Below are 144,179 nucleotides of genomic sequence, written 5' to 3' on the forward strand. Positions count from 1 at the left end.
ATGCCACCATGTGAACAAACTCAGGCTGTCTTCCTGCTGGGGTAAGTGACCATGTGGAGAGAAGTCCCAACCATTCCAGCTGTCCAGCAGAATGAGACCCTTCAGTTCCAGATGAATTAACCTGCTCCAGAATATGAAAGCAAACCTAGAGGATCTTCAAAAAATAATAAATGTGTTGTTTGAGCCACTAAATATTGGGGTGGTTTGTCACCCAGCAAAAGTTAACCGATAAACTACTCATCTCAATGTATCAGAATAAAAGCCAATATCTTACCGTAACCTACAAGGCCCAACAAAGACTCCTTCAACCTGAGTCAGTTCCCTCACAGGCCCCTTGTTATTCCTCATGTCCAGCATTAACTTGCTTCTTAGCTTCTGTACTTTGCCTGGAATATTCTTTTTCAGATACCTGCATGGCTTGCTCTCTGACTTCTTTCTTTTGGTGGTGCTGGGGATCAAGGGCCTCACAGATGCTAGGCAAGCACTCTACCACTGAGCTATACCTCCATTCCTTTTTTTTATTTTGAGACAGGGACTTACTAAGTTGCCCATCCTGACTTTGAACTTGAGATCCTCCTGCCTCAGTCTCTCAAGTAGCTATAATTAGAGGTATGTGCCACCATGCCCAGCTCCCTGACTTCTTATTTCTGCTCAAATGCCAACTTATCAGAAAGAGCTTTGCTTACCACCCTAACAAATACACCTGGCACTTCTTATCCATGCCCTTTATCCTGTTTTATTATTCATTTTGTCCTTATTATCACCTGACATATAAACATTTATTTCTTGTTTATTAGAAGATGCACACACCAGGATTTATGGTCCATAAGAGCAGGAATTCTGTCTTGTTCATCACTGTATCCCTAGGACTTATAATAGTGCCTGGAACTTTTTATCACCAGGAAAACGATGGAAGTAGTAATACTTTTGCCAATTTGATATCTAGGTCTATCACCTGGAATGTTTTTCGGGGCTGAGATAGAAAAAGTGGGGACTGTTCTTCATAATGGGGCGTGCATGTTACACTTAAGGCAGGCTGAATTTCTACAGCTTCTTGATATAGAAAAAAAAAACATTCAAACCAATGACAACCAAGGATTCAGGCAGAGCAGCAGGAGGCTGGCCTGCTGCTGTCCAAGATGTTCCCTTCACCCTCCCTTCCTTCCTCATTCTTACCTTCCTTTCCCCATTAGTCTGTAAAGCCAGCCTTTTTTTTTTTTTAAAGAAGAAACAAAAACTCCAAGAAGATATTATCAGCATATAAATTTATTTAAATTCAAAATAATATGGTTATTTTTAGAATAATGTAATGATTTCTAAAGCAAATATCATCATTGGCTCTGAAACAGTCTAAAGATATCATTCTTTGAAGTCAAAAAATATGTAATAAGAATGTATACAGAAGCAAAAAAATATAGAAATAAATCTGCTGAGTACTAGGAGTTGTGACAAGAGGGGAACACTGAGACATTGTAACAGAGTCCGAATTATAAAACAAGCAGCAACAAGTCCTCTGGCTTTATCAACTCCCTGGAAAATAAATCTGTAACCTCAGGAATGCAAGATACCAGCTCGTGGTTAACAGGACAAACTTCCTGAGGAACACAGGTAGTAATTCACTATACTTCCTTTCTCTAACTCCTTTCCTCACAGCGATTTCTTTTCTTTCCTTTAAGATGGGTTTCATCCTATTAACAAAACATTTGGCAATATTTTATTTTATTTGCTAAGTAAATTTCCTGTTCAAAGTATTCAACGATTTAGTAGAAGATACTCAAAGATCAAACTTTTTTAAAAAGGTTAATTCAGCTAGTTAGCGGAAACCATCCACTGATGGATGGTTTCCATCAGTGAAATCAGCAGAAAAAAAAAAAATGTTTTCCCCCCAATAATATGTTTGCTAAATAGACAAAAAGAATAAGCAGTTAAAAATGGGTGGAAAATCCTAGGGAGTACTTAACACAGATAATCAAAAGAGACTGATGACCTTTGATTAAACCCATTTACTTGTGGAGTGAGCTAGGAGGTGGCTCCAAGATAGTCTGGTTCCCAACAATGTCCATGGCCAAAGGGCATGTTCAGAAGTTCTCCTCCTCCCGTAGAAACTGGAACACAGATGAGAAGTCTTTTTTGGAATAGCCCTTTGCACACATCATTCTGTAGATCTGATGGGCTAGACTGCCCAGAAGGATTGGGCTCTTTGTGCTGGTAGCAGAGTCTTGTGCCAATCCCAGATCCTAAATCAAACAAGGGCAGGAGGGAATACAGAATACATTAGGACTGGTGGTAAAGGCGCACTTTGAACTGTGGTTCCTAATGCTTTGGTTTCAGAGAAGGAAAAACAGATTCTGAAAAAATGTTTCTTACAAACATTGTTTCCTCTCTATATATCCATATATATGTATGTATGTATGTATATCTATATATATCTACACATATACATATAATATGTAATACATAATATAAATACATACATATAATATATATGTATATATATTTTTTCTTTTCTTCCACCCTCCCCCCCCCACAATTTGGTAAGCTGGGAATTGAGCCCAGGGCTTTGCATATACCAGGCAAGCACTCTACCACAATACCCCTAGTCCTTATATATTTTTATAAGTACTGGCATATAGCTGCAAAGCTGTTCCAAACAGAAACCTTGATTTCTGAGTGTCTCCTTCATTACCCCATCCTCTATAAGACCTGTTTATTTCTGGATAAGAGTTACTATGCAAATAGGATTACACAAAGAAATGATTTTCAAATCTGTAGAAGTCTGTAAGATTGCCATACAAAAATTCTAACACAAACGGAAATAAACTGCAAAATAGGAAACAGAGTTTCAAATATTACTTCCTCAAATAAATATTGAAAGTGTACTGACAATGTACAAGAAGCTGGGATTCAATGATGAACAAGATAGCCACAGCCCACCCAAACTCAGTCTACTGAGGAATAACAATAATTAAATAAGCATTTATATGATTTGGAGAAGTACCCACCATGGGAGCCTGGGAGGCATAGTGTGTGGGTGCTGGATCAAGTCTTCCAGAGGAAGAAATGGCTAAGCAAAGATCTGAAGGAGGATTGGTGTAAGCCAGGTAAAAGGGGGAAGGGGCAAGGAAGAATGATCTTGGCAGCGGGAACAGCAAACAGGAAGGTTTCAGAGTGAAAACCCAGGTGGAAATGAGTTCAGCGTGGCTGAAGCAAAGAGAGGGAATGAGAAAGCAAAAATGAGTCTGGTGAGGCATGCAGTCCAAATCACCAAGGGGCTTATACGAAAATTGTGGAGATGGACTTTAATCTGTAAGTTACAGAAACTCTTAAAGGAAATTTATGGGAGAAGTGACACAATCAGGTCTATACATTTGAGAAAGTCCATTTTTGCTATAGTATAAAAAATGAATTGGAGAAGATGAGGTCAAAAAGCAAGGAGACCAGCTAAGGACACCTGTGGTATAGCTAAATGAACTGCAGCCAAGATACTGGTGGAAAAAGAAAAGGGAAGTGGATGAATTCAAGGTATATTCAAGAAGTTCAATGGACAAATGCCACGAGGCATGAGGGAGAGTAAGCCAAGTGTGGCATCCAGGCGTGCCTGTTATTATTTTTGTAATCAGAAAAAAAAAATCAATTGGCGAAGAATAAGCTTTATACAGAAATCTGAAAGTCTGCTGGTCTGCTGGTCTAAAGAGTATTTTCTACAGTTAAGATCACAAATGAAAGGAAGCCCAAAACTTGCTTTGCAAATGACTTAACTAATTTACACATAAATCTATATATATTCTTAAACAGGAAGATGTATTTAGAAACCATGGGAAAGATTCCCTGGCACTGTGTATGTACAGGGTTAACTATCAGGAAAGTCACTGCTCCCACTCTAAGGAGTTGGTAAATTAGCATAAATGTATGATGAAGAACAAAACTGTACCAGCTCATGTTACAAACAAACCCAAGGACAAAAGAAAAATCCTTGCTTATTCTTCTGAAAGCCCAGGAATAAAATGAACAAGATAAGGATTTTTTAATATAAATTTTTACTAATTTCTGGTGGGAAAGTGAACCACTATTCTACTAATTTTACATTCTAGCATAGACATATTTTGTTAGAAGGAGGAAGAGAAATCAGACCACTAAGCATCCCCCCGCACTCCCTGCCACCCCATGGGTTAGCCTCAGCATTTACCATACCTTAGCCATGAGTGTTGTTCCAAATCCACCCTGATAGTTATTAGCAGAGGGAACTCCATCCATCACTCCAGGAACAGGATTATAAGTGTCGCTTGACCAACACCGTCCTGAACTCATATTTAGGATTTTAGCCAATAGTTTTGGGTCAAGCCCTAACCTGTCAAAGGTCAAAGAAAAAAGTGTTAAATGTCAAAATGTACAAGTCATTCATGACTTATTTACACATGAGGATGCTCCATCTTCTCTCTCCATTTATTACATGTCTTTTAAAATCAAAGCAGATTGATCTGAGAGTGAAGAATTTAATCTTGAATTATAGGATATTAAAAGCTACTGATTGATTAAACATGATCATTTCTGAGCCAAGACATTTCATATTTAGAGAAAACCTGCACTACTGTACAATTGACAAGAAATAATAATACATAATTGCATGAAAATGTGGTTGGTTTGTCACACTAGGGGTTTTCTAGTTTTTTGAACATTACTGCTTTTATGTGTTACTTATGAACTTTAAACCAATATGAAAATCTAAATGCTACATTCTTTACACACAAATGATATATTTCAGAAATACTAACAGATAAATGATACATCATGGGAGTCCTTGTGGATGCATTCATACATGTGTTTATTACTTTTGTGAGAATAAATGCAAGAGGTCAGCTTTGAGTAGTACAATGAGCTTAAGAGAAGTTATCTTTATAAGGAAGACATTTCTTGCTGCAAACTTTTCTTTATTTATTAAATCTTCATTAGATAATGTTGCTTACGAAGCAAGTCTGCCCAGAGCTGTGACATATGCTATCTATTCAGAGACATGCATTATAGTTCTGGGTCAACTGCTGATAAGGTTACTGATCCTGATAAAACAAAGCTTGCCCAAGCGGAAACATCATTTGTTCTACCACTGGGCTGATGGCATAGTGGCTGTTCAATATAGACCCTAGAAAAATATCAAAATGTTGTATTACTTTGATTTTAGAGATCTTAACAGTTTGAGAAGCATAGTTTTGTCAAGTATCACTGAATAAAGTTTCAAATAAAACTTTATACCCAGCAATTTATTGGTTTCTTTCATGCAAAGGGCCATTATAAAACAATTTTCATAAAAGCTTTCTGTGTTTTGTTAAAATCAATCTCTTTTAGAAAATAAAGAATTGAAAAAAGACACTTAAGGTTAAACAAACTGTGCATTCTGGCATGCTTAAGTTCTTGCTTATTCTGTGTTTGAAATATGTTTTGCTCATTTCAAAATCTGAATATCATGAACAGTAAAACATTTTTCTGATGCTAGAGCAAGGGCTACCGCCAACAGGATATGTATGGAATATATAATCTGGCTTTTAAGGGGTAGCAGTGGTTCATGGAAGGCTATGTGGCATGCTACATATCTGAATTCATATGGTGGCCCCTGTTAAAATGATGGGTTTTTACTAAAGAGTATAGACACAGAAGATTCCATCTAAATCAGCTATCATACATTGTTCAATGGTAGACTACCAAAGAGAAACCCAACAGTTTCATTAATTCTTTTATAAAGAACAAAGTTTGTTTCATGTGTAATTTGCTGTGTAATTTTCTTTCCCCTTTTAAATAAAATTAGACTATCAGTATGATGTTGTGCACATGACTTAGGAAAAGATAAAGCCAATGTGCTTAGGAAATAACTGTGAAAAGAAAAATCACAATTATTAACAACCAGTTAATTTGCTGTAACTGAAAATCTAGTCTCTAAGCATAAATGTCCAAGAACATATACATCTGATGTGTTCCACAAACACAGAATGTTTTTAAAGACCCCAAAACACTGCTTTTCCTACCCCATTGAAATATATTTTAGGGGCTTCCTATCTTAGATTTTTCTTTAAGATGATTCATCATCTAAAGCAGTAGAGTTACATCCTTCTTTATAATCTACCAGATTATACTTGGCAGTATTTCCTAAGAATCTTTACTGCTAAGGAAACTTACACTCTATAACCCACCAAAATGGTGAGTAAAGCTTATTATCCTAACTTTGTGAAATCCTTCATTTTTTTTGAACATTCAAGGAAAAATACTGGCACTGATTTGTGGAAACCCATTTTGGTGAACACAGTACTATTTAGGAGCATCCTGAGGGGCACACACATTAAAAAAAAAAATCAGGTGGCAGTTGTTCCAAGCTCACTTTTCAAATCTGAAGCTTCCCCTGCTGTGCAGATTCCCTTCAGGAAATGGCTACTCCCTCCTGGCGTTTACTCCCCTGCCCCCCACTCTGCAGCAAAGTGTATCATTAAAAAGAGCAAGTGAGAAGTGTTTTGCATTTCATCTTTCTGAGGATTCTTTCCCTGGCACATACATAACTGACAGTTAGAATTAGACATGATATTAAAATCAGTTACTGAAGTCCTCTGTCTTCCACTGTGCCCAAGGCTTGTAATGGTCTGAAACCAGCTAGAATACACAGTAATTGTCATTCAGAGAGTCTATCCTAGAACGTCATGCTTCACTGGAGAAGACTGAGTTTCCATTTGAAATCAACAAATTAATCCAAGACAGGTATCTGAAAGGGCAAGTTTAATAGGAAGCAGCTACTGGGCTCTCAACCATGATAAAATGTTATTGCTGTTTCCCTGTAAATTGGCTGGGAACATATGATACTTTCTGCATAAGAGCCCCATTGCTGTTCAGGAGATATACAGCTCAAGCCATCAAAAGGATGACAGTCTGTCAGTCCCCATAATAACTTGCCACTGGATATGGTTCGAGAGTACGTGTGTGCATGCATGTGCCTTTACAGTTGCTGGAATGTTCTCTGATATAAACAGAGAATGAATTCATTGCTCTGATTGCATATATAATGCAATTCAAACATCACAGTGTCAAATCTACTCACCTCTAAAACACAAGAATGTTAAATGAACTTTTGAGAGAAATAAAAATGATTCATAAATTCTAAAAACAAAAATTAAAGAGAATCCAAACCTTTTGCCTTCACTGTAATCACAGTTTTAAGGATCAAAAAAGTTTTATTCTCTGAAGTGTTTTTACTACTCAGTTTAATATAAGAACAACAACAACAACAATTTGTCACCAAACTGGGAAGTCTGTATCACAGGAACTGATCTGGAAACAAAACATCTAAAACCATGTCAATCTTAATCAGTCGTTCATTTATTCACCAAGGGTTACTCAGATTGTCCATGTGGGAGACAAGCATAGAGCAGAGGAGACAATAAAGAAGTTAAGGAGAAGCAGTGCCTGCAAGTCAGGAGGGTGTGAGTTAAGACACATGCCCAGATAACTGAGACTGAGGCAGAAGTGCCATATCCTGTCCCCTCACTCACCCCTCCCTCCTGTCCTCATTCATTTAGTTCAGTCTTCACTGAGTGCCTGCTATCTGCCAGGAATGTTCTTAAGATACAGCCATGAGTAAATAGTCATTCTCTTTCATGGAGCTTACTTTCTAGATGGAAAGACAGGCAATAAACAAACAAACAAATGTATAGTGCCAGGTAGTGAGAAGTGTTAGGAAGAAAAAAAACAACATTCACTTCAAATACCCCCTCACAACAACCACAAATAGCAATGACTACCATGCACTGAGTACCAACTGTGCCAATAACTGTTTTAAAAGATTTATATGAATTAACTCACTTAATCTTCAGTACAACACAGTAAATACATACTATTCCCATATAAATGAGAAAATTGAAGTCTGTAGCACAACTGAAATGCAGAACTAGACAGATACCCTCTAACCAGCTTGAGGCTCACTGAGTATCATATGGTTCATGAACTGGCCAATACGATGGCATTTTATCAGATTATTTAGAAATCTGTTCGAATTTTTATTACAACTGTTTGTATAACAAATAGAAAAAATGGCAAAGAGGCTTTAGTCATCACATAAAAGAAAAGACAACCATTAAGGGTGCCTTTTTGCTGTTCAGGAGATATACAGCTCCTGAAAAATTATGCTTGTGGAAAAGTTCACATCTTGAACAGCTTTCAACTGTTCAAAATGTCTACTACTTCAAGCTTCCCTGGGTCGAAGAAGACAAGATGGTGATTGTTGGAGGGGCTTGGGACCTTACTGGAAATGCAAAGAACTTATTACACTACTAATATTTAAGAAGAAATCCATTCTCAATGGGGCAAAAATAAAAACAAAACAAAAAAACTCACATTAAAATGTTGTTTCTAGGTGATGCATAAGAACAAACCTTTGTAATGCAAGCAGGGGACTCTCAGGCCATAAAACTACTTCTAAGGCCTAACTAGGAACCCAATTAGAAAGTGGAAAGGTCTAATAAAAAAGAATTTCAAAATATATTATATACCAATATTTTTCACTCTTTACTTTTTTTTTTTTTTTTTTACAACATTTTAAAATTTCACTAACATCCATAAAGGCTCACTCTAAAAGAATGTAGGGTCAATAAGAATTTTAAATGGTAAGATTTTATTCTTCTATTAAAAAAACAAAGTCCCAGAAAAAAACACTGACTTACAAGAATGAAATTAATCAGAAATGATCACTTCTCAGGAATAGGTAACTCAATTTATAAATACTGACATTAAATACTCTAAAAGAATTCACTTCAAAGTGAACAGAATATAAATGTGGCTGAACCACTTTGATGCTCTACTACTTCGTGGGACTTTACTACTTGGGAATTTATGCTTGCTGATGCCAATTTTCTCTTTCACCTTGCAAAGCTCAATAAATCGTGGCCACTCTCTATACTCTATTAGAGAACAATCCTGTCATTTTAAACCATGTCTGTAAACCATGGAGAAAAGACAATAGCAGAAGCACTCACTTTTAGGGCAATCAAACCACCGACAATTTTGTAAGATAAAGTGATAAAATCCTAATGTTATAAAAATAAGTAATTTATTAGTTGTAACACTAGAAACATAAATTATTTTAACAGTTAAATAAAATGAGTAAGTTTTTGTCTTGTGTTCAGACTTTTAGTATATATTTTATGTGTCTGTATGTATTGGAACATATGTAGAATTTTGGAAAAATTACATATTTTAAAGTTTCATATTTCTAAATACTATTTGTGATAGTGTATCAAGGCCAAAAGTCAGGGAAACACTAAACTCTATTCATTACTTCTGCTCTTAAATGTCTGTATTTGGAATTATATTACTTTTCTTTTTTTTCCTTGAAAACACACACTATTAGTAACCAAAGTTTTTCATTTCATTATATACATTTTATTTAATTGATTTTCTACTCTTCTTTCTTAGCTGATACTTGGAGGAAAACATCCACAAGCACTTTCCTATACAAAACTTCATTTAAGAAGGGCATCTAATCAGAGTTCTAACAGGAAAATTATTCAAGGAATTCCAGAAGATGCCCCACTGTGCCTAAGGAACACCCTAACCCAGTGATGCTGCAGGTACTAAATAAAGACTAAATGGCAGAGACAAGGGCATATGTCATATTATGGTATAACATAGGTCCATCTAGGCTTTAACTTTTTATGATACATTCACTTATATCTAGAAAAATGGGAATAAAATTATAAAGATGCATATGCAGGGGCTGGGTTGTGGCTCAGCAGTAGAGCGCTTGCTTAGCATGTGCGAGGAGCTGGGTTAGATCCTCAGCACCACATAAAAATAAATAAATAAAATAAAGGTATTATGTTCAACAACAACTAAAAAAAAAAGTTAAAAATTAAGAAAACAAAGATGCATATGCATAGTAATCCTGCTGTCAACAACAATTTAATTTTGTATGCAATTTTTTGGTTCCAGAAATTTATATTTTCCTCTTCTAAGAAATTAGTCTAAAGAATGGACATGAAACCAAGTTACTAGAAACCAGTTTTTAAATATCATAAGTGACCCACAGCCTACAACTGGCCACAATACAGACACAACACTCTGAAGGGCTCCCTATATACTACTAGTTTTATTAAGGCTTTATAAAGATATGCCTTACCATCTTATAGACATTCAATTTTAAAATGTAAATGGTACAGGATATTGATAAACCAATTAGCACTGATGCAAAGCAAATTCCTCTTTTATCTCAATTACAACATGACAACTTAATAGGTCAAGATAGTTTAACATCTGAGACAAGGGCAATTCAATAAAACAACAGTATCTTGATATGGTAATTAAGAGGAAATGTGAATCCATTACCATGTTTTTAAAAATATCTCAAGCACTTTGGCTCATTTTATTGCTTGTATCAAAAGCTGTGATATGAACCACTACTTTGCTTTGTGATATATTTGGTTAGCAGCTTGGTGAATGTGAGGAAGAAAGCATCTGAATAAAACATCTTGCTTACTAAGCATTTTCTAAAGTAAGAAATGTATATTTATTATATTCACAAAATGTAAAATATTCAAAAATTAATTAGGTGATTAATCATTTGTAGCATTCCTAAACCAAAAGATTAAAGGCTAAAATTAAGACATTAACCTTAAGTATTCTAAAAGATGAGCATCTGTAGTAAAAACAGAATTCATGAATCACTTTAAACAAAGTATGAATGACATTTATTTTAAAGACAGATCCTAATGCCAACTAACCAAACTACAGGCAAGTTAAAATGAAAGTTATGCATATGAATTGTAGCTTTATGAATGCAACCAAACTACCAAGAACACTTTTAGTGCAGATTTTGGGGACTATATTTAGAATAGGTACATAAAACTAGTCACACAGTAGCGTAAACTTGAATTCACATACATTAAAGCTGTGTTTCATACAAATTTTTCCTGACACTGCCAAAGAATGTTTAATTTTTATAGTAAAAGTGTTCCTTGCATTTAACATAATAGAAGAAATGGGACTTCCATATAAAAAAGGATAATATAACTTAAAATGCACAGTGCAATACATTTTATGGCTATGGCAAAGAGTATTCATGCTCTCCAGGGTCCTATTGCTTGTCCAATAAGCAAAGTCTATTAAAGTTCAATAATGAAGTGCTTTCAAAATGTCCCTGGATCAACTCATTTATCTCTCACAAACATCAGTTTTTTTTTAATACCAAAAATCAAATAGGAAAGCCAATAAAAACTGTTAGTATATGAAAATGTACTACTAGACAAACCTGATTCCAAGATTCATAGCTTCAGCGGTTCCAATCATACTAATAGCTAACAGCATGTTGTTGCAGATCTTTGCAGCCTGAAAAAGAATACATGCGAAATATCTCTATTTTCATGTTAAAACACACAGGAAATTTTTCTTTGTCCAATTCCATAGATTTCTTTCTAAAGGAAGCAGCTTTCAACTGTTGATTCTCATGCAGAATGCTTCCAAAGCCCAATGGCTACCCCACAGCAGACATGGGGATCTCTTCCACTAGGTCATAAACTCACAGTGGTGACCCAGCACCTACTATGGGCTCAGCACTACAGGGAATATCCCTCCATGTGGTATGACTGCTCTTTAAGGGATGGAACTTAGAACTCACTGGGAATGGGAATAATATGCTACATGGAAGGCAAAAAATGAACAAATAGAACAATAAAATGACACAATATATGGCAGAGGTTATGAGGCAGAGAGAGCATAACTTCAGAGAAACAAGATCACCAAAGACAAGAGGTGGAAATCGTCTCTCAGGAAGCCAAAGGAGGATATAAATAGGCAAGGAAAAGAAAGGAGGAGATTAGAGTAAAAGATAAATATATAAATAAAGGGGATTAAATTTTTAGGAGCATTAGATGTTTCTGGAATTAGTAAGAAAATTACTCATATGTATAGGGTTTAGGAAATGGTGAGAAATTTAATTGTTGAAATTGTCAAGAGCTTGTTACGAGCTATGAAGGCTAAAACAGAGAGCTAAGATTTGATGTTAGGAAACAGGAATCTATTCAAAGTTTCAGAAAAAAAGAAGTACATATCATGACAAGCACCTTGTTAGTCTTGGTTTTGGTTATTGTGTTGCACAGAGTGATACATTTGGCATCTAGAGACCTATTAGGCCCTCTGAGCAGTAAACTAGGTATGAGATAATGAAAGAAAGATTGGACCAGGTCATATGTGGCATGGACAAGATGGTCAGCAATCAGTCACAGAAGCAAAACTCCACAGAGCTTAAAGAATGACATATAAGGTATGGAAACAATAAATGTACCTAGGAGAATACAGAAGTCTTGCGTGAGAGAAAGAGAGTACTGGTAACTAAGATTAAAGCACTGTTTGGGGGCTGGGGATGTGGCTCAAGCGGTAGCACGCTCGCCTGGTGTGCGTGCAGCCCGGGTTCAATCCTCAGCACCACATACAAACAAAGATGTTGTGTCCGCCGAAAACTAAAAAATAAATATTAAAATTCTCTCTCTCTCTCTCTCTAAAATTTTTTTTTTAAAAAAAGCACTGTTTGGAAGAGGGAAGGAAGGAAGAATTGAAGGAGTGTGTGTATGTTAGGAGTGGGAAGGGTACAACTTATTTGACTTCATAGTTCAGTATTGTCAATCACCTCATATTTCTAGATGAAAATTATTTGCTTTTCAAGAAAAATATTAAAAGACATAGGTTACTTCTACTTGACTGTAGTATAAATGGAGCTATAGCAAGTAATTACAAAATCAGATGGAGGGCAACAGTTACCCAGACAACACGAGCACCTAAACAGAAATAGTTTTAAGGATGATTTCAGGGGTGACATGCCAAGATCATAATGATGGAAATTTTGATATTTTTTAAAAGTTTTATTTTAATAAGTAAATTGGCTGGCATCTGCTTAAGCCTACCAAGAATGAGCAGAATAAAGAGAAAAAAGAATGTGGTCAGGAAATAGAAAACACCATCAGCCAATTTTGCATCATTATATCAAGGTCATTAATGTGGCAATTTTACCTGCCCGGTCCCAACAGCTCCACAATACACCACATTGGAGCCCATGCACCCCAGCAACTCTTGGGCAGCAGCAAATTCCTCTTCGACTCCTCCTACCATAAACGTTAGGTTCCCAGACCGAGCAGCTCCCACACCTGAATCATTTGGGTGTAAAGAGACAGAAGCAAAAGGATACATTTCTTTAAATGTTCAAATAGTAAAAGGAGAGAAAATCCCAAAACCAAATGAAAACATCTGGCCTCCAAATTGTATATATACCACATATGTCTAAGATGCTCTACATCTCCACAAGAATATTTCAGTAATCAAGTGCCATGAGGTTAACCACAAACAAAAAGAGACACATAGATTTAATCTTACTCTCATTCTCAATTCATCTTAAACATTTTGGCACGATACACAAAGGATTTTGAAATGCGAATTTTATTCTAATTCATCTATTATTCTCCTTAGAAACCTATTCCATGATAGGTTTGCCTGGGCTCTGACCAGCACAGCAGCAGCCAGAAGGATTTGCAAAGAGATCTAAAAAGAGAGAACTTGCTCTCTCGCCCATAAACAAGAAGGCATTTCAGGTGGTAAGATTCTTTTTGTTAAGAGAAAGAAAATTTGTTTACTAAGACTGATTATTCCTGTGTGTACTTTCCAGATCTTGCTGAGTTGCTTAGGGTCTTACTACGTTGCTGAGGCTGGCTTTGAACTCAAAAAAATCCTCCCATCTCAGCCTCCAGAGCCACTGGAATTACAGGTGTGTGGCACGGCGACCGCCGTTCCTGATATATCTTTTAGGTAATTCATTCCTAGTGATATGAGCAGAAAGTAGAAATAAAATTTAATTTTCTTTGGCTACTTCTTAATTGCTTTAAAAAAAGACTTCATTGATTAAAATGACTGGAAAAACAACTTCTAATTTGACATATAAAACTTGGCCTAGGCTTGTCTAAAAAGGGCACAGAGAGCCTCGCTCATTTTATTACCATTAAAATAAAAGCAAGAGTATTATTACTGCTTTATTATTGAAAGAAATCTTAATTCATAATTTTCAAGTGAGGTTTTGTTCAAAAATAGGAATGTATAAGAGGCACAGTGCCACACACCTATAATCCCAGCAACTGAGGAGGCTGAAGCAGGAGGACCGCAAGTTTAAAGCCAGCCTCAGGAACTTAACAAGATTCTATCTCAGAATAAAATTTTAAAAAGGGCTAAGGATGTAGCTCAGTGGTAGAATGCCCCTGGGTTCAATCTCTAGTACTGAAGTGGGGAAAAAAGGGAGGTAAATGGAAAAACTATCCTATTATAATTTTTGCTTTTATAACTTATTTTACATGCAGCTAGGAATAAAGGAACTGTAGCTGTATTAAGTATTGAACCTTGCCATTAAATAGATAGCTATAAGTAAAGGCCTCCTTTCTGATTTAATTTATTCAATAAAATAAAGCTTTGACATTAAAAAAAGCCAAGAGTTTCTTATTTCATTCAAATGTAATATTTTGCTATTGCCAACTTCAGTAGCTTTCTCTTTTGTAGTTCACACTATTTTTAACCAATTATTAAAGGCAAAAGAAGGTAGCATTGTTAGTCAACAACCTTGGAGGAAAGAGTGCCCACATTATAAAAGCCGGAAACACTTGCACATACGGTTGAAATTACATTATTTCACAATATCTTCCAACACACTTTGGAATCGATTATGTACAAAAATCCAATTATAAAAAAAATACTTTCAATTATCTGACCTATGTCATTTGAATATTTGATAATACTGATGTTTAAGTGGCTGTCATTTTGCTTGTTTCTAACTTACTTCACCAAGATGGTGAAACCATTAATGTTTTACAATTATTTTGCTCAATTTCTTTAGCTATTTTTATTCAAACCACATAACCACTCTTTCTCCTAATTCTGTTGATCTGACCTAGAGAAATTAAGTAGACAATTTAAGTCAAAGCTTACAAACAAATCCAGCACTATCCATCATAGGTCAACAGCTTTGTATCTAGATTACAGACTGCTAAATAGCTTCAGAGAGTCATTTATTAAAGGAAAATTAATGCTGACAATGGTTCTCAGCTGGTTAATCTTTTGACAGGTGCACTTTCTCACTTGTTCAAACACATATTTCAAAAAGAAGAAATAAGTTATTTAAGCAAGAGCAGACCACAAAAGAAAGAATAATTTATCTTTTAATTCTGAAGTCTCTGGTAGTTCCACTCTTTCTTCCTCTCAAAGAGGTGTTGTAATCATTTCTGACTTTATCATAACCTATATCCTAATGCAAGGGTCTAACTAAACTGGGTAATTTTAAAGTTTGGGCATTTCTTAGGACCAAATCTTATCTCTCCATATATATTATTTTACCCATATGATACTATCAAGTCTAGTCCTGTTGCAAAGGCATAACTAGGACCTGACTTATTCTAAAAGAAACCTAAGCATTTTGGACTAAGGAAAGAACACCTAAAGAAGCTGGAACTCAAAAACTGTGTAGACATTTTATGAATTTCAGAAGACATTGTATGGATTTTAATGTCTACCAACAGTAAACCAAAAAAAATGTATGTATTATATGGCCACACCATTTTAATTCAAGTCTGTTTTCCAAAAGGAGATGTGAAATGCATACTCAGTTGCAAGAATACTGAAAGAAGTATTTACAGTTCAAGGATCCCTAATCCAAAAAATGTGAAATCTGGAATGTTCCAAAATTTAAAACATTTTGAGCATCAACATGACACCTCAAGTAGAAAACTCTATACCTGACCTTATGTGACAGGACGCAGTCAAAAATGCAGACGCACTAATAATACTGTGTAAAATTACCTTCGGGCTATGTCTATAAGGCATATATGAAACAAATGAATTCCTTGTTTAGTAAGCCCCCCAACCCCAAGATATCTCATTACATATAAGCAATATATTCCAAAAATCTGAAAAAATCCAAAATCTAAAACACTTCTGGGCCCACCAGATGAGGGATACTCAACCTATGCTTTACTTATGTATTTTAATAGTGGTATATAAAAAAACAAAATATATTCTATGCTTAATTTTACTATGGCATTTATCATACTTTATTAAAATCTTTGATATTCTTTTCTGAGTTTTCCTATGGGGTCACCACCGGGGTCTTGCTTATGTCAGCTTCCCCATTATCTATCACAGTATATGATATATTCAATAGACAAGTGGAAAACAGAAGAATAAGCATAGTAGAAAAATAGTTAAGGATCTGAAGATATAATATCTGGGTTTGGGGATATATTATCTGCTGGATGTGTGATAATAAACAAGATTATTTAACTTTTGAGTCTCAGAGTATAAAATTGGAAAAGCATTAATAACTTCCTCATAGAGTATGTGAACATATGCACTAAAATAAAAATGCCACTTAAATATAAGGGCTTAATATTTTATAAACTTGGGCTTACAAAGTAGGTGTTTAATTCCTATTTGATTATTTAAGCCATGATTTCCTCTGGGATAATCTTGGTCTTGTTTGCTAAATATTAACTGATTTGTTCTACATCCATAAACAACAGAAGCAGGCCAGCCCAAGTTAAGTATTACAGAGCAGTCCATGTTAAGACCGCAACATTGTGAAGACCTCTTGCAAAATCTCTCAATGGGAGCATAGTATGGGAAAGGTATGAGAAATCTGCATTTGCTTCATCCATTCAACACTATTAATTGGATGCCTATTAGTATCAGGTCCTGTGATTAGCTATAGTGTCAAGGCTGAATCACCTTTCTCCCTGCTCCTAAGAAGATATAAACCTGTGATCTGGCCACTTCTCTGTCCATCACTACCACCCTAGTCTGAACCACTGCCATCTCCAGTGTGGACTTCTGCAATAGCTCCTATATGATCTCCTTTCTGCTCTTGCCTCCACAGTCTGTTCTCCATATAGCAGCCAGAATAATCCTCCTAAAATATAAACCTAGTTCATGTGTCCTCTCTTTTCAACCTTCCAAAGGCTTCCCATCACTTCCAATATAAATCCAAAGTTCTACAAAGCCCCAGAGGGCCCTTTAACATGGCCCTTGACTACTTCTCCTATGTTATTTCATATCATTCTTTTCATCACTTGCTGCTTTCTAGCTACCTTGGCTTCCTACCAGTTCCTGAAATAGGTCAAGCATATTCCCATACCACAGCTTTGCATGTGCTCTTCCTTTTGCCATGTTCTTTTCCCAGGTATTCATGACTTATATCCTTCACTTCATTCACATCTCTGCTCAAAATTCACCTCTTCCAAGAGGCTTTCCCTGTTCACTCATTGTAACAATCCAAAAGAGCACCTTATCACTCTTGATCTCCTTTACCTGCCTTAATTTCATTCACAGTACTTACTACCACCTGTTTAAGACCTCTGTTTCAGTTTGTCTTCTCCACATGAACATTTGCTTCTTTAGGGCAGTGACTGCTGGCTCCCTGACCCCATATCCAAAGTCTGATACATAGGGGATGCTCAGTTAACCGACTATTGGTTCAAAGAGAAAAATATGCTGTGGTTTGGTGTGTCCCCAAAAAAGGCACATGTTAGAAACTTATCCCCAAGGTGACAGTGCTGAATGGACAAGTTTGAACCTCTCCCACATACTCTCACACTCCTACACACTCTCTTTTCCTATCTTTGCCATTCTGCCACAGAATGATGCTGCAAGAAGGCCCCAGCCAGATGCTAGCCCCTTGATCTTGAACTTCCCCACTGTAAAAAGTAAATTTGCTTTTCATAAATTATCCAGTCTTAGGTGTTCTGTTATAGCAGCATGAAAAGGCCAAGAAAGTAGACAGCAGGGAAGGAAGACTGAGAAAATGAACAACTACAGCGAGTACTGAGAGCTAACTGCTTTCATGGAAATCTGCCAGATCTGCCCGGGATCACAAAGTGTTTTTGTCATTCTAGCAAGTCACTAAATACCGCTTGCCCTAAGTTTTTTTTAATTATGAAGTGAAGCAGACAAAATAATCACTGAGTTACTTTGAAGCTTTTGAAATTCTATAATAATTTGGGTTTCTCAAATTCATATACATCCACATTTGAACATTCATCAAATTAACACACAAACCAAGGTGATGTTTCACTTTGTACAAATAATATATAAATTGTTTCAAATTAGAAAAAAGAAGCTGGGTGCAGTGGTACATGCCTGTAATCCCAGTGACTCAGGAAACTGAGGCAGGAGAATCGTCAAGTTTGAGGCCACCTTTAGCACTTTACTGGGGCCCTAAGCAACTGAGTAAGACCCTGTCTCAAAATAAAAATTAAAAAGAGTTGGGGATGTGGGTCAGTAGCAAAGTGCCTCTGGGTTCAATTCTCAGTACAAAAAAAAATTTAATTTTCTAAGTACATTAATTAAATCTACCAAGTAGTGTGGTTGCCTATAGGGTTTATCTAACACTTTCTGGTGATGATGTTTCTAGTGATTCCATTCCATGGCCCCAGAATCAGAAAAAAAATTGAACTCATTTGTATAGACAAATAAAAAGATGAATGTACACATCATTTAAAATGGGTAGTTGACTACCCTGCTTTTAAGATGATAGACGTCTATCACTTCTCTTGGCAGTATGTTTTTATTTCAACCAGCCTTACAAGGAAAAGTGCTTTTAAATATAATCAAAGTCTCTTAGTTGCCAAATAAAATTTGATCACCCAAGATTTATATATCTCAGTGGTTTTCAACCCTGGGAATGAAGACATATACCTTGCCCTCAAGGAGTTTGAAATCTAGTACATGTGATGGTGGAAGGGGTGGTGGGAGCAGAGCAGGAAATGGGGAAGGGATAAGAAAATTTGAATAATAAAGAGAGATGCATGCCTCAGGAGAGGTATAAATATAGTCAAACACAGGTTCACAAATTAAAAATTCCAACAGCAAGCATCTATTCAGTGCCTTTAACAATTTGCTAAGTCTTTGTGCTAGGTGGAAAGATTCAACAAGTAAGCATATTTTTCTTAATCAAAAAGCAAGACTTATTTTGTGGTAAAGAGGATATTTGAAATATGACTATTCCAGAAAGCCCAAAATGTAAAGCTATGGTAGACATAGAACAATAAAATGTACTTGGGGAAAAGATATGTATACCCAGGTCTAAAATATAATTAGGGAAAAGAGATGTACACCCAGAAATAAGGCTAAAGCTAGTATCATATTCCAAGTGTCAGATGAATGAGGGCAATCACAATCAAATCCTGATTTCTTCTTTCCATCCATTTTTCAATCTCTGTCATTGAAAGAATAATGAATTCTCAGAAAGAGAAAAGGTGAAAAAGGAAACAAGAAACTATTCTCAAAGAGTAATGGTTTTACTGACAACAGGGCAGGCTTGTGGAAACTTTTATAGGAATATAAGAATTCTGACTCCACTTGAAAATGTGGTTCAGAGCAGTTTAGACTAACATGAATAGAGCAAGAAATTCAGCAGGTTTTACATATGGACACTGAGTTCTGTCTGTTATCTAATGCACACAATGCCCCACCTTCCTTCATAACAGATCTGAGTTTGCTTAGCAAAATAAAATAACTAGAGAAGAGAAAATCAGGAATAAAAAATAAGTTCAAGAGAATTACTGTACAATATAATTATAGGCTTAAAACCTCAGTTATGCATTAACGTAAATATAAGCAGCAGTTAAAAGCATTATTCACTATTCCTCAACATTTCTTCTATAGTCTTAGAACTCCACCTATTTTTTCCCATTAAGTAAGTTATTTTGAAGTACTTGCACTTTCATGTTTCAGCAAAAGAACTATACAACTCACTCTACCTTCCCTTTTGTCTTTAAGAAGCAATGAACTTCCTTTTTCTCTCTCCTTTATATTGGTTCTGATTTTTAATCTTTGTTTTTCTTTTCAATGAACCCTAATCACTTCTGGGGTTTTTGTTTGTTTGTTTGTTTTGTTTTGTTTTTAATCAACTACCTCAAGAAAAATTGCCTTGCTAAAAAGTATTTGCAGTGGCTTGAATGTACAATGATCCATGCCTTTCCCAGGCTCTTTCCTTATATGAAATTCCTTTTCCTTCCTTCTTTTCCTGGCTAACCACTGCTTATCTTTAAAGACCATATTCATATCAACTCTGAATAGCATTTCATGGCCATAACCCCCTTTTCTATTCCTTTTCCTATTCTTATAATGTTCTAAGTGATATTTCTAATAAGCATTTTTATTACCTCCTCTAATTCATGATTTTTCTGGTGTGTCTCGTTAAGATCCTTATACACAGGAATAGTTAGAATCTCACTACCTAATATAAAACTTGTGTATGATAAATGTTAAATTTCTTCTTAGAAAGTAGGCAAGGCAGAAATCAGTGATTAATAAAATGACCAAGAATACTAATTAAGATCAATTATGACTTCGTGTTTTCTAGTTTATCAAAATAGCTCAACTTTGTTTTTTTGTCCCAGGGATTGAACTCAGGGGTGTTTAATCACTGAGCCACATCCCCAGCACCCCCACCCTTTTTGTATTTTATTTAGAGACAGGGTCTCATTGCCACATCCCCAACCCCCACATTTCTTGTATTTTACTTAGAGACAGGGTCTCATTGTGTTGTTTAGGGCCTTGCTAAATTGTTGAGGCTGGCTTTCTTGATCCTCCTGCCTCAGCCTCTGGAGCTGCTGGGATTATAGGCATGCACCACCAGGCCCAGCTTCAAAATAGCTCAACTTTTTAATAAAAATGAATTATATTCTTGAAAACTGTTTAGAGTAGATATTGGTATTCTTATTACACAAAAAATAAGTGTGTGAGGTAATGCACATGTTAATTAGCTCCATATAGTCATCCATAATGTATTTTTATTCTAAAACAACAATGTTATGTAATAAATATATACCATTTTTGTTTGTCAATTAGTCATATTTTTTAAATGTTCAGCTTTGGAGTAGCGTGACTCTCCACATGTGGTACTGGCATTTTCGCTTACCGCTGCATAAACAAGCATGAACATAAGTGCACATGTATGGGAACATTACTATCTAGAGTTAAAAAATGAAAAAGATGTGATTTGAATTAAGAGACCTGGGGTGAAACCATGGTTCAAGATCACACCACTGGACAAGTCATAGCCCTCTCAGTCTTGATTTCACCATCTGAAAGTGGTAATAAAAACACTTGGCAAATACTTTAAGTTCAAATGAAAGAATACATTGGAAAGGTATTTTATATAGTTATTATACAAGTGTTATAAAAATTGAAATGTAACAACAAGCTGAATGGCATGTTAGGCTTAAAAATGTTCATTGAGTAGCATTTCTAAGTGATATGTCTAATAGCACTTTGGCCTAACAGTAGCAAATAACTGAAATTTGGAATTTAGCCTTGTTGAAAAGCTGAACCAAAAGATAAACCATGATGCAAGCAAGTGCTGATGACCCAGAATAACCACTTTTAAATCAGAAATGAGGAGATCATTTTTTATTCTATGACTACTGGAAAGAAGCCTTCAAATCCAGAGAGGGAAGAGATGGAAAGCTAAAGCATTACATTTTCCTTACTACTGTAAAAACCTTGCCGCCAAGCACTCCCACTCAAATATAGCAAAACGTAGTAAATCACTTAATTTACTCAAAAGAACTTAAATGTTTTAACCAGTCTGCCATCAAAAGAGATCAAGAAGAGGACCAATGGGACTTGGGCTGCAATGTGAGCCGTCTTTAAAATGCAATTGTTCTAATCATTTTCTACAGATGCAGCCTCACAAGGGGCTGCTGTCACAGGGACCATTTACGACTTGTTATGGTGTCTCTATTGTTTACCAGAGACATTCGCTGAAAAAGGCGACAGCTGGGACAGAAAGCTGCTACTCAACGAACAATATAATCCCGTGAAAGTAATCAACAAATTTAAGGGTGTTAATTAACTTTACACTTTATCATGTTCAATTAGTTGTCCTTTCTAGAAAAGATTGCCGTGCACAATCAGTTTAGAGCGTGCCATGTTTGATTTGTAAGTGATCACTGTTTCTGTTTCAGAGTCCATGTCAGATGTTCTCTTGGGTTTTGGTGACACAGATGAATGGCTCTGCACATGTTAGGGGTGATCTGGTTTAACATAAGCCAGCATAACATAACCCCTTGTTAACACTACTCTGGCATTATCCAAGCTGGAAACAGAAAAGCAAAAACATTCGGAGCACCATTCTTAGAGTCAGATAAACAAAGTTTGGTTAGCTTTTCCTGAAATAAACATAGATACAAATACATGGAGAAATAAACAATTTTTCATCATTATTTTTCAAAGTAAGACTTGTCTTTCAGGGGCATGTTTAGGATCATTTCCTCCCAGCAAGATCCTGAAACTCTGCTGCATTATGCACAAAGAAAGCATCACTGTATCCTCAGATTTTACATAATGCAGATAAGTCTTTTCATAGCAGCTGAATAAATGCTACAGATGTGTTAAGTACTGGCTTGTACCAAATTCTAGAATGTGACTTTTAAATCCAGAAACTGTATCTTGTGAGTGTGGGAAATCTGCAGGGAAGTATATTTAATCTATGAATGCAATTTGCCGTCTATCTTACCTTTAATGCACCTGTTCCTACTTACTAATAGGACAAGGGAAAGCTCGTGATGGAGTGACAATATATTCAGTATTGCATTTTAATGAAAGTCACTGCAGTTCCTCTGAATTGATGAATAGGGATTTGTATCAAAATATTTCATAAGCCATTGATGAGATGAAGAAAACCCAAAACCAAGGTTTGGCAAGAGGTGTCTATCTTTTAGAAAACAAAAGGAACATGTATCTATCTTTTTTTTTTTTTTAAAGCTGCTATCTACGTAGATTTTGAAATATTTTTACAAGCTACACTTTGTTGTTCTAGACATGCTATTTCCTGCATAATACACAAATTAAATGCATATAAATAATTACAAGTGATTAGCTAGTTATCACATATACAAGGACAAAGCTGAACTTTTTCAAAATAGAAAAGTTAACTCTGTAAGCTAATAATGTCCTAAGTTAAATATTAAAGAAGAAAATTATAGTCTATATCTGAAACAGCTGAAACCACAATACACAGCAGCAGAAAACATTTGTTTTCTGCAGAAGATCTGCAGGGAGAAGAGAAGCGGTCGATAGATCCTTAAATTGGAAGCAATAGCCGTTCTTCTATCCCAAGTTGGCAGCTGCTACATTTGCAGACCTGGTTCATTATTTACCCATAATGACCATCAAGCTGCAGTCAAAGTCAGATCACAACAACTGTCAGCAGCTCTTTTAATTAGCCTTGTTTGAATTCAGATAAATATCACAATAGCCCTGCTTATGCTGAAAGAGCAACAGAATGTTCTGTGTGGAGCTAGGGTAGCTCAAGAAGGACCAATACAATACAGAAGCTCAGAAAGAAACGCAAAGCAGAGCTTTAGGGTATAGTAAGTCAATGAATGGAATAGTACACTTTCATTTTGAAGCTCACTTTTAGAAGTAATTCCCTTGCACAATGCCCGAGGTTCAATCTCTGGCACTGCAAAAATACATACATACATAAATAAGCAACTGACATTTGCCCAGATCAAGATGGTGCCCAATGTCAGGCTGCAATGAAACACAAGGCTCCTGAAGGGCAAATAGCTGCAGCCCAAGTAGAAGTGACTTAATGACTTTGGAGAATATGAGTTTTAAAACTCAGTCTTGTGAACATGGGTGTAGTTCAGGGGTTGAACACTTGCCAACACCACAAAAACCAAAACAAAATTCCATCATGTAACCAATATATCTTTCAATTTTAAAAATAATTTTTTAAATGTCAAATAAAGAATCTTTCATTAAATAGCATGCAATCTTAATATCCTTCTCATTTTACTTTCTTAACATGTTCTGCATGTGGAGTTGGATATTGTCCTAAAAATTTCATATACCTTCCTTTCATTCAGCATTATCAATCACAAAATAAAATAAGACTAACAGACAAGTCCTGAGGAATGCAATTACTGTCATATTCCATGCCCCTCTGGATCCACCCTCTCCCAGTTTGGTGAGAAGAATAAACAAGCATAATAATCATCTGCCTTCCATTCTATAGAGAACTGATTGTTCACAGGAGGTATTGCAACTGGTAGGGAAAAGGAAGTGGTGGTTGGTAGGCAAGAAAGGGTGGAATTAAGGAGTAAGTAAGCTAGGCATAGTGGCCCTTGCCAGTAATCCCAGCAGCTTGGTAAGTTGAGGCAGGAGGATAGCAGTTCAAAGTCAGCTCAGCAATTTAGTGAGGCCCTAAGCAACTTAGTGAGACCCTGTCTCAAAAAAAAAAAAAAAAAAAAGGGCTGGGGATGTGGATCACTGGCTAAACACTTCTGGGTTGAATCCCCAGTAACAAAAAAAAAAAAAAAAGGAATAAGCAAAAGGCAAGATAATAAACTAATTGCAACAGCCCGTAAACTGTGAATAGCAAAAAATTAAAATTAAGTGGATGCAGAACTAGTAAGATGCACTAGACTAACTAGGACCTACCATCTCTGAAATCCACTTGGAAATCCCTTGAGAATCTAAACTGCAAATTTTGTGGGGAAAGCCTAGTTGGAGGTGTCCACTTCCACATAGTATTTGAAAGTGGTCCACTCTGCCACTCTTGTTAGGACCTCAGCCACTGTGTACCTTTGCAACCACTTACAATGATGCATGACATAAACTGAAGGAAAAGGAGTTAACCAGATTTGCATGAGGAGAACCCATCTCAAAAAGGATTGAAGGCAATTATCACAATTCTGCTAAAGAAATGAAATACTTTCTCAATGATAAGAATGATTCAATATCCAATTCCTTTCAGTAGAAGATCAGTGTACTTTCACTTTGCAAGGTAGAGAGCAGACTGTAATTCTGAACTAACACATTTTCCGTGATTAGAACTTATCTGAATAGAGATTACTTGCTATTTTCTGTATTATTCATATAAATCTAAAATGATATTCATTTTTTATTGGAAAGAAATTTTATGTCAAATAAATATTGAGAATTTTTGTGATAATCTAAGCAGAAATAGTTTTGGTAGTTTCTATAAAAACACCGTGGAAATATTTTCTTCTTCTGAGAGGGATTTAATTAATACCATGAAAATCCTGTACTTAAGAGTTCATCAATAATTGAGAAGTGTAACTTTTTGAAGATCAGAGGTCAAGGTACTGAAATTCATGAGAAACTGATTCCTGTTTTTTCCTTGTTTATTTATATTTTATTTTAAGTAAACAAATAATAATTGTGTATGTTTGTAGGGTGAAATGTAATGTTTGGAACTGTGTATGCTTTATCTAAAGAGTTAATTAAGAAAATTAACATATTCAGGCCTTCATCAATTTATTTTTTATTCATGATGAAAACAAAAAAAATCTATTTTAGCAATTTTGAAATATATGGTATATGTTATTAACTGTGGTCCCCATGTAGTAGATCACTAAAACTTCTTTCTCTAGTCTTAGAGTTTGTTTCTTTTGATCAACATCTTCCCTTTTTATACTCCTACTCTCCCCCTCTTTAGCCTCTGCCAAATATCTTTTTATTTTTGTTTTTATGGGTTGGATTTTTGTGGGTTCTGCAGATAAGTGAGATTATGCAATATTTGCCTTTTCATTCATGGCTTATTTCACTTAGCACCATTTCCTCCAGTTCTACCTATGTTGCTACAAAGAACAGAATTTTCTTTTTAAAGGTTAAATGGTGTTCCACTTTGATATATGCCACATTTTCTTTATCCTTTAATTGACAGATCCATTGTTAATAATGCTGCAATGAGCACAGGAGGCAGACCCTCTTCAACATATCAATTCTGGTTTTCATAGGGCGGTGGTAACCGGGAATTGAATCCAGGGGTGTGTAACCACAGAACCACTTCCCCAGCCTTTTCTCTATTTTTATTTAGAGATATGGTCTTGCTAAGTTGCTTAGGGCCTCGCTAAGTTGCTGAGGCTGGCTTTGAACTCACAATCCTTCTGTCTCAGCCTCCGGAGCTCCTGGGATTACTGGTGTGTGCCACCGCTCCTGGCTCCAATTCCTGTTTTTAACATCTGACTCTTCCCTATGAACATGGTTACATAACTCTATAATTTTCCCCCTAAATTTTTCCTTCCAATGACAATCAAAAATATGCAGAAATGACTTCTTTGAACTTGCACAGATTAACTAGACTCCAAGTAAAGAGTTGTGAGAAGTCTGCATTATTTATCAATGTCTCTCTGTATAGATGGACATTATAACAGATGAACTATAGCAGTGGAAATTAATTTCACTTATTAAATATTTACTTTTAGTGACACTTAAAAAACAGCCATTTTTGGTCAATTTTGTTACCCAGTAGTAAATTATATTCTTATATTGTGCACATGTACAAATATGTAACAATGAATTCTATTATTATGTATAGTTACAATGTATCAATGAAAAATGAAAAAAAGAAAAAGCAAAAATAAATAAATAAAATTTAAAAAGAAAAAGAAAGGACACATTACTGTTTACACTGTGCATTCCACTTTGTTGTTTCCCTACTGAGAAAAAAAAAAACAAAACACTCCTATGGGAAGTAATTTTAAAATTATATTTTTAGTCAACTTCAAGCACTAAAACCTTGGAATAAAACTTTTATAGCATGCTGTGAACCATATATGTGATAAAGGCAACTATTTACTAAATGTTGATAATGTAAGTGGGGAGAACTCTATCTGGTTTCATGAGAATTAATCATAGCAGAAAGGTATATTTCTTGCTTTACTTTTTTTTTAAGAAATGAATAAGCCATATGTATTAACCTATCTTGGATGATAGTCTTCTCCCTCTTCACCCCTTAATACAAATGATCTCCTGACTACATGCACAGCCAACAGCTACAACTTGTTCAGTATACTGAGAACAAAGACAATAGTCAATCTGTCAGTTCCAAATCTAGAGTCAAAATTTCAACTATCTATTGGCCATTCCTTATTGCTGGCCTTCAGAAGCACAACAAATTCAATATATTCTAACAACTTTTGTCTTCCCATTCTCTCCTTCAAACACTTCACTAATTGGCTTCTTTTTCTGCATGTGTATTCTCAGTTTAGACCCTACTACCTATGTGTACTAGAAGTTCTATGAAAGCCTTTCCCAAGGTTAGTTCCTTAGATTGCTAGTTCTACAGGATATTAATGGTGATACAAATTTACACCTATGTTTTGCTTCTGAACAGTAAGTTTTTCCATCCTGTTCTGACAACAAATCCTGCCCTCTGGCCAAAGAACTATACATGTGGACAATAAGAGTACCCCACGTTCATGGCAACAGTAACTAATCTATTGGGGGCCAAGATAACCAACAGAATTCTGCTCTAAACTGAGGTTGCTAAAGTAGAAATACAAAGGATTAAGTGACACTAAACTATCAGGCAGCTGAGCTCTGAATCCAAAACTAGGCTTAAAAAAAAAAAAAAAAGCTGATTTTTGAGAGTTTTTAGAAGAGTCAATAAAGTTTATGATTTTATTTTAAAAACCATTTTGTATCCATTGTTACTTCTTCTATTCTATTTTGCTCCTTAGAATCACTTTTCTTTTTACTGAAATACATGATTTAGGAATTTATAAAGTAAGATTATTCTATTGACTGCCTTTCTTCCTTTTCATGGAATTCTGATTTGTAGGATCATTTTGTTTAATCCTCATTCCTTGACCCACCTTGGCCATTTTCATTCATTTTTCCCTCTATGTGATTGGTTGATTAATTGATTTAGTACTAAGGAGTGAACCCAGGGGTACTTAATAACTGAGATACATCCCCAGTTCTTTTTATTTCTTACTTTGAAACACGGTTTCACAAAGTTGTCCAGGCTGGCCTTGAACTTGTGATTCTCCTGCCTCACCCTCCCAAGTTGCTGGGATTAAAGATGTGTGTCACTAGTATGGCAATATGTAAATCAATGGATGTGTAACTGATGTGATTCTGCAATCTGTATATGGGGTAAAAATGAGAGTTCATAACCCACTTGAATCAAAGTGTGAAATATGATATATCAAGAAATTTGTAATGTTTTGAACAACCAACAATAAAAAAATTAAAAAAAAATAAATAAATAAAATAAAGATGTGTGTCATAGCACCCAGCCCCTCAATGTGATTTTATAGTTGTCTCATTGGATCTCTCAAGCCTCCAGTTTAGGAGGTACTGGTAGGTTGGAGCTCCTGCTCTATTAGAAATAAATGCAGATCCAGTCATGGAGCCTGGTTCAATGCCTGGTCTTACCATTATAATAATGTCTTCCCATGTCCAAGATTCAAGGCTTGCTAACAAATCCTGCCCCTATTGCCCCTTGTAGCCCAAGTAAAGGATTGAAGCAGATATTAGCTTCTAGCTTCAGGTTTTGAGGATAAGATCAGTACCTGATTACTCATGTGGAGTACTTTTACTCCCATTTTAACTAGGAAGAGAATTCTCAACCCCTGCTGCCCAGTTTTGGATCCAGAGCTCAGCTGCTTGATAGTGTTAGTGTCACTTAATCTGCTGTATTTCTACTCTTTTTCTGATCCACGGAGACATGTATCTTGTCTTGCAGCATTCTGTTACTGCTTTCTCATATTCTATTACTACATTCTATTATTTTCCTATACTTAGATCAGAGCAGGTATATCCAAATATGAATTTACTCTACCATCTTGACCAAACTCTACATTTTATTTTTCTCCAATTTCCATAGTCATTGCCCTCTGTTCATCTCACCTAAAATACTGCCACACATTCCTTTGAATTCAATCCTTACCAATGCCATGAGGACCATTAATCTTATCTTTCTGTATGTCTAACTTACTATAGAGGTTCCTTCGTGGGGCATGCAAGTTCTTTCAAAGTCTGGTCCCAATTCAACTTCCTATACTCATTTCATGGTTCCTCATACCCAATGCCTGACACTCTAACCAAAGTAATGACTCTTTCTTTTCCCACCTAAGAATGAACTTCCATCTTTCTTGCCTTCCTACACCCACCTTGTCTCCTTGTACTGGTATAATTCATCTACATTCACTTCCTACTCTAGCACCCACTTCAGGCTCTGCTTAGTTGCCAAAACTCCACTTATTCTTTAAGGTTCTGCTCAAGTGCCATTTTCAATAAATCCATCACAAAGAACTCATGAAGCCCATCTGTGCAACACTCTCATGCACTTTATTCATACTCTTCTTATTGATCACAGCACTCTCTAATGTGAAAGTGAATGTGAAATGCTTGATAGTTGCTTACCTGTTTGCTTTCTCTCGACCATTATCTCTTTGCAAAGTAACCATTTAATAAATGGATGGTAAAAAAATTGCCCCAAAAAAGGGAGGTAGGAGAGAAATGATGTAGGAAATAATAATACAGAGAAATTATGAATATCATTTTATAAAGTTTTTTTTCTTGATTTGTTATAGAAAACAAGCTGAAGAGACTCATAGAAATCTGTATGATACCATTTACAAAATACTAATGAGTTCTGGTCACTGTAATGTCAGAAAGTTTTAAAGCCATTACAGTATTTTAAAAGATTAAAAAGAGGGTCAAAAGGCTAATCCTAGGATTAATAAGAATAAATCTTGATGGCATAAAAAAAAACCCTTTATCTGCAAAATTTAAAAACGCATTTGTATACAGACTCATTACATGGCCCCTGTCATTCAATGCCTAATACTCTAACCAAATTAGATGTCTCTTTCTTTTCCCCATCTGGCAAAAATAAGCTTCCATCTTTCTTGCCTTCCTACATCCATGCTGTCTCGTGTGTGTGTGTGTGTGTGTGTGTGTGTGTGTATTTAAAACAAGCAGTAATTCTACTGCTCAGGAAAATATCATCAAAGAAAAAATGACAAAGGAAACCATATTTCATGAAACAATGAATTGGACGCTGACAAATTACCTATTAGGCCTCAAAAAAAAAAAACCCCTGCATCAATTGAAAGTTAATTCAACACTATACCAGGAAGTTCAGACATATAGTGTATGGTAAGCCAAAATCTAGAGACATGGTGTATGCTGTATTTGCCAAAGTAAAATATAAACACATTCTTTCAAAAGTACTATCTTCTCAAGTAAGTGTGTGTGTGTGTGTGTGTGTGTGAGAGAGAGAGAGAGAGAGAGAGAGAAAAAAATTTGTCTTGAAAGCTTAACCTGTTCGGGTCACATGATCAGGGTAGTAAACTGCATTTCTTGTCCTCTCTTTTCAAGGCAATGTATCAAATTAACACCTTCAAATGGATTCTAGAAATAAAACTTATATATCCATCACAAGTTAAAGAATACAGAAAGGATTTTAATGGAAAAAAACATTCCACCACTTTCATGAACTGCAATATTTGAAAAAATGCCCATTGGTATGTTATAACACCTACTTGACAGGATTGTGAAAGACTAAATAAGCAATACTTGATACAGAATAGTCTTTCTTGGTCCTCCAGCAAAGCTGAGCACCTTTTCATAAAAGCCAATATACTACTTCTTCAGTAAATTGCTTATCATATATTTCTTTCTTTCCTCCTGATTTCTTGATCTTTACTTGTTCATTTACCATTCTTGTTATGCCTATTTTTTTTTATATCTTGAAAATATTTTCTGAAAGCCTATCATTTTTTTTAAATTTTCTTCTTCTGTCAATGTTTTTTAACTTTGTATCTTGTCACACAGATATGTATGTGTGTGTTTAATTCTTGGATTGGTTAATATTTTTCTTTTTTGTTTTTTTGATCATGTGTCATTTCAGAAAGTTTTCTTTATGCAAAGATGAGGGATATATTCTATATTTTTTTCTGGTCTTTTAAAGCTTTTTATTTTTAAACTTCTTCAATCCATCTGCTATTTATTTTAGTGTACAGTGTTAAGAATTTGCCTTGCAACAATGAACTCAGCTGTCCTAATGTAATTCATTAAATAATTCACCAATTCCTCCACTAGTCTGACTACCTTATTCAGATACTAAGTCCCCATATAGACATGGGTCTGTTTGGGGACTCATTTCTGTCTTCTAACCTACTGTATATTCTTGAGCAAACACCATGCTGTTTAAATTATTATAACTTAATATTACATTCAGATATCTAACAGAATCCTAATTGTCTTATTAAAAACTTTCTGGCAATTTGTATTGATGTATTCTTCCAGAAAAGTTTAAGTTTTTTAAAAAGAAACAATATGGTTTTGCTTTAAAATCTATATATTCTCTCGAGACTTCTTTTATATACTTTATCAAGCAGATAAATGATATCTCTTCATTTATTCAGATCCTCTGCTCTTCATTTTAATTAATATCCACATGGTATGCCGTTTTCCCTTTCCTTTTTAGTCTACCTAAAGTTATAAATATATAACTTATAAAACTTATACATAGCACATACTTGGGTCTCTTTTTAAAAATCCAATCTGATAATATTTCAACATCTGTATTACATTTACATAGCAAAAATTCTGCTATGTTATACTTTTTATCATAACCATCAGACATATTTTAAAGAACTTAAAAGGAAAAAATAGTTTATCATATTTATCCAATTTCTGTTGCTCTTTTTCATTTCTAAAGTTCCACAGTTCTCTGTGGTGTCATTTACCTCTTGACTGAAGAAATTCCTTTATGATTTTTTGTAGAGCAGGTCAGTCAACAATTTTTTTTTAGTATTCTTTTAGCTGTAAATCTCTATTTCACTTCATTTCTCTTAAGGGTACTTTTGCCACATAAAAATTCTAATTTTAGCACTTTAAAAATTTTGTTTTACTGCCTTTTGATCTCTGAGATTTTTCTGATCATTCCAATCATATCCCCTGTAATGCATTATTTTTCTCTGGTCAATTCATGATTAGTTTTGTCTCTGGTCCTAAATAGTTAAATTATGATAATTTGGGCATAGATTTCTATCTGGGGCTTACCAAACTTCTTGAACCTGTAAGTTTAAGCTCTCAACCTCTGTTTTCTTCAAATGTTTTCCTGAGCCACACTCATTTCCTTTTAGAATCCCAATGGCACAGACATTAGACTCTTTGATATTGTCTCACAGGATCGTGAGGCTCTGTTCAATTTTTTTTTTTTAAAGATTTATTTTTCTTTCCATTGTTCAGATTGGATACTTCAGATTCACTGACTCTTTGTAATACCTACTCTGCTTGTGAACATTCTTCAAATTTCTGATTATTGTACTTTTCAGTTATAAAATTCTCATTTTATTCTTTTTTCAAACTCCTATTTCTTTATTGAGACTTTCTGTCTTCTTACTTTTTTTTTTTTTTTTTTTGGTACCAGGGATTGAACTCAGGAGCACTCAACCACCTAGCCACATCCCCAGCCCTATTTTGTATTTTATCTAGAGATAGGGTCTCACTGAGATGCTTAGTACCTCACCATTGCTGAGGCTGGCTTTGAACCCTGGATCCTCCTGTCTCAGCCTCCAGAGCCACTGGTATTATAGGCATGCACCACCTCACTCAGCTCCTATCTTCTTACCTCTTTGAAGTGTGGTTCTAATAGCTATTTTAAAGTCACTGGCTGATAATGAAGCATCTTGGGTAATTTTGTGGTTGACAATTTAATTGTTGTTTCCCTTGAGAATTTACCACACTTTCTTGGTTCTTTCTGTGTTGAGTAATTTTTTATAGTATCGTGGACATTTGGAATATCATACATTATGAAACTATGGGTCTTGTTCAGATTCTATGAAGAACAGAATTTCTGTATATACATACAGAAATAGTACGTGTGTGTGTGTGTTACCAGGCAATCAACCAGGTTAGGGTCAGGTTCTAACCTACTTTCATAGGCTGTAGTTCAAATATCAGTTCAGTTTTCAAGTCCTTTGCAGTGCTATTTGAATCGTCCCACATATGCACCAGCCTGAATCTAGGCTGATATTTAGGAGACTGTCTACTCCATAGCTAAACTCATAAAGCCTTTGGTATGCTGTTTAGGGTCACATTCATGATGTATTCCTCAGGAGTGGCCTCAGAAGATCATACACATATCATTTTTTTGATGTTCCTTCTTATCTAAGAACTATTCCCAACCCTCTGACATTCTAGTATCCCACCTCCAATCCCCTTTCTATTGCACTTGACTAGAAAGTCCTATACTTTCTGCCACTGGGTCTGTCTTTAGGGCCAAGCAGCAGGGAAATAAAAGAAAAAAATATATGTATAGATTCCTTCACATTGTTTGGACCATAGTTCTTCTGCTACAAGAGAAGGATTCTGCTCTCGGATTTTTAGGTATCTGCTCAGCTACCACTGCCCCACAGAATAGCAACTTCAGGAGTGAGGCTCCTATGGCAGAGCTATGAAAAGAAAAAACAAACATAAAACTCCCTTCTTTCTTCTCTGTATTATGAAAACCTGCTTCCTGATCTTGGACCAGAATAACTGTAACTTGTGCACCTTTAAATACAGGCTGAAGATACAAAAGATGGTGGTGGCAAGAATGGGGAGGGCCAGAAAACTCACTGCCAGAGCTTTTGTTACTTCAAGTTCATTTAGTCCAAGATTTTTAGTCAGATTCAGTAGGAGAGGAAAAGAATGTATTTACTCCCTCTTAACACACTGGCACCTAGTCATCATTCTTGAAGAAAAGTTTTGCTGGATGAGAATTCTAAGTAGATAGTTATCTATCAATATTTTGACAATATTGTTCCACTGTCTTCTGGCTTCAATTGTTCTTATGAAGTATGCTACTGACACTTATGAAGTATGCTACTATTACAAAGACTCAAGGGTTAATATACTCTACATGCACATTTACATGATACTTGTAAAATATGACATTCTAGAAGAAGCAAAACTACATTGACAGAAAGTAAATCAGTGTTTACCCTGTGCTGGGGAAGGTACTGACTACAAAGAAACAAAAGGAAACTTTCTGGGTAACACAAATATTTTATATCCGAACCGTGATGATAGTTATATGAATATATATAAATAAAAATTTCATCAATAAATTCATCAATCTCCACATTTAAAATGGATGAATTTTATTATATACAAATTACACATCAATAATGCTGGGATGGGACAGACAGACTTCAGGGCCATTCTACTGTTCTTGCATAGGTGATATTTTTTTCCCCTTGTTGTTTTAAATATTTTTCTCTTGTCTTTGGTACTTTAAAATTTTTCTGGCTACTTAGTAAGATTTCTTTTTCTTGGTACCAGGGGTTGAACCCAGGTATCCTCAACCCTTTCTTTTATTATTTTTTTTATTTTGAGAGAGGATCTTGCTAAGTTGCTGAGGCTGGCTTTGAACTTGCGATCTTCCTGCCTCAGTTTCCCCAGTTGCTGGGGTTACAGGCATGTACCACCATGCCTAACTAAGATTTCTTTTCTAACTCCTATTTGGCATATCTTGCACTTCCTGTTTCTGTGAACTTATGTCAATTCTAGAAAATTGTCAAACACCATGTTGACCACTCCCCCTATTCCATCTGAAACCTCAATTAGATGCCTTGTTTAACTTTTTCTTTCTAGCCATGTATCCACGTCTTTTAATCTTTCTTTGATACTTTCTACCTCTGATTCATCTTTACATTTGAATAACTTCTACAGACTTTTCCTTCCTACTTAGTAATTATCTCTTCAGCTTCCATATGCTATTTAACTCATCTACTGACCTTCAGATTTCAATAATTTTTCCAAATATCATCAGTCATTTCTGATATGTGCCAGTTCCTTATTCATTGTTTTCAATTCCATCTTTTATTTCTTTAAATGTTTTATATATTGTGAGTTCATGTTCTTTTTTGGGAATTTCAAATTCTGTAATTCATAAGAATTTAATCTGTTCCTGTTGGCTAGTCTGGTGACTTGTCTTCTTTGTCTCTGGAAATTATTTTTAAATTGTGAGCTTATATTTAATGTACTTAATATTTGTAAACTCTAATTGTCCTGGATTTAGGATAATTTTCTCCGAGAGGATTTTTATTCTTTCTATGGGCAAAGGCTCTATTAACCCAACTTAGAAGCCCTTAAATTTATTGGTTGGGTATTTTCCCAATCTGGTAATTTAATTATGAACTTTACACCCATGGATTCAGGGCTAGTATTACAAAGACTCAAGGGTTAATATATTTTATTTCTCAACTTACATCCAGATAGACAGATAGATTTTCTAGCCTCAACCAGTAGGCAGAACATTCAAAGACTACTCTTTTTCCCTGAGGGTAAGGCCTCTTCTTGGGCGTTATGGCCTATTTTTAGGAAGGGAGATAAGGGTTGCCTTCTTCACTTTGTGTGAGCACAAGGTCTGGGTTCCCATTATCCCATGTTTCATATTTACCCATGAACATTAACCCTCAAAGCCCATGGTTCTCAAAATCAGCATCTGCCCCTAGGCAGTCAAAGCTGCTGGGTTTATGTATCGTTCTTATTTCAGGTTACTATTCAATTAGTTGGTCACTGAAGATTTCTCTTATATTTTAAGGAATCTAAAATGTATTTAAAGTATGTTTAGGACTGGGGATGTAGCTCAGTGGTAGAGCACTTGCCTATCATGGGTACATGTCTCACCTGGGTTTGATTCCTAGCACTACGGGGCGGGGGGGGGTGGGAAGAGATGTGTACTGCAATTCATCTTGTACATGGGTATTTTATGGCAATAGGCTATTTTAATATATCCAGTCCTCCTCCATACTGTCAGATGCAGTACACAGCTATATAAAGAAAAAAGGAGAGGATGAGTGGGTGGGTTTCTTAAGTGTCAAAGGAAAGATTTATTTCCTTCTTATTTTTATGCTAGGATACTTTTCACTCTTTTCTGATAATAAAACAGGTTTCATCTCTACTATTAGCACCAATACTACTCTAAAAATTTACAATAGCATGTTGCTTTCATAGCATCTACTTTTATATGTGAAACCAGGAAATTTTATCTAACTAGAAATAGCAATCAATCAAGTTAATGAAGACTTTTTGTGAAAGTAATCTAAAAAATACTAGGTATTTGGAATCTCTAGATCATTTCAATTTGTGCTTTACTTTTTTATTTTAAAATATCTTAAAAATATTTACTATCCACTAATTAAGTATTTACTGGATATCTTCTGTATACAAGGAACACACTCCTGGCTCTTCAGATTATACTGAATAATTAAGGTCCAATTCTTGCTCAAATTGTTTTGTGACCCAGACATGCGTTGCTGCATTATAAAATTACTTCAATAAAAAGGAAATTCATATAGCTCCGTTGGTAGAGTGCTCGCCTCGCATGCACAAGGCCCTGGGTTCAATCCCCAGCAACACACACACACACACACACACAAACACACAATATTCATCACCATTAATAAAAAAAAAGTTAAAATTCTCAAAATTCAAATGATGGAAACAAAATCACATTTGGGGCATGAAACTAGAAGAGGAGAAGCTTCACTGAGAAGATCAGATGAGCCAAGAAAGAGATTAAGATTGTGATGTGCTAATAGGGAATGACTTGGAACAGACAAATTCCAGCTGAGGTGAAACGTAAAAGCTAAAACCTGGCATATAAAAGTATGAAAATTATTAATAAAATAATAAATAAATGTATTTAAAACAAACAAAACTCCAGAAACACTGACTCATACTTCATCTTCGAATCTGCCATGCACTTTTCCAATTCAGAACCTTTAAACCTTCCTTTTCCTCTTGGAATGTCCTCACCCAACTCCCACAATGAACAGTAAACATCTACCAGTTCTTCAGGAAAGCAAATGGCCTAGAAGTCAGATCTGTTAAATGTGGATGACCTTAACTATATCATCAGCTTATCACGGGACTTGTTTATAGCTCTGTTATGACCATTATCAATCCACACAGTAATGCAGTGCACTTTCCACACCCATCTCATTGATTGCAATGTGAGTTCCTCAAGAGCAAGGACTATGACTTATGCTAACAAAGTGCCTCATATATACATTATTTCAAAAACAGGAATGGAGGAAGTACGGGAGAAAGGGGGGAAAACTGTGAATTTTCTTGCATGCACTGAAGGAACTTTGGCAGACAGTGAAGAGCCATTCTATGTCACTGGCTGAGGAGAGAGGAGCAGTGGCCGACTCTACGGCAGTGCACTGTCCAATACAATAGCTACCAGCCACATGTGGCTCTGAAAATATGTCTAGTTCAAATTCAGATGTGATTTATGTGTGACGCACACCATATTTCAAAGACAGTATGAAGGATCCAAAATACTCCAATAATTTTCAGATTCATTACATCTTGAAATTATAGTATTTAGATGCCTGAGTTTAATATAACATGCTATTAAAATTATATTCATACATGTTTCTTATTACTTTATTAATTTTTAATGTAGTTATACAAAATTTAAAATTACATATGTGCCTTACATTATATTTCCACTGGAAATCTGATCCTGAAAGATTAGAAAAATTGAAACTGTAAAACACTATAAATAGGAATCAAAAGAAAGAACTGCTTTTATAGAAAAGATGAGATTTAACTTTAAAACTAAATTAATTACTTAAGGAGCAAAAAGATAAAATAAAGACCCAGAAATCAGAAAAGTCTGTAATGAAAATACAGAATTAATAAAACTCTAGAGATGAGACAGTTGAAATATTTTAAGTAAATTCCCACAGGTCAACTTAAATTCCACAGTTTAGAAGAGGGGAGAAAGAGGCAGTAGGCAGATTTTTCTCGAAGAATGGGAAGGACTGGTTTTCTGGCTTGCATTCCACCCTGGGCTTCAGAAATTATTTTACACAGAAACATGACACTAATAGTATTATAATTTAGAGAGATTCTGTGTTGACTATAGTAGAGGCAAAAATAGGGACCTAAATTTATTAGAAAATATTGTTTCCAAGGAAAAGCATACCTCAAACTTTAAATAGGTAATTCTCTACCTGTTTGATTTATAAACAAAAAATTCTACAAGTTTACTTTCTATCATAACAAAGTACATATATAGGTTTAAGCATGAAAAATTTTCTTTTACTGTTCTTCTAGGAGAGGAAAAAATGGTTATGGACACCTTCTCTAATAATATGAAATTTATATACAGTACTTAACCACTGGAAATAATATTTTAAAAGAACTAAAAAATTGAGTTCAAATTCACATATCCTCCATATTTCTTCTTTTTTTTATCAAACATAAGAAATTTGGAGCTATTGTAAGCAAAAAATTATTTTAATTAAATTCTCAATTCCCCTAAAAATAAAGCTATGAAAGTATTAGGATAAAATTACATTTGCCTAATATTAATTTAACATATTAGTGTAAGTTACATCTTCCTCTTAGGAGATTTAATAGAGAATTCTTTATAATTCCAATGATTTTTACAAAGAAGGTAGCACAGGGCAAGTTAACTATTAATCTCATGTTCAAACAAAACCCCACTTACTGGACAAAAGTCCTCCAAAAGTTTATGGAAAAAAAGTTCCTGTGAAGTATATTCTACAATCTTCTCTAATATCGCAAACCTTAATATTATAAAATTATTTAAATTTCCCCAGGATAAAATTATAAAGCCAAATTCCCTTCCGAGTAGGCTTTTTATTGAAAATTTTAGCACTTCTAATTTATTTTCTAAGAATCTCAAGATTCAATCTATTTACAATGTAGTTAAGAAAAAAAAACCTAGGTAACAAAATGATTACAATTGAATTACAATGGATGGTAAGTGCCCTAAATGTCCGTGGTTCGCAAGAAAGGTCACCTCTACCTAAAGAGGATATCAGGAGGGGCTGGGCTTCTGACTCAATGGTGGAGAACTGGCCTAGCACATGGCCTCAGCACCACATAAAAATAAATAAATAAAATAAAGGTATTGTGTCCAACTACAACTAAAAAAAAAAAAATTTTTAAAAAGAGGATACCAGGAGGCAATATCTATGTTATACTTAGAAATTTGACAGACCAAAAAAAAAAAAAAAAGGAGGCAGAGATTAAAATCCCAGTAAAAGAAAGCATCAATAAGAACTATGGACCTGAGTAAATGAAATATGTGTTTAGGAAATAGTGATGGTTCCAGTCTGGCTAGATTTTAAGGCACATGAAGATAAAAAGCAGGAAACAAAAAGAAAAACTAAGTTGGATTCAGAAGGTGGAAGACCTTGAATGGCAGGCTGAGAAGACTAGACTGGAATGGAACATCAGGAACCAGAGGTTTCTAGACAATGTGCCAGATGCATACCTTGGGTGGACTGAAGCAAACCCAACAGTGAAGTATTGGAGATAACAGCAGAGCAGTGGCATCTACTAGGGGTGGTAGACGCAGTAAAAAGTAGAGGAAGTCTGAGCAGCAATGTACTGATGTACCTGCTTTCTAAGCAAGAATGTACAGGATTGTTTCAAGAAACAAAACACATGTGCATATGTTCAGCTTTTCCCCTATTATTAGAAGACCTCCTCTTGGGCAACCGGCCTAGTCTTTAAAGAAGAAAACCTTTTTTATCACATGAGTAGGGAAATCTGCCTTTTCCTGAATGGATTCCGGCTGGACAGGCTGAGGAGAGCCATCTGCTCTCAGCAGTAACAGCAGCAGCACATTAGCCTACATGCATACTATCTTCCCTTTGCTGGTTGGCTCAGCTCAAGCTGCCCACCCTGGGATTCCTTTAACATATGCAGTAAAAGTCACATTCTACTTCTCACTGAATCAAGGATGGAAAGCTGGAGAACATGCAGTCACTGACAAAATAAAATGGCTGATTCCCATTAAAGCTGAAGAGGAATCCAAAGAAGGAAAGAAAGAAATTAGGTGAGATAGAGCAGAGAAAAGGGATGGGTGCAAGAATAATGCATGAAGACTTAAAGGAAAGAAGAAGGAACTGATCAACCATTACACCTATGTTCACTTAAATTTAACTTGTATTACAGCAAAATGTTAATTTTTAAAAATAACTTTTGGCCCACAAAATGGGTGGAGGTAGTAACAAAGTTAATTATATCTCATAATTAGTAATTAAGATTATGTTAAGAAAGCCTTTGGCAATGTACTACTCTAATGATGGAGGACTGATATCTGAAATATAATAGTATATTAGCATAACCACATATGCAAAGTACATAGAACCATTTCCACAGTTAACTTGTCATTGAATGATTAAATATGAATTCATAATTAGAAAAATCCACACTGTAATTTATTGGCTTTCCTGACTGTTCTGGTTCATTAAAAGTTGATTACTAAATAGTGACCTCTAGTGGCTCATAATTTTCTAATGCTATATTATTTCTTAGAGAGTCAGCACAGATTCAAAGAATGTTTTTACCCAAAATAAGGTAATTACTTCTCCCTATAAAAAGAAACGTTCCCTTTTCCCTCCTTAAAATAAATTTGGTGTGACAACATAAAATGCTATAAAGCTCTCCTGCTTCTGCCCAAGTGTCACACATTCATTAACAAATCACAGCTTAACACCTATCTGTGAGATCCTGGGCTGAGAGTTAAAGGTATTTTATTACTAATTAGCTACTAATTCACTAATTCTTTTCTATCCAATAAAAAATTAAACCAGCATTGATACAATTGTCATACTACTATCTATTCATTGCTGATTCACAAGACATATGATGAAAACACACATTTTAAAATTCAAAAAGACAGTAATTTCTGATTCACTGTATACTAAACTTCAAGCTTTCATCTTAAAAAGCAATTGATTAGCAACTGTTTTAAAAGAAAGAGAACTTAATAAATTGGGGGTGTAGCTCAGTAGTAGTGTTTGCCTTCAAGCGCTTAGGCCTTGGGTTTGATCCCTAGCATTGCAAAACAAAAACAGGAAATCTAGCTTGTCTTAAAATTTTCTTAAAATGTTTACAACAATAACTTTTCTTAAGATATCTACCTCTTTTTTTGACATGTGAACTTTTCGAACATCATCTCTTCCTTAAAATGAATACGTTATCTTTTAAAAGGATCCATGTGCTCTCAGTAGTAGTTTTAGATCAAACTCAAGCTACAATTCCATAAAAATATTTGCTTGTATTACTTGCAACCCAGATACACTGATTATTAAAACAAGATTTCAGAAAGGCTAACAATATGAAGAGAAGATTTTGAGTATGTTATAAATAAATAAATAAATATATATATATATATATATATTTTTCCTTCATCCTACCAAATCATTCAAGCTATTGACCTTGTTCTCTAAAGTAGTGGCAATGCTGTAGCACCCTCTGAGAATGTGACTAAGCCACAAATAAATTGAAGATGTAAACAAAAGAAACATATATACTTCCCTCATATACCACTGCTGCAGAACACATGGGTGTGGAATGCCAGTTGCTTTTCCTGATGATTTAATATACTAGCTGGATAATGAGTTGTACCTTCTGTAACAACTGAATCACCATTTAATGCTATTATCAACAGTTCATGACCCACCAGCAAGAAATGTCAACCTGATTAATCTAAATACTGCTGACCTCAAAAAACAAAACAAAACAAGAAAACCTTACTCCTCACAATAGAATACTGTTATTAATATCTACTGTCCTTTACCACATCATTAAATGAAACAGTATTTTAGAGAGTTTAGTATGCTAACTTTGCAAAGTGAGAGTTAAAGAGCTGAAGACATTAATTAAACAGGACCATTTGTTACAACTATGAGAAACTTGCTTTGAAGATACATGATTTTATAAGTTCAATATGTCACTTAAAATATTAGCACTATAAATTAGTATTTCAGTAAGATATCATTTTGGTTATAAAAATCAGTGGTAAACTCTTACTTTTTACACACAAGTTTCAAATATAAACAAATTAGAACAGAAAGCTCTAAAAACACAGACTTGGGGATTTCCTCTTTCCTTCCATGAGCACAGATAGAAGAGAATGCTAGCATGAAATATTTCATTTTCATAGTACAACTGAAATACAGCATCCTGCAGGTCAGCCTGTTTCTGTTTTACACAATGGGCCATTTTGATGGGATGTAAACCTGAAATCCTGGCGTTTCAGAAGAGATCACTTGATACTGCCATTTCAAGATTCCTATAAGGTCACAGAAAGGCATGCATGGGTTTCAGAAAGGCACATTAGACCACAAATTAGATAATTGATTTTTACTAAAAAGAGAAATAAACTTTTGTCATTATAATAAGTTAGGCTTCTAGTACCTGCCCAAAGCAAATTCAATTTCAGCTTCCTTTTACCTGGGTTAGGAATTTGGGTCTCTAAGAAAAGCATCTGAGAATAGGCAGAGTAAGTAAAAGATTTTCTACAACTAAAAGTTGTGAAATAATTGTTCAGATGATGGAATGAGTGAATGGACTGAGGAAATTAAGGATAACTGCTTCTTCAACTAAAACTAATTTTTTTTCTTTTGTGAATCAGGCTCCATATGGTTACCAAAAAGATTTAACCTCAAACTAATAGTAAAGAACATAATCGAACAAATCTAGAATAAGGAACATTCCATTGGACAACTGGTCTAGACTAAAAAATATCAGTTATCATGAAGGATTTTTTTTAAGGGAGGGCATGGGAACTACTCTAGATTAAAGATGAAGAAACATGACAACCAAATGTAATGTATGAATTTTTATTAGATATTGGACCAAAGAAAATTGAAAAGCCCAGTTACTTGGGGGACAACTGAGAAAACTGGAACATGGGCTATATATTAGATGACAAATTACATGGGTGTGATAGTAGCCTTGGAATTATATAGGAAAATGTCCCTCTTCCCAGAAAAATATATGCTACAAGTCCCTAGGAGTGAATAGTTCAGTCAAAAAGAAAATAGAAATGTGTGCATGAGGAAAATGAAGGGAGAGAATATATAACCTGAAACTAAACACAGAACAAATAATTAGGTAACACAGCACTGATCCACACATAAATGTAACTCTATATACTCAATATTTAGAAATGTTTCATGAATTCTATTTTCACTGTCTTCTAAAAGGGGACGAAAGAGAAAAATTCTGACCTAAAGATCAATAGAAATTTAAACATCTGGACCTACAAGTTAGATACTTTTTGAAACATCTGAGTCAAATTTATAAAAACAGAATAATTATTAATTAAATTGACTACATCTCCTTTTTAAAATCCAGATTTCCACGTTTCTGTCTCCAATAGCTGAGTCTGCCCTGATAATAGCTTACTACTTAGTAATTCTTACTACTTAGTCATTCACTTGAATGACTAACCATAGCAATGGGATTTGTTTTAGGATATCTCCTGCAGCATTGTGTATAGAAATGACCTAACTTCCATTTTAGAGTGGTCTTAGAAATAAAAACCACTACCATGACCCCCCCCCCAAAAAAAAGCTAGGGATCTTTATCATAACACTATTTGACCCATATTAGTAAGAAAAGCAGGATTTGCAGACTGGTTCTATAACATACTGCCATGCTACTGAGTTATAGCCCATGAAAATCCATACTGCTTACTCTTATACCAAAACTGCACTGCATGTATATTGCACATGTACATTTTCAAAATACAAAAGAATCTGTTTAAATAGCAACACTTCTACAAATTAAAAACTGGGAAAAGTACAGGACCAAATTAAAACAGATGTGGCTGTTTTTCCTATGGTTTTTCATAAAACAGAAGTATCAAGAAAAAAACATGCTTCCCTGGCTTAATTAAAGAAGTGCAATCAATTATGGTAAGGCCATATAGGCATTTTTCAATAAAAGAACCATCATACCCAGCAGCAGTGATGAGTAAAAAAAAGAGAAGCTAGAATTTGTATAGATCCGCTCTTTCAATGAAACTCATTTGAAAAGAACTTAAACACTTGAAATTAGAAAAATCCTGGTCCACCAGTAATCAAAATTTGTCCAGATAACTAGAACTGTCTACATAAGAATTCTAGAAAAAAAAATTTAAAATAATGTTTATAATAATTAGGTAGAAAGCTCCTCATACCAGTATTGTCAGATGAACAGATTTTTAGTTCCCAACTGAACATAAAACACAGGGAAAAGTGATTTATTAGGTGTTTTGTGCTTTTCAGAGTTTACACTGTAATTTATATCTTTTTCTTCTAGAGAGATTCATTCATTTATCCATACCACATAAGTTGGGGTGACTACTATGTGTTAGGTATTGTTACAGGCAGTGAGAATACAGCAGTGAATAAAACAAAACAAATTCTGGCTCTAGTAGAGCTTACATTCTCATAGAGCAGTCTTCAATCCCAATTGAATATGAGGACATACTCCTAGAAATTCTGATTTAATTGGAGAGAAGGTAAGAGTGGGGGTGATCACAGCAGAAGTAAGAGGTAGGCTATAGAGAGACCACTGAGTTCATCCTCTGTGACAGAGGGAAGGCAGAGTACATGCAGAAACACATGGGGGCTTGCAGACTTAGTAGTAGGATCACATGGAAGTTCTTTCACCGCTGTGTGCATTCTCTTAGTGAGAGAAGGAAGATCATCAGTTGACACTGGGGAAAGGTACCAGAGGTTTAAAAACAGAAGGTGTGAAATAATTGTTCAGATGATGGAATGAGTGAATGGACTGAGGAAATTAAGGAGAACTGTCAAACAGTACTAAGGGCCCACTTGAGATTAGTGATCATTAACTTAAAAGTGAAGCCATGCCAACATGGTCATCCATTTTACTCCAGCCACATTCAGCTACTGGAGGGTAAATGTAGCACAAATGAACAGTTGTATTTGACCAAGGTTGGGGTCAAATTCAACAGAGGTAAAGAAGAACAAAGAAGCTAGGAATGTACAATCAGGCACAATAGAAGATATAAGTACAATATGGAAGGAAGGAAGGGCAGGAGGAATTTGGGGATGAAGAAGAAGCTATTTCATTATTCTGCTTTAGAACTGACTCCAACAGGCACTGCCCTGCACTGCCCTATGATTGCTTATCTTCCTAACATTTGAAGTCTCCTTCCTTTAAAATTACTTGATTCCTTTTCTTTTACAAAAAGATTTTTTTCCCTGCCAACTTTATTAAGATTTAATTGACAAATAAAAATTTTATATATTTATGGTATATGAAGTGATGTTCTGATGCATGTACACACAATAAAATGAGTAAATCAAAATAACACATTGCAAAATTACCATTGTTTCCTCCATAACTTTTATTTATATATATATATATATATATATCTTAGTCTTTTTCATAGTTTGGGAGAATTCAGTATTTGTAGATCTTTTAGTACTTAAAAAGACCACAACACAGAATATTATTTTTCAGATATTTTTACTTACACGGAAAGAGATTCTATTGTAAAAAGGAATCTGGAAAAAGAAGACAATTCAAATGGATTTGGCTTTTTATGCTTTCTGTGATAACAGTTAATCCTCTAGAAGAAATACAGTACTTTAGCCCTCAACTTTATTTTAAAATGAAGTACATTTATTTGAGAGAAGAAATACCCATTTTCTCTTTGGATTTAATTCTTAGTATTTGAGAATAGGGGTGAAAAAATGCATTGCTTTTAACTAGGACTTGTCTCTTTTGCAGAATGCTATTACTAGACCATCTCAGTTGGTGAGGTAACTGTTGTTTCTTTATTTTCCTTAAAACAGTTCTGTATGTTTTACAAGTCCATAATCCCTTCCTTATAACCCTAATATATAAGTGCTAAGAAATAACAGGGTTTTTGTTCACTCATTTGGCAGCACAAGTTTACCTGAACTGATATGAAGCTTTTTTAAAATTTTTTTGATTTAGATATTAGGTGTCCCCCATGTGAGAGATAATGCAAGAAATCTTACAGGTGAAACAGTTGGATTATGCGAACCTTAACCTAATCAGTACATTAATCCATTTGCATGGATTAACTGGGTAATAACTGTAGGCAGGTAGAATATGGCTGGAGAAGTTAGGTCACCAGGGATATGCCTTTGGGGTATATATTTTGTCCCTGGTGAGCCAAGTTTAGTCTCTTTGCTTCTTGGTGGCCAAGTCCTAAGCTGTGTTCTTACACCACACCTTTCTGCCTAGCTATTCTTTCTCACCTCAGTTACAGAGCAATAGAAAGTCGTGCTCGCCTGGTATGCGTGCGGCCCGGGTTCGATCCTCAGCACCACATACATACAAAGATGTTGTGTCTGCCGAAAATTAAACAATAAAAATAAATAAAAATTATAAAAAAAAAAAAAAAAGAAAGTCCATCTGTGGATGGAGAACTCTGAGACTAAGAGCCACAAATAAACTTTCCCTCCTCTACATTGTTCTTGTCAAGGTCTTTTGGTCACTACTGTTTTCCTTTATTTTGGTTAGTGTGAATACTCCTATTTTGCACTGCAGAAATAGTTCATGTGTTTGATTACAGGGGCTTCCTTGAACTCTGCTAGGGATGTTACACAATATAGTAAATATAAATACTATCTTTCTATAATCCTGAAATAAAACTCATGGGGCCTCAAGTAAGGAATTATGGACCTATGGGAAATATTTTTTTTTCTTCTCCTATTTTATGAACAGAAACTCAAACTTCCATCTTATTTTTGGAATTATTACAATTTGCTTCCAATTGTTAAATGCTTATGCTATACCAGACACTGGGTTTTATATGCATTATTTTAATTTAACTGAACACTAGGGAATGAGTTTTTAAAGCCAAGATAACCTTAAAGACATAAACTTTAATCTAGGCTATTCTCACCTCAAAATCCATTTGGTCGTCCACAGTGAGGAGCTGGGAGCTGTAATTTGAATTCATCAAATGGTTTTTTTATTTCTCTTTTGTTGAAGATAGCATCTTATATAGGTAAAATGCACAAAACTTATAGTAACCCAGATATAGTTTTAAATTAGTTCCACCTCCACAAATGACTAGGACAAGTTCCTCAGCCTCTTTATGAGAACATTTCTACCTCAGTAAAATGGAAATAACATTAGATTTTAATTCACAGAGTAGTTATGAGGATTAATGAAATAATGTCAGCAAAGCACCAAGTAATTTTATAAAAGTTTCTGGCCTAGGACTTATTATATAACTGCAGGTCATTAAATTTAGTTTCCCTTAACTATTTTTACCAAAATGCAAGCAAATAATGACATTTACTTTCCATATTATAGTTATTATTCCATAAAACTTTTTCTTCACATAAAAATATTTACATATGCTCCTTTTATTGTCAAAGAAGCTTTATTAGCCACTAAATGTCACAGATACATTGATGTCATACAGAATTTTAGAGCTGAGAGAGATGTTAGAGGGAAGTAAATATACTATATACAGCTATTACAAGCCAGGTGCATTATTTCACTTAATCCTTTCAATGAATTGATGAAAGAAGAGTTGTTGTCCTGGTTTTTAAAATAAGAAGAAGAAAAAAATACAGGCTAAACAACTTGGCCAGTGTCACAAAATGAGTACAGAAAAAGATGTCTTCATCAAAAGCCAAGAGGAAATAATATCTCATGATGCAGCCTAATATTCTTTCAATCCTTCTTAAAAAGGATTTTCTACTTTCCTTCTCCAGAGAAAATGGCTTAATACCCTAGTATTATAGAACAACATTACAATAACTATATAGTATCTTTATAATAATTTTTAACAAAATATAAAATTATTGTTTTATAACCTCTTTTTACAACTTAACAAAATACTATAAAATCTTTTCATGTCAAATATTTATCTACAGTATTTTGATTCATATGTAATTTAATCAATTCCCTCATTGGAACATGTAGGTTATTTCCAAGTCTCATCAATATTTTTAATTAGTGGTCCTTAAAGTTTTTGGTCTTAGTGGTGTCTGGACTTCACTCTTTGGTTGTAGTTACAACACTTGAGATGTAAAATGCAGAGGAATCTGGTATGGGGGATTTTGGTGGTACTGTTGGAAGATTATTGACAAAAAAGCATCATATTTTTCTTTTTACTGAGACTGCTAGGAGGTCCAGAGCTTTGGGGACCCAGTAATAATCATCATTTCCTCTGCCTAACTTTGTTCTTTTTCTACAAAATGTCTTGTAATTCTTTCAAATAAAAATAATATTCCACAAAACTGACAGTTTAGCTAGTAACTCATAAATATGTAAGTACTTTTCTTCAACAACCATGGAACCAATTATGAACTCTTCATTTCATCAAATAGAATACTAAAAAGAGAAGCACTCAAAAACCAAGATTTAATAAATGGATAATTTTTATTACTTCTTCAAGAACATTAAGTGAAACTGTATGTGTGTGGCTATTAAAAACACAACCTTGCCATCTTGATTTATGCTAAGAAATAGCAGTTCTACCCACTATTCCTTCTGCACCACCAATACTACTATATGATTAGAAAAATAATGTTGACCTCAAAGCCCCCCTTCAGGCCCATAAATGGTACATTAAGAACCAATGTTCTGAGGCTGGAGTTGTGGCTCAGTGGTAAAGCACTCGCCTGGCATATGTGAGGAACTGGGTTCAATCCTCAGCACCACATAAAAAATGAATAAAATAAAGGTACTATGTCCATCTACAACTAAAAAAATATTTTTTAAAAAAGAACCAATGTTATACAATGTTCTACAATGCCTACAAGGCTATACATTTCCCCTATCTTTGCTGAGAACAGATTTTTCTCTTTGCCAATTTGAGGATTAAAAATGGTAACTCTCTCAGACCACCCTTAACTGCCTCCAAGTCCAGGTTACCCCACAATTAGCCAAGCAGCAATGCACATTTTCCTTCTCTGTGGCCTGCACTTCACCTTATTAAAATGGAGATATCATCTACCCTGTTTAATATCAGTAGGATGATATAAGGACCAAATAATATATTAGAAAAAGAAAGTAAAAATAGATCAAGTGTCAATGACATGTAAAGGAAACTTTTTTTTTTTTTTTTGGCGGATGAACCCCCAGGGCTTTGTGCATGTGTAGCAAGAACTCTAGCAACTGAGCTGTATCCCCAGCCCTAAAGGAAACATTTTTCTTTTTCCCACTAGAATTTGATTGTACTAAAAGTGAACTTAGGGCTTATAACAGCAAAATTTTCAATTTAAAGAGAAATCTAAGCAGTTTTCCTCCCTTAGGAAAAAAAGTTGTATTAGCTAGATAGTTATGTGATTTTTTTAAGAGAAAAAATGTTACAAGAGTAAATCCTCAATTTAAGAACATAGATATAAAATTGATCAACAGCAGGCTCAAAGTTAGCCTTCTTCCATGCTTACTCAACTGAGAATATGGGTATTTTAAGGCATTACATAAATGTAATCCACCTGGACATGGGGAGGAGGAGGTAACCTGAACAAACTGACTTCACATACCATCAGTTCACTCATTTTCTCCATAGTTTATTTTTAAACATGTTGGTTTTTTTCTATGAATAATAAATCTGTGGTAAATTATTAAATTATCACTAGTTTAAAAAAAACAAAAAACAAATATGCCCTTATTGCAAATACCCCAAAACAGAGGGAAAATATGAAAAGGAATACTGATTTCCATCCCAAGTGATGATTCTCATGGACCCCTGGAAGGTTGGCAACCTCAATGTGTTAAGAAAACTACAAAAACCCAGAACAACTACTGTCTAGAGTAACTGTGGGGAGGGGGAGGATAGTCTGTCCTCTTTGTAAAAGAGGGGAACCACTCTGGGAGGTGTTAGCCTTGTGACTGAAATAGTGACCACCTCCACTTCCCTGGGACAGATTTCTTTAGCTGAACAACCCTCACTGGTGACTTGTGACATTCTCCTGCAGGTCCCTGCAGGTCCAGTACCCTGACAGGCCATTATGAAAAGGCTCTCTAACAGGGCCACTGGCTGTCAGAAGCTACCAGCTGGCCTGCCACAGCCCTGTAGTCGCCAGGGTCCAGCTGCCAGTCTGGGCGGTGCTGTCCATGCTGAGCAACGTGCCACCCAGCTGCTGCGTGGTCACGTCCATCTGGAGCTCTCTAGCTAGACAAATCTCTGTGCCTGTCAGATCTCTTCAGCAAGCCTTGTTATGCAAATTCAATCACTGGAGTGTGCCCTAGTACTGCTGGCTAACTGCTCCTAGAACCCATCTCACGCTGACAGTCAGTTCACAGTTTATGCTCACCAAAAAGTACCTCATTTATTCTTGCTTTGCCATTCCCTTGTATCATTAAAACTGAACAGCTAAAGTCCACGGTGTTCTAACCTCTCTGCAGTGGGCTCCTGCTCTCCACAAGAGCTCAGCGGAAAATTAATTACAAAAGAAACCCTTCTAATCAGACAGGAAGAGGTGTTAAAGCTGCAGATTCCCTACATTGACAGAAATGATTTTACTACCAGAAATAGAAAATTTAAATCTTAACAACTGAAAAGAAAATTGGTATAACAAGTTATATTAGACCAAAAAAATGAATTATTAGGAGACAAATGCTGTAATAGTATTTTACTAACACCAGTTTTATATGAAAAGGCAATAGGTGACAAGAAATTTCGTTAGGTAAGGTTCTTGTGGATGTCTCACTGCCCTGTCTCAATTCCCTACACCTCTTCCCAGCCACACCCAGTCATGCACTCCCCACACTGCCTGCACCTCCCCACTACTCCTACAATTAGGAAGCTTCTTTCTCTGTCAATGCTCATTTTAACCAACCAGTGATTTAAATATTATTTGGGAAATAAGTATCCAAAGGCATTTAACTATTTCCAATCTACTCAAAAGACAACTGAGAAAAGATTCTACCAAGGTAAAGCTATAATTTAAAGATTCTCATCAGAGAAATATCAGCTAAAAGCCAGACATTTTAATAACTGAGAAGGTAAAAGCAAAAGATGAGGGTTATCAGTAGTTGCTTTTCCAAGCTAGCAGTTTTCATGATCTGAGTACAACAGTTTAGGAGGGAAAGGGTCTAAATAAATATCTGGTTAATTATTCAGTGATATACACAGCACGAGAAATGTAGCCAAAATAGTTATTGCAGAGAAACTTAATAGTATCTGGACCCCAGTCCAGATAAGGAAAGTTTTTATACAGGAATGTACAGAATCTTTACTCTGAAAGTAACAATTCACTGTTGATTATAAAACTGAAAGAATAAAAAGTTTGCTGGCCAGGAACAAGCCAAATGTAAACATTATTTCAGATTTAAAGCCTGTGGACAAGGGAGAGTTGTTGGGGGGTTTTTATTTGTTTTGCTTCATTTTCTAAGGGAACCTGGAAGACAAGTAAGGAAAGAGGCCATGATAAACACAAGACAAGAAATTTGGATAAATCAGAACACAGTACTTTAAAGTATATCATGATGCCATTCATTTATTCTGCTAAAACAATTTTACTAATGCACAATTCAACAATTTTGCTTCTAGAAATTAGTAAAAAATTCCCCAATTTTACCCAAGGAATCAACATTAAAAGCATAAGAGGTTATATTCACTATTTTTATTGTTTTATCCTGCTCTTGATCAAATGGGAAAAGAGCAAAGTGCCTATATACTTGGACTTAAATTGCTAAAGCAAACTATTTAACAACCACTTTTCAATCAAGTATCTTTTAACTTTTGAGAGACCAAAACTTAAAAAAAAAAAATTACACAAGTTAAAATTGAAATTAAAAATAAATTATTTCATTCAAATATGTAAAAGTGTAAATATATTCAGGAATCATTTACATTATAGAAACAAATAACTATCCAGAGTACTGACATTTTTAAAAATGTGGGAATGACAATATTAAGTAATAGAGGTATACTGAAAATGTGTATTTTTATCTAATGAACTGGATTTATCAGTATATTATATGTATACTTACCAATTCAGGTTAACAAAAAAGCAAAGTATATTTCTGTAAGAGTTAAAAATCACTAACATGCTTACACTTTGATTAGGGGTTCCCTTCCACAAGGGAACTCAGATCTGTCTTCAGATTCTTAATAGAAGTACTCTTTTCAGTATACTAAATTCACTTCTGTACTATAATTAAATACTTTAATTCCATTCACTAATCAGAATTGAATTTCTGTGTAAATATGTCCACTTAACAAAGCAAAAACAGTAGTCTCCTAATTTTCAAAACTGTTTTAATTTCTATGATAAATAAAACCTTTCCCTACAGCTCTTTGTACATAAAGTGAAAAATCAGTAACTAACGACTCATCCTGAAACTACTCTGCTCAAATTCTTACTGACTACATAAGAACTTCACTTTTTTTCCTTTAATAATCCCCAAAGTGATTTTAATTAACACTACTAAGCATATATTATGGATCAGGCACGTTTTTTCATTTCTTTTCTTTTGGTATGGGGCGGGGGGGGGGGGGGGGAATAGAACCCAGCAGCACTTTGCCACTGAGCTACATCCCTTTTTATTTTTATTTTGAGGCAGGGTCTCATTAAGTTGCTTAGGCTGGCCTCAAACTTATAATCCTACTGCCTCAGTCTCCAGAGACACTGGAATTACAGGCATGCACCACCATGTCCAGCTTCAGGCATCTTTTTCTAAGAGCAACTCTTATAATGTCCGTTTTACAGATAAGGAAACTGACTTATAGAGATAATAAACAACTTCCTCAAGGTCATAGATCTAATCTATAGCAGAAAAATTGATTATAATTCCCTCTGTCACAAATATAGAAACTAAGAGAAAACCAGAAATCAACTATTTGGTGTAAAACGATCAGTAAACATGCAATCTAGAAAACTACTTCTGTGCATATAAAATGACAGTCATGTTCTCTGAGCAATTTTCTTTCTAGTAAGGATTCTATGACTCACTTCTGGAAATGTGTGAACATGCCCAAGTCATACAACTAGCAAGCAATCTAAACTTGAGTCCTGAACCCAAATCCTATGACACTCCAAGCTGCCTTTTCTCAAAGCTCTAGAAGTCCTGTTTTGTGGACCAGAATTGGAGTTCTCTCCTTGGAAGTAAATTAGGAATTTGGTGAGGACCTGAGACCCCTTGGCTTACTCAGAAAATCACCAAACCCATTGTAAGTTCTGACTACCTCAAGCTAATGACACAGGCAACTTTATTAATACATGCACAATGGAAAGCATTTATAAAGATGGTGTCTAAAAACATTTAACTAAATCTGTTCTCTTGAAATTTAGTGCAATTTACTTGTCAATCTAAGTGAAAAAAAAGACTTTAAAATTGGTGATGTGAGCTTCTAAAAACTTTAAATATTTGCCATGTTAATTACTCATGCTAGTCTTTTCTTCCACCCAATCAACATAACTGCTTTTCTGAACACAGCAATTCTGGAAGAACCTACATGGTGGATGTTTTGTCAATTTGGCCAATCTTATTTCTTGCCACTTAAAAATCAGAAATGCCAAATCCAGAAGTAGCAAACTTCCATATTCCAGCAAATCATGTGCTATTTCATGTTTCTGTGTCTTTGCACATGGTATATCCTCTTTGTCTAAAAACAACCTCTCTCTTCCCCACTTGACAAATTTCTGTTAATCTTTTAAATTGCAATTCAGACCTCTTCTATGATGGTCCCAAACAGATCAATAACTTCATTTTGCATGTTCTTATACATTTATTATAATGTGTTGTTTTATGAAAATGCATCTGCCCCATCTAATACATCTTAAGGCCCTCAAGAGTCTATTCATCTCTTTTCCAATAACTCAACAGAATACAAACTGAATAGGAGGTGCTTGGTTTGGATATGGTTTGACTGTGTCCCCCAAAGCTTCATGTGTTGAAACTTAATCCCCATTGTGAGATATTAAAAAGGTAGAAACTGAATCAAACTATAGTATTTAGAGGTAGAACATTTGGGAAGTGATTAGAACTAGATAAGGCCATCAGGGTAGAGCCCTCCAGATTAAACACGGGTAGTTTTATAAGAAAAGAGAGAGACCAGACAAGACATACATGCATGATTCCTGTTTCTTTACCATATTATGTTCTGCATACCTCCAAACTCTTCCAGCAAGAAGGCCACTACTACATGCAGACCTTCAACTTTGGACTGCCAGACCATGAGTCAAAATATAACTCTATTTTTTTTAATAAAGTCATCCATCCCCCTCAAGTATTTCTCTCATTTTTTAAATGCTTCTAGATTTTAGATTTTTATTTCATGATCCGAGATATTTAATCCCTAGCGTGCCCCCCCCCCCCCCACACACACACACACTTCTTTTTGGTCAGTCACAGATTTGATGATCCAATCCTCTTCATTACCATTGAGAAAGGGCTAAAAGTCTTATGGTAAGCAAAGCCAGGAACCCTGCTGCTTGACAGCAGACACAACCTTTTGGATAAGCATTGTTCTACTTCCTTTACACTAGTCTACATATGCTATTATTCACTGTCATTATCTGCATGCTAGCATCCAAAATAAAATTTAGTAAAGACCTACTAAGAACAAATGATGTGTCAGGCATTGTGTTAAGAGCTTTTACAAATATTAGTTTATTCTTCATTGCATTGCTCAGATAAAAATGTTGTATAGAACAGAGCCCAGACTGCTGGTGTAAAAATTCATAACACAATGCATGACTCATGGTTTATTAAATTCATATGGAAAGTGGAAAAAATTAAAGTTTTAATATTGATGGTAATGAACTAAATATTTAATACTCAATGCAAATTGAGACTAAAATGATACAGATGAGGAATGCCAAAAGTGGTGAACTGTATTTGGATTTTAAGCCTTCATACTTCAGGTTTAATTGGAAAGAAGAGCTAAACAAAGATTATGCAGATTGTTAGAAGTAACTCCTACAAGACTGTCTCAAGAAGGCAAGATGTACTGGGAATTTTACATTTTCATCATCTCTGATAAAAGAATCTTTTTATGACAAGTAAATTAATTTTCCAACTCATGGCCTCAATTATTTCTAAAATAACAGAAAGTAGAATAATATTCAGTAAACGTTTACTGAATGAAAGAATGTTTAAGAATAAAGAATAGAAATCTAATGAAGAGAGTCTGATTTGGGGGTCAAGAAATAAAAGGAAGAAAGATGATAATAAATGGAAGACAGGATAAAAACAATAAACAAAGTACTAGGACCAACTTGGATCTTTTTTTTTTAACCAAAAAAGTGGCACTTCACCAAGTTCCATTCAACCTGAGTTATATTCTTGGTGAGTTTTATAGGCTGATTTCTTGTAATACCTAAATCTAGTTTTTCTTATAAAAAAATAAAAAGTCATGCTTCCACCTTTTTGTATCTCTCCCAACCATGAATCTAGCTCAAACTACTACCCCTATTGCCTGCACTATTTCAGTAGCCTCCCAATTAGTCTCCTTTTATATACCTGATTCGCAAATTCTTTCCACACTATGGCTATTTCATATTTTAGAAATTCTGATATGATCATGCTTCCTTTCTGCTTGAAATTTTCAATGATATCTCACTGTTCTTAGCATAAAGAACAAAATGGGTAGCACTTCAAAAGGACCTTGATAGTGCTGCCTATCCTCTTTCCTACCAATAGACACAGTTTTGTAAATACACCAATTTCCCATATGTTAACATATAACTTCAATGTAATCCCAATGAAAATATTAATAGAATATTTTGGGAAGAACATGATAAAAATAACTCATGTTTCTATAGAACAATAACCAGGAAAAGTAGTCTGGAAATTTGGGGGAAATTCTGGGGTAGGGGGCCAATCTGAGAAGACTATCCTCCAAATAATAAAATAAAACCAACAGAAAGTAAAAGGTCCTACTCATGAAAGAATCAACCATGAGATATCAATAGAACACCATAGAGAGCTCAGGGATAAACCCCAATGCTTACAGGAATTGACAGCATTAAATTAATGGCATATTGGAACTTCATAGGGTAAAGATAATATTTTTTTCATTAAATAGATTTTAAAAAGAAAAAGTAATCTAGATGTCTACCATCACTCTGCCACCAAAATAAACTGCATATGGATCAAAGATTTACATTGTTAAAAATGAAGTCATAAAATAACTAAAAGAAATTATCTTTGAAATTTTACAAACTTGGGTAGGGTAAGTCCTTTCCAAATAGAACATAAAACTCAGAAGCCATAAAGGATAAGACTAATAGACTCTACTAATCAATCATTCAAAACTTCTGTAGTTCAAAAAGTACCATAAAAATCAGATAAAAAAAAGGTCAAACTGGCAGAAAATATTTTCAACATTTATATTTTCCCACACATTCTCACATTCATTAAAATATAACTTCCATAACAGCAAATTGTGTGTGTGTGTGTGTGTGTGTGTATGTGTGTGTTTTCTCATTGCTGTATTCCCAGGCTTAGAATAATACTTAGTACATGGTAAATACTCATTATCTGTTGAATGAAATAATGAATGAGCAAGCATATCAGTTAGAAAAGATCAATATCTACCATAAGTAATGGTAAGTAATAAACAAGCAGCTGCTGGATGAATGAATCTAATGAAAGTATGTCCAAAGGACAGGAAAAACAATCATTTTTAAAAAGCAATAAACATTAAAAAGTTTTAAAACATTCTTAAAATGTTCAAAGAAACATAAAAAAATCTTCAGGATACACAGAGGAACACATAATTTGAAGGAAAAAAAAAAAAAGAAGAGAACTGAAACCATACTACACCATTTTTACCTACCAGATTACAAAAGAAATATAAAGACAGTGTTGGCAAACATGTGAATAAATACTCCGAAGTTTGCACTGCTAAAACAAATTACCTGAGACTGAGCCATTTATAAAGAACAAAATTTTATTTCTCAAAGTTCTAAGGTCCAGGAAGTTCAAGATCAAGGCAGTAGCAGGTTTGTCATCTGGTAAGGGTCTAGTTTCTGCTTCCAAGATGGTGACTTGAACAATGAATCCTTCAAAGGGAAAGATTGTTGTGTTCTCAACAGAACAGGAGGTGGAAAGGCAAAAAAGAGATCAAGGGACCAACTTCCTTGGTCAAACCTTTTTATAATGGCATTAATCACTGTTGCACTGGGGATTATATTTCTAACATGTGAATTTTGAGGAACACATTCAGATATTATTCTCCTACACTGTTGGTTGAAATATAAACTTTGGTGAAAAAGTAGTAATACCTGTCAAATTTTAAAATATACATATTCTTTTTAAAAATTCTTCTGATTTTTGTGATACTGGGGATTGTACTCAGGGTCTTTTTACATGCTAGGCAAGCACTCTACCACTGAGCTACATCCCCAACTCTTATACATACTCTTTGACCTAGCAATTCCATTTCTCAGAATTTTTCATACTGATAAGTTTGTATATAGACAAAAACATCTATGGTTAAGAATACTCAGGGTAGCCTCTTGGTAACCAAAGAAGTCTGTCCACTTAATAGAATACTTTGTAGTAATTTAAAAAAGTATACAGCAAATCTACTATATACTCAAAGATATATAAAGTGGAGGGGCTGGGATTTGGCTCAGTGGTAAAGCACTCACCTAGCATGGGTGAGGCACTGGGTTTGATCCTCAGCACCACATGAAGTTAAGTAAATAAAGGTATTGTGTCCATCTACAACTAAAAAATATTTTTAAAAAAGATATTAAGTGGAAAGGAGTTGTAAAAGAGAATTTCATTTTTGTTTTTATATGTATATACACATATAAACAATAAAGTATTTTTTAAATGTTAACACAATCTTCATTTATAATATACAGAAGCTTTAAAAAGAAAAAGGAGGGAGGAAGTCTTCATTTCATTTTTAAAATAGAAGGAAAAACAAGCAAAGAAAATGATAATAAAGGCAAGAATAAAAGTACACTGAGGCCTGGCATGGTAGTACATGCCTATAATCTCAGTGGCTCACTTGGGAGGCTAAAGCAGAAGGAAGACAAGTTCAAAGCCAGCCTCAGCAACTTAGCGAAGCTCTGAGCAACTTAGTGAGACCCTGTCTCAAAATAAAAAATAAAGCGGGTTGAGATGTGGTTCAGTGGTTAAGCACCCAGGTTCAATCCTTACTACCAAAAAAAAGAAAAGAAGAAAGAAAGGAAGGAGGGAAGGAAGGAAGGAGGGAGGGAGGGAGGGAGGGAAGAAAAGAAAAAAATACTGAAGAAAAATTATAAGCAAACCTAATGGCTATGAGTACATATTTATGATTAAATCCTTACTTCCAAAATGGATTTTGAGTTAGTTTCTAAGATGACATAAACACATGGACTATAAGTACTAAGAGAAGGAAACATATTCCCAGTGTCTAGCAGATTTAATAGAAACTAAAAATTTTAAGCTAAAGACACAAGTGAAATGTAAATCATACAGAAAAAGGGAAGAACAGAGGAAATGATGATTATTACTGGGTCCCAAAAGCTCTGGACCTCCTAGCAGTCTCAGTAAAAAGAAAAATATGATGCTTTTTGTCAATAATCTTCCAACAGTACCACCAGAATCCCCCATACCAGATTCCTCTGCATTTTACATCTCAAGTGTTGTAACTACAATCAAAGAGTGAAGTCCAGACACCACTAAGACTATCTACTATTTTGTTTTTCTTTTTTGGTGCTTTGCACATGCTAAGCACAAATACTGTAAATGAGCTGTACCCCAAGCTGCCAACTATTCTTTTGAATGTAAGTCAACTTTTTTCTTAAATACAAGTAAAAATAGGAGCTTCTGACTATTTTTACTTATATACTGTCATGATACTGTCATGACCCTTTCTTATGTTTCTCCTAACTATTGAAGATGGGAATACATAAAAGCTAGAACATAAAACATAAAAGAGCTTGAAGAGGAAGTTTCAGAATCAAGAATCACCATCAACCTATATTAATGTAAGGAACTATAAATGCAAATAACTGACATGTAAGGATAATAATTTGCAAATTATATCACAGATTCAATGCAGGATATAAATTTGTTCTTAACTGTATCAGAGTACATCTGCAGTGCAAATCACACAAAAAAGAAAAAAATTCTGCCTTCGAATTTGATTAGACTTTCCTGTTTTTAGTAAAAAGTTTATTTGTTAGGAGAACTCAAGTCAATTAAATTTATTTCAATCCAGTAGCAAAGTGGTGACTAGCATATTTCAGCACCAGTGTAGATTAAACACAGATAGCATCAAAGCTATTAGAAGTATGTATTATCTAAAATACTATTACTCAAGATAGAATTAAACTAACAAAGACAAGGGAAAACAGGGAAATACCTCTTAGAATGTAAGAAATATGCATAATGTCTTTTTCTATAAAAACAAAGGACGGCTACTTTGTATAGAAGACTTGAAAATTTTGTTCCTGGAATAATCTTTCTATAACATAAGAGAATCACATAACTTCTTTGCTTTCATTATTCTTTTCTAAAATAGGGACGATTCTTCATTATCTAGACATTTCTCCCTGGAAGCTCTGAAGAAAGAGGTTTGACTATTTCTACTATTTATATTATTTCTGATAAAATTGTCACTATTTCTGGTTAAACCTTTGTTTAAAAGGAAGAAAAGAATTACAAGATTCAATGAGAAATACATATTATTATTGCTGATCTGCCGATGGGCCTATTTGTTTAATAACTTGAATACTGTGATTCCATTTTCTTCATGAAACTGAAAGACACAGTTAACTTTCCAGATCAAACTTCCAACAAGCACAGTTTTAGTATGACATTTATCATACCTAGCAAAACCACCAGAGTACAACTCCATCTGCAGCAACAAAACAAAGATAAAGGTCTCCAAACACTTAATAGCACTTTCCCAAAAAAAAGGGCCATAAACCTAACACCACTGAAAGAGAAATGCAATCTGCACTTTGCAGACCTAGACAGGAATTGCTTCAATACTATCTTTTCCCCTCTTCCTCACCATAAAAACTACCCACCCTTGGTTGTGATGTACAAATCTACATCCCAAGACTCTTAGGAGATTAGGAATCCACAAATACCAACAAAGACAGGAAACACGAACTTCTTTCCCACAGAAACTTTGTCACCATTTCACTTCAATAATTATATATTGAGTACATTGATAAAAAACACTGAAAAGAAAAAAATATAATCCCCAATATAATCAAGGCAAAGTGGGTACAACTGAAACTAGACATAATAACACAATTGTCTCTGTCAAAGGTTAAATGGAGAACCTCTTGAGAACAAGTGATTGATCCCTCCATCCCTTTTAAATCATTACTGAAAAAGAATAACTAAGGAGCCCTTCAGAAAGCAATCACCGTATCAAATATAGGTATTCATGAATAAGGCATATACCAATAAAAGTTGTGGCTTAGGGCTAAACATCTCCCCAAAAAGTCTTTTTTTGGAGGTCCAATGAAAAGAAGAGTCAAAAGTAAGCACATTTATTTAAGAACTTTCAGTAGGAATTGGAAAAAAAAAAATGAATCCAATAGATAAAATTTACATCCTAAACTTGACTTTGATTCTTTCATATTTAAAATGTTTTATTTATTTAAAAATTTATTAAAATCAAGCAGGCCAAAGCAAAATAACAGCAATAAAATTAAATAGCAATTACTCAAAACAAAGTTTTGTTTTTAAGGAAAGGTTTGTTTTTCTCTCAAAAGATATGCATGAAAAATTATAAGTCAATGTTTGTTGGTTCTTTATAATTATACATTCTGGAGTATTATCATATAAAAAATACAACATTTAAAACTCAGACGTAAGTAAAAGGAAGGCACATCACCTTCATTTTGTCGTCAATGAAAAAGAAATTCAGAGTTTAAGCTACTATGGGATGTGGAGCAAAAACAGAGATAACTTATTTCTTAGACAATAAAACTGTTTTGATGGGCTAGGGGAGAAGAACCAAGCATAGTCCCCAGCTACATGGTTGTTCATCTCTAGTTTGCAACAGGAAGTACATGGGAAATAGTAAATGACTAGGGCATGAAACCACAGGAGCCTCATTCCCACAGTACCTTTTCCCAAAACTCATTCCCAAGTTGTAACCCTCACAGCCACAAGACACATACTACAAATTAAAATATGTGTCAACAATTCCTTAGTTTATTTTGGCATTTAACTGTATTGCAAAGATACTTAATAAAAGGTGCTCAGTTCAGACATCAAAATTTTACCATTCTGTACACTTTTTTTCCCTATTGTTTTTTTAACTTCTCATCCCCAAATAATTGATAATGCATATAAATCCCATAGTTCTAGCCCTTAAACAACAAAAACAGAATTCTTTAAGCTTCCTTCCTTTTCTTCACCCTCATTACTATAGTTTCCCACATCATCTCCCCTTCATGAAAACATAGCTGTATGTTTATATTAGCATACTCCTGGAATATCATGACTCACCCTTTAAAGTCACAATTTCTACCTTCAAAAAAGCACCCTGACTTAAAAATGAAGCACAGAAAAAATCAAGAATTGTTCTTTTTTTTTTTTTTTTTTCCTGGTAAAGAATCTCATTACCATTCAGCACTTTGATTAGAAAAGATAACTCACCAAAGTCAAGCAAAGCTGAATTTGACCGTGGTTCTGCCATAATTAGATGGCCTACTAAATAAAGGTTCCTTACAATCTGATCAACAGAAAAAAGAATGAGCAAAACCACACAAAAATAAGACTGGGCTAAACTCCAGTTCTTATCACTAACTTCTGGACAATTTTCTAACTAGTAATAATAATTATTCCCTTGGAATTTTGGGATTAGGGTCAAAATATCTGTTTAAAAGGCTTTTTTCCACAGAAATTTCTTGCTAATCTTTTCTAAAAAAATACTAGTTAGGGCTGGGTTGTAGCTCAGTGGTAGAGTAGTTGCCTAGCATGTGTGAGGCACTGGGTTCAACTTTCAGCACCACAAAATAAATAAATAAAATGATGGTCCACAGACAATTAAAAAAATATTGATTAGGGCCTCCTCCTCACTCTTCTTTCCAAACTGCTGCCAATCATTTTTAGAGCTAGAAATCTGAGTCATAAACCAGACTTATCAGGCTATTTAAATACTTGAAATTCTCACTCTTAGAATACTTAAAATAGGAGTTGGGTGGGGTTCTGTTTGTTTCCAAAATATGCACTTAAGCATTTCCACTTTAGCATACTTGATCCTACAAAATTCAGAGAAATACAATATTCAGAGAAAGCAAAATGTCATAAACATCAGATTCTTACAGTTTTCAATGAAAATTATGTGGTTACACCATGGAAAGTATGGATTAGTTGTACTTTTTAAAAAAAAAAAAAAAACATAATCTGAACTAAGTACAGAAAGTATCTTTCACTGCATTGTCTTCAAGGTAGAACACTCACACACACCACTCTTAAAAATCCTGTTACAAGCTGCTGAAGGATTGTGTTTGAAAGTGCTTAAAAATACTAATAAGATGAAAAGCATCAAAATCCCTAATGTATTATATAGTTCTTTCAGTAAAATATGAAATATAGTTGTGATGTCAAATTAGAACTGAATGATGTGTTTTTATCGTTCTTACTGACTGATAAGCTTGGCACGCTGTTATTCACAAGTCTTAATGCTGAATTCTGTAAACATTTAAAAAAGTATGTCACTGATCAATCATGCACACTGAAATTCTCACTGATATTTTGTAAAGGCTAATTTTTGGTATTTGAAAACTTATAAAAACCTATAATCTTATACATTCAACTGAAAAAAGACAAATGTGAACTCATATGACTATATAACTTAATAAGACAGATTCTTTTTTAATACTCCAACTCCTAAACAACCTACAAAGAAAGTTATTTCAGAAGTTTTTTTAAAAATTTCTGGTTTTCACTTCTGGTTCTACATTTTCTTACCCCTTTTGTCCCTCTCCTTTAATAGATTCAAGCACATAAAAACAAAAAGAAAACTGTGCTAATTCATTTAATTTGATTTTTAAAATTTTGCTAATAGTTTTTCCCATAGTCGCGGGTAGCATGTGTGATCGGGGAGGATGTCACTGAATGGTGTTGTGCATTTTCGTTATTCTAGCAACCAAAAGAAACTCTTAACTTGAAGATAATAGTCCTACCATAGTATTTGGAAATCTTCTACCTAAAATGTCTTCTTTGAGCTATGTCAAGCTAATTCTTACAATAATTGCATGTGGTCCTTCATCCCTTCCAAAGTGAGCTCAACTTCCTCACTAAAATATGAGAAGAATCTGTATTTCATAGGGATGTTTTAAGAATTGGTGTTTTAAAAAACATAACTCACATAAACACTCAGCATGACAGCCTGACTCACAAAAAGTACTTTAATCAATATTAAAATTGACTTCTTCTAGGAAATTCTCTATTATGTAACTGTCTTAAGATGATGATTAAAATTGAAAATATGTTTAACATTCTTATTGATAAGATTGTATGCATTTTAATGTTTTTCACTCTGTTAAGATTGTCAGACTTTGTTCCAAGGAAGAATGGAGGAAAGAACGCAGCAATCAAAAACTAAAACAGAAAACAACACAATATTGCTCTTATTTTCATTCTCTCGGCAATTTTTTGAAATAAACATAATTTTTTAACCCTCTTGTTACCTATATTTCCAAGAAATTTAATTTTGCAGTCCTTTCTTTTTTAGAAGCAGAATAGTATGCCAAAAGTCCGCTTAAAACTGGGTATCTTCATTGCTGAATGTTTTATACTAGAAAGCCGCAGTCTCTTATTAAAAAAAAAAAAATGATTACTGACAACTAGGCATTTCTAAAATTTAGGAATTATTTCACACCACTCAAAGGTTTCACTTGGTCAATTTTCTACACAAACACACTTTCTCATTCTTTATTCTTGTTTTTATGTTTTTCACCCTGAAAAATCCACTGATAACTGAACTTTCTGCATGCCAGTTCACTTCTCAAGGATCCCTATGAAACCAACACTCAGCCACCCCCAAAGAGATAGCCAGAATTGTTTACCTGGGGTTGAAAACAATACATTTCCCAGGGCTGGCTCCTTACATCATATGCAAGCAGGCCCAGGAAGCAGTGTTTGTCTTTCATGCCCTCTTTTTCACCCCTTCAGCCCTTTTAAACTATTCTTTTTCATTTAAAAACTTCTCAACAGCTTTACTTTTTCTCCAACTTGACTAAAAAGATAAATTTAAACCATTTGTCAGGTTAGTGTCTTTTCTTTTTTTACATTCGTATCTGACATGTTAAATCTCGATGATGATGATGATGATGATGATGATGATGATGATGATGATGTTGCTGCTGCTGCTGCTGCTGCTTTTTACCATGCTCATTCATGTTGGGTACAATTTCATAGTTTTTTGTAACTTAAATATACAAAAAAAACTTATTTTGCATACAGTTAAGGTAGTTGATTTCAAATCACCTTTATCAGAGTTGCACATGTGTTCCTAAAGGATATAAAAGGATTTGATGCTTGGTTTTTTGCTTTTCCCCCCCCCAAAAAAAACCCCCACACATTATATATGCAGACACAGTAAGCCATTGTTTCCTGCCTAAATATGCACTAAAAATGTTTAAATTTTAAAAGCTAATATTAAAAACACAATACTACCTAAATTCCAACTTTCTCCTGAAAGCCACATTAGCTGTCTCCTAGTCAGTTTAATTTTTAAAACATTTCAGATATTTGAAAAAGAATTAAATGAAAAAGCCACCAGTAAAATTAAAGCCATCTCAAAGACCTAAAACCTTTTGAGCCAGGAAATTTCACTGAATTAAACATTTTTATCAAAAGTCAAATCAAGTTAAACATATTCCACAGATGTAGTTATAAAATAATGTATAAGAAGAAGACTCCCCAACATATGTAAATGACACAAATAAATAAGAATCACATTTTAAACACCTCCACCTGAGACTATGAAAGTATAAATAGATGGTTTTAACTCTTAACATTTACTTTCTGCACTACTTTCTCTCCCTTTCTCATGTTAGCTACACCCCTCCCCATCAACACATATGTAAAATAGATCATTTAGGCCCACCAGTATTTTAGAACATTGCCTCTCCTCTTCCACTTAAGACAGCCTTGCCTTTTATATCTATGTGGAGGTTCCCATGGCAGCACTCACTCACACCAATACTATTTTCAACTGAAAGGAGAGCAGCCCAGCCAAATCTAAATGTTTCATCACTAAACAGCATGCACCCTAACAAGTAGGACTTTTTTCTAATAACTTCTTTTTAATGAAAAAGTAGATTTCTGGAATTTTGGCAAAAGAGTTATTTAATATTAAAGAAATAACTAGAAAAATACAGTCATTGTATGCAATTACACATATGCATATCATTACATGAGATTTGCATTTGCTTACTCTTACTACATAAATGCCAGGCCATGAAGATTACTTCAATTATAATTATGAATAGTGAGTATAATTTGTGCTAATTCAGTTTACTGTGTCAAATTTGATTTTTTTTTTAAAAATGTTGATTATATTAAATCACAAAAACCCTAGTGAGAAATTCTAATACAACAAGCCATGAAGCAATTCATGGACAGCAGGAGGCAATTCCAGAACACAGGCATAATCTATAAAGAGAAACCACTACAGCTTTTTGATGTTAAATAAGTAGAAATATTAGCATACAACAAAGCTAGGAAGCAGACTGTTGTATCAAGTTTAAAAGTAAAATATTGAGGGTCAAATGTCATGAGTACCTGTGTCTAGACTACTTTCAAATGTGAAATCATAATTTTTAAAATAAAAAAGATCTCTCTTATAATACTAAAGGGTGCATATATTTAGTTTTAGTATAGCACACATTCCAATCAAGTTCAAAATAGAAGAGAAAAAAGTTTTTTGTTTTGTTTTGTTTTTAAATGGGACCATCAAGGTGGGAGGTCAAACATTTACTTTGAAAACATATACATTTCTTAAACAGGCTGTGCACATTAAGAAGCCTCAGAGAAGAGGCAAGAGTACACAATGAGTAACATTTCATAAAGCTTTTTGAGAAATGATCAAAGCCAAGCATTAAACATCTCTCTGTATGGTGAATGCACTTTTTAAAAGAATAAAAATTAATATAATATACACTCAATCTTATTTATTCTGACAACATATTGAGGCATCTGGATAGTTATATTAAATAATTTAATTGTTTCTTCTATAATTTATTAACTTATATTTATAGATTCATAAAAATAGAACATAAATATGATTTTAATGAAAGTATATTACTTTTATAAAATTTATAATTTTTTTTGCTTTTATATTATCACTTTTAAAATGAGCTGATTCTAAAACTATAAAAACTCCCTGAAAACCAGTACAGGAAACTCAAGAACTTACTTTCCCAAAAACAGCTTTTAAGACATGAACATGAACTGCCTAATGAATCTCATAGTTAGCCTTGTGAAAAGGACCAACTTGCACCTTTCAAAGGTCTCTCCCTCTTTTTAAAAATTCCCATACAGTGAAACCTGCTGACACTTTTTTACAAGGGCCTGGGAGAATGTGTGTAGGGGTGTGCGGGTGTGTAATCTGCAGCACTGGGGGGGGGGGGCGTTCAAAATATTTGTGAGGACTTTTATAAGCAGGATCCCCTCTCTACTGTTATGACAAATAAAACAAAAAAAATAACCCAATGTAAAACAAAATAATGATGGCAATATAACCAATTGTTTATTTTACTTAAAAAAAAAAAAGGCAATTCCTGAAAATGTTTCATTTTAATTTACTTTAATTTCAATATCAACAAACTAAAAACACATACTTGCAGAAAAAATAAACCTTTTCAATTCTTTGGATACATTTAATCAACCCTGATATGAGATGTGTTTTTAAGCCAACTTCAAAAGCAAAATGTAGAAGTATTATGTCCTCTCAAAAACAAAATAATGTTTTTTAAAATTCTCCTTTTATCACAAGCAGGTTTGGATGCAATGCCACCTGGTGGCATAGATAAACTCTTAAACCCAGCTCTGGTTTTTAGAAACTGAGCTGGTTGGTAAAATACCAAACCTTTTGACAATTCTACCTTCATCCCAAAGAAGCTATTCATTCCATAATTGAAAAATAATTTTTGTTTTAAAATTTATGCTTTTTAATGCTATTAACTGCATGTATACACATGACAATTTCCTTAGTGTTTAAATACCATAAAATAAGCAAAATATTTTTTCATAAACCAAAATTGTATCAAAACTTCAATTTTTAAATAATGAAATGTTTAAAGAGCAGTATGGATGGAATAATCAGGTTGCTTTGTAAAATTACACTGTATAATTAATTCCATGGTAAGAATGTTTTTATGGTGTGTTTTGGTGACCTTTTATTACCATCAAGTTCACAATGCTGGTGGGCTGCCTTTTAATCCCTCCGCAGACAAAGGCCCTAAATAAACACAGATCCCTTCCTGGGAAAAAGTCCACTCTGGTTAAATGGTAAGGAAATGAGTAAATCATTAGTAATCTTTAAAGCCGAAGCTATAAACTCAAGTTACCTTAAGTTGAAATGAAAGTGTCCTGCAAGAGTTTCAAAGTTCTGTCACAGATAGAAATCTCCAGCTCTTGACTCCAGACTAGGCGCCAGCTGATAAACAAACAATTTAAGTCAAGAGCTGGAGAATTCCCAGCTTTTTCATTTAATGGCTTTGGCCAAGAGTATTTATTGCCTGCAGTTTTATTCTCACTTAGCTCTAAGAGGAAATTTAAACTCATCATTATCTTAAAGCCCCATATGGGTAGCAGTCAGCTCACCTGATGCAACTCCTCTTACTCTGTACTAGTTTGAATCTCTACTAGAAGTGATGTAATAATATAAACTAATTAATTAGTTTTATGTTGACTTTTAACAAGCTAAATAAATTTTGTTCAATATAGTTTATATTCCCACTTGGGGTAGTAACAATTCCAAAAAGTTTAACTTTACAATTTGCAGTACAAACTAGCAGCTCAAATGGAAAAGGACAAAGTCATCTCTCACTCCAAGCTTGCTCATGCTCAAGTTCCTGCTCATTCACTCTATCTATCATTCTCTCTGGTCTGTTAGTCCTTGAACATCATGTAAGGTAACTTTTTTGTATCAAATGTAGACTCTCCCACTTAACTTCAAAGTATATGGTGTTGAGCGGTCTATTTCCTTATAGAGCAGAGTGCAAGATTTAAGATGTAAATGACTGATCATGAAAACCTGTTGATTTTATATGAGTACTAATAAGAGTATAAAAGTTTAGCCCAATTAAAAACCACAAGATATCATCAAATGTTTCTAAATGCTATTTTTAAAAGTTTGCTATTAAAGATTATAGATCTCAAAGTCAGAATTATGTGGTTGCTCTTTTTTTTTTCAAAATTATCACTTATATTTAGAAAAAAAAAACTACCCAGGATTTGAGATTAAAATAATTTTTCACTATTTGAATGTTTGCAGAAAGATATTTAACAATTATAGTAAATAAACTATTTTTCTTCCTCCAGTTGCTTATCTAGTAAAAGAACACTACAAAAAAATTTGTACAGTCTAAGGTAAAGGGTTAATAAAATATGTCATTAGTGCAAAGAAAAATTCTTTTCCTCCATTTCTTAATTTTCAGAAAGTTTTACAAACCTATCTTGGCTGGAAAAGCCAATTAACTATTTCAGTGTCTGCCAAGACTGTTTTTTCTACTCTTTTACTATATAGACAAAGTACATTAAAAATGTTGGCCACTTGAGAACAAGTATTACTCTCACACATAAGAAGAATTAGGAGCAATAAAATTAATTAATGATTAAATTACTTGTATTCCTGGCCTTATATTAAGTTTCATTTTTTAAAACTCCTTAAGAATAATGCCCTTTTAGAGGCTGCAATGAATAAACAATTATGATAACTACAATAGTGTATAACTCAATAAGACATAAGGTGCTAATCTTGAAATTCTTAGTACTCTTCTAAAAAGGGGGGAAAATGCCATATCCCCGGAGATAATTTGAGCTAGATACAAAGCAACAACCCTCCACCTTCAGGTGAGGTTAAGATCCCTTCAAGGCAGGAGGGAGAAGGCATGTCTGTTGCTCTACCCATCTTGGCACTAAAAAAAGGGTAACTGTTATGAAGTTTGCATGTAAACTGAAATATTCACAACTAAAATACCCATCACAATGCAAAACAAAATAGAATTATATGGCAAATATAGAAAGAAGGATTTAAAACTTCATATGCTTCTCATCACTAATATTATCAAACATAAACATACTTTAAGAAAAATCAGGCACCTACTAAACTTATAAAGTCTCTAACAGTTTGGGTTTGATCACAGTAACAAGAACTTTGTCAAATCTTAATTCCATCTCTTTGTCCCACCCCCCTCAATGCTATCCAGGCATCATAAGCAAAATAATATAAAGATATGTAGTAGATAAAGTATAAGAGAACTAATTTCACATTGCTTAGGAATCAATAGATGTTAAGAAAAATAAATTATACATAAATAATAGCTTCAGATTTATTTGCTAAGTCTATTTCACCTTTATATAAACATGACTAAGCAGTCCTAAACTACATGACCAGACCCAATTGTGTCTGGTCTGACTTACATCCTGACTGGCAATTAAAGGACATTAAAAATACCCTGGGATTACTCTAGGCAGGACCCCTACCTTATCCCGTGTACTTTTCAGCATAACCATGTAAAGAGAACACAGTGTCTCTCCATAAGGCAGAGCCTAGCAAAGAGCAACCCTTAAAATGGTTACTTGACTGGAAATTACAATGGAGTTAAAAAAAATTAGGCCTTCAGAATTGGACATGAAAGAATTACAAATTGAAAGAATAAATTTTTAGAAATAAACTAGGTTGTTAGAAATAATAACTGTTACTAACAATAAATAATGATAACAATAAAGAAAATTCTGAATAAAGTGATAAACATGCACCTTCTCTAATCCATTCTACAATTTTCTTAGGAAACAAAACTTTTAAAACTTCCTCAACTTTTCCCATCTCAGGCAATAAGTCAATCAGTCAACAGTCTTCCTTCACTGTTTAAGAACTTATTTACATTTATTCAGAGACTCTTGACTGTGACAACTGTATAAGGGAGTCTTAGTATGCCAAAGAATATAAAAGAGACTTTATGGGCACATCTTCTTCAGGGCTAATTTCAAAGAAAGCCTTGAAATTTATTTACCACATTTCTGAACTACCTGTGCAAATTAGAAAACCCTGAGCAAAAGATACCCTCTAGAGACAAAAAGAAAACCAAATGGCTATCAGGTGATAAATAAAATTATGGGAAATGTAAATGGCTAAGTAACATAATTGACTAACATAATTTTCTGTATTGATACCAATGAGTTGTAAATCATTTCTATGGAAATTGGTTTTTCCATCAAAGTTAAAGTATATTTAACTATTTGAGTTATTAAAACTTAAAATAATACCAAATTTAAATAAGACCAGAGTCTTTTTACTTAATTTTCAAGACAGAGTAAGTCAAGTCTCTCCTATAAAAATGAATGCTACAATGTACTTTTAAATTTTATAATATATAGGAAATGCTAATTGAAAAGTTAACTTTAAAAACATCATAACAATTAATATCAGCTCGTACTGGGGACTGAACTAAGGATCTTGCACATGCTAGACAAGTATTCTACCATTGAGTTATACCTCCAGATCCGCAATACACCTCTTGAAAGGGAGGGCCCATGAAAATAAATTATTTAGCCAACTTATTTCACAATTAAAAATTTATTTTAATAGCTTTATTAATTGATATACTAAAACCCATACATATTTGATGTCTACAATTTGATGCATACACCTATGAAACTACCAGCACAATCAAGGTAGTAAATATTCTATCACTTCCCAAAATTTCCTCATCTTCCTACCCTATTACTGCTGCTTCTGCTGCTGCTATTGTTTTGCAGTAAGAACACTGAATATGAGATCTACCCTCTTACCAAATGTTTAAGTACAGAATACAGTGTTAATTATAGGTACCATGTTGTAACAGCAACTCTATAGAACTCATTCATCTTCCATAACAAAAATAAATAAATTCTTACTGAGGGAACAAAGATTACTGTGCAATCAAAGAGCTTCTGAGACTATCAAAAAAAAAGACCTATTATGATATTCCCTCCCATCCTCAACACATTATAAACCACAGAAAATTCAGTTCTATGAAATTTGATAAAAGAATTTGCTTTTGGACAGAAATAGCAATGTTTCAGTCCAAAGCCAAGTAAAACTGCCAAGTTATAAACTTCTCTAAGAAAACATTTTAATAGAAATGCCAACAGACCCTTAACTATAATAGCAATAGGTGCCAAAACAGAAATAATTTTTGTTTTTGTGGTCCTTTTAACATGAATTAGATTCAGATTTGGTGGGAAAACAGTAGGTATATAGCTCAGTGAGCAGTAAAGGTGAAGACTGTGCACTTGATTTTAAAAACAATAATGAAATCTATGTGAAACTTTCACTGAGATTTAGCAAGCAAATCTAACACTCCAAGGGAAATTTAATAGGTTTTGTGCTTACTATTTCATATTCTAAGAATACCTCAAATTACTAAAACTTAACCCAGCCAAGTAGAGTATAAAATTTGGTTTCCTGGTAGGGAGTTGCTATATAAACACATACACACAAGTTCAATTATTTAATTTTGACATTAATTCCTAACTGGAACAATACAGTTTGGTGAATCAATGAGGCTTGCCAGCCTGGGGATAAGTACAAGTGCCACTTCAGAATCACTTCAACTTACATTCTCTGTGCAAACCTATAGATATATTAAGCAATCAGTGGATTTAGCTTAATTGTTCAAGCACAGTTAAGTGCTATAATGATGTCTTTGGAGCAAACTGAACAGTATTTGGTCACGAGTCACCAACAATAGTTTTAAATTTGCTTTCTGTCTAGCATTTGCTATAGAGGAGAGCTGATCAAATTGGAACCAATTCTGTGGCAACACATCCACTCCCTCCACCCAAAGAAGTACATGTATCCAAAATGGTACAACTTAACATTTGTATTAAATGAGGATTACAAATTTCATAATGACGTGATTTGTACAACACAAATAGATTAGGGCATAATACTTATGAGAGCAGTGTCAAAGCTAATTTACATGAAGCCCAGTTAGCTCTACTTTTAAAACTCCATGAAGTGTTAAACAAAGGCACAGTATGAGACATATGGAAAGTCAAGTATACGTTATTCAATTTAACAACCTTCAAGTAAAACTACCAGCTAAATCCTAGTGGTGAAACAATAAAAGTTCCAGAAACCTGCCAGTTTGTTCATGCCTCACAGTCTGAACAAAGCAGCTCCCTCCACTGAAACACATTATTTCCTGGACCTTTGCATTCACATCTCTGCTTAAATGTCATTTTCCCCAAAAAACTTAAGGGCATCCACCTACTTTATGTAAGAGCCCTCTTTTTACTCTCTACCTCAACTAATACTTGCCTTTTATTTTTCTTCACAGCACTTCTCACTGAAATTATTTTTATTTACATTCCCTATTCCTATTAAACAAAAATTCCAAGAGGCAAAGTGCTAACCCTAGTGGCTACAGCACACTTAGCACAGAAAAGGTACTCAGGAAATGTTTATTGAATGAAATGGGAGATTGAGGCATGTCCCTTGTGGTCAAGGTGCTGTCAGCATAAGAAGAAAGATCAGATATAGTAGGTAATCTTGTAACAATTATATAAATACAATAATTTTAAGTGCAAAGTAATTCACTGAAGAAAGAAATGTAGACCTTGATTTCGATAATTTGCCTTCTCTTTCTGAAAGTTCCTTCTTTTAATTTCTTCATTAACATAAGTACAACAGCACTAACAAAAATGAAACTAAAGGTAGTAAGAGAATGATATGAATTAACCAATTCCCTTTCTTCTTTAAGAATAGTTACTGAAGGGCTGGGGTTGTGGCTCAGTGGTAGAGTGCTTGCCTAGTGCAGGTGAGGCACTGGGTTCGATTCTCAGCACCACATAAAAATAAAAATAAATTAAAAAATAAAGGCATTATGTTCACCTACAGCTAAAAAAAAAAAAAAGAATATTTACTACAGAGCTATCAAGTCTAAATCCAAATACCACAGGTTCCCTTGAGTTATTACTTGGAATCATCTGTGACTTTTCAGTTGACTTTCCATATACTTTCCATTTCCAGATGTAAAATTTTTCTGTTGTCCCAGAGTTAGCTGTATAAGTTAAATCTGATGTTACTCTCTCTTTAAATATCCATAAAGTTGAATATGAGATAAAAAGTATTAACCATTTTATCATATGCTCCCAGATGTGCAACACATATAAAAACTCAAATATAGGGCTGAGGTTGTGGCTCAGCAGTAGAGCGCTCGCCTAGCACATGCAAGGCCCTGGGTTTGATCCTCAGTACCACATAAAAATAAATGAATAAAGGTAATGTGTCCAACTACAACTAAAAAAAATACATATATTTTTTAAAACTCTTTAAAAAAAACAACCCTCAAATATTGGGGTTGGGGTTGTGGCTCAGAGGTAGAGTATTCACCTAGCAAGCGTGAGGTCCTGGGTTCGATCCTCAGCACCACATAAAAAAATAAAATAAAGGTATTGTGTCCACCTACAATTAAAAAAAAATAAATCTTTAAAAGCTCAAATATAGTATGTAATTATGTAATAATAAGAATGTAATTATAATATACTAATAATATAATTACATATATAAATTCTAGGTTATATTTTCCAACCTCTTTTAATGCAACTGTGTCAATATTGTTGAAATATATGCAGAAGTGAAAACTTGGTTAACAGCTAACTCAGCATGAACAATGTTTCTCTACAATGCCTAGATTGCTGCTGGAGAACAAACTGTTAATAATAAGTTCTCTTTCTGGTTGTTAAGTACTGGGAATACTACTATATTTCATTATTTTTCAACCATTCACACATTATTAGTATGTTTTCCTAAATTTTAAACTTTTAATATAGGGACTTCCTCTTTAAGTTGTTCTAATATTATATAGTTTGAGAGGGAGGAATAATTGCAGGAAGTCCCCAAATATTTAACATTGGTCTTGAATTTCAAAAACAGAAAAGGGGCTGAAGATGTGGTTCAGTGGCATGCTTGCACAGCATGGGCAAGGCCCTGGATCTGAGCTCCAGCACCACACACATACACATACAAAAGATTCTTGATTCAATCAGCCATACTTTAAAAAATGCCCACTAGAAGTACCTAATGGGGATAAAGATTGAATAAAACTGTTCGCCCTCTTCAGAGTCTAGTAGAAAAAAACCAGGAACAAACATAAGCATAAGACAGGGGTCCTTAAAATAACAGAGATGATAATACAATAAGAACAGAGAAGAAGGGTATGGAAAAATTAACATTATTATCATGTTCTTTTCATTATTATATGTTACATAATTATATAATATTATATACTATATTTTAAGTTTTTATATATGTGTTCCACATCTGGGAAAACAGTCTCATTGTTGCTATATAAAACAATCTTCTCATTCCTCTGCTTTCAGGTATACTCATGTTCAACTCCCAAGTCTTTATAACTCAGAACAGATTCTGTCCCAGTTAAACTCAAACATGAGAGGGATATGTCAAAACAGCACTTTCTTTTTATTTCTCTGGAGGTTTATCTGATTAAACAGCACCAGCCAGGGAACACTTAAAAGACCCCCAAAACTGGTTCTATCTCAATCTATCTGAAGAACAAAGACTCCCTGGAACCAGTTAATAGGAATGATCTGACCTCTTATTCCTTCAAATTCTAGAATAACAGTTTCTCAACTACTTCTTCTCAAGTGACTCTGGAACAGAAATGTTAAGCTTTTTCAGGTTAGAAAATAAGGCAATTCCCCCTATTTTTTCACTACATGCCAGTGTCTATCACCCAGCAAAATAGAGAAGGGACTAGTCACTGAGGTAATGAAACAGTTGGAAAAGAGTCCTCAGAAAGGAATTGCTGTGAAAAAGGGAGGAAACCACCATAAAAAGAGACTGAAGGGAAGTCTGGCAGAGTGTATCAAGAGCCCTAGACTGAACTGGAAAACTAGGATTCTAGTCCTAGATTTGTTAAAAGATGGCAAACCCCAAGCAAATCACTTACCCTTTTTGAACTTCAATTTCTCCATATATTAAATAACAGTTAAAAACTAAATTGCTGAGAAGTCCCCTTCTAACAATAAAACTCAATTCTAAGAGCACAAGAGACACTTAAAAGATAGATACACTATTTAACCTCAGCAGTCCATAAGAAGATTTAAAATTTTTTATTGATTTTTATCAACTACTCTTCCAGATCTTACTAATATGGGTTATCTCATATCAGCTCTTCAGGGTAGATGCTTAGGTAACATTCAGTAAAAGATCATGGTACTCAGAAATATAGACATAGGAAACAAACAACTCTTTTCTGGACTCAGCTCATTTCTCCAGCTTATTACTGAATGTTGGACTAGAATTCTAGTTTTCCAACTCAATCAGTTATCAATTGCTACATAACACCTATTCCCAAAACTTTATGGGTAACTTTTCTTTCTCACAATCTGTTAGGTAAACAATTTTGACTTGGCCTAGTTGGTCAGGCTTGAGGTCACTAATGTGGCTGCAGACATCTGACGCACCTTGACTGCAGCCCAGTGGTCAAGATGGCCTCACTCAGATGCTTAGTGGTTTAGTACACATATCTCCAGCAAGCTAGCCCAGGCTTTTCTGTTGGTGGGTTTTCAGTAGCAAGAGAAGGCACACATCAATGTATTAAGTGCTTTCAAAGCCACTTCTTGCCTAATATTTACAAAAATACCACTAGCTAAAGCAAACCAGATGGCTAAGCCCAGAGTCAATGTAGGGAATACAGAGTAGAGATACAAGAGGTCATTAGAGGTGGTTACTATAACAGTGTATCACATCAGTTGTTAGTTATTTTAACCAATTAATGAGAAAAAATATATAATTTTTTAAAGATAGAGAGAAGAGAGAGAGAGACAGAGAGAGAATTTTTTAATATTTATTTTTCAGTTTTTGGTGGACACAACATCTTTATTTTATTTTTTTATGTGGTGCTGAGGATTGAACCCAGCGCCCTGTGCATGCCAGGCAAGCGTGTTACCGCTTGAGCCACATCCCCAGCCCAAAAATATGTAATTTAAAGGGCATTCCTCCATTTTACAATCTTTATTTCCTCCTGGAATAAATCAGAACTCTTTGGAAATAATATTCCCTAAAACAGCAGAATATGAAACATCATTACACTAGTCTTCAACTCTGCCACTAAATAACAGTATGATCTTGAGATAAATTACTTAAAACATCCCTGAGTGCTATTTCCAATGTTGGTAAAATATCTCCACTTATAAAAATATCAACACTGCCTATTTATCTCATGTGGTTGTTTTTCCACTTGAACTCAGAAGTCTTTGAACACTATTTAAGACCAACCATGTTCCAAGCATTATGCTGGAGAAACCAAAGACTGAAAAGTCAGATACACTTCTGTGATGTATAAGAATATGAATAACACAAAAAAGGGAAACAATACAAATGTATAACACAATAGAAAAGATGAAAGTATGATGTATTTATATAGAAGAATGCCATACAGCTGCTGAAAGTAATAAGCTATACTTAACGACCATATAAAGGCAAGATATCTATTCACTGCACATGGACATCCCACCAGGCATATCAGTAAGGGCTACATTCTTTTTTTAAAAAATCATTTCTTTTTAGTTACACATGACAACAGAATTTATTTTGACATAATTATAGAAGCATGGAATATAATTTGTTCTAATTCAGTCCTTGGTACTTCCCCTTCCCCTCCTGCCTCCCACCCTCTAGTCTATTGATAGTTCGGCTGTTTACTTATAGTTTTTGTTTGTTTAAACTAATGTCTTGTGGATGTACCTGATAGTGAGATTCACTGTGGTATATTCATATATGTACATAAGAATGTTAGATCAGAGTCATTCTACTGTTTTTTCTATCCTGTCCCTCCTCCCTTCCCTCCATTCCCCTTTGTCTACTCCAACAGTCTTTTTTTTTTTTTTTTTTTTTTGGTAAATACTAAATTCAATCCACAGTTTGCCAGACTATAAACCTTCCTGCAGGGATACATCTGTTCAGAAAAAAAATAATACAAAGGTGAATCCGGCTCACCTAGGAGCTGTTTCAGTGCAAAGGGGGTGCCTCTTTCCAATTCTCACAAAGGCACTGAGTAAGCTAGTGGCTCTCCCAACACCATGGATGAAATTCAGGAACAGATCATGAAAAAGCAAGTCACAGAACATATGCATAATTCCATTTCTAGAATGTTCCAAATCATGGAGAATAAAACTATTATAAAGAGATTTTTAAAATGAGGCTAAACTGTAAAGAAAATCATGAGAATGAGACACAAAATTCATGATACTGGTTACCTCTAATCAGGGAGAAAATAGGATTGGGAGAAACATGTAAGAATTCCATTTAATATGTTTGAAGTGACAGACATACCATTTTCCCTGTTCTGATCATTATATACTGTTTGGTCATTATCTGTCATATACCTGTACTTAAGAAATGTTCTACTATATCCATAAATATGTACAATTACTATGTGTTAATTAGAAATAAAAATATATTAAAAATAACTTCAAAGGTAAGAGAAGTCTATTTCTTAAACTGGGTGATACAGATTAGCTCAACATGTACTTATGATTTATACCTTACACTTATCTGATATTTTCATTCATATTCAGTATTTAATAAAAATAAGAAACAACAAAGGACTCCCTGTACTCAAAAAACTTAAACTTCAGAAGAGAAAGGGAATTTATAGCAAAATATGGGCTTTGATAGAGCCACATACAGTTTGGCATCTTCAAAAAGAAGCACCAAATAGGTTAAAGCATGCTAGAGTGCCTTATACAAAATATCTATACTATACAGTGAAAATTATGCAAGTATACATTGGTTCCTCACACTGTGAGTCATAGAGCACTTAAGTAAAGTTATATTATTTATATTAAGAATAATGTATAGGGCTGGGGACATAATTCAGTGGTAGAGCATTTACCCAGCATTTGTAAGGCCCTTGATTTAATCCCCAGGATTATCAAAAAATAAAAAAAGAATGATGTACAAAGGAGCCATTTGTGATGGGTCTAATAAATATTGAAATGAAATGTGAGGAAAACCTTCAATCTGTTACTCTATGGGCTAATAAATAATATAATAATGACTCTTTGTACTTCCTCTCCAGAAGCAAAGGAAAATGTTGGATTGAGGAAACCATGCACTTCTTAAAAATCTTTTAAATTCATCTGGGGTTAAAAAAAAAAAACTCTTTAAAATGAAAATGCTAACCACAAAGCAGTAAGTACACTAGGGTCCTATTATGATACTAATGTATTTGTGTGTGTATGTGAATATACTACACATATATATACACACACATACATATTTCCGTTTAAGTTTTTTTTTTTTTTTTTTTTTTTTGAGATAAGAAACAAAATTAAGCTTGGGAAAAAGATAACATACAGGAGAATTTTTTTTTAAGGTTTTGTTCAAATGATCCTAAATATTTAATACTTCAAGGTTGATGAATTTAGAATATCTATAAAACTGTGGGTCCACATTGGGTATCTAAGCTATGCTTTTCCCATATCCCTCTTATTCAATTTTACTTGGTTAAGATATAATGATTTTTTAAAACCAGACTATTTAACATACAGGAAGTTTTATCTATTTTAACTGAGAAAGTGGAATTTTTTTAACCCATCATAGCTATGAAATTAATAACTATGAGATCACCAATATAAACAAGGTGATAATATATACTAATTAATCTCATAATGATCCTGTGTCAACCAATAAATCCCTACACAAACTTTTAATCAACAATATAATGCAGATTCACATGTGTTCACAGTTATAGTAGGGTTTTAAATAGATTGATAAGAACAAAAGAGTATTTCAAAGTGTTCACACAAATAAGACTGCATTTTGAAAGTTAAAACAACACTTAAAAATCAAATTTGCCTGCCTTGCACACACCTATAATTCCAGCTACAAAGGAGATGGAGGCAGAAGTAGGAGGATCTTTGAGTTCAAGGCCAGCCTGGGCAATATAATTTCAAATTGTACTCTTGAAATAAAAGATCAAACATCAAGATCACACAGCAAAGAAAACAATCAACAGAGCAGAGACAACCTACAGAATGGGAGAAATGATGTGCAAACTATACATCTGACAAGGGGTCAAACAACTCAATAGCAAAAAAACAAGAAAGAAACACAACACAAGGTATTCTGATTTAAAATAGGCTGGGGAGAATAAGGAGGGAGGGAGGAAGGGCAAAAGGTTGACCACAAGGTAATAAACTAAGGAAAAATAAGTTCCCATGTTCCTTGTACAGTAGAATGACTATATACAATAATAATGTAATGCATATCTCAAAAAAGTTAGATGAAAGCATTTTTTAATGTTTTTCCCACACACAAAAAATAAATGTTTGAGAAGTTACATTTACCTTGATTTGAACATTACTACTACAATGTACCCAGGTATCAAAACATCAGATGTACCCCATAAATATGTGTCAATTTTTTAAACTTTTTAAAATTTTTAAAAGTCAACAGTAAGATCAAATGTACCATACCAATTTTCTTTTTATTTTCATATTTTTTGTTGTAGATGGAAACAATATCTTTATTTTATTTATTTATTTTTATGTGGTGCTGAGGATCGAACCCAGTGACTCACATGTAGTAGCCAAGCACTGCACCAGTGAGCTACAACCCCAGTTCCCACCATACCAATTTTCAAACTCAACTACAGATCCACTCAAAAGAAAGAATTGTTCAGTTTATTAATTTCATCCTATAAAAGCCACACCAACACAAAGCTTACTAGTATTTTGTGATCAAATTGCCTATGTCCACTCAATGTAACAATAAAAGCTAATAAATATTTATTCCTCCATCTATATTCAAAATACTTTGGGAGAAAAATCGTTGGAAATATAAGATCTTTTCAACAAACATCATTCAGTTTTTTATGTAAAAAATAGAAACTGATTTGAATTATTATATTTTACTTATTACCTCCAAAGCTTTCAGTCAAGTTTAACACAATTGGAATAAAACTCTTATTCTATTGTCTACACTAAAAATACACGTACACGTGGGGCTAGGGTGGTGGCTCAGTTGTAGAGCACTTGCCTGGCATGTGTGAGGCCCTAGATTGGATGCTCAGTACCTCGTATGAATGAATAAATAAATAAATAAATAAATGCCCATTAACAGCTAAAAATATGTGTGTGGGGGGGGCACTGAGTAATTTTGATCACACAGTAATTTTGAAAAATTTGGGAATTACACAAAGTCTTATCTGTAATCCTGCCATTCCAAAATACCCAGATCCTTCTATTATTTGGTACAATATGATTTTAGAATTCTATTAGTGGGTCTCCTTCTCTTACAGAGATGATCATATGACGTCTAAGTATGTTGTATGGTGAATTACATTTACAAATTTTCTGATGTTAAGCCATCTCTGCATACACAGGCTAAATCAATCTTGGTTGTAGTGTTTGATCTCCTTCATTCATGGCTGGATGTAGTTTACTAATACACTTTTTAAAAGTTTTTAACTTCTACATCATGACTAAAACAGACCTCAATGTAACTTTTCTCTCTACTACTGTTTCTGTCTTAAATATCAAGAGTTATATAGGTCTTATAGAGTAAGTTGAGATGTATTTCCCCATTTTCTTTCTTTTTTTTTTTTAATTTTGTAGTTGTACAGAATGCCTTTATTTTATTCATTTATTTTTATGTGGTGCTAAGGTTCGAACCCAGGGCCTCGCATGTGCAAGGCAAGCACTCTGCTACTGAGCTACAGCCCCAGCCCCTATTTCCCCATTTTCTATTGTCTGGAAAAGTCTGTGTAAATTTTAGGTGATCTGCTCCTTGAAAATTTGGTAGACAATCAAAATGTGGCATTTATACACAATGGAGTATTACTCTGCATTAAAAAATGACAAAATCATAGAATTTACAGGGAAATGGATGGCATTAGAGCAGATTATGCTAAGTGAAGCTAGCCAATCCCTAAAAAACAAATGCCAAATGTCTTCTTTGATATAAGGAGAGTAACTAAGATCAGAGTAGGGACGAAGAGCAGGAGAAGAAGATTAACATTTAACAGGGATGAGAGGTGGGAGGGAAAGGGAGAGAGAAGGGAAATTGCATGGTAAGGAAGGAGACCCTCAGGGTTATACAGTGGAGGGGGTAGAGAGAGAGGAGGGGAGGGGAGGGGAGAGGTGGGGAGGGGGGAGGGGGGAGGATGGGAAAGGCAGCGGAGCACAACAGTCACTAGTATGGCAATATGTAAATCAATGGATGTGTAACTGATGTGATTCTGCAATCTGTGTATGGTGTGAAGGTGGGAGTTCATAACCCACTTGAATCAAAGTGTGGAATATGATATGTCAAGAAATTTGTAATGTTTTGAACAACCCACAATAAAAAATTAAAAAAAAACAAAAACCATCTGGGCCTGTTTTCCTTGTGAGATGACTTTTTTCTTTTTACCACTTCTTTGCTTTCTTCAACAGTGAAAGAACCACTCAAGCTAATTCTTGAATTCGTTCTTAAAAGTTAAATTTTGTACAGTGGTGCATACCTGTAATCCCAGCAATTTAAGAGGCTGAGGCAAAAGGATCACAAGTTTGATGCTAGCTGGGTAACTTATTTCAAAACTCTGTCTCAAAAATAAAATTTCAAAAGTCTGAGGATATAGCTTAGAGGTAGAATACCCCTGGGTTCAATCCCTAGTATTAAAAAGAAAAAAAAAATAGTCAAATTTCTAGGAACTTATCTATCTCTAACCATAGTAATGAGACCAAAAATTTGCAACTATTCAAGCTATAATCTCCTTGTGTCTAAATTGAGAACAATATATCTCATAAATATGCCTGTTTTGTTTTGGTTTTGTTTTTAATGTGAGATTAAGAATCTTTAAACAGGTCTAAAAATAACTGGAAATTATTGAGTAGCACAAAATCATAATAACTACTTTCGATAAATAGAAATAGGTATGTATATATTTTAGCTATCACTTACCACCAGAAACAGGGGCATCCATGAAAACTGCTCCCATTTTCTCAACTTCTTTGGCCAATTCTTTTGAAACTGAAGGATCAATAGTACTGGAATCTATTAATAATGAGCCTTTCTTCACTTTTCTAAGTAAATAAATAAAAATATTCATAGTTTACAACTTTGAATAAACATCGCATACAACTACTTATATAGTTCAAATCAGCTAAAATATGCCAGATATCAAGGTGGGGGGGTCTTTGGCTTAGTATTAAAAACATTATTAGTTTGAACTGGTTCAAAAAATCTCATTCATTTCCAGATCAATTATAGTTCAAAGTAAACCCAAGCTCTTCCAAATAAGCCCAAAAGAATCTAATAAACTACATGGTACACATTCTGGTTTTAGGTAAAGTACACAGTAACCATATAATATAGGTAGAGCTAAAATGTAAGCAATTTAAAACAACTATTAACTTTAAAAGGGTATTTAATAGGATTTAAATTTTTGTTTGTAAAGTCACTGAATCTTAAAAAAAGTAATTTATTTGTCTTTAACAAGCCATACTACAAATTTCACATATCTATGTAATTTCTACTAAATTAACTAAACACAATTGAAATCTAGCCATTTGCTTTAGGATTATATATTTGTTTTATAAGTAAAACTTTTTGCGGGGAGGGGGGTACTGGGGATTGAATTCAGGGACACTTTACCACTGAGCCACATCCCCAGCCCTATTTTTTATTTTATTTAGAGACAGGGTCTTACTGAGTTGCTTAGTACCTCGCCATTGCTGAGGCTGACTTTGAGCTCGCAATCCTCCTGTCTCAGCCTCAAGTAATACATTTTTAAAGACAAAAATATCAAACAAGTAGGAAAACACAAGAATAAATCTGGAAATTTCACAAAGTTTTTTGTTCTCTGTAGGAAATTAAAATATACATACAAAGAGGAAGCAGTGTTTTTGTACATCTTACCTCAATATTCAAATGACATTCTTGTAGTAAAATGTTTCTACTTTTACTACAAGAATATATATCTCTACATTGTTCCCTTATTATCTAAAAAGCAGTGCATATTTTTACTGGCTAATATACTATGACCTCAATTATAATTTATTTAAGGGCAATGGCTAGCCCTTAATTCAAATTTCCCAAAGTTCTTACTACAAGGTAATATTAACTCAGCCAGGAATCATGACTGGAAAAGAGAACTCAGCAAGTATAAATATTAAAGAAGAAAATAGGGGGGGAAAAAATCACTGATAAGAACTACTAAAAAGAAAAGTAAAATCTTTCTATAGGAAAAAATAGCATACAACATGATTTAAACAACAATCTTAGACATACAAATTGTTCTAGTTCAAAAGCTTGGGTATATTCCATAGAAGGGCACAGCAAACTATTAGAGATCACCTCTGTGTAGGTTTTACTTTATGTAACCTAAAAAATAAGAATTAAGTTTATCAGTCTTTTGTAACCTTCCTATTTTTAAGATATTAAATCTTTTTTAAAAATATTTTTAGTTTTAGATGAACATGATACCTTTATTTTATTCATTTATTTTTATGTGATGCTGAGGATCAAACCCAGTGCCTCACAGGTGCTAGGCAAGCACTCTGCCAATGATCCATAACCCCAGCCCAGATATTAAATCTTTAAACAAACTGGAAATCATCTAAAAAATTACACATGCACTGGATATAGGAAACTGATCCTTATCCAGAAGAAAATAAAGAACCATCCATGAAAGGCAAATTATAGTTCAATGTAAAGCCAAACTCTTTCAAAGCACCCCCTGGACAAAATTAGTTTGGTGGCTGGCCACCACCCTCCAAAGTAAAGGATATTAATACAGATAGGGTCCTGTCTCCACACAAGTTTTTGCAACTTTTCCCTGAGAGGTAAGGCAGGGCCTTAACTGAAACAGGCGGGACAATGAGTCAGCAAGAGTGCCTCTGGACCACACACACCGAGGGCCTGCCTGCTGGCTTCATCCAGAAGGAGTGTCTTTCAACCATCCCTGAAATCTAAACATTTATCTTATCAGTTTTCTGCCTAATATCCAAGTGTCTTTTGCTTCCAACTTTATTAGTTTTCCAAAGTAATTCAATTTCCAAAAACCTCAAATTTCATGTATTACAATTTCCTGGAATTCAACCCTTTCTTGATGTGTCCATAGAGTCCACTAGTTTGTACAAGCTCTTTGCTGAAATTCAACAACAAAAGAAGTTAGGAATAGGAACCAGTTAAGACCAGAAAACTAAGTTGGAAATTCAAGCTCTATCATCCTAACATAACCACAAGGGTTTGGCAACAGGCGCCAATTAACCAAAAGGTGCACAGAGCCAGGGAAGATAGGTTCTGGCTAGGAAACTCTGACCTAAATTATGTTTTATTTAAAGAACTGCTGCAAACCTTTAATTCCAACTTCCTGAAGTTCTTACTACAGATACACTAACCCAGAGGACATACAGTAACTTTTTATTATATAATAAAATGTTAAATAACAGTGTTCTTTCCAGTGTTTGGTTTTATTTTTCATAGAACCCTTTTTCTGAATTCCTAAAAGCCATAAGAAAATTATACTTTTAATAGCTGTATAGTTTAAAATGCAAACTTTAAAAGCCTCTTAAATGTTACCAATGAAAGTGTAATTTTAATGCAAGAGTTAAAGAAAAGAAACAGAAGCAAAAAAACTTATTTCCAAACGTTACATACTTGACTCCAGTGGAAAAAATAAACCCTTCACAATGAGGGGGGAAAAAAACACACTATTCACTTTATGGAAGAAGAAAACAGTATAGAAAGTTTAAACAAATATAATTGTAAATTCTTAACAGTTCTAACAAATGTGAAATTCATGAACTAGCATAACAAGAAAATATCCATAGTTGAAAAATACATACTTTAGAATTCCGTTTGTTCCAGAATAAGCTTCTACAGCATTGATACTGGTAGGCAGCATTGTAATAATCCTGTCAGCCTTTTCAGCTACATCTGCTGGGGAAGACACTACCTTTAAAAAAAATTGCGAAGGCACATTATTAAATTAAAATGCAAGCAGTTTCTAAAACACAAGTATATTTTGTATATGTGCTTAAGTAACAGAACACAAAAATCAAATCTTGTTTACAAATGACAAAAATAAAAAGCTTATTGTCCAAAATAAGGAGTCCATTTTTTATCCATGAACCGATGCAGTTTCTGTGGAATCAAATCTACTGTTTGTTTTTAAAAATGTGAAGGGAATAAATGGGAAAAGGGCAAAATTTTAAAAATAAATATTTTTTTACAACAGAGCTGGTAGCACTACTACAGGATACTGAGTAATCAGGTGGGCAACAAAATCCATTAGCAAAATCTCAATACAAACCACCACCATCCTCTACTTTCTATTTTCAAATTAACAAAAAAGAAAAAAAAATCACTCCATTTCACAAAAGTCAGGACAGGACATGAACACTTCCTGCAATGACAGTGAGTACTACCAGGATGTAGGGAGTTATCAGATCTCATGGGGAAACTGTATGTACAAGAGACACAGGAATAGTTATCAGGGTACCCTCTCAATTCTCCTTTCTGCTTTAAAATGACCATAAACATACTACAGAGGAAAGATGCTCTGTATATATGTGTGTGCAAGCATGCATACACACTCTCACTCACACTCTCCCCCTGCTCTCGGCTCTCTCTCTTTTTCACATGTACAGTTTGATACACATGGCCAGACAGTTGGCAACCAAAGAGGTCAGGACAGATTGAGAATGTACTATTTGACTCAAATTCTCCTTTAATAGAAGTGGAGCCCATCACCCCAATTGTCACAAAACTTTCTCTAAAGTCTTTTGTTTTTCCATGTAAAAAAAGATGAAGGACTATCAATCAAATAATTGAAGACTTCTCTCCAGGATGACTTACACATGTAAAAACTGACACTATTCAACAAGCATCATGTATGGAGAAACTGACCTGTTTTCTATCAGAAAATGTGAAGTGACGAGAAAGCATCTTAGGAATGGGAATGTCTCTGCTTTTCATGTGGTAGAAGTTTATATAACATTTTCTTTTTATCTTTTATGTGCATTTGATGAAAGTCAAAGAATGGAAAACCAAACACAGTGTGTAATCTAAATATTATTATGAGCTAGAAATAATTACATTTCAATTTTTCTTAAAATATAAGCTTCTAAATCAAATTCTGGACAAAGCAATTTCAAAAACCATTCTTTAAGTTTTCAGACAATTAGTATCCTAGCAATTTGTGTATTAAGTCCAGAGAAGAAATGTAGACCACCTCATACACTAAAACAAAACAAAGATATTCTCTCTCAATGTTGCGCTCTAACAACAATGGAACATTTTAAAGTCTACAGTGAGGTACATTCAACATGTATATTTTGATGTGTAACAGGGATAGGCCACAAAGAATTTTGAAAACTTTTTAACTTTCCATGAAATTACAAAGAAATGTTAACATGAAAACTTTTCTTACACACAAATACTGAGATTCAAAAAAAGAGGTAACCATGGAAACCCATTCAAGTTTATTCAAGAAAAATACAGCTCAGTAGTAACATGAAGAGATAAGAAATGGAAGTCATAGGAGTTGTAATTCTCTACTCCTAGACTCTCAAGAACATGGTTACTTGGAGAGCCCCATTTGTTCATCTCCATTTTAGTATAGTAAATACAATGCAAATGATAGCATATCTTTCAGTGGCCTTTCCTTCTATTGTAGATCCATCTCTAGATCTTTCAGAGATATCAGTAAGTCCTGAGGTCTAAGAGTCAATTTTAGGCTTCCTCGCAGGAATTGAGTTCTCTTCCATTGAAAGAAATTCAATTTCATACAGATAACTCCTTGAGAGTCCCTAAAGGGCAGTAGCAATTAGCTTACAGATCTAAGGGTACTTCACACCTCCAAGCTTCTCATGCCCATGAACTGGCAGTGCCAATTCATCCAACTGCCAAGTGCATGGGGTGGCAAATCAGCCCCCTGCATCCCTAGCATCTGCTTCGTGGGATGCTTGGGTTTCCAGAGCACTGCTAAACCCCTCAATTATATACTAAAGTAGTGTCAAAGCTCACAGGCCTGGAAAAAACACACAATGATAGCGAAAGCTGAAATGTCACCACTATAGTGGCCACAACTGCTCCGTGTCTCATGATGACATACACTGGTATATTATAATAACAGCCTTTAATTTGCATTACAAAGGCATGTTTATCAGATAGACAAACACTCAAATAATCTTGCCATCAATGTGATGACTTCAAGACTGAAATAATTGACGAAATTTGGCCACAACTCAAAATCTAAGGGGAAAAAAAAACAACCTCTTGCCAATCTGACACTAACCACAAAAGCCTTTAGGAGCTGAACTAATTAGAGTCCCTTCAATTACATTTGCTAATTGAGTGGATAAGCAAAGACAGCATGGATCAGAGAAAAGAACACTAATTTGGGGAAGCCAGAGAACCAGGTTCAGTTGCAGCTCAGCCAAGAAGTCATGTGCTATTTTGCACAAATCACTTAACCTCTGGCTTCAGTTTCCCAATCAATCTATAAGATAAAAATAGTAATTTAGGTTATCTTTAAGGGTTTCTATCTACAAAATAAAAAAGGAAACTTGGGCAGTAACATTAAATTTAGTAACATTAAATTCAAGGATATGTGTGCCCCCCCCCCCGCCCCAAGAAAGGGCTGATGGGGCTGGAACACCTGCAGGGACTCAATACAAATGGACAGCATTAGCAGGACTCACGCTGTGCAGGTCTTCAATACCTCCACATCTGTGGACAATTCCTAGCCTGGCTGACTGAATCTTGGCTCTGCTATGACTGCCCAGGCTGTCCAGACAGATCTCCTGCTAATTACAACAGCCTCATTTTTATACCATTATGAATTAAGATGAGTCTACTTTTTTATTATCACAATTTTGACTATAGGAAATTGGTTTCCATGTATATCTCAATATCTACAGTAAGAATTCTTACAGCCAGTTTCTCTGGACTTTACCTTAATTAATCTGTCTGCCAGGATACCTCAATGGCAACTGTGTAATATAAAGAGTAAAAGACTGGATGGATTCAAGACAAAATATGCTCTGCTGAAAGGGGGAAAAGGAAAAGGACCAAGAGTAATCTGAAGGAAATGTACCTCTCTTTTACAAATCCACTGGAAGGAGACAACTGTTGCCTAGTTGCTTTCTAGGAAGAGAAAAATCTTGCTGTCTCTTCTAAGCAAAAGTCAGGAAAGTCAAGCTCAGCATTGTTTCCAAATAAATGGGTAACAGAAACTTGCAAAGAAACAATATGAACATGACCTTGTTACACCTCTACTCCAGTGGTTTTTAATCTTTGGAAGTAGAAAAACACACTGTTACTTCAAAATTGCACTACATTTGACTGACAAAAACGTTTTGTGCCTGTATCTTGAAACATCTGGTCAACAATGATGGAGCCCACTCAGCAAGAGGCTTTTAAAGTTCTTATTTAACAAGATGTGAGTGGATGCCAGATTAGAGCCCAAGAGATTTACTTAACCAAACATGTTCAGCCTTCCGATCCAGGAACAACAAAATGGTTTCCAACTTTTTAAAGGGAAAACAAAAGAGGATCTAATTAAGCCTCGTTCAACCAGAAAACTCATATGAAAATGATGCATACGTCGGGACTTTTGGCACATATCAGCATCTCCATGGAAAATCCTAGACAATGAAAATGAAGCACAAGTTGCACGCCCTTCATGCTAAGCCTTAAGTTACAAAAAGAGACGACGAGCATCTTCTTATCATAAAAGTAGGAGAGAAGGGACAGTGCAGAACAGATCCATAAAAAGGGATGCTGTCAAATGATCATATAGTTTAATTTTAATTTTTATCATTGTTCTTTCATTTAAAAGTATGTCTACAATTTTCTTCCAAAATACTTTGGACTTAGTGATTCAGCCAAGACAGTGGTATAAAAGTGTGTTGAGAAACATGGTATAGATACAACAACCAGCACCACAGGAAGAGTAGCAGTGGCAGTAATAGCACTCTTCATGTGCCAGCTCCTCTAGGACTAAGAGGGAGTTATTGTTATTATCTCTATTTTATAAGATAAAGAAATTTAAGTAAAAGAGAGGTGAATAGTCTACTTGAAGCCACACAGATAGCACATAGCAGAACTGGGAGTTGGGTCCAGGCAATCTCAGGTTTTTAAAACACTACATTGACTATATATTGATTTTTTTTATTTCTAATATATACAAGCCTAATGGTTATCATTAGTTACATTGTTATCAAAGGTGCTAAAAGTTGTGATGATGCGTTGTAGGTCAAATCTAAATTTCCAACAGAAACAAGGATACAATAACAGGATACTAAATCAGGAAAGTCCAAATTTTTAATGGAAATGTCATGTCCACAAATAACAAATTTGATAAATTATAAATGCCTCATTAGGTTAACATTTGGAGGCATAAATAAGGTAATTAGTCATGTAAAATACTGAACATGTCAAAATTTTTATTTCCTTAGTAACCCATGAAATAATTTTTTTTTTGGCAGGGGGAGGGATGCAACCCAAGGCCTCACACATACTAGGCAAGGTCTCTACCACTGAATTACACTCCCAGACCCATATGGTACTTTTTATGAGGATCTTGAAAACTAGCTGATTGCTCTTTGAGTTAGATTCCTTGAGTTAAATATTTTACAACTTTTTCATCCCTGCTAATCTCTCACTGAAAGCACAGTGAACATCAGAAATCAACTTGGCAAGGTTTTGCAATTTGGGAGATGGGGGAGATACTTTAGTTTACTTTGGCTTTCACCTCATCAGCTTCACTTAATATTGTAACATTGGTGGAAGGGTGGGGCAAGGTGAATATCTAGCATTAAAATGTCTGAATCAACTAAAATTCACCCAGAATTCTTTAACCTTTAATCCCTTCAGGGTACTGTTTTACAAAACAGCAAGAAGTTTCATGGTTTTCACATACATTTCTCATTCCAAGTCTTGTCTTTGCCTTATAGTGTAGAACGGAGTTCATTTTTTTCTTTTATCCAACACTTTAAAAAATTAAACAGCCACAAAATAATATTAGCATATTAATATATCTGAATTTATTCATTTGAATTATTGTTCATTTGAATTACTATTACCTATTAAAGGGGTGTTCCTAGAAAATCACACTCGTTCAAATGATACTGCCACCGTTCAAAATATTTTCTTAGTTGCCAACATAAATCATTTATCAATAAATAAATTTTATTTTCATTTTATTATGAAATAATAAAAAAAGAACAGGATACTTCCTCTCAGGCCCAAAGCTTCTTCACTCTCTATCTTTCTCACTTCACTCATACACATTTTATTCTCCTACCCTCCACTGCTGACACAATCAATACTCAAGTACAGACCCTTAAGACAACCAGAGATGGGAGGAAGATGAAATGTAGGTCAAGAGAATTCCATCTTTCAGGCTTCTGGGCTCAGTGTGAACCACACACAATACTTCCCACTGTGTACTGGGTGCAGAGGTCAGAGGGGCACACAAGAAGTAAAGACAAGTCTTCATTCACTAATTTCAAAGGAACAGTTAGTTATCCAGAATCCATCTTCTTTCCTTACACCCACTTACATATCACAAGGAAGAAGAAAAAGAAAAACCTGGTCATTAAATCTATAATCTATTATTTGTATAGTTCTCCATGAGAAATGACTCTTAATAGTTTCTTCCCCTCAAAAACTGCTTTATTAGCATATTATAGTCAAATTAATTACAATTTTAATAGAAATTTCCTTGTAATATTAATTTGGCTTGCCTCCTGAGACATATCCAACACCTTGTCACTTTCAACTCAACCTGTTTTATTCACTACTGCACTAGGTGATCTGTTAGACAAATGGCAGGTACTCAAGTGATATCTGTTGACCTAAAGTAAAATATCTCGCAAATAGAGACTAAAACTCCTCTTTTTGAAGAAATTGCTCCTTCAATCCCATTCTTACCTGGATAAATCCTATGTATTCTGCTGTCTGACTAAATGTCAGGTCTTTAAAGAGAACGCCCCTATCTGCTTTCTCACCTAAGATAATGCACATTAAAAAAAAAAATATGACATTTTACTTTTTTCTTTTTACCTATACAATTTGGAATCACATATTTGTGTGTTTCAATAATCTAAGACCAACTACTGATCCCCAAAGGCAAGGACTATGAATCATTCTGGGCTACAGTTCCAGTGCCTAGCACACAGAAAGTACTCAAGAAATATCTGTTAAGTTAATGACTTAATGAAGGTCATCACCTGGGATTTTGTTTGTTTGTTTTTCAGTTCTGGAAACTAAACCCAGGACCTTGTTCATATTAGACAAGAACTCTAAAGCTGAGCAATATTCCCAGCCCTGTCATCTGTTTTGCTACAGTAATCTATAGGAACTTTATAATCAGAGCAATAGAAAGTTAACTTTCTTCATTAAGAAGTGAGGAGAGGGGCTGGGGTTGTGGCTCAGTGGTAGAGCACTCGCCTAGCATGTGAGAGGCACTGGGTTCAAGCCTCAGCACCACATAAAAATAAATGAATAAAATAAAGGTACTGTGTACAACTACACTAAAAAAAAACAAATAAATAAATAAGTCAAGAGATTCTGACATGCCATCTGAATGGAGAGCATCAGAAGAGGAATAACAGATGTGTACAGTTGAAATGCATCTAAGGCCTTTTGTTTTTGTTTTGTTTTTTTGGTACCAAGGATTGAACCCAGAAGCACTTAACCACTGAGTCAGATCCTCAGCCTTTTTTAAATATTTTATTTAGAGAGAGGGTCTCTAAGTTGCTTGGGCCTCACTAAATTGCTAAGGCTGGCTTTGAACTCACAATCCTCCTGCCTCAGCCTCCCAAGTTGCCAGGATTACAGGTACACATCATCCCGTCCTATGCATCTAAGGATTACAGAAGCTAATTTCTGGCTAACACTGGTTGACTACGTAACAAACACAATTTTAAGTTCTTTGCGCATATTGACTCATTTAATCCTCATAATATCTCCATGAAAAAAGGTATGATTATTATCCTTATTTCACACATGGGAAAACAAAGTTAGAGGTAATTTTAAAAATCTTTCCCATGTTTACACAGATTCTAAGTGGTGAAGACAAATCCCAAACCCAGGCATTCTATAGATTCCCAACATTTGCTGTATCAGTTTCCCTTGGTTGCCACAACAAATTACTATAAGCATGGTGGCTTGAAACAGAAATTTACTCTCTCACAGCTCAGAAGACCAAAGTCTAAAATCAAGGTGTCAGCAGGTCCTCACTACCTCCAAAGTCTCTAGGGGAGGGATCTTCTTTGCCTCTTCCAGCTTCAGGTGGCTCATGGAATAGCTCAGCTTGCAGTAGCATAACTCTAAAGTCCACTTCCATCTTCACATGGCATTTGTCTCTGGGTCTTTATGTCTTCTTTCCTGTCTATTGGAAGGACACTTGTGACTGGTTTTAGAGCCCACCATAAATCCAGGATGATCTCATCTCAAGATCCTTAATTTTTATCTTCAAATACCCTGTTTCTAAAAAAGTCACATTCATAGGTACCAGGAGTTAGGACTTGGATTTTTTTTTTTTTTTTTTTTTTAAGGTCATGCTGGGGATTGATCCAGGTCCTTACACATGCTAAACACATACTCCACCAATGAGCTATACCTCAAGACCTCAGTTTTTAAGTGACTTTATTGAGATATAATTCACATACCATACAGTTTGTCCATTTAAAATGTATAATTTGAAGCCTTTTGGTATAGTCACAGGTATGTGCTACCATCACCACAGTCGATTTCAGAACATTTTCAAGAAGAAACTCTATACCCATTAGCTATCACTCCTCTGTGTCCACCTCCACCTCATCCCCAGCACTAAGCAACAGGGTACTTTCTATCTCTATAGATTTTCTTATTCTAGACTTCTATATGAATGGACTTGTACAGAATCTGGTCCTTGAAACTGGCTTCTTTGATTTAGCATGTTTTCAGAGTTCTATATTGTAGCAAAAATGAGTACATCATTCCTTTTAATTATTGAATAATATTCCATCATATAGACATAATACATTTTTTTTAACCATTCATCTATTGCTGTACATTTGGGTTGCTGCTATCTTTTGGCTGTTATGAATAATGCTGTTATACAGAAGTTTCTGTGTGGATACAAGTTTTCACTTCTCTTGTGCATATACCTATGAGTAGAATTGCTAGATCATATCATAATTCTATACTTAGTTTTCTTAGGAACTCCTACTAAGTAGCTATACCATTTTACATTTTATGAGGGTTCTAATTTCTTCACATCCTCACCAAAACTTGCTGTTCTCTAATGTTTTTATTCTAGCCATCCTAGTATGCATACCTCGTGGTTTTGACTGCACTTCTCTGATGACTAATGATGTTGAGGATCTTTTTGTGTGTTTACTGGCCATTTGTATAACTTCCTTGAAGAAACACTTCTTCAGATCTTTTGCCCATTTAATTACCTGCCTTTTATGTTTGGGTTATAAGACTTCTGTTATGGTTTATCTAAACCATATGAAGAGTCCCCCAAAAGCTCATGTGTGAGAAACAATGCAAAAATTTTCAGGGGTGAAATGATTGGATTATAAAAGCTTGCTGGCCACAACTGAGAGTGGATTAACTGGGCAGTAACTATAGGTATGTAGGGTGAAGCTAGAGGAAATAAGTTACTGGGGGTGTGCCTTTAGAGTTTATATATTATCCTTGGTAAGCAGAGCTCTCTCTCCTTCCAGGTTGCCATGTCCTGAGCTGCTTTCCTCCATCGTGCCCTTTCACCTTGATGTTCTGCCTCTCCTTGGCTCCAGAGCTATGCATTCAATCAACCATAAACTGAATCTCTAAAACCATAAGCCAAAATAAACCTTTCCTCCTCTAAGTTGTTCTTTTCAGGTCTTTTGTTCATAGCAATGAAAAGGCAACTAAAACAACTTCTTTATATATTCAAGATATAAGTCCCATATCAGATATAAATATTTATCAGATTCTGTGGATTGCCTTTTCACTTGCTTGATGGTGTTCTTTAGAGCACAAGTTTTTACTTTGATGCAGTACAATTTATCTGTTTTTAATTTTATTGCTCATATTCTTTTTTTTTTTTTAAAGAGAGTGAGAGGGGGAGGGGGAGGAAGAGAGAGAGAGAGAGAGAATTTTTTTTTTAATATTTATTTTTTAGTTATCGGCGGTCACAACATCTTTGTTTGTATGTGGTGCTGAGGATCAAACCCGGGCCGCACGCATGCCAGGCGAGCGCGCTACCGCTTAAGCCACATCCCTAGCCCCTATTACTCATATTCTTGCTGTCAGATCTAAAAATTCTTTGCCAAATCCAAGATCATGAATAATTACTCCTGTGTCTTCTATTAAGATATACTTAACCTCTGTATACCCACTTAACAACCCATTATAATGGATAATTATTAATTAATTCCAACAAACTCCAAGAGTACAGAACCACACATTAAAGAGAGAATGGGACAGGGGATATATGATCAGTGACCTGAGACTACGTATTCAAAAAGCATCTAGGCACTTTATTTTTCAGAAACCTAGTTTATAAATAGATAACAAGCTGCTTTATTTCAGAATCAAGGAAGATGTTCCAAAATATCTGATACATTAATTTCACTATTTAGTGACTATGCACCATGTAATTAAGAGCCAAAGCTCTGAAGTCAAAGACAAATCTTTGTTTAGATCCTGGCTCTTGCTATTCACCCACTGTATACCTTGGGATATTATTTAATTTCCCCACAAATGAGTTTCCTGATAATAAAATGATAAAATGAGATAAGATAAAATGTTACAAAGATAAAAAATAGTTGGAAAAAGACCTGACACACAAGAGGTGCTCACTAAATATTAGAGTTTTTCCTTTCCCTTTTATTGTAAATATTTCCTATAATCACGGATAAGCCTTATTCTTAAAGTAGGCTTGCCTCATACCTACCTAAAATTAACAAAGAACAAGAATTTTGTTGGGAAATGGAGATAAGGGGATAACTTCGGAATATGAGATAATTCAGGCAGAGCATCAGAAATATCTGGAATCTAGGAAGAAGCAGAAAAGATTCACAAAGTAGTGACAATCATTTTAGTTATTCCATAGGTAAGGTCTAAAGGCTATAGGCATAAAGGGAAAAGTAAGAGCAATAATAATAACTTAAAAGGCCATGAGCTTCTGCTTTGCCAGTCCAGGTATCTTTCTCTTTAGTTAAATTCTGAATTTAATTGAAGATATTTCCTCAGTTTAGAGACTGAGTAGCACTGCTACTCTTACAAATATATAAACCATTATAAAATGACAACACCACAGATGTGTTATTTCTAAAAGTAAAATCTATCTCTTCAAAATAACTGCTAATTGATTCATCTCAGACTGAATAACAGCTTAAAATGTTTACCATATCTGAAGATGGTAAAAGGCCACTTTTCCAGATTTTCTAGCAAAATTTTTGATCAACTCTTTCAAACAAGGTTACTAAGTTTCTAAGTTACTTCAGGTCATCTACAAGCCTATTGCACTAGGAGGACAGGGTCGGTTATCACAGACTACATGGGCGTAAGTAAGCTTCAATGTTACTAACAAGTTCCAAGATCACACTGACTTTCTCATACCAGACTGCTGCCATTTCCAGACAGCTTACAACCATGGGAGGAAGAATATACAGGATGTCCAGTTATGCAAATGGATTCTAAGTTACCTAAATCTGTCCTTTATCTGGGCATTGCATTTCACAGTATTTACTTTCAAGTCTATCATCCAGAAGTTGACTGTTAAATTTTGTTTTTATTTATTTATTTTTGGTAACAGGCATTGAACCAGGGACACTTGACCACTGAGCCACATCCCTAGCCCTTTTTTATATTTTATTTAGAGACAGAGTCTCACTAGGTTGATGAAAATGACTTTGAACTCATGATCCTCCTGCCTCAGCCTCCCAAGCCCTTGGGATTACAGGTGTGCACCACTGCACCCAGCTAAATTTTATTTTTCTCTCATCTTTTTCTATAGTTCTCAGGAGGTTTATAGATTTTTCCTAGTTCTGGGATCACATTCTACCTTCCATTACCACTCTACAACTTGCTCCGTATCTAAAAAAATCAAAACTCTAAATTCAGATACTAACACATGGTCTTTTGTCATCTGAGTTACTAATAAAGTTCAATAAATCCAAACAATATACAAGACTTAACCAACAGATGCTATCATTCAACATGATAAACTCCAATCTCCAAATTCTTGAAACACAAATGGTAGCCTCCTAAAACAACACTCTAGAGATCTTTTATAACTCAACTCTTCACTATAACACACAGTGTTTTTAGGTCATCTCCAGGTTTATAGCCAATAGCTAAAAGGTATTCACAAAGTGCTATCATAAAGTATTTACAAAATATATTCACATATATTCTCTCATTGGAGTTTCACAGTCTAATGACATAGGTTTTCATCATGCACATTTTACAAATGAGGAAACCATCAGACGTAAGTAACTTGCCACCATTAAGACAGCATGTAACTATCTGATCCAGGACTCAAGATAAGTTTTGTATCTCTAAGACCATTCTAAGACAATTTTGCCTGTCTTTCACTAACTTGGAAGGCTATTTCCACTAAATGAACTGCTTTAACAGCATAATCAATAAAGTTACTACTTCGGGAAACTAGTAGGGCAAAACAAAACCCTCTGACCAAATTTGGGAAATGTTCCAGGTCACCTATTAAAGGACAGATAGACCCTCTTCCCCCAAGTAGCTAATGGAAGTGCTCCTTTCTTGTATATCTGGATCCTGAAAAAATGTTAAATAGCTAATGAAATAAAGTTAACAATGAATTAGGTTTACAACTTCACTGGGTATACTTCCAAGAAGATGTCACTTATTTGAATGTACATTCTGGTTTTTGGTTTTATTTTAATACTGGGGATTAAACCCAGGGGTGCTTTACCACTGAGCTACATCCCCAGTTCTTTTTTTACTTTTTATTTTGAGATAGTTACTGAGGCTGGTCTTGAACATGCAATACTCCTGCCTCCACCTTGCAAGTTGCTGGATTACAGGTGTGAGCCACTGTACCTGGCATACATTCATTTTTAATTATCAAAATCTAAAACAATATGCAAAAAAGACCTTACCTGTTCACCTGCCTCTTGAAACTCTTTGCATGCATCAGGGAATACATCATAAATAATGAGCGGATAACCATGTTTCATGAGGTTTTTTGCCATTGGATTCCCCATGTTGCCCAGTCCAATGAATCCAACTGGAGTCTTAGAAGCCATTGACCTAGAACACACTGATTTCAATATATTACTTTCAATAGGGGCAGATAACATTTTTCATTGTAAACATTCTTTCAGTATTTATAAGTCAGTTGTCATTTATGTTTACTATAAAAGACACTTCTAAAAGAGTAGTTTAAAAATAATAACCTAACCCCATTTAAAGGCATCAACAATGTGCAAGCAAATTTTACTTCTAATTATTTAGTTCTCCATGAAACATTCACAAAATTTAAGCAATCTTTTCTATTTTCTACCTCTATAACATCTTTTTGCCATTTTGAAGAATAAATTTAAAAATGCTATCATTTGTAAATCTCCTCTTGTCAGTTACCTACAACGTAAAGCATTTTAGTTCCTTATATCTAATTATCTCCGGTAATGATATGGGTAAGGCCTACACCTAGGACAGATCTTAGGTTGGAGGTGTAGCTTAGTGGTAAAACATATGCTTAACAAGCCAAGACCATATGTTCAATAACCAAAATTTAAAAAGAAAAAAAAAATCTTAATATAATGTTAAATCTAGGAGAATATATTTCAACCAAAGTTACTACTTTACAAAAGTGGTCCTAGGGGAGGGGAGGAGAAAGGAGGCGAGGTAAATGCTTCCATGGGCTTTAAATAGCAAAGGTAACAATATCAGGACCTGGGCTCAACAACTTTGCACCTTCAGAAAAGAGGGATTTCCAGAGGTGGCAAGAAAATGAAGGGAGGGAAGGAGGGTGGCAAGGGAAGGAGGAGGGAGGGAAGGGGGGCTCTTTAACTATATACAAGACTGGTTTTTGTTTCTCATAAAATTACACTGGGGGCACATTATTCAAAGTAAAGTTTTAGAGTAAAAAAAAGTTTTATCCTACCACAAAAATAACATTAGATACAACGTCTTAGTCTTTAGAACTCCACTCAACCAACACCACTCAACAAATATTCATTGCATATGAAGTACTGAGGAGCTCTGGAGCAGACAAAGCAAGGTGGGGTCCTTGCCCTGGAAAAGCTCCATCAAAGGAAGGAAGAAAGAGAAATAATTCCACTTGCCCTTTCATTTGCCAGTTTTCTTTTCATTTTTTCTTTGAAAGACTCCAGTTTCAAAATTGTTTAGTACAACAACTAATCAGTCACCCTCTCATGTTACAGATCCTCTCAAATTATTGATTCCTGCTCTTCCTTGAACTTAATCTGAATATGACATTTTTCTAAAAGTAAATTATTTGAAGCTCTAATGCTTAAGAAATAGGGGCCTTATTGGGTTAGAAGCATATTTAAATCATTTTAATTTGATTATTGTCTCTACCACTTTTATTAAATGTGAGTGTCAAGTAAGATCAAGCAAGATCACCATTACTAGTGCTAAGTTTACATGCTGAGTAAAAACAGGATCCCTCTGCCTGATTTTCTGGCCACAGGGGTTCAATGACAAAGAAATGACACTTATCTAAAAATAAATTTTATTTTGAAATTAAACAGAATGAGAGGCATACATTATAAGAGGATTATTATTATTCTTTTGTACCAGGGAATGAACCCAGGGGTGCTTAACCACTGAGCCATCCTAAGCCCTTTTTTATATTTTTATTTAGAGACAGGGTCTCAGTAGGTTGCTCAGTGCCTCACTAAATTGCTGAGGCTGGCTTTGAACTCATGATCCTCCTACCTAAGCCTCCAGAATCGCTGGGATTACAGGTGTAGACCACTGCACTTGGCTTGTAAAAGGATTCTGATGCTCATAAGCACACTGACAAAAATGGCCTGAGAGAAAATTTAGTCCTATTATTCCAGACTATCGTGTTAAGGTTGGAAAGGTATAATTTAAAAAAATTCTATTCTATTTGATAATTTTTACATTTTTTAATATTTATTTTTTAATTTTAGGTTGACACAATATTTTCATTTTATTTTTATGTGGTGTTGAGGATCAAACCAGTGCCTCATGCATGCTAGATGAGCACACTACCAATGAGCCACAACCCCAGCCCCTGGAAAGGTATAATTTAAAAATCTAGGGCTGGGGATGTGGCTCAGTGGTACAGCGCTTGCCTTAGGAAGTGTGAGGCACTGGGTTCAATTCTCCGCACCACATATAAATAAAGTCCACTGACAACTAAAAAAAAAAAAATCTAAAAACATTAGAAACTAAGACGACTATATTTTAAAGGCCATTAATTTAGCAGGCAACTGTTTTAGGTCAAACATGTCAGTATGACAAGGACAAATCGTAAATCTTTCCCATACTCAACAAATATTAAGCAACTATGCACATGTCCCACGCCAGATGACATGGAAGACACTAATGAAACACAGTTCTTGCCTTTAACAGCCTTAAAATCCAAGATGATGTACACTATGCAATCTAATACTAATATAAGACAGTCGGGATAAAATATTGTTTAAAAATACTACTAAAAGAGAAGGAAAATTCATGATCTGGGAAACTTGAAGAAGGAAGCATTTGACCTGGGTATTCTAGAATAGGTAATATTTCAAATAGGGAGAACAGAAAGGAAGTAAATGTCAGAGAAAAAGAACATGAGCATATGCAAGGAACTAGGAAAGCCAGAAGTGAATGCTAACAGTAATCATTAATGTTTATTGCAAATTTACTACATGCCAGACACTGAAAACTTTATAGATAACATTGTCATTATACACTATCATCTTTCAGTAAATACCTAAGAATTTATTAAATTGTAACATCAATATTCAAATGAGGTCAGTATGACTAGATTCTTCAATTGTATGACACTGTCCTCCATTCTTCCTATGGCATTCCCAAAGAAATGAAACAGTAGATTTAAATTAGAAGAAATAATGTGACCATAATATGGAAGACTAAAGCATGCTAAACAATGTGACTGCATTTTGGAGGCAAGAGATAGTTATTGAAGGGTGGGATAAAGAAATGATATGATCACACTTATGCTTTAGAAAGAGAAATGAGGCAGCATTATACAATAGATGAACTGGAGGAAAGAGTCTGAATTCAAGAAGACCAATATAAAAGTAATAGAAATCCTCTAGATCTTAGTTCAGGCTGCTACAACAAATATTCAGGCTGTTGTGGCTTAAACAATAGTTCTGAAGGAAAGTCCAAAATGAAGGTAAGAAAGAAGCCAGAGGGCTGGGGATGTGGCTCAAGTGATAGCACGCTCGCCTGGCATGCGTGTGGCCCGGGTTCGATCCTCAGCACCACATACAAACAAAGATGTTGTGTCTGCCAAAAACTAAAAAATAAATATTAAAAATTCTCTCTCTCTCTCTCTTTAAAAAAAGAAAGAAAGATGCCAGAACAAGTGTCTTGGTTTGCAAATGGCCATTCTCTCTTTGTATTCTCACAAGGCAGAAAAAGAAAGGACACGAGCTCATGTCTCTGATTATATAAGCTCTAATTTTATGACCTAATTCCCTCCCAAAGGTCCCACCCTTCAAATCCATCACCTTAAAGGTATGAATTCCAATCTATGAATCTTGAAGATATACAAACATTCTGTCCATAAAAGACAGCTAACAGGTAGTAACTATGGGGAAAGACAAATAGGAAAAATTATTCAAAGACAGACCTAAAAAAAAGTAACAAATTGGATTATGGGCTGAAACAAGGCAAAGGCCAAAAATGACACTAAAAGAATAGTAGTATCAATACCCTAGGTAGAGAAATAAAAAAGGAGAGTTGGCTTAGTTTTAAATAGGGTAACTATGAGCTGTCGTGAGGTCAAAGATGTCCAGCAAACTTAGAAACATTATAACCAAGGCTGTGGGTTAGGACAAGAAAAGTTCCCATAGTAAGGATGAGAAAAGAGAGAGACAGACAGAGACAGAGAGAAAGAGAGGGGAAGATCTGTTGACCATCTATTTCAAAATTAGAGTTGAAATTGTGAGAGTCAGCAAACTAAACAAGAACAAAGAGGCTGAAGCCCAAAGGTTGAACTTCTTTGAAGTTCAGGGAATAAATACACTTAGAAGTCAAAAAGATAAAACCAACCATGAAAATGACACAGATGTTAGAATTAAAAATTATTATAACTGTGGTCCAAACATTTCAAAAGTAGAGATATGGAAGATAGTTTTAAAAATCCAAATGTAAATTAATTGAGATGAAATCTTCAATGTGTAAGATGAAAATTACACTGGAAGATTAGCAGCAGAATACATACTGTGGAAGAAAAGATCAATAACTTCACTGGCACAGCAAAAGAAACTACCCAAAGCAAAACAGAGAAAAAAATAATTCTAAAAATGAGAAGAGCATTAATGAGCTGAGACAGTTTAACCAGCCAAATGCATATGCAATGGGAGTCCTCAAAATAGAAAAGTGAAGAAAGAATACTATGGGAAGAACTAATGGCATTATGGGAAGACCCACTGGCCAAAACTCTTCCAAATTTGTTAAAAACTATAAACTCCATGCCTCCAAGAAGCTTAATGAATCCCAATACAACAAATAAGAAAACTATGCCAAGACACATCAGAATCAAAATGCTAAAAGCAGCCAGAGGGAAAGCATGGAAGCAGATTTCTTATCAGAAATATACAACTGGAGCAACATCTTTAAAATATTGAGGGGGAAAAAACTGTCAAGCTAGAAATCTGAAACCAGTAAAAATATACAAATATTCTTATTTATATATACAAAGATGCACAAGGAAATTTAAGGCAGTGGTACCAGATGCATTCACTATCTTGACTGTGATGATGGTTTCTCAGGTACTTAGACATCAAACTTACCAAATTGTAGAGTTTAAATAGATGTGGTTTATTGTACATCAACTACATTGCAAATAGCTGTTTTTAAAACATCAACATCATACACTTAGAACATTATAAAAACATTAGAGTTCTCAATTTTAAATAATATAAAGAAAGTAATATATCAATCAAATGTGATGTATGAAACCTGAGTAAATCCTGATTTGGAAAAAAAACTATAAAAGACATTCATAAGAAGGAGAGAGTCAAATAGTAAATTATTTTTAGCTTTGCAAGCCATAAGGCTTGTGTCACAACTGTACTACTCATCCATTCTAGTTTGAAAGCAGCTATAGGCAATACAAATATAACTGGGTGTGCCTGTGTTCTGATACAACTTTATTTATAAAACTTTAAAGTTTTATAAACTTTATTTATAAAAACAGGTTATTATACACTAAATTCTGAATAACAAATATATAGTTTATTGTAGAACTGTTTGTTACAACAGAAAACCCACAAATAATTAAATAACTGCAAATAGGCCACTTAATTCATAATATGCATTAAAAGGATACTTGATAATTTATATTAAATGCAATGTAAATTATACCAATATTTAAAAGAATATGATATATATATCTAAAAGCATAGGGAAAATCTCCAAGACAAGTTATTGAGTGGGGGGGTGGGAAGCAAGATGCAAAACTTTATAAATAATATATAGTATTCTTATTTTTCTGGTTTTCTATATAGATATATAATAAATTGCAGTTACACCTGGAGAGTTAGAGTAATGGATCAGATTTGAAGAAAAGATTCTGACTTTTTATATCCTTTTGAGTTTTTATCACATATACATAACTTTTATAACTACTTTCACAAGAAAATGAACTGGCATACAATGAGTGCTGAATAAGCAGTATGTGAATAAATAACTACTAACCAGAAAGGTTTCATCAAAGTGTTTATGGGGATAAAAGCCAGTCCTATCACAATTACAGAGAAACTAAGGTGACAAAGTGGATCCAGCAAAGGTAAACCATTGCAGCAACCATTACATATTGCAGGTTGACTCCCAAGTTCAGGGTCAGGTTCCAAACTGCCTAAACCAGTACATGGTAATGCCATTTCTGCCAAATGTCTGGTTCAGGGGCTGCCAGCCCTAAGTCAAAGCTGTGGGAAATCTGAAAATGTAACAATAAATGAACAAGACAAAGCATTGCATTCAATCAGCAAACTTCTGTGACTCTCCATATCACTACCGAGGTGGCAACCAGAGGGATGGCACAAACCAAAGGCAATGGATATTACCCAGAACTAAAGCAGAAGACTGAAAAAAATATTAGGATACTATCAAAGGCATCAGTGAAACTGCTAATTATAAATAAGTTTGAGGTTGGATATAAATCTAGAAAGGTACTTAATGAAATAAGACGAAAAAGTGTGTCCATGTATTAGAGGGTGACAAGGAGGAGTCAAAGACAAGGTGTAATAATGATGCTGGTTGGTTAACAGAATGAGAATCATAGAGTTAAATCAATCAGATGACTGGTTCTTGTGTAATCCTAGCAAGAAAAATTCTGCCAAATTCTGTGATAAGACCTAGAAGAACTGAAGTAGAATGCTGATGTTGCTGAGGTTGAGGCCATCAAGAACAATAAGGCCCATGTTGATGAGCCAACATGAATACCAATGAAGATGATGCTTTCAATGATAGACTCAGTTATCTTTAAAGGGTGGTAATATAACTAGCTGAGCTGATATCAAAAGAGAAGTTGTTTATTGATGGTGATAATATTTAAAATCAACAAGAGTGTCTACTGTCTATCAACAAGAGCACCTACATGAGAAAATGATTATAAAGGTTACTTGAGATAATGTATTTAAAGCATTAAGCAATGTTTAGCACACGATAGTCAATAAATATTAGTTCCTTTTATTAACAATAATCATGAAGTAGCACTATGGGACAAGTCCTATGCCAAATGCCCCTTTTTGCTTGCCCAGTGGGTTAGAAGAAAGAAACAGAGAGAATAAAGAACGTATAGATGCATTTAGATAATGAACCATATATGGGAAAAGACAACATTTAGCGAAAATTAAGCAAGAAAAGGAGTGTTTGGCAAATAAAGAAGAATTTGCTCCCAAAAGGGCAGAAATCCAAAGGAATATAATGGCATTATGATTACCCTAAAAATTTTCAAACCTAAAGAATACATCTTCCTTTAAGTAAGTCCTGACAGTAGTATGTGGAAATAGCAAAGTTAGACTGCAGATATATAAAGCTGGAGTAAAAAAAAAAAAAATCAGACAACATAATAAAAAGGTGATATTCATTGATCAACTGGTAAACTAGCTAGAAAATTTGGCAACATTAGTTTCTAAATTTAAAGATGCAAGTTTACAGATTTTGATCTCTCAAATGTAACATGATCCAAAGTTATCCATTTCTTCGTAGTCTAAAATGCCAACAAAAATCATCTAAATTTCAAAATTAAGGTGTGGTATTAACTGATAACTTTTATGTTTTTTTAATAATAAATTATATGGATCCTTAGAACATTGCCATCCTTATGTTATAAACATGTAACACACTATGAAGGTAAATAGCCTACAAAATTCAGAGCACTAAATAATGTTACTATTTTTTAAAGTATTTTTTTAGTTGTAGATGGGGCACAATATCTTTATTTATTGGTTTATATGTGGTGCTGAGGATGGAACCCAGTGCCTCACACATGCAAGGCAAGCGCTCTACCACTGAGCTATAGCCCCAGCCCTAAATAATGTTACTATTTAATCATGGTTCTTTTTAGTAATGTCCCTAAACTCCAAATCTACATGTGAAGTTTTTTTTCTATCCTTTAAGATTTGAACCTCAAAAGAGTTAACTGTTTTGTAGTAAACTAAAATCAACATGAGTGTTTAAAACAATTCCACAGAATAAAAAACAATTGTTGATCCGTTTTAAACATTTCATCACAAAAGAACTATTTAAAAGTTTTTCATAAATCTATATTCTTACAACAACTTTGTGCCAAAAAACCTAAAGATCATATGCCAAAGTAGTCTAACCAGCATTGTGAGGTAGGTCCTTCCAATTTATAAAAACAAGTATTATAGTCTTAGGCCTCAGATTCTTCTACCAGGAATTGTAAGAACCTTCACAACTCTTTAAGAGTTCTTTCAAATATCATTAGAACATCTGGTAAAATCACTAAACAGCAAATACATCTTACTCATCTAATGAAATATGAAAGACTTGTGAGTTTCCTCTCTTGGAGGGCAGGAGATGGGGGCTATTGAGGTCCAAACAAGGTCTAGTGCATGCTCTACTGCTGAGCTACAACCCCAACCCCATTAGTAAGGCTTTGTTAATCCTGAATATGATCATACTAAACACTGCATCGTTAAAACTCAATTTTACAGAAACACAAGGGCAGTATCCCCACAAATCAACATTTTTTCAATATAAGAGGAGCCCTGGTGTCCTAGAAAATGCAGGCACTAAGAAGAATCAAGGACTACTTTTTAGATCCTGCTGGGGAGATCCTAATTTATTTATCCAAAAAGGGTCTCAGGTTCCTCAGGGGAAAAATGAAGGACTGAAATAGTTTTCTGTGGATCTTCATGTAGCTCTCAAAACTGCCTCTTCCTAAGTCCCTGGTTAGTGTTCAAAAACTTCTAACTGTATGGGGGAAGGACTCTGGAAAGGTTCAATTTGGCTGGCAGCAGTTACAGAAGAGGGGTAAATCCACCCTGCTAGTCAAGGGTGACAAACTTTGCTGGAATGCTGGGATGTTATTCATCCATCTCTCCCAATTACGGTGGTTAAACACAAACCGTTGTGGGCCTGAGAGTGTTTTCACTGACTGTGCAACCTGGGACGTCAGGATGGGCAGGGGTCGCCGGGGTGAATGCGGGGTCGCCCCTACTGCTTGGTCCTCCAAATGTCCTCGGAGCCCAAACTCCAAAGAAGCATGTCCTGGGCCCAAATACTCCTCCCTTCACCCCAAGTCCTTGCCCACCCCTTCCTAAGTTCTGAACCCCGCACATCTGGAGCCAGGTGAGGGGACTGAGGCAGAAGAGACAGAACTACAGGCAGGAGGGGTGACCGCAGTGGAGGCCAGGCCTTTGGAACAAGTCAAAATTTTGTTTTTTAAACCCCAACCCAACCGCAGCAACCTTGGGTGAAAAGACCTCTTCAGCCCTCTGGTCGCCAGTAGCCGGCGGCCAGGCGAGAACCTGGGGAAGAGGCGCGAGGTCCTTACCCGCTGCAAGGCTGGCTGCTGCCGGCCGCTGCCTGTGGCTCCAGTACCGGAGGCCGGAGGTGGCTCCTCGGAGCCGCAAGGAAGCTGCCATGCTGCCCCCGCCCCGCCTCCCCGCGGTGACCTCCACCGCCTCCCAGCTAGCCCACAGACTGCGAGAATGCGCGAATGCGCAACCCCGCGGGCGAGCTGGCGCGATCTCGGCGTGGGGCCGCTCGCGCATGCGCTCTCACTGATCTGGAAGTGCGTCCGCCCGCAAGGGGCGGAGCGTGGTGCAGAGAGGCGCGGCCCGGGATCGGGGGCGGAGACTGTCAACTCCCTTATAGACAGGGAGTGGACCAATAGGAACTCCCAGATACCCCCACCCCCAGCCCCGCGCCCTGGCCCCTCCCTCAGACTCCATCTACGTTTTCAGCCTGCGAGCGTGAGTCTCCTTGTTTACTAAGACGTGGAGGCTGTGTGGGAGGAGGTGTCTGGCGCTCACTCCCGCCTCCTCAGAGCAACTGTACCCAGAAACCCTCCTTCCCAGAGCTGTAGCTATGCGTTTCTACGTTACAGGCAAGGACAAACTTTGACTCGCAACAGCTGCAAAAATTTCTAGGCAAGAGATGAAATTTCCAGCCTTTCTAAGTATGGATCTTATAATTTAGCGTTTGTATTTTTAGTGCCTATTGAAAAACAATAAGCAATCTACTGTGGAGCTGGGGCTGGGGCTTAGCGGCAGGGCGCTTGCCTGGAGTGCGTGAGGCACTGGGTTCGATCCTCAGTACGACATAAAAATAAACAAATAAAATAAAGGCATTCTGTCCATATACAACTGCAAAAAATTTTTTTTAAAGAAATCTACTGTGTATGTAATAATTCCAAAATTGATTTGATGTTGTATAACCCGATAATTTCTCAGTAAACTTGAAAAATAGGAAACCAATTTGATAATTGTTCTTTCTAGAAGCAGAATTTCCAGGAACTTGCTCTTTCTATTCCAAGTCATATTTCTTTAATATTTGAAAATTTCACGGCCTGCCTCAATTTGGTAAGCAAAACGTAAAGGTAAATTAAAATCGAGAAAATAGTCTATACGAATGCATGTTACGTGTTAGAGAAACAGACATCTATTCTTTATTCTTTGGGTGCTTGGTGTGCATAAGAAACTCGGGGATTCACATCTTCACCAAAGGTTTGGGAGCCACAAGACTTGTAGTTTTTGGAGAAAGGTAGTAAAAGAGAAGAGAGTGAGATGTAGCTTGGGCAATAGGAATCCCGAAGTTGTCCATCCCACCCCCACTCCCAAATTTATTTTTTATTCATTTGCCTAGGGTTGTATTCATTCTAACCTAAGTAGCAGAAATAAGGAATTTGACTTGGATTGTCTTTTTTTTTTTTTTTTTTTTTTTTAACTTTGCCCAGTCACCCATGGAGCTAGAAACTGCTAAAGGGAAAGCAAATAATTGAATAACTTCTAAGCACAGCTTCTCATGGTTCTGGGCATGTTTCCAGGGCAAGGACCCATCTGTAACTAGTAGAAAAACAATTCCCTTCATTGTGACACTCTGCCACAACCTTCTACCTATATCTACTGAAAAGAAGGAAGGAAAGGTGGGGAGAAAGGTAGGAAAAACGCATTTCAACTATCAGACAATCTCCAAGATTTGGGACCCCACCACAAATAGGACTGTTAATTAATTTCAAGAGCATTTCATTTCACTCTTATTGGTTTCTTTACAGTTTAGCTGGAATGGACCTGCAACCAATAAATGTAGCCTTGCAATTTTCTACATTTACTTGCTGAAGTGCAGTAACCTACCAATTTTGTCAACCCAAAGAGAGCTGTTTACAGCACAAAGCAACACATCACTCATCTCTCCAGCTCTTTATATCCCAGTCCTCTTGAAATTTTATACCCAATCAGATCACTTTTGTCATTTTTATTATGAGCTACTGATCTTGCTTCTCTAGATTGTTTATGGGGCTTTTTTCTTGACCGTGTGTGTGTGTGTGTGTGTGTGTGTGTGTTTGTAATTTTTTTTTATATACAAAAGGCTGCCTCCTGTGAACAGCATTTTCCCAAGGTTAGAAAGATGGAGCTCAGGAAGAGCAGGCAGAGCTAAGTTGGGCAGGACTTCATTTTTTTAATTTTCTTTTTTCATAGTGGTGATGGCTTTGAAACATGAATGGTATTGAAAGTTTGATTCCTTTTACTCCAATATGATCATTGGATAAATTATAATGTTTCCATATCTCTACATCATGTAGGCTGTTGCCTTCTCCCAGAAGTTCTATATTGATTCATAATTTAAGGAATGTTCACAGAAGGTTTCCAAAAGCATTATGATTTTTTTAGTAATTCTTAATATTTAAAAGTGCTCACAGATACTGCATTTGCAAAGGCAGTTACTGCCTATGTCTAGCTTGTTTTGACTGCCTTCCTGATACCTTGGTTTGAAAAGCACTGCAACTTTACCCTATGTCTTTGCCACACATTTTTGTCTGAAGTTATGTTTCAAAGCATCATAGTGGCTGTTCGGCTTCCAGAAAGATGTTGCAGATGTAATTTTTTTTTCCTTATTCCTTTCACTAAGTACAGCAGAAATTATATAGATGCTATTTAATTACAATGGGGCTATATGCCAACAAGCCCATCAAAGGTTGAAAATATTATTAAATTGAAAATGTATTTCATATACCTAACCTTTAGAACAGTAGCACAAAGGTGCTGCTAAGCATCTTTTTTTTTCCGTTTTAACATTTTCCCCTTATTGGTTCTTTTTAGTTATGTATAATATTAGGATTCGTTTTGACATAAGAAATGTAGTATGTATACACAAGCATGAAATATAAAAAAGCATGGAATACAATTTGCTCTAATTCAGTCCCCAATACTTCCCCCTTCCCTCCTCTCCTCTCTCTCCATTTTCCCTTCTTTCTACTCGACAAACCTCCCTGCTGTTGACTTTGAGGAGGGTTCAGTGTTCTTCTTTTTAGTTACACATGGCAGTAAAATCTATTTTCGTATATTTATACAAACATGAAATATATCTTATTCCAATTAGGATCTCAGTCTTCTGGATGTTGAGATTCACTGTGGTATATTCATATATGTACATAGGAAAGTTATAACAGATTCATTCCACTGTCTTTGCTATTTCTATCCTCCACCCTTCCCTTCATAACCTTATGCCTAATCCACTGAACTATTGTTCTTCCTCCCTCGCTACAATTTGTGTGTTAACATCCACATATCAGAGAAAACCTTTGACCTTTGGTTTTTTGGGATTTGCTTATTTCACTTACCATGATAGGCTCCAGATCCATCCATTTATTGTCGAAATGTCCTAAAGTAATTCTTCTTTATGGCCAAGTAATATTCCATCTCATATATATATATATATATATATATATATATATATCCCACATTTTCTTTATTCATTGATCTGTTGATGGGCATTTAGATTGGTTCTGTAGCTTAACTATTGTGAATTGTGCTGCTATAAATACCAATGTACCTGTGTTACCATGGTATGCTGATTTTTAACTCCTTTGAATATATACCAAGGAGTGAGATAACTGGGTCAAATGGTGATTCCATTCCTAGTTTTTTGAGGAATCTCCATACTGCTTTCCAGAGTGGTTTTGCCAATCAATGTCTGAATGTACCCTTTTTCCCACGTCCTCACCAACACTTATTTTGCGTGTATTCTTGATAATTGCCATTCTAATTGGTGTGAGGTAAAAATCTGTGTAGTTTTAATTTGCATTTCTCTAATTGCTAGAGATTATGAGCATTTTTTCATAGATTTGTTGACTGTTCATATTTGGGAGGTAGGGTTCTGAGGCTTGAATTCAGGGGCACTCAATTACTGAACCACATCATTAGCCCTATTTTGTATTTTATTTAAATACAGTGTCTCTTTTCTATTTCATGGGATAATTTGAGGAGGATTGGTGTTAGTTCTTCTTTGAAGGTCTGGCAGGACTCAGATGAGAATCCATCTGGTCCTGGGCTTTTCTTTGTTGGTAGGCTTTTGGTGGTGCATTCATTTTCACTACTTGAAATTGATCTGTTTAAATTTTCTATATCCTCCTGTTTCAACTTGGGTAGGTCATATATCTCTAGAAATTTGTGAATGTCTTCAAGATTTTCTAATTTATTAGAGTATAAATTTTCAAAATAGTTTTTGATTATGGTGCATATTTCAGTATGTCTGTGGTGATATTTCCTTTTTCATCATGTATTTTAATAACTTAAGTTTTTTCCCTCCTTCTTTTAATTAGCTTGGTTAAGAGTCTATTCATTCTGTTTATTTTTTCAAAGAACCGACTTTTTGTTTTGTTGATTTTTTAGAATTTTCTACTTCAATTCATTGATTTTTGGGTGTGACTTTAATTATTTCCTGTTTCCTGATGATTTTGGTGTTGATTTGTTCTTTTTTTAGGGCCTTGAGATGAAATGATAGATAATTTATTTGGTGTCTTTCTATTCTTTAATGAATGAACTTGATGCTGTGAACTTTCCTCTTAGAATTGCTTTCAAAGTGTCCCAGCGATTTTGATGTGTTGTATCACAATTCTCATTTATCTCTAAGGACTTTTTTACTTCACCCTTGATTTCTTCTGCTATCCATTCATCATTCAATACTATATTATTTAGTTTCCAAGTGTTAGAGTAGCTTCTACTTTTATCTTAATGATTTCTAATTTTATTCCATTATGATCTGATAGAATGCAATGTATTATCTCTATTTTCTTTATTAAGAGTTGCTTTGTAGCCTAAGATATGGTCTATTTTAGAAAATGATCCATGTGCTGCTGAAAAGAAAGTATATTCAGTCATTGGTAGATGAAATATTCTATATATGTCTATTAAGTCAAAACTATTCATTGTATTTTTTAGTTCTGTAGTGTCTTCATCTTGTTTTTGTTCGGAAAATCTATCCAGTGATAAGAGAGGTGTATTAAAGTCACCTTTTTGTGTTGTGGTCTATTTGAGTTTTGATATTGACCATTGTTTGGAGCATAAACATTTATGATTATTATTTCTTGTTACTGTATAGTTCCCTTGAGCAGCATGAAATGACCTTCTTAGTCTCTTCTGATTAACTTTGGCTTGAAGTCCACGTTATTCAATATGAGAATAGAAATCCCTGTTTATTTACAAGATTCACGATCCTTTCACCTTTAGTCTGTGGATGTCTTTGTCTATGAGGTGAGTCTCTAGGAAGCAGCATATTGTTGAGTCTTGTTTTTTAATCTGATCTGCCTACATCTTTTTTTTTCCTGGGGGGGGGGGGGTACTGAGAATTGAACTCAGGAGTACTCAACCACTGAATCAGATCCCCAGCCCTATTTTGTAGTTTATTTAGAGATAGGGTCTCACTGATTTGCTTAGCACCTCACTTTTGCTGAGGCTGGCTTTGAACTTGCAATCTTCCTGCCTCAGCTTCCCAAGTTGCTGGGATTATAGGCATGCACCATTGCACCAGGATGCTTATTGTCTTTTGATGGATAATTTACATTCATTGTTATTATTGAGAGATGATTTTTTCCCTGCCATTTTGATTTATTTCTAGATTTTAATTTAGATTTGTTTTTCCTTTGATTTACTATTCTTTTACTGTAGTTCCTCCCTCTGGTGGTTTACATTTTTATGTTTTTTTCTTTCTTCTTTATGAAATATTTTATTAAGCGTGTTTTGTAGTGTAGACTTCTAGTTGTGAATTTTTTTAACTTTAATTTATCATAGGTTTTTATTTCATCTTCAATTCTGAAGCTTAATTTTGCTTTGTATAGTATTCTTGGTTGGCATCCATTTTCTTTCAGAGATTGGTAAATATTAGTCTAGGACTTCCTAACTTTAAGGATCTGGGTTGAGATATCATCTGAAATATGGATTGGTTTAACCTCTAAATGTGAGTTGTCATTTTTCTCTATCAGCCTTTAAAATTCTATCCTTATTTTGTATGTTAGGTAATTTCATAATAATGTATCTTGATATGGTCTATTATAATTTTGTGTATTTGGAATCCTGTTTGCCTCCTGTATTTGATTTTCCATTTCACTAGTAAGGTTTGGGAAATTTTCTGAAATTATTTTATTGAAACAATTGTGCATTCCTTGAGTTTGTATTTAAGGGCCTTCATCTATCCTGATGAATCCTAAATTTGGCCTTCTCTTGTTATCCGATATTTCTTGAAAATTCTGTTCATGGTCCTTTAACTTCTTTTCTCCATGGTCAACTTTACTTTCAAGATTAAATATTTTGTCTTTGTTGCCTGGAACTCTGTCTTCCAAGTGATCTAGTCTGTTGGTGATGCTTTCCATTGAATTTTTAATTTGATACATTGATTACTTCATTTCAAGGATTTCCATTTGATTCTTTTTCAGAATCTCTATCTCTTTATTGAAGTGATCTTTTACTTCCTGTATTTTCCTTCTGATTCACTCTTCACATTGTCTTTTACCTCACAGATCAGTTTAATTATGAACATTCTAAATTCCTTCTCTGACATTTCCTCTACTGTTGTGTCAATGAATTCCATTACTGAAGTATGTGGGTTTGTTTGGGATATTTTTTCCCTTGCTTTTCCATATTTTCTGTGTGTCTACCCATTTTATCAGTATGAATATGAGGCAGCAGAGTTTTTACCCTGTGAACTTGCAGTGTCCCTGAAGGTTTCTAGAATCTCACAGTTAAGGAGGAGACAAATAATAACAACCACCAATGCAAACAATATACAACATTATACTAAATACTTAGTTCCTATTATGACATCTACAATGTTAATTGGCACAATAAGCAGAAATGTTATGATAAGCAATTGCCAACAGTAAAAACAGTAAGTTTGCAAAAGGGTTTGTTATATCAAAAGGTGAGCATGGAGAATGAAGAAGAGATATAGGAAGTGATGATTATGACAGAGGAGAGAAAGTAGAAGTGAAAAATTAAAGGAAGACTGAAAGAACAAATAACCAAAAAGAAAGAGCGAGAGAAAGAAGAGAGACAGAGTTTCTTGATGAAAAATTGAGAAATTATTTCCATTGTGGTGGTCAAAAATTGTCACTGATGTTTGTTGTCTGTTCCCAAATATCCTTCTTTTCCTTTTTTCTTGAGGTATATATGGCCCACAAGACTTGATAGCACAGGCTATCAAGTCTTTCCTTTTTGGATTGCTCATCAAGTTGCCAGTTGGAGTTCAAAAATTCTCTGCTTCCCTTCTTGGCCGTATGAGGTAGAGCAGGTTGGAGAGTATTGTCTGCTCCACTCTCAGCGTGGGGTCACTGTAGTGTTCTGTGAGAGCAGTTCCTGTAGGTGGAGATCCTAAAGGCAGAGTTTAGGTCTAGGTAAACCCTTCAGTGCTTTTTTTGATGGCAGTTGGTCTCAATATTTTAAATCAATGCACCTCCATGGTCTGGCATCTGCATGTCACACTGGGCAAAACACTCTCTGATTTTTCCATACAAAGATACCCACCGTGTTACCTGAAATAAGTTTTTTAGTCCCCCTCCCAACTTTGCCTGTGGTGAATCAGTTCCAGCAGCTGCCAGCAGTATATTTTCTTTTGTTTTGTTGTATCCAAACTTTTGAGTCCCAAAGTTGTTCTGAGTGTTCAGTATTAAATCACAGTAATAACCCTCTTTCGCCCACCTCATTGAGAAGCTATTTATCTACTTTCTTGGTCTCACATCATGGAGCAGCTTGGAAAGCAACCTCCTCTACTCCACCATCTCTAAGTATCTTGAAGAAGGATCATACCACATATTGGTAGCCCTAGAAAAGATGCAAATTCACAATTTGATGTACAGTTTCTACTAAATTTGTGTTGCTTTCTTTCCATCATTAAGTTGAAATATCATCAAGCCATCATAATTTAGAGTTCATTTGTATATAAAACAAATATAAGATTATTTGAAAGGGGCAGAAAGGAAACCATCCTAACTAGGGACTTCAGGACCCAAAGTGAAACACAGTAGTAGTAAATTCCTGGGGGTTTTTTAATCTTTATTTTATTATTTTTGTATGTGGTGCTGAGGATTGAACCCAGTGTCTCATGCATGCAGGGCAAGTGCTCAACCTCTGAACTACAGCCCAGCCCCTCCTGGATTTTTATTTAGCCTAATATATCCCGAAGTGTTTGTTGGAGAAGCCAAAAAAACAGAAACACCAAAATGCAAAAAGATATAGACCAAAAATGTCCTAATAAAAGGCTGCTCTGTATAGCCAAAGAATGTAAAATGAGCACCCTAGCAAGACAGAAACATGTCAGGATGGAAGAGAGGCACATACACATACCCAAACAGTGGGCCTAACCCACAAAGCTAAGGCCAAGTGGGAAGCCTAGACTTTTATAGTTTCCAGGAGGCAAGGAGACACCTCAACATTCCAACACCTCAACCTCCCTCCCCCTCAACCCCTCTGAGGTGCTGAGACTTCCATCACCAACACTGGGCAGTAATGAGTTCTCCACACACGCACCTCCCCTTGCACTTGAAGTTACTGGAGACCAACTCGGGGAACCCAGGCTCTCACACTTACCTTACAGGAATGAGGCACTCCAGCCTTTCTCTGCTGTGGTGTGTAAGAAGACACAGAGTGAAGAGTCAGGACTTCTACCACTGCCCAGCAAGAAGAGATTATCACTCCTTCTGCCATCATGGTTACTGGAGGCCACAAAGGGAACATTAAGGAGGCATTCCAACCCCTGTCCCAACTAGGGGAGTATCACTGCCAGATTTAGGTGAACCGAAACTCACACCCTTGCCTAGCAATAATGAGAAATCCCCCACATTGGCAGTAACAGAGGCAGAATAGGAAACCTCTATCACCATTTGTCATTTAAAAGTCCCTGTCCCCTTTCATTCCCTTGCAAGAGCCATGTTAGGAAAAACTGATTAAAATACAATGTTTAAATAAGACTCAACATGTCATCATGCCCAAACATTCAGATTTCAGTCAAAATCCACTCATCAAACCAAAACCCAGGAAGATCTCAAGCCAAATGAAAAAAAGACAATCAACAGATGCCAAACCCCAAGTTAAACTTCTCTGACAAAGACCAACAATCGTCAGAAAAAAAATATTTCAATGAGCAATTAAAAAGTTTTTGAAGAAAATGAAAAAGTAAACAATCTCAACAAAGAAACAGAAAGTCTCAGCAAAGAATTAGAAGATGGAAGAAATAAATGGAAGTTTTAGGACTGAACGTTGCAGTAACTGAAACAAAAACTCAGCTAATGAGCTCAACAGCAGAATGAAGGAGAAATTCAGTGAACAGGAAAATAGAACAATAGAAATTACCCAATTTAAACAGCCTAAAAACAGACTAGTGGAAAGGAAACATAGCTTAGAAGTTTACCATTGAGGATAACAAAAGAATGTGGGAGGGAAAGGAAAAACAGTTTCCCAATAAGGCCCACACTCTTTAATCATTTTTGCACCTTTCCTGAAGATGTGATTTTGTTTAGTCATTTCCATAATGATATGACACTGTCTCCCTTGTCCAGATCACTCTGACTTCCCCAGGTTCTGCCCTTTCCTTCTTCCCTATATTCTTCTCATCTTCCCTTCCTTTCCTCCTTCCTTCTCTTCTGTTTTTCCTTTTCTTTTTCACAACAATTTCTAATATACCTTCTCTATGCCCCAATGTTTAGGATTCAACTCAATATGACCTTCAAAAAAAAAAAGTATTTTCTTTGATAATATATAAGCAGTCATGAAAATAATTTAGATATAGAAGAAACTATCTCTGGGCTAAAAGTGCTTGTCTAACATGTGTAAGGTCCTATTTGGATCCCCAGCACTGGAAAAGAAAGAGAAAGAGAGAAGGGGTGGTCAAAAAGAAAGAGGAAACTATAAAGTCACTTTAAAAAATTATTGGTTTGCATCAGATTTAGCTGGATGGAACAGAAAATCCAAATTTTAGCAATTTGTTTTCTCCATGCTTAAAAGAAGTCTGCACGGGGGTATATCTCAGTGGTAGAGCACCTATTTAGCACAATAAAAGAGAGAGAGAGAAGAAAGAAAGATCTAGTGATAAGCAGACAAGGGCCAGTGTAACAGTTCTGTGTTATCAAAAATCCAGGCTTCTCTTTCTGTTTTACTACCTGGCACTTTTTTTCTAGCTTCACATTTTGTCTTGAATCCAAGGCAAAAGGAAGAAGAAAGGCAGTAAAGGATGTGCCATCTGCCTATCCTTATTTTCAGAAGTTTTCATGTAAATCCCACCCTCCAATTTCCTTCCCACTGGCTGGCCAGAACGCAGTCATGTAGCAATATGTACCTGAAAAGAAAGATTTTTAGAAATATAGCTGAGAGAAAAAATGGAGAATGTGTTTGGATTGGCATGACCAGTCTTTGCCACAATCAATTTCAAAATGTTTTGGAACATAAACCAATAAGATAATTGTATTGTGTCACAAGTAGACTGAATTGTGTCACAAGTAGAGAGCATATCAAAGTTCACAATACTTGTTTATTTCAAAGGATTAGAGTTGGAGACATCAGCATGAATTTGAGCTTAATATAAGAACAGATGGTTACATATAGAAGTATTTATCAATGTGTGTATACACAGGTTAGTGTACACACTCATATGTCCTTACTCTGTCATCTGAGGGAGCCTAGTAGCACAGATACTATAGTAGCAATGAGCATACCTGGTATTATGTGTTTTTCAGTTCCTTTACTTTTGACTTTGATGGTCAAAATTATCTAACCTAATAAATAGGGATTACAAAAAGGAATTAAATAAGTTTGATTACCATGTAATAAATGTGTCGATTCTGCCAACAATTATGATTATACAACTAATTCATATTTATAGTTATTTTACTTACTATATGATCCTCAATATGTGAATTCAGCATAAATATTTAATCAAATTAATTATGTTCCTCTGTTTTTGTGAGATAAAACATACCAAACTTGTTAATGCTTATAAATACATAGAACAATATGCTACATAATTTCTAATGACTTGATAAGAACACAAGTGAGGGCTGGGATTGTAGCTCAGTGGTAGAGCACTTGCTTGGATGTGTGAGGCCCTGGGTTTGATCCTCAGCACCACATAAAAAATAAACACATAAAACAAAGGTATTCTGTCCAGCTGCAACTACAAAAAAAAAAAAAATTAAAAGAAAAAAAAAAAAGAACACGACTGAGTCTTACCCATATTCACACTATCTATGATTTAAAGGTGTTATAAGTCCACAAAAATTTCCATTATATTTTACCTTGATGATTTTGTTCCTCATTCATGGGCCTGAATTTTTATGACCCCTGAGAAAGGAAAAGTTTAGAATCATGCTTACCTTTTTGTCAGTTACTTAACATAACAGGTAGAATTAACAACATTAGAAAGGAATACGTACAAATTATGAATATTTTAATCCTAATAATTAAGATAGCACATCAGCTGAGCACAGTGGTGCACACCTGTAATCCCAGCAAATCAGGAGGCTGAGGCAGCAGAATCGCAAGTTCAAAGCCAGCCTTAACAACTTAGAGAGACTCTGTCTCAAAATAAAAAATAAAAAGGGCTGGGGATGTGGCTCTTGGTTAAGTGCCTCTGGATTCAATCCCAGTACCACCCCTCCACCCAGCCAAAAAAAAAGAAAGAAAGAAAAGACAGCACATCATTTTAGTATTCCTGTCTCAAGTTGTCTTAGTCTGTTTTGTGTTTTCCTGAATGGAATACTACAGCCTAGTTAATCTAAACAAAACAGAAATTCATTTCCTATAGTTCTAGGGTCTGCGATGACCTAGATCAAGACACCTACATCTGCTGCAGGCCTTATTGCTATGTCCTCACATAGAAGAGGCCAGAGGGCAAGAGAAGATAAACTTTGTGTATTCACATGGCAGAAGAACAAAAGAGGGTGAACTAACTCCCACAAAGTATTTTGTAACAGCATTAATTCATTATATAATGAATAATTCACCTTCAGGACCTAAACTTTAAACTGCCCCAAAGTTCTACCTTTCACACTGTTGCCTTAACTTAAGCTTCTAAACCCACCGGGGAGTGTACCTCAGCAATAGAGTGCTTCCCTAGCATTTCAGCACTGAAATTTTTCTGTGGTGGTCAACAATTATTTAACCCTGTAAATAGGGATTACAAAAAGTAATTGAATAAACTGAATACAAATAAGTTTGAGGTGAGGTCTTGAATTTCAGCCTGACAGTTTTCTGCACGTGAATTTTGGGGGACACATTCAGACCATGGCACAAATGGTTTTAAATGTTTAATTTGCTTAAAGAAATAAAATGAATGTCTCACTCCTTCAAAGGGCTTGGCTTTAAGAGAGACGTGGTCTCCCTGGGCCTCCTGCTGCCTGCCAGGTGTTGGCTTCATCTTCACGCCTCCTGCGTTGCTCTCGGTGCTCTCCTGTTTCCAGTAACTTTGAGATGACCAATCTGCTTTTGCTTTTTATTCCTGCTTCTTCGAGCCCTTTTCTTTCTAAGTTTGGAACCCTTTTTTCTTTTCTGGAATGAAGTGTGTTTAATTCTAGAATCAGAAATAAAGCCCAGTAAGTTTTTTAAGCTAAATTATTTTAATATTGTCCTTTGATACAATGAAAAGAGAAATGGGGAACTTTCTTACACAGCTGGAAGGAGTGTAAATTGGGTCAATGACAGTGGACAACTGCTTGCCATTACCTAATAAATTTGCAAAAATTCTAATTCCACTCTTAAATATTTATCTTAAGAGAAATACACACATATTTTCGGCAGGAAAGATCACAACACAACTGCTCCAAATGACAAAGAACTGGGGAGGAGAGGCCAGATATCCAACAAAATACGTAAAACATTGTGGTATATGCACAAAATGGAAAACTATCATAGCAGTATGAATGAATGCAATATAGCTGTTCTTGTCAACCTGGATGACCCTCAAAAGCATCATTGAACAAGTCACAAAAAATATGTAGATGGCACTCAAACAGGTAGAACAGAAAGAATTTCTTTTTATGAATACATATCCATGTATTAAAAATACTTTTTAAAGCAAGAAAAGGACTAACACAGATTTCAGTACAGGGTTTACCTCCATTTGAAAGGAAGGGGAGACAGGTTTATTAGTATTATTCTTTTATTTTAACACAGATTCTCACTTTATTTACCAACTGGTCTCAAGCTCCTGAGTTCAAGTGAACCCTCAGCTTCTGGAGGAAGGTCCTAGGCACATACCACTGTACCCATCCTTTTGTTCTTCTTTCCATAATAATAAGATTAGGTCACATTTCACAGGTGTCATTCAAAAGTCCAGATAAGTTATTCAGAGCAATCAAGGTATTTTCTGTGCTTGGTTGTAGCACATGACACTGAGCAGAACATTTCCAGTCTCCCTTGCAACAAGATGTAGTTATATGATGAAATTCCAATAAGATATGAACAGAAGAAATGTGTGCACCTTCCAGATTTTTCCTTAAACCTGGAGTCTTGCCCTGGACATTTTCTTTTTCCATTCCCACAGACTGGAATATAAGCATGGAAGCAACCAGATTCAACTGTGTGGATAAAGACAACACCCAGCAGATAATGAAGATGCAGGGGTCTCTGAAAGAAGCCTGAGCATCTGCTCTCGTGGAGCTGAGCCCCCAGACCATCCCTGGTTTAGACTAACGAGAGAGAAAAAAACCCTTCTACCTTCTTGAAGTTTCTACATTTTAGAGTCTCTTTATTACAACAATTTAGCGTGTACTTTATGTTTTCCTTGTAAATGTCTTAGTAGATAAACCTGACTCTGAAAATGGAACAGTGTGTACGTGACATTGTCTACAAGAAGAGTGTTTGCTTCCACAATCTAGAAATTTCATTTCCTCTGTGGTTAGAAGTAATCAGGTCCTGAGGGACTGGAACAAGTTAACTAAAAAGCACAAGAGACTGAAATAGACACCAGGATGCAAATTTATTAGTATACTAGGAAAAATAAAACAGCAATACCCTTCTGTGGGCATAATCAGCACATTCTCTCTCCTATAACAAAGCTACATGGGAAGCTCATCATAGTCAGAAACCATTTCAGTGATTTGCCAGAAATATTTTAAGTTCATGTGGTCAACCCATTGTCTCCCTGTGGAAGGACCCACACTGGAATTCCAAGGTTGCTTCATGGGCATGAAATCAAAACAATGGGAAGCAAACAAATCAAATGTCTAGTGAATGTGCTGTCACTTTGGTGACCTTCCTAACTGGAAGTACTCAAAGTCAATGCCTAAATCTCCATGTTTCTCTTCACTTTGGAAATGATGTTGCAACTGGAGACAATAGGCCAAAGTTAGATGGTATGGTTTCCTTTTCCTTGTTTATCTCTATGACTTTTCCTATCCCATGGGCTGGATCAGAGAGTGTTGCTTATCTTTAAAGAAACTTCCAACTGTTTTTAAGGAAAAGAAAAAAAATATTTCTCTATATGAGTAGACTTCTGGGAAGGGATGTCTTTGTTCTGAAAATATGCTATTTCTTATTTTTTCACGGTAAAGCATCTTTTATTGGGGACAACATAGTGGCTGTAGACTGTTGGCTCTTTCTTATGCCCATCTTTTGTAAATTGGAAAGTTGGCAGCCCTTCATCAGGTCTTCCAATTTTTTCTAACAAAGTCATAAAACTCAAAGTCCTGGACCTACTGTTTTATCTTGCCACAGTTGAATAGCAACTTTTTATGACTGATACACTCTTAAAATAAGATAACAACTAGCCTGGCATGGTGGTGCACACCTGTAATCCCAGCAACTTGGGAAGCTGAGGCAGGAGCATTACCAACCTGAGAAATTTATGACTCTGTCTCTAAATAAATAAATAAATAAATAATAAAAAGGCCTGGTGATGTAGCTTAGTGCTTCGCTAGCATGTGCAAAGCCCAGAGTTCAATCACTAGTACTTCATACACACACACACACACACATACACGCACACACACACACATATGATCATAACTTCAAACTGATTTCATTGACATTTCTAGGCCTTCTAACTATCTCCTAGCTATCCTCCCAATGATTCCTTTTTGTCATTTGTATAGTCAAATTCTTAGAGGACATTCTCTTTTATTTCATTTACAAGTTACTGAGATATATCATGTTCTTACGACATCCTATGAATTTACTTTCTAAGAACACAGGAATCAGTTTTACAATAATAACAATAACAATAATGATAATGGTAGCTATCATTTCTTGATCACATACTATAAGTTTTTTATAGGGTTTAATTCAGGTTATCCTTCTAGCAACCTTATGAAATAATTATAATTATTATTTGCATTTGAGGACGAGACTATTTGCAATTAAAACATAAAGAGGTTATTAATTTGTCCAAGGTCACATACCTAGTAGCTAGCCCTAGAACTCAAAAACAGGTATCTGATCCCAATATCTATGCCCTTAACCACTTTCAAAAAATCAGAAGCTGCCTTCTTATTGGGAATTTGAACCCAGATTTTCTATGAGACAACAAAATTAATGAAACTGAACAAGGCTTTGTTTAATATTTTTTAAATGTTTGGTGCTAAACCTAATCCACCCCATCCATATATAAATAACTTGCATTTTCTATGGTAGAATAATTTAAAAACTTCTCAATAATGCCATGCTCTTTTTCACACTCGATTTGTGAATTTTGTGTCACTAAAATGATTCCTGAGAAAAGCTTTCTCAAGAACATACTACAGTGACACAGCCACATCAGTATTTATAGCAGCACGATTCACAATAGCTAAGCTATGGAGCCAACCCAGATGCCCTTCAACAGATAATGGATAAGGAAAATGTGGTACATATACACAATTGAATATTACTCAGCCATAAAGAAGAATGATTTTATGACCTTTGCCAGTAAATGGAGGGAGCTAGAGACTGCCATACTAAGTGAAACAATCCAGTCCCCAAAAAACCAAAGGTCCAGTGTTTTCTCTGATATGTGGAAGCTAACCCACAACAAGGCAGGGGAAAAGAACAGAAGTTCATTGGATTAAACAAAGGGGAATAAACAGAAGGGAGAAGGGATAGGAAAAGGAAAGACAGTGGAATGAATCTGACTTAACTTTCCTATGTTCATATATGAATACAACGAAGTGAATCTCTCCATTGTGTATACCCATAAGACATTAATTAAAAACAACAACAGCAACAAGAACAATATTCTATAAGAAAGATGTTTGTGTGCTGATCCTAAGCTTTTGAGGTTTTTTTTTTTTTTTTTTTCAATAAAATTTCTGGTGTTGCCCTACTCGGTCAATGTGGCTGAGAAATGTTTATTCCCCTTTCTGGGATATGGACTTGGATTCTGTTTAAGCAATGTCTTTCTTCCATCCTGAATCCTCCAAACTTTCTTTTATCTTCCTTCACTGATCTAGAGTGAACCCTAGGTAACCGTTCCTAACAAGTGTCTTTTGAAAAGTCTATATCATCTGCCAATTTTCCACATACTAGTGCTTTGGGTCTCCCAAGACCAGAATGGTATCATAATGTAAGCACTCAGAACCTCAATATATCCAGGAGCCCAACTCTTCAACTGTTTTTGAGGGACAATCAAACTAAAAATTACTTATATTCAGATTTTCCTCTAGTAAGTTCTATATATTATATGTCAAGAGTCTCTGAGACCACTCCCAGATTTAGTTATTTACTAGGACTCAGGAGTCTGCATATGGTCATACTCATGGCTATAATTTATTACAGCAAAAAAGATACAAAGAAAACTCATGTAAAAGGTACATGGAGCAAAGTCTAGAGGAAACCAAGCATAAGATTGTAATTCTTCTCTGCCAATGTAGTTACACAAGACATTAAATTAAGCATTTAATTCCTCATCAAGGAGTCATGGTGACACAGGTGAAATGTTGTCACCATAACAACCAGAAAAGCTCATTGTAGACTTCGTGCCTGGAGTTTTTACTGGGGGCTTGTCTCATAGAACCCTCTGCCTATCACAGAATCTTGGAGTCCTAGAGAGAAAAAGTTGTTTGGCATAAAAATGCATTGCTTGCACAAACAGTTTAGATGCAGCAAGCCATCTTTTCTTTTTTTATCAGTCAGCGTGGTAAGAATCTTTCCCAATTTCTAGTTCCCAGATGCTGGGAGGTGTTTGCAAAGATAGCAATCAGAACTGCTATGTTAGCTGTTTTTTTTTCTCCTCCTCCTCCTTCTTCTTTTTCTCTTTTAATACCAGAGGAGATCTAGTAGAACAGGTCTAAAGCAAAGTTCTTTAGGGAAAGTTAAGATTATCAAATGCAAAGGTCTAGAGCTAGACAGAGAATGAAAAAGAAGGCCAAAAATGGGAAACCAATGGACTGGGGTTGTAGATCAGTGGTATAGCTCCTATCTGTCATTATGAGGCACTAGGTTTGATCCTCAGCACCACATAAAAATAAATAAATAAAATAGAGGTATTGTGTCCATCTACAACTAAAAATTATTTTTTTAAAAAATGGGAAACCAAGCAAGAACCTGATTAAGAAAATCCACTGACTTTGTTGATGAGAGGTGATTGATCCTGTATTCGTCAACATAATGTTACTATAATGAAACATCTGAGGCAACTAACTTTATAAAGATAAAAAGTTGATGGCTGGACTTTAGTCTCACACTTGAGAGTTGCAGGTTGCTCTGCTGTGCAGGAGCTGAGGATCTCAATCAGGCCTAACTCCTGAGAACCAGGAAATGGAACTGTTAACATTCAGAGATGTAGCCATTGATTTTACTGAATAAGAGTGGGAATGCCTTAAGCCTGCTCAGAAAAACTTATATAGAGATGTGATGTTAGAGAACTATAGAAACTTGGCATTCCTGGCCATGACTCCTCATGATACCGAAGAATATTCATCCAAAATGGCATAAAACATATTTCACAAAGTGATAAGTGGAAAATATAGAAGTTGTGATCTTGACCATTTACAACAAAAGAAAATACGGAAAACTACAAGTGAGAGTGAACACCAGAAATCATATAAAAATTCAGGCCTTGTTAACCACCAGAGAATTTCACCTGGAGAGAAGCCCTACAAGTATAAACAATGTGGCAAAGCTTTTAGTAAAAAAAAAAAAAAGATCTAATTTACCACAGAAGGACCCACACTGGAGAGATGCCCTACCAATGGGCAGAATGTGATAAAGTTTATAAAGGAAAATCAATCTTTATTAAGCAAAGCAGAACTCACACTGAAGAGAAGCCCTACAAATGTGAAGAATATGGTAAAGTTTTTAGTCAAAACTTAAAACTTATTTACCAAAGAAGAATTCACACTACAAAAAAGCCCTACAAATGTAAATAATGTGGCAAAGCTTTTAGTCGAAAAACAGGCCTTATTTACCACAGAAGAACTCACACTGGAGAGAAGCCCTACAAATGTAAAGAATGTGACAAAGCTTTCAGTCAAAAATCACACCTTTTTTGCCACAGAAGAACTCACACTGGAGAGAAGCCCTACAAATGTAAAGATTGTGGCAAAGCTTTCAGTCAAAAAGTAGGCCTTATTTGCCACAGAAGAACACACACTGGAGAGAAGCTCTACAAATGTAAAGAATGTGGCATAGCTTTTAGTTAAAAAATCGACCTTATTCACCACAGGAGAACTCACACTGGAGAGAATCCCTATGAATGTAAAGATTGTGGCAAAGCTTTCAGTCGAAAATCACAACTTATTTGCCATAGCAGAACTCACACTGGAGAGAAGCCCTACAAATGTAAAGATTGCAACAAAGCTTTCAGTCAAAAATCAAACTTGATTTGCCACAGCAGAACTCACACTAGCGAAAAGCCCTACAAATATAAAGAATGTAGCAAAGCATTCAGTCAAAAATCACACCTTATTTACCACAGCAGAACTCACACTTGAGAGAAGCCTCACAAATGCAAAGTATGTGACAAAGTTTTTACTAAAATACCAACCCTTATTTGCCACAGTATAATTCACACTCAAGAGAAGCCCTACAAATGTAAGAAACCTGGCAAAGCTATTAGCAATAAAATAGCCCTTATTCGTCACAGCAGAACTCTTACTAGAGAATAGCCCTACAAATGTGAATAATGTGGCAAAACTTTTAATAAAAAATAAAACTTTATAAACCACAACAGAAGACACCCTGATGAATGTGAAATGTGAATAAAGTGATAATAGTTTTAAAGAAAAACTAAACCTTATTAACAACAGAATTTATACAGAAAAAGAACCCCAACAAATGGAAACAAAGCATGAATGCTTTTAATAAGAAATCAATTCTTTTTCACCACTAGGCTATTTAATCTTGAAAGAAGATATATAAATGTAGAGAATGTAGAAACATTTTAAATTATATATCATACATTAGTAGACATCAGAAAAAACACACTGGAGAAAAGCTCTAAAAATGTACTATTCCTCTAAGAAGGGGTCAAATTTTAATCCTCACCACAATAACCACAGCGGAGAGAAAGTTTTGAAATGTGAAGATTGACAATGTGACAATGCCTCCAAAATTTATTCACCAATACTCAGCACCTGTGAATACATACTGGTTAGAGAGAATACAAATGGGGAAAAAAAACCATTTCATAGCTACATGTTTCTTGAACACTACTGATTTTTGGAGAATTCATTGTGCCCAGAAACCCGAAAAGGTAAATAATATTTCCAAAACTTATTCAAATTTTAAATTCATTGAACATCTGAAAACTTATACCAGTACTGAATATTGAAAACATGTGTGCCTAATATGACAATGAAACATTTATAATAAACACCTTGACAAATGTAAAAAAAAAAAAAAAGATAAAAAGTTTATTTGGTTCAGTAATGGAAGTTCAACGTCCAAGATTAGACAAGCCCTGTTGGTTTGACCTCTGGTGAGCGTAGTGGATGGCAATGGCAGGAGTGCATGTCATAGTGAGCACTCCTATTTCCAACTGAAGGAGGAAGGTCAGAAGGGTGGAGATAGGCAGGGTCCCACAGTCCTTTCCAATGGCACACTCCCAATGATCTAAGGACCTCTCACTAGTCCCCAGCTCTTAAACATTCCACCATCTCTCTATGGCACCACCATGAGACCAAGCCTTTAACACATGGGACTTTGGGGGACATTTGACATCCGAACCATAGCAGATCCCAAATGCTGCTGTGCACAGCTGAATCAAGCTGCCGAAAGGCACAGAATCAAGACTGGCAAATGCTCTCCAGGCGGCCTCCACAACATGGCAAGATTACATCAGGGAACAAAGACTGAAACTGGTCACTGAAGTGAGTGCTTATGTCAGAAAGTCAGTGCCATGACAGTTTTCTGGGTCTCTCTGTTCCTACTGTCCCAACTTCCTTGTTGGTAGCCAGGGTCTAATGTCTCTATAGTATCTGAGATGGACTCAACCAACTTTCCAAGGTGCATTTGTGACAAATGCTGACTTACAATATAGTATTCCCACAGCATGTAGCCAACTGTTCTTGGAGAAAATTCCCCTTCAAATTCAAATCAGGCTGCCAGGTTTCCCTTGTTCCTTGGGAAAAATGAGACCCTCTGTCAGGAGCACTGTTGCCTACACAGTGACCAGAGGGCACCACAACCTACTTGCCTCTTCCCTAACGAGCACTAAATCTGATACATTCATCAGATAGTAAGAGCTCTAAGGAGCTAAAGTCTAGGGCATATTTCTCAGGAAACAGAGCAATTTATCCAAGCTTATTTCAGTTGTTTGCGAGCTGGTTTCAAATACTATAATTTTTATGTTAGTCAGATTTTCATCTAAGACACCTGACAAAAACAACTTAGAAGAGGAAAAGTTTGTTTTAAGTTCATTGTTTTCGAGGTTTCTCTCCATGGTCAGCTGACTCCATGGGCTCTGGGCCCAAAAGTCAGGCCAAACATCATGGTAGAAGGGCATGGTGGAGGAAAACTGCTCTACTCGTGGCATCCAGAAAACAGAGAGAGCACACATAAGGAGCCAAGGACAAAATGTATTCCCCAAAGGCATGCCCCCAGTGACCTACTTCCTCCATCCATGCTCCGCCTGCCTAGTAACCACCCACTAACACATTCAGATTATTAATCCAACAAATTGATTAATCCAATGATTAGGTTACAGCTCTTGTAATCCAATCATTTCGCTTTTGAACATTTCTGTTAATATTGACACATGAGTTTTTTTGGAGGGATATCTCATATCCAAACCATAACCATTTCCTAGCATTAATTAACAATATGATTATGGCTCTCTGAGCTGAGAGATTTATTTGATTCCTGGATCTTGTCTCTCAAAAAAGCACCAAAAAAATTTTTGGTGCTCAAAATCCAGGACTGAAATGGATGTGGTATGCCTATCTCTGAGCCGACCCAGGGAAAATCCATTTTGAATGCCTTGAATGTAGAGAGAGCCTCCTCATATGTGAGAATTATTTATAAATTTTGGATTTTGCAGCTTCTGGCCACATCTTCACTGCCTAACTCTCCCACTATCACTGGCTAATGAAACATGATGAGAGCCACATGCTATTACAAATCTTCCAGGGTCACATTTTAAAAACATATAGAGAAATAAGTGAAATTGTTTTAATGATTTTTTAAACATATTATTTAATAATATGCCAAACATATTATTAAAATATGATATTTAAAATATTACCATTTCTTCATATTATCAATGAGATATTTTACATTCTTTTTGTCAGACTAAATCTCCAAAATCTGGAGTCTATTTTGTACTTAAAGTACATCCTAATTCAGATGGGTCACTTTTCAAGTGCTCAGTAGCCACGTGTAGCCTGTGGCTACTATATTATACAGTTTTAGACGAAAGCCAAGAGGCCACACAGAATTCAGTTACTGCCACAGCAGTCAGGAAGCTAGAGGCCCTGTAAGGTACCCTACACCCTAGCATTCATTTGCAATAGAGACTGATTCCTCCAAAGCCATTGTTCCCAGGATACACCTGGACAAATGTTCTGCTACGAGCTCAGCAATTTCAGAGACTGACACCAGAGAAGCTTAATTACTAGGATAGAAAAGGTCTCCTCACCCTGAAATTCACCTTCAACTCCAAAAGGACCAACCTAAAAAACAAAAACAAAACAAAACAAAAACCTGGTACTCTTAGTTAACTCAAAATGAAGACCCAAGAGGATATGAGTCCCTAGAAATTAAAGCCAGAGATTTAATAAACCCCTGTTTTTAATGGTCAATTTCAAGTTTTAGTATGTTTGGAGACAAAGAAATCAGAAAGCTGTCTCCATCCCAGACCATCCATTCAAAAACCTCCATAGTCCTACAGCCTCAGAAGGACTGGCAAACTTCACCTAGTGCCATTAAAACAAAATTCCTACACCTGTCCATGTTTGCAAGGCTCTGGCCATACTCTGCTGGTCCGCTGCTTGAACTGGGAGTAAAGATTTCCATTGCAACGACAGGCAGTTGCATGTCCCAGAAGACAGGGCCTGGATCCAGGGCTTCCTGTTGTGCCAGGATGCAATTGAGAGAGCCACAGGGGCCCTTTCCAGAAAACTAATTTGGCCCATTAGGGACTCTAATGTTCCCATGTGTAACATAAACTCTTTCATTAGTCAGGTAAATGCAAAGGACACTCTTGGCCAAAAGATAAACTGGTAACTTTTGAAGAGCTATAATTCTGTTTTCCCTAAGCATTCTAGGCAACAATGTCATGCAATTTAATCATAAACCTCTCCTTCTCTCTGAGTCTTTCTCAGGGGCAATGTAGCTATTGATAAAGACACTTATTTATCACTTGCATCTGACCACGTTTAACCCTAAACACTCAACTATGCACCTGCAGGATGTGACCACCAAATAGGTTCCTATCATCAGGGGTCCCATATTTATAAAATCAGGGGACCCATATTTATAATCATCTCCTATGATATTTCAAACCCAGGTATTATAAACTCTAAATTCATGACCAAGAAAGTATGAACCAAGTACTAGATTATTTCAGATTTAGGGCATCTTTTGAGCAGGACAGTTAACCTTAACAGTACATACTTCACTCGGTGGAATTTTTTGTAACTCCATTTACCAATAATAAAAAATACTTGCTATAGCCCAGTTTGGTAGTGATTTCCTGTAATCCTAGTGGCTCAGGAGGCTGAGGCAGAAGGATTGAAAGTTCAAAGCCAGCCTCAGCAACTTGGTGAGGCCCTAAACAACTTAGCAAGACCCTGTCTCAAAATAAAATATAAAAAAAAAGGGAATGTGGCTCAGTAGTTAAGCTTCTGCATTCAATCCCTGGTACAAAAACAAACAAACAAACAAAAACCCTGCAAAGATTTTGTGTCATTTCACACACAATGGAATATTATTTAGCCTTTAAAAAGAGATATTGCCACCAAGCACAGTGCCACACACCTGTAATCTCAGAACTCTGGAGGCTAAGACAGGAGGATCAGAGTTCAAAGCCAGGCTCAGTAACAGCAAGGTGCTAAGCAACTCAGTAAGATCCTGTCTTTAAATAAAATACAAAATAGGGCTGGGGATGTGGCTCAGTGATTGAGTGCCCCTTAGTTCTATCCCTAGTACACCCCCAAAAAAGAGAGAGAGATTGCCATTTGCTATAAAATGGCTGAAATTAGAGGGCATGCTAAGTGAAATAAGCTAGAGATAGAAAAATTTGTATGTTCCCACTTATATGGAATCTTAAAATAGGTCAAATATATAGATTCAGAGAATAAAACAGGGGTTACTGAGGGCAGGGAGGGAAGGAAATAGGGAGATATTGATTAGTGGTATTTACAAAGTAGTAAATATGTAGAATGAACAAGTCCTGAGATCTAATGGACAACACGAGTAATATAGTTAATAATACTCTACTGTTTTGAGGATTCCTGCTAAGTGAGTAGACTTCCCATAACATCATGTTGTATACTTTAAACACGCCCAATAAAATGTATTTTTAATGCCATAAATTAAGTACCTTATAAACGATGAAAAAAAAATGTATTGCTCACAGTCCCAGAGGTTGGGAAGTTCAAGATTAAGGGCCTAGGAGACTTGGTGAGAATGTGGTGAGAGTTTGTTTTCTCATTCACGTGCTTGTTCTCACAGGGTGAAGGGGAAAGGAACCTGGTGCCTTTTTTGCAAGGGATCTGTCCCATTTACGGGTGCTCTGCCCTCGTGATCTAATCACCTCCCAAAGGTCCTACATCCAAATACCATCACGTTGGGTGTTAGGGAAGGGGCGCAAAATTTAGTCCTCTGAACACTCCAAGTGATTCTCCATTACTTCTATCACTAGTCCAGCAACCCATCTAGAAGAATTTGTTGCAACTTTGGAGAAACATGAGACAAATGGGATTTGAAAGACAGGACTCAATCTTAAATATGGCTAACTGTGGTGAAGCCCCTGGCCCTAAACAGGGAAAAGAATAAGTTCCCTGTCCCTTGTTTCGCATGTAAAGGCGAGAAAACCACCGAAGTCTGAATTAGCCTTGTGGGCTTCCACCGAAGTCTGAATCAGCCTTGTGGGCTTCCTGTCTATCTGCCCTCATAGAGCACTTGGGACAGATTGTACCTACTGATTAGCTGGCACAGCTGAGCCTTGCATGAGCAACCTGCAAAACCAGACCTAGTTTGCTTAAAGCTGCCTGAAACCGCTTCCTGCAGTAAAGAATGTGTGTATGTGTGCGTATGCTTAACCCAGAGTATGGGAGGATATATAAAGGGGGGAAAAATAAAATCGCTCTCTCCTGGATGAAGAACTTTGGTGTCCTGTGTCTTTTAACCTCGCCGTCCCTCGCCAGACTCGGCTCTTTTGGCCAGACGCGGCAATTGGAGGTCCCACCGAGATCCGGAAAGCAGGGGTAAGCGGACGGGGCTCACCTTCTAAGAGAGAAGGGGGAGGATTGGTTTACAGATAATTTAAAGGAAAAAAGGGTACGTACCATGGGAAACTCAACAGCGAAGGTTCGTCTGGCCAACGAACTGAAAGAGTTGTTGAATACACAAGGAACAGGAATAAAAACTAAAACTGCAACCGAATTCGTTGAAGTTATTGCCCAGGCTTGTCCTTGGTTTCTGACAGGAGGATTTCTTAATAATAATGACTGGGACCTGGTGAGACATGACCTTCAGAAATTGCTGAGGGACCGGGGCGCGGATAGTGTCCCTATTGCCACCTTTTCCTTATGGAGATTAGTAAAGGATGCTTTATTGACAGACAAAATAAAAATCAAGGAACAACTTGCTGAATGTGAACAGGCCCTAAATCAGGTACAGGAGGAACAAATGGCCGAGTCCTTAAAGGATGAGGGTCCTCTTGAGGACTCGGGCTCGGGGAATAAGAAACGCCTCCAGATCTCTAAGCCTGAAAAGGATCCTGAGGACCTCAGTTCTCTCTCTGAGGAAGAGGAGGGATTAGAAAGGGAGATAGAGGAATTAGAACATCGCCTTAAAAGGACAAATGTCAGGGTGCCTAGCGCCCCCTCAGTTGCCGCGCCTCCTCCCTATAATCCTGACTGGGATGAGGACGCCCCTAATAGACGGGCGGGAGTCTATTGGGGTTCTAGAGCAGCTCAGGTTTTCCCAATGATCGAAAACGCTGATGCTGATGGACAGCCGGCCAGAGCCCATGTCCCCCTAGCCTTTAAGGACATGAAACAGCTTAAGGAGGCGGTCATTAATTATGGACCTCATGCCCCTTTCACATTGACCCTCTTCGAGTCCTTCTCAGCCAGTCAACTAATACCTAGTGATTGGCAGCAACTTTGCAGGGCTGTGTTATCTGGAGGAGATTTCTTATTGTGGAAAAGTGAATATCATGAAAGGTGCCGCAAACTGGCTCAGATTAACCTGAATGCGGGCCATCAACGGCGAAATGCCGAAATGCTAACAGGAAGTGGGCAGTATGCCACCATAGGGCAACAGATTAATTATGACCCAGGTGTTTATGCTCAAATAGCCACTGCCAGTTCATGCTAATTCTATTTTTCTCCCTACTCTTTTCTCCACTTCATGTGACTTGAATGCACCTTGCTTTGCACCCCGGGGAGATTCCATTACTCCTTTTAATGGGTCCCGTGTGTCCCTTAAGGGAGTCTTTTGCTTTGCCATGAGCGAAAATAATTGCATCTCCCTCCGAGTTAAAAATGTGACTGTCTGGGAAGATCCCATGCAGCCAAGCAAGGTGTCAGATGACATGCTTTTAGCTGCGCTCACACAAGTAAGCCAGGGGATGCAAAGTGGCTCGGGTGACACCTCTAAAGGGACATTAAATATTACTACCCTAATGACAACTTCGGAGGTGGTAGTACCCATGACACCAAAGAATAAGACCCCTAATGCTACCCGTTTCCGAGCCTCTCCCCTATGCACTCCTAATAAAGAATTCGCTCCAATCTTTACATCCGGTCAGGGCTTGTCTTGGGACAAACTTCAGATCGCTGATGGATTCTCCCTTTCTCCCTCTTTAAAGAGGTTTGTTCTTAACTCCTCTAGTGGTAATTCTTCGGTTGGAGATGGCTGGCCTTGGTTTCAGTGGCTGGTGGCAAATGAACGGGGGGCCACGGCGGATATTTCTGCAGTGGCGCAATTTCTGGGAACCCGGGACTGGCTTCATAATGTTTCTGGGTCCGTCGCTGAGACTCACAATGGCCGGCGCTTCACACCTCGTTCTTATAACTCCTTATTTACTAATTCCTCTCTGCCTCCTGCCCCAGTTTGCCTCCAGTCCCCTTTCCTGTTTCTGCTGGCTAATGACTCCACCAAAGATTTTTTAGACTGTTCTAATGTCACCTGTTACCTGGCCGAATGTTGGAATGCCTCTTGGTCCGTAGCAGTAGTGATGAAAATTCCAACCTTTGTGCCGATTCCTGTTACTGCCGATTCTGACCATTTTCCTCTTGTCAAGCTGCTAAGACAGCGTAGAGATTTTGGAATTACAGCGGCTATAGTTACCGCTGTTGCAGTTTCCGCAGCTGCGGCTGTTACAGCCGGAGTTGCCATGGCCAGCCAAGTACAAACTGCTGCCACCATTAATCAAGTTATTCAACAAACATCCACTGTACTTGAGTCTCAAAGTAAAATCAATCAACACATTTTATCTGGGATTTTGGCTGCTAATCAAAGGATAGATCTGCTTCAGGCTCAAGTTGAGGAATTGTCTGATCTGGTTCATTTGGGTTGTATTGATCAACGTGCACATTTATGTATAACCTCTGTCAGATTTAATGATTCCAGAAATGCTTCTCGCATCATCGGAGAATACCTGTCCGGAACCTGGTCCTTGGAAACAGAAAACTTGATCCAGTCTCAACTGACTCAGATTGCTGTTTTGAATAGCACACGTGTCGAACCAGTGACTTTGGGTCAACTCACCAGTTGGCTGTCCTCTGCCTTTTCCTTTTTTAAGGAATGGGTGGGAGTGGGCATTTTTGGGACAATGTGTTGCTTTGGTATTGTACTTTGTTTGTGGCTTCTCTGTCGCCTTAGGGCCCGCCATACGCAAGAAAAGGCAATGATTGTACAAGCTCTTGCAGCTCTAGAACAGGGTGATTCTCCACAGGTCTGGCTTGCTCATTTGAAAATGTAATCTGTTCCCATAAAACGGCTCCTTCGGTGTGTTTATCTTGTGGTACCCAGAGACGGGCAACTTCTACGCTCATGTCACAATCTAAGACAGGGGATCAGGGCCTCCCCAGAGACGGGAAAGTGACATGAGGGCAGTAGACGACCTAAGACAGGGGCCACTTGATTCCGCCTCCACTTTGCGAAAAACAAAAAAGGGGGACTTGTGGTGAAGCCCCTGGCCCTAAACAGGGAAAAGAATAAGTTCCCTGTCCCTTGTTTCGCATGTAAAGGCGAGAAAACCACCGAAGTCTGAATTAGCCTTGTGGGCTTCCACCGAAGTCTGAATCAGCCTTGTGGGCTTCCTGTCTATCTGCCCTCATAGAGCACTTGGGACAGATTGTACCTACTGATTAGCTGGCACAGCTGAGCCTTGCATGAGCAACCTGCAAAACCAGACCTAGTTTGCTTAAAGCTGTCTGAAACCGCTTCCTGCAGTAAAGAATGTGTGTATGTGTGCGTATGCTTAACCCAGAGTATGGGAGGATATATAAAGGGGGGAAAAATAAAATCGCTCTCTCCTGGATGAAGAACCTTGGTGTCCTGTGTCTTTTAACCTCGCCGTCCCTCGCCGGACTCGGCTCTTTTGGCCGGATGCGGCAGCTAACAATAATTGTCTTGTATATGGCGCCCATGACACTTTCAACTTTCTTTGCATTATGCAGTCCTCCAGGAATATCATCTTTGGCTAGGCAATCATTAGTGAAAGAAAGTTAAACCCAATGAATCCCTTTATTATATACTCATTTTGATGATAATTACTCTATATTGTCTTCAAACCTGACATTCTCAAAGAATGTACTTCCATTCTCCCAATGGTTGTATTCTAAGTAATAGGATAATCTAACAGATGGCATAGTCTATATCAAATGTGAGATCTCCTATAAATTATATATTTTCAAAGGATGTATTACAATCATTATTTCAGGCTTACTCTATTGCCATAGAAGAGAAACTAATTTCTTTTTCTTTGATAATAATCTTATGAACAAGGATAATTTTGTGGAAGCAATCGTGGAAAGCCTTTATATCAGCATTGAGGAAGTTTGGAGTGGGTTTCATGGTCCCTGTCAGACTGGCATGGCATTTGGTCATGAGAAAAGTCAAAATAAGAACCAATCCAATGAAGAAGGAAATTACAGTCCTGGCAATCTGGACCAGGCTGAATCTGAAGCTGTCCTGCTCTGGACTTCCATGATGTAGGCCAATGAATTCCTAGTAATGAGGCAATTAAAAGGCTATGGAGCCTAGTTTTCTGGGACTTTCTGGCAAAAGCATCCGAACGGAAATGGTGAGTTGTAATTTTATTTCACATTTATATTATCATAAAAAAAAATTGTGTGTGACTATATGGTAAAATTCAAACAGTAACAGAATCAGTGAAATTCCACATCATGTACAACCACAAGAATGGAATCCAGTTAGAATGTTATACTCCATATATGTATAATATGCCAAAATACACTCCACTGTCATGTACATCTAAAAAGAACAAATAAAAAAATTTGAACAGTACGTAAAGACAAAGTAAATGTCTTCCTCATTTTAGACATCATTTACCTCTCCAGAGTCAACCCAGAATAAGTTTCATGCGTGTGTGTGTGTGTGTGTGTGTCTGCGTCCTCATTTTTCCTCAAATAGAAGCACAATATACACATTGTTTTGCATCTTGCTTATCGTACCTTATGTATCTTGGAAATGATCTCAGATCAGTACATATAGATCTACCTTATTTTTTTTTAAAGACTGTGGTTTTCTATTGTATGGTTATACCACAATTCATTTAAACAATTTCTAATTTTCTAATTTGTTGCCACTATAAATAGCGATGCAATTAACATCTTCAAATTTATATCATTGAACAAAAATGTGAATATAAATCTGAGGATAAATTCCTAGAAATGGAATAAATAGTTGCTTCAAAAAATGTGTTTTGCATTTTAATAGCTGTCAGGAAAATCCCTTCTAAAACTGGGCGTGGGGACAGCATACTTGTAATCCCAGCAATTTAGAAAGATGTGACAAGAAGATTGCAAATTGGAGGACAGCCTCAGCAGTTTAGGAAGACTGTGACTCAAAATTAAAAATGTAAAAGGACTGCAAATGCACCTCAGTGATAGAGCAACCCTAAGTACAACCTCCAGTTTAATAAATAGAATTCTTCTAAAGAGGTTCTACCAATATATGCTCAAGGAAGTATTTAGACAATAGAAAGTCTCCCATACTCCCCCCACAGATTAATAGAAGATTTGGTTGTTGTCTAGTAGATGACAATATGGACATTTGCCATATGCTGAACACTTTGCTAAGCACTTTATATAAAATGATAAGGAATAAAGTAACATTCTCAAGGTCACCTAAATAGTAAATGGTTGGGCTGAAATTAAACATGCACAAACTGACTTCAGAGCTCATGTATGGCATATTATCTTTTCTCACTATTTTATTTAAATGAAACTTTTTCTTTTTCTCTTTTCCTTTTTTTTTTCTTTTTTATTTTTCCCTGGTGCTGGTGCTCAAACCCAGGGCTTCACTAATGCAACAAGTATTTTAACCAATGAACTACAACCTCAGTCCAATTTTCTCATGTTGCAGAATTGTAGCTGAGAGGCAGTGTGTTTGCCAAAGCATGTGCAAGGACCTGAGTTTTATCCCCAGCACCACAAAAAGAAAAGTAATTATGATAATGGACAATAGTTCTCTACACCCAAGAAGCTACAACTTTTAGCCATTTTGCTTTTATTTTTAGTATAGACTTCTATAAACTTAGCTAATATATTGATATAACCACTTCTTGATTTATTGGTTGATCTCTTATTCTAAGAGATAAGGATTTAACTCACTCAACTTATATCTACACTCTACATCTCTTCTTGTTTTTCCTTTTCAGACATTTGATTATTTTATCATTGTTTAAACTTTGTAATGTTTAAATGGTTTCTTGTTGCTTTTTTAATTTTTTTAATTTTATTTTTAGGTGGTTTCTTGTTTCTTAACTCAAGACAGTACTTCTGGATTCCCCTGAAAATAAGCTAATAGTATCCCTATACTTCCTTTAATGTCTCATTGTCAACTTTTTCTTTTTTCTGTGATTGGATTGAACCTACTGAGCTCATCCCCAGGCATTTTTTTTGTCACTTTTTAATTTTGAAACAAAGTCTCATTAAATTAATGAGGCTGGCCTTGAACTTGTGATCCTCCTGCCTCAGCCTGCAGAGTAGCTGGGATTACAACAATGTGCCACCACTGGCTTCTTAAACTTTCACCTACCAATTTCTATCAGTTTATCTTTCTTTTATAGTCTCAAAAGTGATTTATATTCTATTTTATGGCCATAATTAAGTTTTTACTGTTTTATCTGCAAATTGATTCCAAAAGTTGGATCATAATTAATAACATATCTATTACTGAGGCCATAGAAGAATTTTTCAACATAGAGCCAAGAAGTCTGCTTATAGCAACATTTGTTTTCACTATTGATGCAATGGAGGATCCCTGTACTACATGAAGGAGAATGTTTCTGACCTGAGAGTCAAGTACTCTACCTTGTGTGTTACTGTGTTTCCTTATACTTTAAGTACAGTATAACTGCTGAAAACTATTCTGTATTTTAGACTGAGTAAGACTTGGAATACAACTTTATTTCAGCTTTTTGTTTGTTTGTTTTTCTAGAGATTCTAATTGCTTTTTAATTTTTTCCTGAGACAGAACATGTTTACCTTACCATATCCAAATACCATCCAACACTTTATTTATTCCATCAATACCATGGAATTCCTTTTTTACTGAATATATTCCTTTTGGTCTCCACTGGATTCTTGTTCCAATTTGGAAAGACTCTTTTTTCGAGCAGCACTAGCAGACATTTAGGATTCCTTTTCTTTTTTAAAAAAAAAATTTTAATATTTATTTTTTAGTTGTAGTTGGACACAAAATTTTTATTTATTTATTTATTTATTTTTATGTGGTGCTGAGGATCAAACCCAGGGCCTCACATGTGCTAGGTGAGTGCTCTACCACTGAGCCACAATCTCAGCCCCTAGGATTCCTTTTCATTGAATCCTTGGTTAGTTCTGTTTTCTGTATTCAAGATCATTTCCTTTTGGATGTCATACCATCTGCTTTTTTTCTTATATATATCAAGTAACTTCCTAAGAAAAGGAGTATGAGTCTTCACATATCTTCACCTTTTCTTCAATTAAACACACACACACACACACACAAAAAAAAAAAAAAAAAAAAACCTAATTTGTTGGTGATTCTTATTCAGTTCTCTTCATTTTTTTGTGATTTTCTTTCTTTTCTGACTTCTGTCCCTTTACTGTTATTCTAATGGCACTTCGATCCAATACCTGTATTCAATACCTATATTCAGCTTGCCATTCAAAGTGGAAACGTCTTTCTTAATCCTTATTTTTTGAGTCTCAAAAGATTATGTTGGTTGTCACTATGCAGAAGAATCCACCTACCTGCTCTTTACATTAAAAAAAAAAAAAAAAAAAAAAACAGCTCATGGTGATATTTAATCTCTTAAACAAAACATAAGGTTGAACATTTATAATGGGAATAAAATGTCACTCTCCAGAACTATTAGGCACTTTAGGATGGTTTTTAAGCATCTCCAGAGATCTCATAGGAGTTCACTTGATTTTTCACAGAGGAATTTAAGGAAACAACTGAATAGGAGTTCCTATTGGGCCCTGAAAACAGCCTGACCTCTTTGTCACAGTGGTCTGGAAGTGAGTGTGAGTGAAATAAAATGATGCATTATTCATATTCTGTTGTTATTGTTATTATTATTATTATTATTATTATAAACATATAACCTAGAAATAGTAGTGTGCTAGTCAATGTTTTTAATGATAAACTCTTTAGGGAAAAATATGCATATATATATATTCACATGTATGTGTTTATATGTATGTAAGTTTATTAGAAATTTTATGATGTAAAATATGTGTTTCATACAATTTGCAAATAAAATATAAAATATTTTTTATAACATCCACATAGCCAATGGATTCTTACACAATGTTGGTTGCTTTTGCCAAACTTTTGTTTCTGTAGCCAACACATGGTTGCAATTGAACTATGATTTGACAGATGGAGTTGCATCCCAATTTCTAAGTCTTTTCCCAATAAATCTATTGTCATTAAATCTGACATGTGTATTTTATTTTTCATGATGGCTTTGTTTAACAACCAGCTTGCAAAATTCCTCAAAATTCCCAATCAGCTCTCACCAACTGGTACAAGTCAACTCCAGTATGCCATCACTTATGAACTCCATTTCTCCAACCTGGGGACAAAAGGAAAATTCACCTGTTTTTGTTATCCAAATAATACATCTCTGTTACCACAATCATCTTTCTTCTCTGTAACTCTTTTCCAATCATTCTCCATCTCTTTCTAAGAAATGCACACACTTTAGGAACAGGGTGGTCAGCTCCACCTATTATCACCTCCAGAAGAGAAAACCAGAATTTCGGTTCAGTCAACTAAAGTGGCACATTGGATTAGGGATAGGCTGTTGCTGGTGTCACAGCCACATGGTGGCACTATTGAAGCATGGGTATTGCAGCTGCCTCAGTACCCCTCCACCACCACCACCAACCCCTTCTTTTTGTCCCCAGTCATGCAAAGCTTTATAGTGAACCCATTTACATGTCCTCTAAAAACCTAGCTTTCCCATTCCTCCTTTATACACAGTTCCTTTCAGTGCAGGAAATGCTGCTGAGAGCCACGGCTGAGTATTGATTGACAGGCGCCTCTGCCTGTCCGCCTCTGCCGCAACTTTTGAGTTCTCGCACTATTTTGGAGTTCTCGTGGGGATTTCCGGGGATTCCCCGAGAGTTCCCATTGGTTGGGGAAGTGCAGGAGGAGGGATTTCCGGGAGATATAGTTCCGGCTGGGGGTTCCTGGACAAGCCTCGTGGCGCGTTCGGGAGGATTTCCCCGGGAGGTGTGTGAAGTGTTTTCCTGCGTTTTAAAAATAAAGTTTGTTCCTGCTTCAGTGGCTCGTGATTTGTGCCCAGCCAGACTGCGGCAAAATGCCATCAATTTAAAAAGCCCATGGGCATGCTGCATGTTTAAAAGTTATATAAACAGATCCTTCCTGTTGCATCTATTGTGACAACTTTTACTTTTTGACATCTGAATTTTAGACTCTATCATCCATAAACCACTGGGAGTTTTCCTGTCTCTCAGTAGTACAGGTAAACCTTTCCCTGAATATTAGTCTAGGACCTGAGACAACTCAAGCCCTTCCTATAATTTATGTGTTCCTACTTATTTACACTCTTCTATCTTTCACCATCCCATCTATCTGCATGGTTGGCTAGGCTCTGCTCTCCACTTGACCCCATTGGGAAAACTCCATTATTAATCATCTTCTATAAAAAAAATCTGACAAAACTCAGCATTTTTATGTTTTGGCAATGGCATTAAAGTGCTCTCAATCCATACAAATATCCCAGATCAGGGGTCTAACTGGCTCAGTTTGGGTCACATGCCCACCACTGCACCAATGTATGGTCAGGAGGATGGGATATTTACAAGGATCAGACATGATCCGCATGCCATTTTGTATGATAGGAGGAGTATGAATGGCAGGCTGGAACCCGTGGAGTGGGAAGAGATATATGCCAAAGGGAGTTGTGAAATATCACCTGAAGATGAGAGACAGAAATGTGGAAAGAACAAAAGTAACAAATGGTCACTACTGGTAGAGATTTGACCCTTCTATATGGTGGACGTTTTACAATTCCTAGAGAAAACGGGAACCCATTTGTTTTGTGGGAAAGAATAGTAAAATGAAAACATATTTAATACAAAATAATGATGAAAAATGTCTTTTGCAGCATCCCTTTGAAAGGACAAGTGGAGAATTCCCAATTTAAAAGTCTGAAATCCAAAAGCTCTATAACTTCAAACTTTTTGAATTTGACATGATGCCACAAGTAGAATATTCCATGCCATGAAACTTTGTTTCATGCACAAATTTTTTTTAAAAAATTGTGTGTATATGTTACCTTCAGATTATGTGCACAAAGTGTATATGAAACAAATGAATTTCATGTTCAATCTTAAGTTCTATCCACAAGCTATCTCGTATATATGCAAATATTCCCAAATATGAAAAAAATTAAAATTTGAAACATTTCTGATTCCAAAGATTTCAGAAAAGAGATGCTCAACCTGTATTAGCTTATCTATTATGGCTCCTGAATTTTCATACAATTGTGGTCTCAAAGCAGGGCAACAATTTTGGCATGCTTTTAAACCCTCTGACATGTGGTATTGCTTTAAACATGCACTTAATGTGATCATTATAATTTAAATACTTCAGTGGAAACATTAAATCAGAGACTGTTTTACACTGCTTAAGTAGAGCCAAAAATATGCAGAACAATCTCACTGCCACTTACTCCACTATTCTAGGTTTATATTTTTGTGTCTGATAAGCTTTTTGGTTTCTAAAAAGTTCAACATATATGGATCAACTTACAGGAAAGAATTAGGCCTTGGAATGTGAGTTGCTTCCCAGTGAGAAGCATTAGCACAATGGTTCCCTTTAGGCCCCCAGTTTCAGGAATGTCTGCTGCTGTTTGCAGGCCTCACCACTGGAAGGCTATCTTGTATCTTGTATCTTAATAACACAGGCACTTCTCTTCTAAAACGGATTTAGAAAAACAGACTTCAAACTGAGTACTCATATTCTCATGGTACATGAAGACTTTCCAAACACACATGGGAATGTATGGTTTTAATGCAACCAGTGTCCAGATTCTCAACTCCCACATCCCTGATTCCCCCTCCCCAGGCCTGCCAATACCTCCCTTGTCACAATCCTCCTTGTTGGTCTCACAGAAGACAGGCCTGTCTCTCGCCCAATCTGGATCTTACCTTGGTTCATTGCTCTGAGACATAAAAATTTCAGGAACAACTTACAAGGAGATAGTTAAAAATGTACTGCCCCTGCCCTCAGGACTTCTTCCTGTTACTTCCCCCAAAACAAAGCAAAGAAAGCCTGAATAAAAACTAAAACCTTCCTTTATCCAGACAAATTCTTGGCAAATCTCCCTCCCTTCTCTCTACCTCTCTTCTGTCTCTCTCTCTTGGGGAATTGGGATTCACAAGGATTTCATCCCATTTGTTGAATATTTAAAATGACGGGCAATAAGTCCAATTTAGCTGATAGGTTGGACAATGTAGGCTGGTTTTTCTCCAGTTTTAGTTATTTCTTTATTGGCACTGGGGATTGAACCCGGGGCACATTTCCACAAAGCTAGCTTCCCCCCCTTTTTTTAATTTTTAATTTTGGGACAGGGTCTCACTAAGTTGCTGAGGCTGGCCTTGAACTTGGGATTCTCCAAGAGAATTCCTTGAGAGCCTCCCAAGTCATTGGGATTACAGGTGTGCACCAAAGCGCCAGGGTCCAGTAATGTATTTATAGAATGAAAATTGTTCTGTAAACTGAGTAAGCTAAACTTATAGCACTGTTATTTTATGCAAATAATATGGATTAAAATGCTAATATACTGTGAAATACATTCTTTGCCATAATTTAAACTTAAGATATGTTTAGGTGTACATATAAAATGTCCAAAGAACTCCATGTTTTTCACAATTCTTGTGGGTTTACATATGTGAAGAATTTCGAAGACCTTTGGTCTAAACAGTCAGGAAACCACCTTAAGCAATTTAAACTCTTTATTAAGAAAATATAACTAAAACTTACAGCTATAATTAACTACGAAAAGAGAAGGATATAAAAGAACATCACTCCCTGCATACTTAACTAAGTTAACATTTTTCTTATGTTTACTTAATTTTTTACTCTTGAGTCTAATCAAATGTGGGTTTCTCTCCATTAAATACCAAGTTTGGCAGGAGGACATACTGAAGCTTCCAGTCTACCACCTTTTAGCCAGTTTGTTTATGCTGTAGGTAGGAAGTGACTGGAGCTTAAACTCTATTTTCCCAATATTTAAGCCTATTAAGCCTATATTTGAACCCCCACAGGAACAAAATTTTCTGATTACAGGTCTCTTGGTGGTGGTTTTCCCCCTTCTACTAAATATCAAAGAAGAAGAAAATAGTCATATTTCCAATCTCTGGCAGATACCCTGACCGTTTCCACTCTAAAAAAAAAAAAAAAAAATAGCAAAAGTATTGCCAAGTTTTACATTCCCTTTTCTACCTCTGCTGCTTAGATACCTTAGGGTCATTTAACATAATACAATACAAAATTAATTATTAAGGTTCGATTATATTAAATTGCTAGACAGGTTTACTGACCCAGAGCCAACTGGTTTTTCTACTACCAGAATTTTCCTCCCTGTTTCTAATAACTGAAAAATGTTGAAACATATAAAGACGTTGTAAATACTTAGCTGTACAATTTTCTCCACAAACAGTACACTCTTACCCATTAATTAACTGCCAGCTGAGAGCAAAATTTAGCCAAGGACAGGGAGACCCCTGAGAGCTGGAGGGAGGGAGAAGAAGAGGTGACTACTAAGGGCAAAGGGAGCTGTTGGAGCTGTGCATATGCTGGGGACAAACTTGCTATTACACAAGCTCACTCCTGGCCAGGCCCTAAGGACAAGGCTCTCTTTAATTATTACATCTAGACTGGGATGCCCTTGATTTGAGGAGAAATAGTAATTTATTGATATACACTTTTTCATTTAGATTTTTGTGTTTAATTTTCATTTTTGACCTGCAAAGTCTTTAAAATAATCAGTTGGCCCCAACTTTACCTACCGGTACAAACATCAAGCGTTGGAAAATGTATAGGCCTTGAGGTGTTTCTCCTATCTTCTAGTTTCCATGATATTTTCAATGTTATGGCAGTTTAATTTATACTTTGCAATTATTTCCTATAAAGATGTTCTGTTGATTCATTCAGGAAAAAAAACTCTATCAATTTTTTTTTAAGAATCCCTAAAGGATAATTACATGTTCTCTGCGGGGTAGGAATGTTTTCTAGTCTCATCAGCAGACATTTCAGAGCACAGTTAATACACAGTGAGTAAAAGGTAATGACAATAAAGCCATAGATATGTGAAATTCAGTTATTATGCATTGTAAATAGATGACACAATGGCGGACTTGTTACTGAAAAGAAACGACTTAATGACTCATATAACATTTACTTAAGGTGATAAAACAAAAACAAAATTTGCTGATAGAGTAACTTCATTATCTCATAATGTATGAAATATTTAACTGCAATTTAACTCACACACATGTTTTGGAGAATGGACAGAAACCTTCTCATCAACTGTCTCTTTCTAATAAAGACATTGGGGTCATTGACAAATTCATTGAAATTTTGCCTACCAAAAGCCCCAGACTGATTCTATTCTGAGATAAATGCCTTACAAATATGTTTTCAACATCATGTAGAAATGACCATAATTTATAATATCAATGTGGTTTACTTGGTAACTTTTTTTGGGGGTGTGTGCTGAGAATTGAACCGAGATTGCATGCATGCTAAGCACATGCTCTACCACTGAACTACACCTACAGCTCTACTTTGTAACTTTTGCAGCCTAATAAAGGCTCCCAAAGGTTCCCATAATTCCTCAGCAGGTACTATAATATGGAAGACTTCCTGCTTCCCCAACCTTCAGATTTTCAACTGGTAAA

General features: G+C 35.6%; 1 protein-coding gene across 2 annotated transcripts; it reads right to left on the minus strand.

Moving 5' to 3' along the window:
* Positions 1-1,248: 1,248 nt before the first annotated feature.
* On the minus strand, positions 1,249-106,145 carry Hibadh (3-hydroxyisobutyrate dehydrogenase). Of its 2 annotated transcripts, none has more exons than XM_027939611.2 (8): positions 105,993-106,145; positions 96,886-97,046; positions 84,604-84,713; positions 81,716-81,837; positions 13,027-13,160; positions 11,273-11,349; positions 4,192-4,348; positions 1,249-2,237 (listed from the first exon to the last, which is right to left on the minus strand). In XM_027939611.2, exons 1-8 carry the CDS (start codon positions 106,081-106,083, stop codon positions 2,079-2,081), a joined length of 1,011 nt encoding a protein of 336 aa, XP_027795412.1. In that variant the 5' UTR covers positions 106,084-106,145; the 3' UTR covers positions 1,249-2,078. The 2 variants fall into 2 exon arrangements, with proteins under 2 accessions (XP_027795412.1, XP_071470020.1); XM_071613919.1 differs by having other exon boundaries at positions 96,886-97,036; positions 105,993-106,063.
* Between the last annotated feature and the right edge of the window lie 38,034 nt (positions 106,146-144,179).

This window comes from Marmota flaviventris, chromosome 1, assembly GCF_047511675.1.
Source record: "Marmota flaviventris isolate mMarFla1 chromosome 1, mMarFla1.hap1, whole genome shotgun sequence".
NCBI classification, from domain to species: Eukaryota; Metazoa; Chordata; class Mammalia; order Rodentia; family Sciuridae; genus Marmota; species Marmota flaviventris.

Bases quoted from the DNA above. Each gene is read 5' to 3' on its own strand.
- Hibadh (XM_027939611.2), bottom strand. From the start codon at position 106,083: ATGGCAGCTTCCTTGCGGCTCCGAGGAGCCACCTCCGGCCTCCGGTAC. The intron at 97,047-105,992 runs GTAAGGACCTCG...TATTGAAATCAG, and splicing joins AGCAGCCAGCCTTGCAGCGG to TGTGTTCTAGGTCAATGGCT. The intron at 4,349-11,272 runs GTTTGTCTAGTA...GACCTTTGACAG, and splicing joins GCTATGAATCTTGGAATCAG to GTTAGGGCTTGACCCAAAAC.